The 142368-nt window shown below is 44.2% G+C and overlaps 5 protein-coding genes across 9 annotated transcripts in view; 3 read left to right on the top strand and 2 right to left on the bottom strand.

Moving 5' to 3' along the window:
* Nucleotides 1-546, top strand: part of ADRB1 (adrenoceptor beta 1) — a 6438-nt gene extending 5892 nt beyond the window's left edge. Inside the window, exon 2 of the mRNA XM_062496030.1 lies at nucleotides 1-546. This exon is cut by the window's left edge and continues 1538 nt beyond it. The gene's annotated coding sequence lies outside the window, so the exon portion shown is untranslated.
* Nucleotides 547-22953: 22407 nt separating this feature from the next.
* CCDC186 (coiled-coil domain containing 186) lies at nucleotides 22954-58653 on the bottom strand. 4 transcript variants are annotated; one of them, XM_062496937.1, is made up of 17 exons: nucleotides 58539-58602; nucleotides 51548-51794; nucleotides 44150-44840; nucleotides 41721-41847; nucleotides 39583-39711; nucleotides 38432-38644; nucleotides 37443-37562; nucleotides 36775-36879; nucleotides 36333-36431; nucleotides 35507-35593; nucleotides 34624-34766; nucleotides 31970-32225; nucleotides 31183-31372; nucleotides 30045-30125; nucleotides 28800-29010; nucleotides 27543-27762; nucleotides 22954-26847 (listed from the first exon to the last, which is right to left on the bottom strand). In XM_062496937.1, exons 3-17 carry the CDS (start codon nucleotides 44821-44823, stop codon nucleotides 26764-26766), a joined length of 2739 nt encoding a protein of 912 aa, XP_062352921.1. In that variant the 5' UTR covers nucleotides 44824-44840; nucleotides 51548-51794; nucleotides 58539-58602; the 3' UTR covers nucleotides 22954-26763. The 4 variants fall into 4 exon arrangements, with proteins under 4 accessions (XP_062352921.1, XP_062352922.1, XP_062352920.1 ...); XM_062496938.1 differs by lacking the exon at nucleotides 51548-51794 and having other exon boundaries at nucleotides 58539-58653; XM_062496936.1 differs by lacking the exon at nucleotides 58539-58602 and having other exon boundaries at nucleotides 51548-52140.
* Nucleotides 55847-81245, top strand: TDRD1 (tudor domain containing 1). Its single transcript, XM_062496622.1, is given in 28 exon segments — nucleotides 55847-55851; nucleotides 57987-58047; nucleotides 58226-59095; nucleotides 60636-60647; nucleotides 62976-62998; nucleotides 63115-63189; nucleotides 65030-65147; nucleotides 65149-65324; nucleotides 66072-66144; nucleotides 68159-68306; nucleotides 68680-68785; nucleotides 69087-69126; nucleotides 70711-70759; nucleotides 72239-72319; nucleotides 72645-72821; nucleotides 73324-73431; nucleotides 73940-74110; nucleotides 74378-74626; nucleotides 76038-76160; nucleotides 76841-76951; nucleotides 77127-77297; nucleotides 78180-78425; nucleotides 78937-79053; nucleotides 79266-79376; nucleotides 79634-79801; nucleotides 80129-80350; nucleotides 80524-80570; nucleotides 81153-81245. Coding segments are annotated over 28 exon segments (3951 nt in total).
* Nucleotides 81246-88624: 7379 nt separating this feature from the next.
* VWA2 (von Willebrand factor A domain containing 2) lies at nucleotides 88625-109311 on the top strand. 2 transcript variants are annotated; one of them, XM_062496532.1, is made up of 13 exons: nucleotides 88625-88679; nucleotides 89232-89306; nucleotides 91229-91362; nucleotides 92671-92780; nucleotides 99842-100036; nucleotides 100757-100887; nucleotides 101550-101682; nucleotides 102110-102165; nucleotides 102990-103097; nucleotides 103894-104475; nucleotides 104798-105349; nucleotides 108354-108476; nucleotides 109178-109311. In XM_062496532.1, the coding sequence occupies exons 1-13, from the start codon at nucleotides 88631-88633 to the stop codon at nucleotides 109309-109311; spliced, it is 2382 nt and encodes a 793-aa protein (XP_062352516.1). In that variant the 5' UTR covers nucleotides 88625-88630. The 2 variants fall into 2 exon arrangements, with proteins under 2 accessions (XP_062352516.1, XP_062352515.1); XM_062496531.1 differs by having other exon boundaries at nucleotides 88631-88679; nucleotides 108354-108480; nucleotides 109176-109311.
* Nucleotides 109312-115773: 6462 nt separating this feature from the next.
* On the bottom strand, nucleotides 115774-139092 carry AFAP1L2 (actin filament associated protein 1 like 2). The gene is made up of 18 exons (XM_062496084.1): nucleotides 138969-139092; nucleotides 138363-138440; nucleotides 135294-135385; nucleotides 131131-131221; nucleotides 125093-125298; nucleotides 124352-124531; nucleotides 123693-123782; nucleotides 122835-122919; nucleotides 122082-122186; nucleotides 121331-121542; nucleotides 119503-119648; nucleotides 118858-118969; nucleotides 117972-118208; nucleotides 117712-117883; nucleotides 117329-117496; nucleotides 116875-117056; nucleotides 116133-116255; nucleotides 115774-115800 (listed from the first exon to the last, which is right to left on the bottom strand). The coding sequence occupies exons 2-18, from the start codon at nucleotides 138415-138417 to the stop codon at nucleotides 115774-115776; spliced, it is 2283 nt and encodes a 760-aa protein (XP_062352068.1). The 5' UTR covers nucleotides 138418-138440; nucleotides 138969-139092.
* Nucleotides 139093-142368: the final 3276 nt, after the last annotated feature.

Raw genomic sequence — 142368 nt, 5'->3', positions numbered from 1 at the left:
ACTGCAAACAACAGTTAATGCTGGATAGTTCAAATAATGAGGGTTTTGTTTGCTGGTGTGTGTTAGGTGATGTGTTGGAAAATAATTATCCTTTGACTAGCAGCCAGCTCTGTACTAATCAGAAAGGAGGAGTCATGTTCTGTTTGAAGGATTATACCTAAAAATATTTCTGTTACCGCCACATCAACGAGCAAGATAAAGCAAATTCATGGCAATGTACACACCTTCCTAACGTTTCACTTTTCATCTTAAAAACTCATTGTTCAACTGGGACTTTCTGTTTGATTGTGTCAAGAGCACTAATGTGATCTCCTGCAATAGCACTAAGCACACTCTCCCTGAGGAGCATTACCCTATGCACCACTGAGTTGCTTTCAGACCCTGCCAAATTCCCAAACACCCCAGGAGGAGGTAAGGATTCTTTCTCTTTATATAAACAATCATACATAATGTAAGATCAACAATATTTGTGACAATCATGTCATAGAAGAAATCGATGTGCTTTTTCTCTGAGATGTTTGTATGCCTGCCCATCTGCCAAGAGCAGCCACCCATGGTAACAGCAGGTGATTTATCCCTGCAATTCAGTAACTTCAGCCTGTCAAACTCTGCTGGGAAAAGTGACCATGATGGGAAAAGGGCAAAAAAGGTGATGCTGCTGAGCAAACACAGCACTGTCAATGTGAAAAGGAAAACTGGGTTATCTTTGGCCATGCTGTAGGTGTTGCCTTTTACTGATAAAATGTAATTGGTTTGGAGAGGTATACACCAGGCAGAGGCACTATGAAAATACAGGTTAAGGAGTGTGAGAGGTTAGACATTCCATATAGGACCATACCACCAAAGGACTGGCAGCTGAAATATGCCCAAAACATTCCTAGAGGCTTTTCTTATTCTTTGTGGATAACAGCAGCAGACTAAAGCACACCTGAGCAGCTTTCAGCTGATATAAAGCCACACAGCTCCCTGGCCAGCCACAGACACATGGGACCCCCTCAGCATCTCCTCCTCCTCTCCTAGTGGCTCCAGCCAAATTGTGTTGGACCTGGAGCCACCTTCCAGCCTGAAGCCACCCTCCTTTTCTGTGGTGCCAAACGGGAGATGCCTGGTGGCCTCAGGGGAGGCAGTGCTGTGAGCTGTGCCCGGCATGCTGGCACTGCCTGCCAGCTGTGCCCCTGCCCTGGCTCATCCTCTCCTGCCACCCAGCCACAGAATCAGGCCCACTCTGCTGGAAATGGAGCAGAGTTTGGGTTTGTCACGTAAATTGGCGATCAACTTCCTGCTTCACCAAAACCAGCAGCTTGGTACTCACATTTGCTTCACAAGTTAACTTTTTTTCTTCCCTGCCCCACTTGGCTTCCAGGTTTTTCATGGTAATGTTTGCCTTCTTGGCCTCAGCACCCAACAGCACAAGTTTTTTTGCCTGTGCCCTGGTAGCTGTTTGAATCCAGACATGAACAGTACCAGGTGCTGGGCATGTGTCTGGGTTTGGTTGTACTCATTCCTTTCAGGATTGATGCTCAGAGTTATTAATACTGGCTGCAGCAGAGTGTAAAATTCCCAGACAAACAGAAAATGAGCCCTGACCTCCAGGTTCCAAACCTAAAGAAGAAAACAGAAGCTTACCATTTCCAAACTTTTGCCATCATCATGATTAGCAGAGCATCTCAGATGTAATGGTGTACCCTTCCCATCTGATCCTGTGTAATGCACCGAATCCTGTTGTCCTTAATGAGATTAAATAAGGATTTTCTACTAGTTCAGTGCCTTAGCCATTAGCAACTGTTGTATGTCTCTAGGCAGTGATGTACCTTTGCAAACCTGGCCCAGCATCTCTCTCAAAGCCATGATATTTGGCTTCTTCCTACTAAAATTATTTTGAGAATTGGTCTTAACCCCATTGGCACAGTGCTTTGAAAGGCAGATCTAAGTGTTTATACCAAAGAGGCAAAGAGAGACACTAAAGAGCTCAAAATCTCAGCAGCAGCTAGGTGTATAAATATTTCAGCTACCAACGAGCCATTTTGCAGGTCCAGGTGAGCGCTGCAGCCCCGTCAAAATCTGCAAGCTGCCCTCCCTCAGAGGGGAACCCTGCCACTGTAAGGAACAATTGCAGGGACAGCACAATAGCTCATCACAAAAGATTTTTCCAGGTGTTAAAATTTGAACAGTGCTTTGCTGCCAAAATTTAGAGACCTCTTGTTAGGAAGACCTTGGAGGGGATTCCTAGTGGGGAAGGGAGGACAGCACTCAGGGTGAAAGTTTCCATGTGCAGATGAAGAGCCCTGCTCTGACTGGTCCAGTCAGGGTTTACAGATGCCACTGCACACTCTGCGCAAGGCGTGGTGATGGACAAATGCCATCCACCACAGCCACCCCAGAGACAGCTCCTGGTGCCCCTAGCCACCTCTCTCTGCTCCCTTTCGGGTGTGTAATATGTGCCCCTCTCACCTGCCCGAGGTCGGAAGGGACGCCCAGAGGTGACACAAAGGTGAGTATCAGCCTGCGATACCCCCTCATTGTGCTGCGGAGGGAGGAGTGCTTCCTCTTGGCCTGGAGCAGGTAAACTGGGAGATGTCATACAAAGCTCCCATTGTTTCACAGCTCCCCATTCGCAGAGCCAGCCTTCAGCCAGGGGTGTTTTGTTTGTCTGTTCTTCCCCTAAATGCTCACATGGGAGCCGTCAAATAAAATCTCTATTAGCGCACTTAGGACACGAAGGGATGTGGGATGTGTGATGTGTTCCCTGGCAGGCAGTGTTGCCTGGCAGGCAGCGTTCCATCCTCGCTGGATGGCAGGAGGGACCATGTGGGACCTGCTGCTCACACACAGCCCCGACTGAAGCATGGCTAGTACCCTGCCAGGGTCCCATCACCAGGCCAGGACAGCCACACCACCAGAGCATCCAGGCTTCACCTGACACAGGAGCATCCGTGGGGATGCTCACAAAACAGCTTTTGTCAAATACTCGGGCTTTTTGGAGCTTTTCTCTAATATGCAGCACAAGGGAGCTGCTGCAGTAATTGCCAGCGACAGCAGGTGTAGCAGTTCTCTAAACCACCTTGAGAACATCCACGGGAGAGGTTTTGTTCCTGTTTCAGTGCCAGGTAGTTACCAGCTGTCTGGAAACAGGGTAGATGCCTGTCTGTGGTTTTCAGCATCAGCCTATCCAAGCCAGAGCTGGTGCTTGCCCCCTGTCCTCCCCAGCCCTTAACTCCCCTTGCACATCCTGCTCCCCAGCCTGGCTCTGCTGCCTCTGGTGCTGCATGGGCAGTGGCTCCTGTGGCTGAAATCCAGCCCTTTCACACAAGCTTGTCAGCTTCTTTCAGATGACCCAGCAGGATGCACAAACACGGGTAACAATTGGCATAGGAAGATGCAGAGTGATGGGTTAAGGATCCTTGGTTTAGGTAGCAGCCCTGACTGGGATCCATCACTGTGATCATAAATCTTATGGCCAGTGCTGATGATGTAGAAGCTGAGACCCAGACCAGCCCTCTCTGACCCATTGCTTTGCTTGACTGGTGCTGAAAAAAGAGGACTTGCCACCCAAACCTTCCCTGCCTTTCAGAAGCTGCTCTGAATATTCTATTCAGAGGCTTAGTGACTAAGCCATTAAGCTTCTCACTGTATGTGAAAAGTCAAAATAAATTTAGTTTTTACAAATACTGGTGCAATAGGAAAAAAATTAAGTCTGATTATTTCCAAGACCAGGGCATGGGGCAGACTTTTGGCAGAGACTGGGACCAGGGCAGCTGAAAGAGCAATTTATGTGGGTCACAGCACTAAACTGTCCTTTAGTGCAAGAAGGTGACATGGCCACAAGCCAGGGACAGTTGAAAAATAATTCCCCAGGAAGAGCAGCTCTGTTTCCCCAAAGTGTATGTGTGAATCCCAACATTCATGGGCACCACTGAGCTGTTAGGGGCTTGTGAGCAGTCCCCATCATGTGTGTCTGCTGGTGAATGATGTTTAGCTGCTTTTATTCCTGCACACTTCACTTAACGTGGGAGCAAGGAATGTGGTGATAAAAAGGCTGGAATGATTTCAGTGCTGGATAGTTTCCATTAATATATTTCTCGTTATATAATGCTGCCATCATAGTACAAAGTCCAGTAAGGTGCCTTTTAAGAAGGTGGAACTTTTCTACATAGCTGTAATTAGGTAAGTGGGGCTGTAGAGCAGGCTGGGCTTTGATCAGACAATTCTTATTTGCACTGGATGTGTTTAGGCTATTGCATGGTATGAATTTCTTTGCTTTTAGGTTACAAGACACCTCATAAATTAAATGGTTGATGTTGTCAAATACATGCCATTAGCACTAGGAGCAGATAATCCTTCCCGTGGCCTCATCAGAGTCTATCTCAGAGCCCGTCTCCAGATAATGGCCTGGAAGAAGAACAATAGTGTTCCCAGCTCCCAGGGGCCTCCACTCCTCTGTTCTGTGCTTCAGAGAAGAAAAATTATCATTATCTGCGTGGCTCAAGCTCCCTTTGAAATGCAGTTATTTTTTGCTCATACACTCCCAAGTATTTTTTACATTATATCAGTGAGAAACTTGAAACCCCCTTTGAGAAGAGAAAGATTTCCTGCAGCCCTACTACTAAAGAAAATGGATAGATCGAGTAGTAAAGTTCAATGACTTACTTAGCGTTAAATAAGAAAGAGAATAATGAATTGGATTTTGTGTGCCTGGTTTTCCTCTGCAGGGAGCAGTCAGGCTAATGGATTTTCATTGCCTTGTGCTTCTGTTCATCATCCTGGGTGAGTTCAAAACACTCTTGTCTTTCTGTGTTCTCCTTTCCCTGCCCACTTGTCACAATTTCAAGTATTTGGAGATTAGCAAACACATAGATTTGCTGCCATCAGCACCATCTTGACTGGGGAGGAAAACACAGGGTTAACCCCCCTGCACCCAATGATGACTTTTGGCTGCATGGGCGTCTGTATTTGATGTCTGGTAGCTGCAAGTAGACAATTCCTTACCTAGGGTGGACACTAGTTTCCTACTATTATGAATTCAGGCTGTAACGTCCTTCAGAAAAGACATTATTTCCCCACTGGGTTCACCAAATATTTGTTGGGTCTCCAAACCCTCCTCTTTGTTTACAGGCTTTGCCAAACATGCCGTAGGGCTTTTATTGGGGAAGGAAGGGAGGTGGCGGAGGAGGAAACTACTACAAAGCTATTTAATATAAACAACTTTCTCCTGTAAACTCAGGACACTGCTTGGCAGGGAAGAGGTTAAACCTAGGGGGTGAATGGGGAGATTCATTAGGGCAAAGTAATAAATGGCAAATTGAAAAGCCCAAGGAGAGACACAGGGGAAGAGATGAGCTGACCCTAAATGGGACCCTAAATGGACTCTCTGGCTTGCTGGAAGCCCTCTGCTGCTCTGACCTCGGGGTTTGGACCTGATTCCTCCCTAAGGCATGCCAAAGCTGGGGGATGCTCAGACAGAAATCCTGCAGAACTGATTGGGAGTCACATTTCAAAAGCGAACCTGAAAGGTTTCTACAGAGCCAGAAACGGCAACTTCCTGCCCCAAACCTTTGCTGGGTCTGCCAGTGCTGCCCAGAGCCAGGGAGCTGCTCTCTGCCCACTTGGAGCAGGATTTCCGTTTTCCTACCAGCCTTGGTGCCTCGGGCTTTGTGGTCTGTTTTTTGTCTGAATGGGAAATGCATAATGACAAACTGTTTAAACAACTTATGGTACAAGGAAACTTGCTAGAGTAAAGTACAGGACTCTAATTTATTTCCAAGGAAGTGATGCACCCTCCAAAAGCACTCCACTCAAGCACAGCAATTCGAAGTGCAGGTTAATTGCTGGCCATCCTCAGTGCTGCCTTCAGCCCTCATCTAGGCTGGTACTTGGGCACAGCTGAGTGCCTGAGGTTCAGGGAAGGTCTGGCTGTCAGAGCTGTCCTGACTCTTGGTTTGCTTGTGTGGGTAATTGTGCTCATCTTGGTGCTGGGGAAGGAAAGCCCAGGAGCCACAAAAGCCACAGAGGAATTCTCTTGTTCTATTTCCAGCCCTGCTTTTTTAGACACGAAGGGCTTCAGATCAGATGCATTTCTGAAGCTTATCTATGTGAATATTTCACTGCTTATCCAAGCAGAACAAAAACCTTCAAACCTTCTGAGGTCTATCCATCAAGAGCCTTATCTCCCCATGTCACAAAATTTGGCTCCTGGCTGCTGCTGCTTGGAGCCTCCTGCCACCAGCTTCCCATCTTCCCTCTCTGTGCTGCTCCACAGCATTCTCCACAGCCACCCTGTGGTCACAGACTCCCTGCCACCTCAGTGATGGCCTCTGCACTACATGCAGGAGCAGCAGACCTGTGCTGCTGCATGGTCTGCAGCCAGCCGGCATCCTGATGAGCTGCATTTGTGCTGCTGTATCACAGCCCATCATCTGCATCCCCCCCCACACATACAGAGTCTAGGATATGGCCAGAGCCACGGCCAGAGCAGAACACGCTGACTCTGCCTGGCCCCAAGAATGAAGAACATTTGTCTTTTTTATGGGATGTTAATGAAGCTTGGATAAAGGAATGCTGTCTCCTCTATCTGAGGTTCCAAGACTGAAATATCCAAGGAGAATACTTCTAATCCTTTCCCACCTGCAAGCTGCTGGTCCTCTCTGGCAGAGTCACCACTGACTTGGGGCTGCTTAGAGATCTCAAGGAGCACCTTAAAAACCCAGGCAGGCTCTACCCCACTGTAGCTCAGCCCAGTACCTGTACCACTGGGAAGCACCAGGAGCATGGCAAGGACACAGGAGAGGCATCAGCATCATCAGCCATGTGGAAATTCATGGCCAAGTAAAACAGCTGCATAGTCAGACTTAATGCCCAGTTTATACCCAGTGTGACTGAGCCATGTCAGGGGAGACTCTGCAGTGCCTTGTGCTTGGTACCAGGGCCACAGGGCTTGTCTTGCTTTGAAGCTGAGCTGGCACAAGAAGTTGTCTGCAGCCATCATGTCAAAGCCATGGCCAAAAACAACAGGGTGAAGACTTTGGAAAGAGCCACCCATCCATGGTGTATCTGATTTAAACTGGGGACCTGGATGGCTCAGGGCTTGAGAACAGTTTTTATGCAGGACAGAGGCTGAAATCCTGTGCACCACAGTGGGGATCAGAGGCCTCTGCTGCTTGGTACTGCCTGGACTCAGCCCAGATGTGGACAAGCTCCAGCATCAGGGTGGCCTTTTCCAACAGGGACCATTTTTCTATGGTCCTTTTCACAGGAGACTCTGATGTGTGGATTGTTTTTGCTCTCCTCCCTGTGCTTTTAATTTTTTTCTCTGTTTTGATGGTCAGAGGGGTAAAGCTAATTCCCATCTCATATAAAACAATGAATTTTTCTCAATAACAGGAGGCTAAATGTACTTTTTATACTGTGGTGTATGATAAGCTATTTATAAATTTGATATCACTGCTGGATCACAGTCAGAGTTTAAAATAAAGTTTTAATTTAACCATAGTTTTCTAGTGTTGGCAGATATGATAAATACCTTTTTTTCCTGTAAAATCTAATTTCAGCAGTGTTTTGCAAAAATCATTAGAAGCTAAGGATTATTTCCCTAGGTTTTTTTTCTTTGTTTTTCTCCATGTTCCAGTGTTTAGTTTAATGTTGCATTCCATTACAGAAAAAAAAAAAAAACCCTGTCTGTGGTAATTTGTTCTCCAAGGCCTCTGCTTAAGAGATGGAAGGATTTTCTTGAGAAGGCTGATGGAAAGGGATGTCAGCTCATGTCACAGAGGCCTTGGGGAAGCTGCAGCACCTCTCTGAGGTAGAACCAGCCCTCAGGGCACTGCTGCAAAGCCCACTGGCAATTTCATAGTGACTGTGCAAATCTTAGTATTTCAGGTGACCCCACAAGAGAGATAAGAGGGCACAGTGGGCAGGGTTCATGTCTGGAAGGTGAGTTTTAAACACAAGTCCTCCATCTACAGGAGGGTTGCATTCCTGTTGCATCCACTGATGAGCTGAGTCCCTTCAAAATTTCTCTGGACCATCTTCAGTTTTCCTGCTTCCCCATGCAACCATCTTTGAGGAATATGTCTCTTTCTGCAATCTATCATTTTCGTTCTGCAGTAAATAGCTCTTACATCAGCTACCATTGTACTGTAGATGTAAATGCAGCACAACAGAGCCCTACCTTGTTGTGAGTGGGTCAGATACTGTGATGGAACAACAAAAACACAAGGAGTGTGGAGCAGGGGAAAAATAGCTTGTTTTTAAAGTGTTTTAAAGCTGCTGTCTGTCTTCTCAGCCCTGCAGTTTGTAGCCCATACTTCTCCCACTGCCTCCCTGCTAGACAGACAAACAAGGGGTGAAGCTGTTTGGAGAGCAAGTCTGTGTTCTGCAGACATGACAACACTGACACTTGTGGACTGGCCTTTTTCTGTGAGGAGCTTCCAGAAGCTGAAAATACCCAGGAAAGGGGCATGCAGAAGGGAGAGAGGTCTTCTTCTGGTGGGCTGCCATGTCACTCAGGCTGCTTTCATGGTGATACCCAGAGGATGTCACTGATGCAGCCAGCTATGATAATCCTTTCAGTGGGAACAGGTACTGGGGGATAATCCTGCTGTTTTCCTTGGTTATGGTTCCCTTCAGTCACTAAGACAGAGCAAACAGGATTATCACAGCAGTGATGCAGGAGGTGAAGTTTTGGGTGCCACATACCTGGGGCTCTGTGGACGTTTGTTTCTCAGGGAGGCACTGGCTCTGCAGAGCAGCTTGTCCTGCTCAGGGCAGGGAGAGGCCAGGTGAGCTTGGCTGGCTGCTCTCAAGGCTCTCACTCAGGCTGCCCCTCCGGGATGGGGACTGAATCCCAGATGCAAAGCTCTCCCAGGAATCACAGACACGAGTGGGATGGAGACTGCCCAGCTGTGCATTGTCCCAAAACCTAGCTGGGCCAAGGCACTGGCAGAGGAGCTGCGAGAGGACAAGGGGTGGCAGCTCTGCCTGGGCTGCCAGATTTTCTCTGGCCAGGAAGGTTTGAGGCACTACAGACACCCTGGGGTTCACAGTGAACCAGCCTGTCCTGACTCTCTGAAACTTCAGAGCAGCTCTGTGCAAGTGCAGGCTCATGCCTCCAGCAGACTTTAATGTGTTGTCAGGTTTTATTTTAAATCCCTGGAGTGCTGCACTCATCCATCCTCTCTCAGCACAGCTCCACTGCTCTTGGACCACCCTGCACTGTGGTGACTGTCCTTGCCGTGCAAAGCCAATGCCTCCCTGTTCCTATTTCACCACCTTTTGCTCTGCTGATAACAAACCTTGACACCCTCCCCCCCCAGTGATTCCCTTCTCCACCAGTGAAGGAAAGGCACGTGAGGTTCCTGGAATCAGTCTTCACACAGCCTCTGTGCACAGACACCTGCTCCCCACTACTGGCTTGCTTTGGCACTTCCCTGACCCCTGATTTCAGTATCAGCAAAGCAATTGATCCTGGCTTCATGGTTTTGTGACAATCTGGGCCCAAGGCTGTTTTAAATAGCAAACTACAAAAAAAGCATATGTGCACAGCATATGGAGACTGAACTACAGGAATAGGAACCAGGGACGTGCAGGGTTGTTAAAGCTCCAGCTTGCAGTCATGCTGATAAGGCAGTTTCCAAGAAATTGCCCAGCCCTTAAATTCTAGAAGCCCTCTCTTCCCAGGTCAACAACCTTCTATGGACTCAATCCTGGTGTCACTCCACAAGTAAACACAGGCCAGGCAGGACCTTCTGCAGAAAGGAGAAGTGTGTTGCTAAGAAGAGGACCAGGCACTCTCTGACATAGGAAACTAAAACACACAATGAGAAGCACACTGGTAACTCTGGTAGTTTGAGAAAGCACAAGAAAATGTGCTTCAACTTCATTCTCCTTTGGCCAAGCCTCCTCCTTGCCCTAGAGGGGATGAAGATGGTGTTTGCTGAGCTGCTGCTCTCCCTGTGCCAGCAGTGAGCTGCAGTGCTGCCACATTTGGGCTCCTCCCCAGGTCTCCTCTCTTCTGGAGAAGCACTCCATCAGCTCTGCACCCAGGCTGCACTGCTCCCCTGCAGCTCCACACCCTGCTTTTGGCCAGCCTTAACTTCAGACAGGAACAAAGGCCTTTTGGAGAGCAGATATTCCACAGCATCCCACAACTCCATTAGAAGAAAATATTCAGTGTGGCTCTAGTGGGAGCACAGGCAGGGCTGATAAGACCCAGTTGTTTGGCTCCCTCATTTCACAGGGATATTTTAAAATATCTTATGCAGGTGCAGGAGTTGACACAACAGAGCATGCACAGTGTTAGAGTCTGTCCAGCTTGTGTGTAAACACCACTAGTCCCCTTTTCAAACTCTTAGGAGTTGTTTTATAAACACAAAACACTTAATTTCCAAACCATGCAGGGTTTCCTCAGTGGTGGAGGACACTGCACCAGCCCTGTGTCCTGAAGAGCAGCCCCAGGTCCCTGCCAGGGCTGGCAGCAGAGCCAGGCAGAGGCTACCACCTGCTGGGCCCTCCTTGGTGACTGCTGCTCAGACCTCTCCACAGTGCCACTTGCTGCCTGGCAGGAGCACTGTGTGCATGGCACAAACCCCTCTGGCCAGCCCTGTGTCACCAGCAGAGCTCTGGACATGTAAGCCTTGTCAACAGTGAGGATGCTCAGTCAGTAGCTTTGGGTACCTGACCTGTTTCTTGCTCATTATATGTCTTCCAGAGTCTGTTTCTCTTCCTTACTGACCCCACAGAACAGGGTCATCTTTCTGAGCTGAGGCAAATTGCTAGAATTTTGCTGAATTGGGGAACCTGCTATTTCCCCATTGAAACTTGCTCCTACCAAAAACCAAAATTACTCTTCCATCACCTACCAAAAACCAAATGGCTGTTTCTATAGAAAAGGGGAATAAAGTCCATATATACTGGAGGGGCACATGCCTGAATTTGTGTGGGAACCCAGACTTGCATGGGGAGTCTGGAAAGTCCTCATGGGAACACCCCAGCATGTTTAGGGCTCTCCACAGACATGGTGGCAGCACTGGCCACAGCTCTGCCCTGCAGTGTCACTGTTCAGGCAGCACTCACAAGCAGCCAGATCAGGTCACAAGGCTGCTGTGTTTGTCAGGGTGCAGAGCCTGGCCTGGGCAATCCAGGAAACCCTGGATCATGTCTGTCCCACTCAGATGAGTTCTGAGGTTAAGGGACTTGGCACCTCTTCTGGATGGGCACTTTGTAGATCTTGCAGTGCTGAACTCACTGCTGTAAACTTCTCCAAGGGGCTTGTGATGATGCAGTGTGTGCATTTCTGGGGCAGAGACTCTGGTTTTGCACCAAGCACACTGAATGCTATTCACATGGTTTCTTGATTGAGCGTTTTTTGTTTGAGCTGCTCTACCAAGCTCTCCTGAGCCTCGACAGGGCATGCTGGCTTGCACCTACAATGCATCAGGCTTCATCTTCCCAGTTAGCCAGGCTCTGGGAAAGTCACTGGAAGGACTCCAGTGGCTTCAAAATAGGAGTTGACTCATGCCCCATGAGATCAAAACAAAATGTCTCTGCATATGAAAAAATATTATGGAAACTGTATCATTCATGCACAAAACCCACACTTCAAATTTATCATATAAAACAAATAATATTGTAAACGGAAAGAAAAAAACTGCACAGGGCCTGGTGTGCATGAAAATTATTGGCATGTGAAAATGTCTCTCCCCATAAACACAGCTGCGGTCTGGTACACAAGTAGGCATCCAAAATGGGGAAGCTTGGTCCCTTTCTGCTCTGCTTCAAAACTCTCCCATTCTGTAGGAATAATTAATTTCTAGACTCATCCCTTGTATTGCCAAGAGTGACCCAGAGCAAAGACTTAGGATGGAGTGACCATTATGAGGCAGTGTGGCAGTGTGACAGGTATTTCAGGAACTCACAGATACAGCAGCAGCACCTGAGAGCTCTGCCTGAGACAGAGATGGGTGCTCTGAGCACCCCATGGTCAGCTGCAGCACTGGGCCCACTCAGGTCTTAGTGGGAGGTCTGGGTCTGGCTCAAATCCCACCCCACTGCAGCTGGCCAGGATGTGGCCATGGTGCTCAGCAGTGCAGAGTCCCTGTGATTCCCTCAGCTGACATCTGCAGCTTGATCACATTCCAACAAGAGCTGATTGCCATGGTCCAGGGAGCAGGATTTAGCATATCACCTTGAGAAAACGAGCAGAGGATGGTTCTGCAGGTACAGCAAATGTAACTCTGAGGGGAAAAATGAATTAATGTGGGTATTAACCAGCAATTTTTCATACAGCCTCTAGAGTCAGCTTCTGATGCTGTGAGGTGTGCTGTGAAAAGCAGTGGATGCTTCTGTACCTCCTCTGGCTTCTCTGAAGCTCCTCATCACTGGGCTCCCACCAAGCCTGTTCACTGCTCAGCAATGGGAGAAGCCAGGATGAACACTACAGCTGCTGCTGTCGTCCCACCTCTGTCCAGGGGCCATGGGGCAGACTGCAGCTCAGCCTTTCCCTCTGTGCCATGCTTCCCCCCTGGCTGGGAGCACCAGGAGCTGGCTGAGGGAACTGCAGAGGTGCTGTCTGTCCCCTTCTCTGGCAGAAGGATCCCACCACACACCCTCTAGCAGCTGGGCCTGCATGTAGACACAGTCAAGATTCCAGGGACCCAGAGAGCCAAGTGAAATGACCCACCTGCACCATTTGTCCACTCTTGCCATGAAGTTACCCATTTTTTTCCCCAAAGCTGGCCACACTGTGCAAGCTCATCACTGATCCCTGTGCTTACAGAGAAGAAGAGCTGTGAGATGGCTGACAGGACTTTTGGTCTTCATGGTCTCCTGTCTCAGTGTTATGGGGTGACTGTGGAATGTTCCTCAGCTAACTGGGCTGTACTGGTTCCCTGCTGGAGCAGGGAACTGACTGACTGACCCCCAACTGACATCAGGAGACATCCAGCTGCGATGACTAAACTCTTCTTACATTCCAGAAATCCAACAAATAAATGTTTCTTGAAAATAAGCTGGTGTTTTGTTCTGGGAAATGAGCAAACCATCTTCATGGTTGCTTGTGTGCAAAGGGCAGAGCCTCACAAGGACCCTCTCAGGGCACCAAGCAGTACCACAAGCATCTTGCTTGCCCGCCCTCCCAGCCTCTCCTCCTGTGATGGGTTTGGAATGAGCTCTGGAGGTCTAACTGTGGAGAGTAATGATGTGTGAAAGCGCACTTTCATTTTTCACTCTACTTTTTTGGAAGGTGGAACATTTTAGAGTCGACAGTGCCATGCTAAAGCCATATGAGGCAAGTAACTATTTTTAACTAGATGAAGACTATCTGAGAGTCTACTGCTGAATCATTTCAAACAAGGAAGAAATCACGGAATCCAAATGTAGGCTTGGGAGGGATGGGGGCAGGAAGATTTTTATCATACCCTTATTCCAATAATTGCCCAACTGCTTCAAAACTTATGACCATTTAACTGAAAATGCCTCTGGGGTCACTTCAATAGTAGCTGCATTTTATAAAATGCTCCTGCTCTGAGAGAGAGGCAGATCCTCAGATTAGAGCAGCTTGAGAGGCTCCCTGTGCTCATCAACCCCCTTTGCATCCTGTACCACACTCGGAGCTGTGCCAGATGGGAGAAGACACTTGCCCATCTTGGCACTGCCCTTCTCTGGGCCCCCATCACCACAGACTAGATGGGTGCGAGGTGCTCAGCTCTTCTGGGGCCACAGCCTGGGGTGAGAGGAGGAAGGGCAGTCTCAGCCTTGGTCAGGATGTCCTTCCACCTGACAGTGAAAAGCCTGAAAGTGAAAAGCTTCTGCCTCCCCTGCCCAGAACAGAGGTGGTGCTCCAAATAATGAGAGGTTGCCAGGTAAAATTTGCCTTGTGGATAAACTGAGGAATTTTCATCACATATCCTTTATCTGGCACACCTCAGACTTTCAACAGGCCTTTCTCACTGGCAGCCGTGGACTAAAGCAGCACCTCACACAAGGAAAGGGAGAGCCAGCAAGTACAACTGAGTCACAAATAAGTTACATTGTGGTCTGCAATGTTTTCCCACTTTGCAATGTGAAATCAAACCTTCTTCCCTGACCTAATTTGGTACTTGGCCACTATCACCACAAGTATCACTGAAATCATGAGTGGGACACATCCCCTTAGCCCCCTTTAGACAAATCTCTTGGCTCTGATTTCCAAAAATCTTCTGTTCCTGGGATCCTCTGCATTGGGAACAAAAGTTAAACCCTGTCCTGGCTTTGCACCTCAGCATGGTTGGGGCAGAGTGTTCAGAGGTGACACCAAGGCATTGTGAAGTCCCACGTCTGCTTGTCACACAACCAAATACAGTCTCTTACTTTTGTGGAGACAGAAAAGTTCAAACTGACTTTCTCTTCCAAGCCATCAATACAGAAGGAGCCTTGCACATAAAAGCACTTTCAGCTCCTCACTCAGTGGCACTCAAATGAGGAGCATATTGGCCATGGTAGGCAGTGAGAGCAGAGAGAGTGCAGCTCTCTCCAGCATCTGCTGCACTGCAGCTGCCTCTGCAGACATCCTAAATGTGAGCTATGAGACCAGGTGGACATTCTGGCTACAAGGACTCAAGCAAATTTAGCAAAAGGGGTGGGACTCATCCCCTTTAAAAGGGGTCAGGGTCAGCATCTTCAGCAAGGACAGTGGAGTTCAGGATAAATGATCTTGAAACTCAATGTTTTTAAAAGCAGCTGTGAAGTGAGAGGGACACAGCAGGGTCTGCTGCCACCTCCAAACGCCTCTGCACAACTCCCAGGGCACTGCACACCCTGCTCCACCCTGGCTGGTCACTGCTGTCACTGCAGCTGTCACCTTGTGGCTTTGGCCTCACTGTGCAGTGAGCAGCAAGGCTTGCAGTGCTCCCTGTTATCTCAAATGCAGTGCAAGCTGCAGAGCTCACACATGGACTGTGGGGCTATCTCCCATGGGACTTGGCTTTCACTTGGGATCCCCATCCATGGAGAATCTCAGACCTTCTCTTCTTCTTTTTCCTGGTTATTTCTGACCTCACCCCTCCTCTCCCAGCTCCTTGTCTGCCCACCCAGGCAGGGCACAGCCCAGCCTGGTGCCAAGCTGCCCTGGACCTTTGGCTTGAGCCTAGTTGAGCTGATGTCACCAGACTGGCATCCAGCATACTCACACACCACGTGTGGCTTGTCCCATCCCTGCCCCTGCAATCTTGGATAATGGAGACTGACACATGTTTTTTCCAGAAAGCAATCTCTTCAGATCAAATTAATTCTGTGATTTCCAGGTGCTTCCTCCTCCACACAACTGATGAAGCTTCCTGAAGCCAACAGCCAAGGCTGCTCGAAGCCAGGACATTTAAATTAATCTTTTGTTCTTGGGGACTTTCTGTTGCTTGATGACTCTGGGCGCTACTTCTTTCTCACTCACAGACCTAGGTCCTGAAGCTGCCTGCAAAAAAGGCATTTTAGGGGAAGAGGAGGGTAGGGTGGGAAGTGGCTTGTCTGTGGATTTGAGCCTGTGGGGAGGCTCCCCTGAAAGCTCTTTGCAAAAGCCTCCCTGTAGAGCTGCTGGCATGGTGTAGGATGAGGGCAGTGCCCTAAGTCCTGACTGGGGTCCACCATAAATGGCCTCAAGTGAGCCTGCAACTGCATCCCACTGTCTGAGGGTGAGGCCAGTGTTCTCCAAGAGATCCTGAGGATGTGATAACTGAAGGTTGTGTTTAAAGGCACCAGATGACCTCCCCAATTTCAGCGCGTGCTTCTTGGGTAGGATGTTTGCATTTGAGCAACACAGTGTCCTGTAGGCTTTCTGTGCATTAAAGAGGAACTGACATTTTGATGGGAACACCTTGTGTTGTACATCTATTTCCTCTCTTCCACTTACCAGGAGTTGGATCATGTTACTTATGCTAAGTCTAAAATACAGATGAAGCTATGAAGCATGAAAAATAAATGCTATGCCTCAGTAGATAACCCCGAAGCACATCCCATTAATAAGGGGTGATGAGTAAATAAAATGCCTTTTACTCCCTGATCGAGAAATTTTCTCCCTCTGCTTTTTAGCACAATTCAGTGCTGAGTCTGAGCCAGAATGTTTTTGTTTTTCTGTGGATATACATTTGCATTTTCTCATGGCTATTCTATAACCTGACTGCTTTGCCAGTATACATAGTGCTGGCATCACAACATTTTCAGAGCCTGTGAAAGACAGGGAGCAGAAATGTAGAGAACATACCCCACACGTGTCCTACCCGCAGTGCAACCTCCAGTACTTATCTTACAGGTACAACCCCTCCTGACACAGATGTCAAAGATCTGTTGGTAAAGGGTATTTCTTATTTTACCAAAAAATGCTAAGCGTTTCCTTATCCAGCTTTTTATCTGAACAAGAGGCAGTGTTCTGGTGTTGAGCTGCAGCTTTCTTGCCTTGCCCTCCTCATCAGGTGGGTCTGTCCTAGTGGGGCTTTTTATTGCAGTGGATTTTAAACTGACCAATTTAAAATGTACAATCCTGAACATGAAGTCTTCATGGTTACTGCAGTATTACCCCTCAGGAGCAGGCCTGATTGATGCTTTCAGTAAGGCCAAGTCCTTCTCCTTAACACTGGTTTTACTTGTGCCTGCACTTGTGCCCTTGCCTGGCAGCCAGCTGTGAGGTCGACACCCCTGTTACACAAGCGAATGTCGTCGGTGTTTTCCTTCTTGATTGTTCTGCGTGTAATTTGGATTCCACGAGCGGCACTCAGCTTATGTCATTGCATCATTTTAATGGTGTTTTTCTTGGCTGCAGGTTTGATTTTCTTGGCCTTGCAGTTAGGGTATCTCTGCAGACACGGACACTCGAGAGCTGCACATGCCGCTTCCCCTTTCGCACACCTTGTGCTCGCCCCTGTGAAACCAAACTGCAAAGGACTGGGTTTGCAATTCCTCCCCTGCCCATTCACAATGGCCGGCACATCCTCTGCTCCTTTCATTTTCATGTGTCAGTACTCGGATTAAAGTTGTTACTGTGTGACATGAAATCTTTAAAGTTTTCATAATGGCAGTAGTGCCTGGAAGATGCCTGCAAGGATCAGGAAGAATTTGTTCTGCACAGGCAAAACCCAACACTGTTGGTTGTCAAGTGCTTCTGCTCTAACCTTCCTTGTCTGGGACAACAAAGGGATAAGGACAGGAAAATAGGATCATCAGGAAATGATGATGCAATGTTACCCATCATGATAGATGCATATGCTTGGCATTGGTCCTTTTCAGACCTTTGTCAGCAACTGTGCAAAGGGTTTTCAGAGGAACCTGGAAGGATATCTAGGTACTTTTGAGTGGTCACATTTTGCTTGTCCTTTTCTGGATGCGCATCTTTCCAACAGAATGAGTTTGGGATTGTATTTTTCTATGGGCTGTTTAGCAAAGCCATTCCTTATTCCTGGTAGTTCTGCTTTCAAGGTATCTCCAACAACAGAGGTATCCTAAAACAGTAGTGCAGGGCTCTTCATGGATTCATGCAAATCCTCATGGTTTTTACTCCCAGTACTTTTATAACACAATTTGTTCTTCCATGTATGAGCTGACAGTCAAATCATACCTGTATGTCCTGCCAGTTCAGAGTTGTAGTTTCTTATATATTACAAATTATATTTCTTGCCTGTGCCATTTGTAAAAGAAAAACAAAGCAATCAGCTTCCACCAAAATAATTTCTTTCTTTTCTAAACCCATTAAAACTTAGAATCTGCATCTTCCTTTCCTCTCCCTCTGCCCATGTACTTCTACTTCTGTGCTCTCTGCCCAGGGATGGTCTCTGCACTGCTGCTCCTTGGAGGAAAGGAATGTCAGGAATCACGAAGCTGAGTGAGGTCTGGCAGGAGCTGGGGTCCCTGGCTCCCACACAGGCAGTGAACTCCCAGAAGCATGGAGAGGAAAGAGGCAAAGGGAAGACTGATGGGGCTGTGAGCCGACACACAGACCAGAACAGGCAGATGCTTCTCAGAAGGAAGCTCCAAAGTAAATACGATTGTGCACATTTCCATTTCTGTGCCACATTTCCAAAAAGAGACTTTCCTGTTTCTCTTTCACATATAGCCACTGAGAAGTGCATGTTTGGATGCCCCAGCGTTGGACAAAGAGAAGTTAAGATCATGCTGTCAGCTGCACTCCAGATCTGGGCATGCAGCACCCTGAGCTCATTCTGTGGAGAAGAAGGAAATCCATGACACTCCAAAAGCAACTAGGGTTTGCTCTTGTGCCAGGATGGCCTTTTGAAAAAAATATTTCTCTTTCTCCCCATCCCTCAGTCTTTAACCAGCCAGCCAGTTTCCTTCCTCTCCCCTGTATGTTGATTTCAGGCCTTTCTGGGGGACAAGCAGCAACCCTGGGGAGAAGGACTTGAGAGTGCTGGTGGATAAGAAGCTCAGCATGAGCTGCCAGTGTGAGCTGGCACCCCAGAAACCAAATCATGTCCTGGGCTGCATCTAAAGAGTATGGCCAGCAGACCAGATTCTTCCTCTCTGCTCCACTCTGGTGAGACCCCACCTGGAATGCTGCATCCACCTCTAGGAGTCCAGCAGAAGAAGGATAAGAACCTATTGGAGAAAGTTCAGAGGAGGACAACAAAGATACTCAGAGGGCTGGAGAACCCCTGCTATGAAAACAAGTGGAGAAAGTTGGGATTGTTCAACCTGGAGAAGAGAAGGCTCCAGGGAGAACTTGAAGCACTTTCCAGCAGCTAAAGTGGCTACAAGAGAGGTAGAGAGGGACTTCTTATAAATGTTTGCAGGGATAGGAGAAGGAGGAATGGCTTCAAACTGAAGGAGGGCAGGTTTTGTTAGAAATTAGGAAGAAATTCTTTACTGTGAGGTTGATGAGGCACTGGCAGAAGTTGAACAGAGAAGTTGTGAATTCCCGATCCATGGAAGTGTTCAAAGCCAGGCTGGATGGGGCTTGGAGCACCCTGGTCTAGTGGAAGGTGTCCTCAAGCAGTGGGCTTGGAAATGGATGGCTTTTAAGGCCCTTTCCAATCAAATGATACTGTGCTTCTATGAGGGATCAGAACCCCAGCTGACCTCCCTGACAGCTGGGGAAGGCTCCTCATACAGAGGATGATGGCCAGACAGGAGCTACTCCACCATGCATCATCCCGCACAGTGGTGATGGGGCATCAGCACAGGAGCCCGTGAGCCTGATCTGAATCATCCCCTGGAAGGACTTCACTTCCTTGCTCTCTGATCCAAGGCTGCTTTCTCGGCAGAGGCCTCCCCCCAGCAGTCAGTGGTAAACTCACTGCTTTAGTTGGTTGGTGTTTTTCCAATGTTTGGTCTGATACACAATTAATGAAACGCAAGTACCTCCATTTATTACTCTCTAGAGAACCCCTTGGATTGCAAGTCCTGGTCTTTGGGGACATTTCTATTGTTTGAGCTGCCACCAAAGCCAACGGAAGCTAAATCACACCCTCTTCAGTGTGATGGGAGGGGGCTCACCTGCCACTGTGCCCTGGCATTGCTTGCAGCTCCCTGAACATTGTCCTTATTGAGACACACCACAGTGGCTCTGCCATTACAAGGTGAGCACTACCCTCGAGGTCTGGGCTCTGCCACCAACCCAAGCAAGGTCAAATCACTTTGAAATAGTTGACTGATCTTTCAGCATCAACAAGCAGCCTTGGAAGACTGCAAGGAAATTCTGAGAGGGAAATAGTTTGACAAAATTCAGGTAAACAAAAGAAAGTGATCTACAAGCCTCGTGCTACAGGCCCACTGCCAAATCTGCCACGACTCCTTCCCAAGGGCTTCACCTGCCTGAGGAGCAAAGGTCACTCGATCCAACCTGTGTTTGGTCAGGTCCTGGTTTGGAGCTGTGCCTATATTTCTGAAGTGCCTGTATGGTAGTCATTCCCTGCTGGCAGGAGACATTCTTGATCTATTTGATATTGGGGTTGAACAGCCCAAGAAGGACCACAAGCAGTGTCCAAGGTCACAGGTACCTGAATTGATGGCTGCTCTCTTTAGCAGGTTGGTTTATGAAGCAGAGGCTTTCTTCTGCCTGTCCTTGCTGATGGAAAACACCTGCTTGGCACTAGCTGGATCTTTCTAGACCCCAGAAATGTCTGATTAAGGCCAAGTAAAACAAGGGGCTGTGGATTCCTGGAGAGGTTTCACCTGGAGCTGTGGATGGGTTTCACTGCCAGCTGTCCTGTCTCGCTCAAGATACTCTGGCTGTGCAGCACAGAGGATGAGGGAGCTGTGCAATCGCCTTGGACAACCTGCAGGTCACAGAGCCAGGGAAAACAAATATCCTTGGTTGCCACAAAAGGCTGAGCCATTACCTGCAGTGCACCAGGATCTGGTTGGACAGCTCTGGGAGCAGGTGGACAGACAAAGACCTCAACGTGGAACAGCCCTGTTCCCTGGGCCAGACATCCCCACAGGTTTAAGCAAGCCCTGGGTCAGCAGACACAGGGCAAGGGGAAGGGAAAGGGAAGGGCATCACAGGTTTGGTTGTCACCAGCCCGTGTCACTCCACATGTTAGGCCCATGAGAAGCTGACAGCAGCTCATTCCAATTTCTGATTTTACCTCATGGACAAAGATCCCTTCTCCTGAGGGGTGAAGCCCTTAAATATTTTCAAGAGTCCATCTAATCAATATTGCTCTAATAATCTAATTACTAAGGCGAAGCCAGGGCACTTGATTAGTACAAGCCACTTACAGCATGAATAGGTTAGAGCTGTGAACCCAAGTTTGATTTTTCAACCTCTTTGACTTGAAAAGTTTTCAGAGGGTTTGCATGACCACAACACAAGTCTAGGGTGACCAGCACAAGGTCTGTTTTTTCAGGCATATGCTGCTTTTACCCACAGTGTTGATACAAGTAATTCTCACCTTCTTCCTCTCCCCTGTGCCACGCACTGACTAGAGGTAAAATAATTTAAGATCTATCATTTTCAGAGTATTTTTAACCACTTCCTTTCACAGTGCAGCCTCATAAACCCTTCTGTCTGGCTGCAGATTGCAGCTTGAATAAACTACCTTGCATTTGCACCCTGCTTCAATCCATCTCCAAAGGCAGCAGCAGTTCCCAAAGAACTGCAGGTTGGATGGCCCAGGGCAGTATTTAAGGACACACCAACCACCCCAGAGCGAGCAGCAGTGCCTGCCAGGCTGTGCTCACCCACCTTGTGTCAAACACTTTTTTCAGAGCTCACAGACTTGGTGCTTTCATTTGCTGCGTGCGTGCATTTTCCTTATTCCACACACACGGGATTATTTTAAAATAGAAACTTCTTCAGAAGCTCTTGGACATTCATAGGACTCGGCCTGTTAGTGAGAAAGGTGCTTCACTTGAGGCATTTGAGCAGCCCTACCGAGATCAGTGGGCAGCTGCACATGGTTAAGAGCCCAGTGAAACCCAAGGGCCAGAGGATTTCCTGACTATAGGGCATCCACTGGAGCAGAACAGCAACAAAGACATCTAACAGCATATTTATACACCCTAGATGAGAACAACTTGTTCAGCAGCGCTCTGCTACTGCAACAGTTACATTTATGTATGCAAAAATCTCACAAAATCTGGCACAGACCCACTGTGGTTTGATGCAAAATAGCCTAAAAACAACCGCAACAACAAAACCTCCAGCAGAGCTCGCTATTAAAAATCCCCTTAAAATAAAGCAGAGAGAGAGAAGTAGCAGCGATGATTTTCTCATGTATAATCAGCCAGAGAACTGCTAGGATTTGGTTAGATATTTATCACACAAGTAGCTGCAGTAGCAGCCTGGCACAGCGCAGCACCGAGCACTTAACATGTGCCATGTTCCTTCCTCTGCACGCAGAGTTCAGATGGGGCAGGCTCAGACACAAACCCAGGAACAGGGCTGGGAAGGTGTTTGCTAAGTGGCCACTTGCAAATAGCACCAAAGCCAAAATTAGTATTTGAGGAAGCTTAGCTTCAGCCTCTTGTTTCCAAGCACCAGTGTTAAATACTCAGGAAGCACAAATAAACCTCGATTTTTGCTCACATCTGCCACGAACAATTGTACCTGCTACCAGTGGAAAAAGCTGGAAGAAAAACTGGGAGCTGCAAAACAATTTCAGCATAGAGTCATGCAGGTAACTAAGATGGGAGCCCTTGGCCTGGTCCTGGGAAGCTTGAGGTTGTTTGCCATTAAACTTCAGCAAAAGATAGGACACCCCTTTCTCTCATTAAAGGTATTCTGCAAGATCCTAGAATAAACTCCATAAATTATTACCTTCCCAGTATTCTTTTTCCCTTTTTCTGGCTCCCTGCACAGGCAGGACAACCCGTATCAATCCCATTCCCAGGTTTTTAATATAAGCACTGCCAGCAACCAGACACGATCACTTACTATTTTTATTTAAAAATACTACCATGGCTAAAAAAACCCAAACTGTTAGATCTCTGCAAGTGAATAAATAAATCAGAGCAAATGTGGAGCTGCAGCCAAGGAAGCAGTCCTTGCTGCTGGAATTGTGGGATCCCCAGAATTCACATTATGGAAGGGAAAAGCACGGAGAGCACTTACAGGGATCGCAGTCCTTAACTGCAGCACAGCTATCGCCTGTCCACCGCCATTCCCAAGGGATGGAGACAGCGGGAGAGGTGTTTTCCCTGCGGGGCTCTTCTCCCACAGCAGTACCAGAGAAGAGGCACTGCCACCTCCTGTTTACTGGGTGCAACAGGCAAGCAGGGGCTGGCAGCGAGCACGGCAGGGGCAGAACCCTGCAGCACTGCTCGCACTCCCTGCCTGCAGTCAGTCCCACTCGAGGGGAACAAGAAGGGTTTTGGTGGTGGCAACAACAGTCCAGCTGCTTCTAGCCCAGAGTGTTTGTTTACAGGCACCAGGAGCTCCCGCTCCCCAGGGATGAGCACACAGCACTCTTGAGAGCTGCCAGCACACCTGGAGCCAGAAAGCAGAAAATTGTGGGACAAATCAGACACAAACCAGGCTTTCATACATTTGTATGTTTATTATTTCAAAGTACAGTATATACATAAGGTATAGCAATACCTTTGAAAACTTTATACAGAAACAGGTATCTACAAAATTAAATCAACAGACATTCTGTATATAGGACTTACACACATAGATTGGAAGAATCAACAGTTTCAGTTAGAACACAAAAATGGGAAGGAAACACCCATCCATCTTGGAAAAAGCTCTAAATACCACCCAGCTCACTCTGCAATGCAGCCACCAGTCCCTAGACAGGTGAGACAGTACACCTGATTCCTTGTGCCACCTGCTGCTGGTGTTCACTGTCACAGTGACTGGCACAGGAAGGCTTAAGGCCTCTTGGGACAGACCTTGCCCTCTGAACCCCTCCTGAGATTCAGGTCTCTGCAGCATGAGGACACTCAGCTTTACACTTGATGCACTGGAAGCCAGACATACCGTTTTTAATTTTTTCTTGTTTAGTTATGAACCAAAACACCGCAATTCAAAATATTCTAAGAGAGATACTACAAGTGTTGCCAGCAACAAGTGAAGATGATTTCTTCCTTGAACGTTTTCTCATTAATCTCATTTTCTGGACACTATAATTAAAAATATTGCACAAGTCTATATGGCAGCAAGCCAGTGATTTCTATAGCATAAACTGTATTCTTTAGGTCAGAGGGTCTGACTTCTGACAGTGACTGCAATGGATTTTACCGAGGATGGAAAAAGCACAGGCAGCTTTCTTGTAGGGCCTCTAACAACATCTGTTTGTGCGATGTTTGAATTAAAAGAGCACCCTGAGTATTTAAGAAACAGATGTGTAAGCTTGTAAGACACAACCAGCCACAAGCCTGGAATTTTCAAAAGCAGTCTGTGGCAATTACACATCTAAGGGACACTGAATTTCAGTGACAGGCATGTAGCTACGTGCTCCAGGCTGCCTTTATCATTAGTTTATGAATTTACCAGTTTGTGTCTGAAATTCAGTTTATCTGAGGACAGTTTTCAGTCTCAGGTTCTAAACTTTCAAAATAAGGATAAGGTGGGATGAGATTGCTACACAAGCCTTGCACCCACCCTGCACCAGCTCACGTTCACCTGTGTGAGCCACCCCACAGAAACGCCTTTCCCCATAAAGTGTTCTTGGTACTGCACCAACAGCATCATGCTCCTGACAAGCCACCCCATGGAAACAGGACCAGCAACATTTCATGGCTGATGCATCACTGCCTCTCAAAAAGGAGGAATGCCAAGTTGCTGGCTGACCCCACCAGGTACTCATCACACCCCAAGCTGACTGGAGAGTCACTTGCCAATGTGCAAGCCAGAATGACTTTTCCATCTCTAACAGATATGTTTAAAGTAACACCTGTGGATGACAGCTTTGGTCCATGAAAACACTGTGCACGATAAACAACATGTTTTTTTGGCTGTTTTGTGTGTCTCCATAACCAAGGGAAAAGAAAAAAAAAAAAAAAAAGGTTGAGAAGTTATTAGTGCTACAAAGAGCAAGCAGCATTTCCAGCAGGGCAGGAGGACAGCTAACTAGGTTTCTCAACTTAAAAGGAGAAACAACCATGCCAAAAAGAAATCAGAATTTCCACAAAGCCATTGCACTGATTCCATCTGCACCACCCCCTCCTTCATTCACACTGTACACCTAGAGAACGTACATTAAAAGTTTACAATATTAACATGGTATCTAAAATACTGGAGTCATTCAGCTGAATGCCTGAAAATACACAGAGAACTGATACACTAAAGCATGAAAACACAAACATACAAGAGCTATGTTTTAGCATGCAAATTGTTCTAAAGTACTTTCTCAAGTACTTTCTCTCAGCAGAAGATCCAAGCTCAGTCATGAACAACTGTCTGTTTGCTTCGTGGAAGCAGTGACAAATCTGTTTCAGCAGAGCCAGGTATTTTCCTCTTCACATCACTTAACACTGAAGCAGAAGTAGTCCCATGACTGGACTGACTTAACATTTCAGATAACCACAGCTCTCAGGAATTAGAAAAATAGATGTATAAAAACCCACTCAGCTTAAAGGCTTGCCATTTCTATATAATGCTTGCTCAGGTTTTAAACTATTTGCTCCCATTCTCCCTTTCCAAAGGAATACTTAATCCTTTGACACTGGAGGGACCTGCCATCCCAGACTCTTGAAGCTCTCTGGACCACAAACCAGGTCTTGATCCCACAAGGACTTTCAGAGATGCCCATCTTTAAACTAAAAATGAAGTCCCACAGTCTTGAACCAAACCATTCAAACCAAATAAGGCTCTTCTGCTCAATTTGTTTTATTACCAAGCTCTGGCAACTCAGTGGCATCTGAAAATGGAGTTCACACCCCTAAGTCACCCAGGTGTCTGAACAATTATCCTCCTTTGTGCTGCCAAATTCAGCTCCCTCATTTTGTGTACGATGCAAACAGGACCTGCAATAAGACAGATTCTCCCCATACCCCCCTTTTTGATTAAAGTAGCAAAAGCATTGCTATTGTAAATGTACACCGACTTTTTTTTCATGGCAATAGGAAGTTCAAGTATTTAATAAAAACCTGAAGTATGTATTTACACTGTGATTTGATCAATTGATTTTGGTCAAAAGGTTACAGATATAGAAACTATGCATTTAGTGCTGGAATAAAGATATTTCAGATCCTGTATATTACTTATCCTGGAATTAAAATGTGAAGACGATGTTGTGACTAACCCAAATCATGTCACCTTGATACTCTTCCTCTATCACCCTCTCAGCCACTGAAGGACTAAGTAACAGTTTTCAGTTATTTTGGCCAACTAATTCTTCACAACAGTAAAATCAAGGAGTTGCACAGACTTCTGTGCCACTTTCACAGTCCAACAATAGATTAAACATTAGATCTATTTCTTATTTCTTACCATTATTGTCACTAGCTGCTCTAGCAACAGCTAATGATAAAATTTCATTAGCTTACATTTGTCTTTGAAAGCAGATAAAATCACCATGTCTACATGTACTTACATTGATTTACAATAGGCAGCTTAAACTCCTTAAATGCTGTTAGTTATGCAGAAGCCCAGAGAACTTCATTAACCAATTATCTGACATCAGAGTTCTTTTAATCCACATGTCTAAGGATCAAGGGTTTACAAGATTTGCTGACCTGACACTGGTTTCAGCTACGTGAACGCAAGAACTGAATCAGAACACTTTCCAATTCCTTAGTTTTACTGTTGTTTCAGTCCTCTGGAATAAAGAAATCGACCAGTTGAATGTTAACCTAAAGCAGAAAATATGCAGTATCATGGCCACCACTTAAAACCAAAAATTTTGTAACAAAGCATTATTCCATGCATGTGTCAAAAATGCTTGGTCAACCCAAAGATCAGAAGTAATATGCAAGAAAGGAAATAAAAGTCTGAAAGCCCTTAAAGCTCAGTAACACTGGATATGTTCAATAGCAACTAAGACATAATTGGCTTTATTTTTTTTCAAGCTCTATCATAAAGAGACTGATTAATTACACAGTGCAGAAATTAGAATCTCATGGCAAATCACTCCAAACAGTCTGCACTGCAAAGCATCTGTATTTCAAATAGAAGTTTCAGATAAATGTAGTGTGCAATGAAATTCAGCAGTGCCTCAGGCTGGTCCTGGGTAGACAGAAGCACACAGGTGCCAAACCCTTTTGACTTCTCACACGAGTGAGCCTGTGTGGCCAAAGGCTTCTTTTGCAAAAACCCAGATGCTTGTGCTGGCAGGCAGAATGTGAAACACAGTCTGTAGCACCTGCTTTTTCTGCATCTTCATGTTGCTTAGTCTCCAGAAGTTTTAGTTATGTCTGCTTTATTCTCTGTTCCAGTTCATGCTTGTGTTTAATAAGCCGTTCTATTTCTGTTCCTAGAGTCTGCAGGTTTTCCTTTTGGAGGGGGGAAATAAGGTAAGTTATACAGTGAAATGAGTCCATCAGCACAAAATGCACTAATAAGTCAGAATTATTGTTTATGTCAGCAGGTTGATACTTTCAAGTATCCAGAACAAATGCAAATTATTAGGAGTCAGAAAAAAAATAAACTCATTTCAATTAAAAAAAACCCCCTCAAGCTCTTGGCAAGTCATTTTTTGCAGTTACCAGCACTCTACAGGACATCTAGAAGGTAGAAAATGCTAGTTCCCCTAGCATTCAAGGGGAATGATGATTACAGGAGGAGATCTTCAGCTTAGGCAGAACCCTGCAGCCCAGCTGGCAGCCTGCACACCATTTTCCAGCCTGCCACCTCTCCCTGGCAGCAGATGTGCTACCAGGAGCTCAAGAGGGCCAGGCAGGCAGAGCCTGCATTCCTGGCTCCACATGCCCAGGGGAGAGCACAGACAGACCCTGCCCTGCTGAAGGCACAGGCACTCTAGAACTCATTTCAAGCAGCAGCCCATTAGCACAGCATACTCTGAGGGTCCTAAACTGGAGGTACATGGCATCATGTCACATAACTCCCTGTTAAACCCCAGTGCTATCAAACCACAATGAGGTGGCTTCTGAAAAGCCTTTAACAGCATGCAGTGAAGGAGCATCTGAGAACCAGAAAAATGTGCAGAACAACAGGCACAGCTACTCACTTTCAATGTAATATTCTTCAGCAATGTATCTTCTAACACAGCCTGAAGCTTCCTGTTTATCTCTAAGGAGAGTTCCAATGTGAGCCCACTGTCTGCAGGGTGAGATGTGTACAGAGATGCCATAATCCCACCACGTCTGCTCAAGTGTACTTTGTTGAAGTCAGAGGCCTCTGATGACAGTGTTCCAGCTTCTTCCCGCAAAATATAACTCTGAATAATTCTGGAGGATAAAAAAAACAGACAACATCATAGCATTACAAGGCAGGGAAGTCAGATGCTGAAGAAACTTCAGATTCCTGACACGAGTAATTTTATTTTCAAGCAGTACTGTATTACCAAAAAAAAAAAGTAAAAATTTACTCCTACAATTTCTATATTAGAGGAAAACCTGAGATATCAATAGTGATATAGGAAATGCTGGCAAGAGACTACAATGTGCAGGGTTTACTTACTTAGGAGTATTCTGAAAAGCTACTGGATCAGGAAAGGTAATTTTAAAAGTCTACTTTTCTTTGCTGAAGGACTCCAGACATGGAATCTTAAGCTTTCTACATATGAGAAAAAAAATTTACAAAGTCACTTCAAGAGTCTTCCCAAGCTGTGATCATGTTCTCTGAAATGGTACCAGCTGGGCATAAATGTATGGACTAATTAAGCTAGGGCTATTCTTAACAGGCAACTGCACCTTCCAAAAGCAGCTTTATGCCAGCATTTCTTACCCTCCTAACTGAAGTTCCAGACATTATCCTGTAAGATGAGATTTCCATTTAAGTGGAATCTTGTCTCACACATTAACCACTGACCACCTTTGGCTCAGATACATCATTTGTTTGATATGTATACCAGAGGACCATCTGGAATAATGCAGATTCTCCTTCCAAAACAAACAGAATCAGCACCCTTTTAAGCACATGAGGAGAATGGACTCTTCTGTTAGCCAGTGGCAGCAGTCCACCTCAAATCAGCCACCTGCTGACCATTTTGATACCAAAACCCCACTTGTGCCAGTTTATTCCTTCTTAAAAAATTCAGTAATAGTACTAATTGCCAAGAACTTGGCAATTACTATAACTGCTTGGAAAAGATAAGGAAAACAAAACCCCCAAAACTAATACCATCTTTGAAATCTACTGTCACTGCAGTATTTTTACTGTTTTAAACATTTAGACAATTACTTTTCTTACATAAAATCCGGAATACTTGTCTAGTGCATCAGCTCAACACTGAAAACCTGCATGATCAGAACACAGAACATACTTTGTTTTTTTCCTGATTTCCTCCACCAGCTGTTTAATGTGATCCTCCATAAACTCCATCTTCTCATTTTTTCGAGCATGTGCCTTCTGAAGTCTTAGTATTCTTTCAACCAAGACAGCCTTGTCCACCTCAGGGAAGCTGTCCACAGCTGCTGCAGAGCCAGTGTTCTCAGGTGACCGATCCTCGTTGCTGCTCCGTGCATTCAGGGACCCTGTCAACAACACATCAGCTTTGTAGAAACTCCTTTGGATCTTGCATCAGGTGAAGTGCCCCCAGCAGAGCAGTGCATGCACTCGCTACCTGTCAGGAGCTGAGCATACTTTCCTCAGGATGCCAGTTTCACTTTATGTTAGAGGGGCTTTCTCTAAAAGATCCTTACAGTGCTTAAATGCGACACGCTGGGCAGTGCAGTCCCTCCGTGTGGGTGCACTGCCTTTGGTGTAAGTGTTCTCCCTTCAGGAATGCTTATTCCCACTTAAACATCCCCATGTTCATTTACTTTGCACAAGACTGAGCTGATTTTAAATGTTTGTTTTGGAGTAAACTAAAATTACAATACTCTGAAAACTGTACAGACTCACAAAAGCTCTACATATAAACACTCTACAGCACTCATCACTTAGAGCTTGCAGTCTTTTCTTTCTGCTATTCTTTCTAAGCATTTGTCTCTCTCACACAACAAAATTCCAGGATATCTGGACAGAACTAACCCAACATAAAACCCAAAGATATCGAGGAAGGAAACATGCTGTTTTCAGTGTTAAAGATCACTCCTTTAGTTCTAACTGGATAGAAAGTTATAAATATTGCATAAACCCACTGATGTCTCTAATGATGCTAATTGATTTCTCATTTACACAGTTGCAACTGCCAATAGGGCAATTAAACAATGCTGGAAGCCAATGCTCATTTTTATTTTGCCTCCGGCAGCATGTAAAAGGGTCCTCTATAAAGTGGAGTCCTCCTGAGCTTCCTCCAAACATAAAAGCAACAAAATAAAAAAGGCAGGTATTTAAAAAGAACCAACATATATAAACATCATAAACATTACACTTTAATCTCATAATAAGCACCTACAACTGCAGTCATTCAAGTGCATTTTGGTGCTTAGAGGCTATTTTGTCAGTTTTAATGGGAGGCTGCCCACACACTGCATATGCACAAACCACATAAAGAGCAAGCACACTGTAGCAACCTTGTTAAGACTGAAGGGCTGCTTGGCAGCCCTGCTATGTGCTCCATTACCTGATGAACTGGAACGACTTCCCATGCTGCTGACTTCTTTGTCATAATTACCATTTTCCACCTGATCCAATTTCCTCCGTGCTAAAAGCATTAACAAAATTATGATTACCAACAGCAGAGTAAGAACTAAAATTTACAGTGTTACCCAACATTCAGATCCTCTAATCATCTCTCACCTGCACTAATTTAACTGAAAGACAATGGTAGCAACCAAAACTAAAACCCAAACAGATTCCCATGTCTCTCCGGCCCCAGCCATGAAGTACCTGGATGTAACACCCACCATGATCCCTACATACTGCTGTAGTTGCCAGTTGAAGGGGTAAAGTCATATATAGGATTAACTGGGACCAGCAAGACTTCAATTTGATTTTACTTTCGATTAGGTCTGCCAAGTAATTTACTACTGATGTTGGCAACTCTGCTCCAGCACCTCGTAACTGCATCACTACATCAGTACTTGTGCCAGAAGCACCACTCACTCAGTAGGGATCAAGAGGGGAAGCACACAGCTGTTCTTACATAAAAAAAAAAAAAAAAAAAAAAAAAAAAAAAAAGGACATGGAGCTTATCTTGCACAGTGCCAATAGGATCTCTCCTTTCAAATACACTTGATTATCTTCAAGTCTATTTGCATTCAGAGCATATGCACTGTTGGGTATTTGATGACTTCTAATTGTAGACAAAATGAGTCATCAGTCTCTCCATATCCAGCTTTAAAAATTGATTAATGAACTAAAAAAGTAACAGTCACCAGCAATTCCTGATACAGTCAGCAACTAGGAAACTTCTGGCAGCTTCTGAATATACTCCTACACAGACCAGGATCCATACATACCTATGGTGACATTTCAGCAGTCAGATACATCATAACAAAGACTAAGCTCTTTTGAAATAAATATTTCATTTTATGTCCAAGCCCACTTCAAAAGTTGCATTTCAGACTGAAAATTATCACAAAGGCCTGTAACTGCAGTTTCCACAAAATCTAACTTGCTCACTCTCATTGTCTTCAGGGACAGGGAGAGCTTCAAGGGTGACATTCAAGCAGTGAGCACACACAGCCAGGACCTGAGTCCCTACCAGGCACTGAAGGGGTCAGAGATGGGGCTGACTCAGAAGTGAAAATAATCTCCACCTAGCTGAAGTTGTTTCGTGAGGTCTTTCAGGTTTGCTGCGTGCTTGCGCTTCTGGGTAGCCAGGTCATCCTTCAGCTCATCCACATGGGTCTTCAGTGCTGACACTTCTTCCTGCTCTGAGGCCAGCTGAGCCTGCAGGGTCTCAACCTCTGACTTTCGCTGATCCTCCTCCTTCTGTAACTTGATGGCCTGAAATTGGGATTTTATTTTCAGTCATACACAAAAAAAATACCAGCCTAACCAGAGTGCATGCTCAACATCTCTAACTGCACTTTTCACCTGGGTATCATTCACACTTCACATTTATTATTTAGGCTTCATTTATTATTAGAACTTCACATGGACAGTAAGATTCTTCAACTACCTCCAAAGCTTCTACATTATACAGTACAAAGTCACATTACCTTCCATGACACACTAAGTTTATTAAAAATGGTGTTTATCTCATAGTACAAGTAGGACCTGAGGAACAGATTAGAGTAATAAATTTCACAGGCAAATTAGAACCTTTTGTCTGTTTCAGTTACAGATGCACAGAGAACAACTCTCTGCTCCCAAACACACAGAAAGAGCAACACAGTGACACCTCCTCATTCCAGTGCAGTGAGCCTCAGGATTTCTCTCAGCTTGGGAACATGAGGTGTTCATATTCCACTGCTACTAATGGCAAACTCAAGGAGAAATTGCAGTCAGCCAAGTGAAGATACAAGGTGGTATTCATGTGCTACATCTTTATCTGCATCAGACATCTTACTAGAACAAAAGCAAGCTGCCCACTGTACTCACCAGATCATCTTTACTCTGTTGAACACACTCCAGCTGGTTCTGCAGCTCTCTTTCACTGTAAGAAAGCTTATCCAATTGGCTCTGTAAGGAATTGTTTTCAGACTGAAGCTGTGCATTCTTACTGGTTAATTTCTCAGTGAATATCAATAGCTCAGATTCTCTTTTCCGACTACCTTCAATGTCCTTTTGAAGATCAGCAACCAGAGAACTGAAACCATCTATTTCTTCCTTTAAAGCACTGACTTCTTGTTCATCTCTGTCAAAACAATTGTATCTCATTAGGGATAACCTGAGCTTAAAGATATGAAGCTTTAATGCAATAAAAGCATTCAGATCAAGGCCAAATAAGGCAGGGAAACAATTAATGACCCTGGGGTATCTGTTAGTCACTGGATCATTTTAAATGTCAAGGGAATTTGCACTTTGTTTCATGACATGCTGCAGTGCTGAAATGACAGATTTCTGCATCCCAAAGAGGACACTCAGGCATTAGCTCCTCAAGGAAGACCATCTCTCCATATTCTACTGCTCCACATGACCTTCAGATCAGGGTACAAACAAGGTAGGTAAGAGGAAGGTTTGCAAACACAACAAAGGTGGCCAATCTGTAAGAGGCCTTCTTTAAGAAACAAGGAAATACTCCAGTTTGGATTTCTCTAGGACAGCAGTATGGCAATTTCTGACACATCTTTATCCAAGCCCTGCAGCTCTAAATCAAAAGTTTGTCTTACTCCACTACTCCTACCCGCAAAAACAAATCCTTCCCCTCTACAAAACAGGTTTTTGTTCCTGCTGAAAGACTCCCATTAGGAGACTTTTGATCTATCACATCCAATCAATCTGAGTGAAAAATGCTGCATCTTTAGTTATAATCATCATTCTACTGGAAGTGTTTGAAAATAATTCCAAAATTTAATAGCTGTTAAAAATATTACAGACTGAAAAACTACCTCTTATTTGCTCTTGCAATATTACTTCATTAATTCTTCAATTTTAGACACCTTTTCTAAAACTTGACTTTCTAACATCAGCAGAAAAAACTTCACCTTTCTCACAGAGAGTATGTACAAATTTAAAAATAAAATTAAAACTGCACAAAGCAAGAGCACACATCTCATTTAATTTCCTAACAGACAGTGTAATTATGAGGAGGATCAATTCACTTTAAATCAACAATCCTGTACTAATTTGGTTTTCCAAGAAGAGCTGAGACCCAGTCACTTGTGCTGCAAAGTATCTCATCTGTAGCTCCCATTTAAAAACCTGTGCCAGAAGGGTATGCCTGTATTTTACATTTTCAAATATGTTGTTTTATTATGACAGGAGAATCCTCTGCCCAGCAGTCAGGGTAGGATCAGATAAAATTACAAGTTTAGACTACTCTAAAAGAGATGTCTAGCTTATCCTTAAAAAATTGTAAATGAAGGAGACCAGGGAACACAGGTGGTGGTCAGTATCCAGTTCAGCCATGAGGTTACTCCCAGCATTCAACCTAAAATCATATTCCAGCAGTGAACAAAGATAGCTGAACATTCACTTTATAATATAGCCTTTATACACTTCAGGATGTCTGCCTTGAAACTGAAATAAAAAGACAATGTGAAATTGGATGTAGTGATAATAAATGTTGTATAGGAAGGATACTGGGAAAAAATCCAAACTGAATAGGAATGAGAGATATATTTAAGCATGTCTCAATTACTTAGAGGAAAAGATAAGTGGAAACACATTTGTAGTGTCATACTTTGATTACAGTCAATTTAATTCATTTGGCAAGATTCCAAGTGAAAAAGAACTACTATTACCACCCCAAGTGTGGGCTCCAGTAGTTTCTAGCACAGGGCAGTTTCCCTGGAAAGGCTGAGGACACCATGACAATACAGGTGACCAGAACACAGCAAATGGGAAGTGGCTGATTTGCTAAACCCTGAGGAAGGCCTATAATTACAGAAATACTTTTAAATTATAAATAAGAACTGTTTACCAGCACAAGAGGGACAGACACACGGGTGGTTCTGCCTGACATTTCTCTGTCTGCACTTATGCAACACCTCTGGAACCAGCATTTGTATATCCCAGTCCATATGTACCACACAGACACGGGACCATGCTCAGACAGTCCTGAACTGGGCATGAGCCCAGCCCTCCCCTGAGTTTATTTCCCTCACATTCTTAAATGAGCAAACTTTGACACAGCTGAATGAAATCCAGTCCATTAGAAAGATAAGTGCTCCATACTGTCTGAATACAGCATCTGTCAAGTAAGTAAAATTCTTTTCATTAAATACTTCCATTCATCCATCACAATTTTAAAGCAATTTATCGTTCCAGTTTAATTGCTCCCTTCCATCTTTCAATAAAACAAGCACTGAGCAGACACCTAGAAGACAATTTCCTGTAGAGTATGCTGGAAATCAGGCACTTATTCTAATAATGAGTGACACTAAATTAGATTTATCAATCTCCATCCCCTCATTCTGTAAGAGGTGACCAAAGTTTACCTTCAGTATCAGGAACACTGATTTAAATGGGGACAGGCATTCTGTAAATCACAATACATTTAAAGCATAAATAAGTTCAGTAGCTTCAATGAAAAAAACCCTTCCACATCTCAAATAATCTTTTAAATCACTACTCAAAGTGTACAGCTGTACCTCTGATGCTGATCCTGCAGCTGATCTACAGTCTTGACTCTTTCCAGCAAATTCTGAATTTCACTTTTCTGTCTATTTATTATTTCTTTATACTTAGATAACTCATCTTCTGTTCTTAAGCGCTCATCCTCTAGACACTTTACCTAAATGAACAAAAAAAAAAAAAAACAAAACAACTATTTAGTTTCACAAACTTCAGAGCTAAATTATTCTCATAATATGTTTAGACTTTTGTACAAAGCTCACAGGTTAATTTTTTGGTGGTTCCAAGTAACTTAGAACAATGTCCCAAAATATTTCAGATCTAACAGAGTCAGAAAAGACAAATGAAAAAAATTAAATTCAACAAGCGTGTTTAACATTAGTTTTGTCCAAAGGCTCAAACTTATCAGCCTATTGGATCAGGGTCCACAGACATGATGTTTCCCCAGTTACTTACTATGTCTTCCTTCCTTTTTCCACAGTGAGGGACTGACATGCTATTCTACAGACTGTCCACAAGTTATGGACAGCACGACCTCCTTACGAGAGGTCAAAACTCATTTCACAGGTAGGAGCTTACAAGTATTTTACCTATACTAAATTTAGAAGATTTAAAATATTTGCAGGATAACATATTTAAAATGTTTCTCAACTTTTCAGCCAAATGAGGTGCACACCACAAAGTAAAACACTGGTGTGTTACAGATCAGCTCATATTCCTTAGAAAAGGCCATCCAGAGTCAACAATTAGGTATCCTTTCTAGTCTCATGCCAGACAATCCCTAATTATACTGTTTATTCCTGAGGAATTGAAAGAACAATTAGGAATGGAATTTATTCTTGTTCCAAAAACCCAGTACTGTGCTTTTAGCCCACTCCAATCCAACTCAGCACACTTTACCTTTGTTCTCAGTGTTCGAAGCTCATCCATGCCTTCCTTAAATGTTCTCTTCAAGTCTTCCAGTTCTTTTATTTTTGCATGATGCACCTTTTTAGAGGGTAAAGAGTTCATTGAGAAAACTAAATGTACATTGGAACCTCAAAAAAAAAAAAAATCTAGGCCAATACAGGCCACCACAGCAGTTGAGAGGGCTTGAGGCAGAACAGGTACCCCAAAGGCTTGGTTTACTTCTTCAAAAAGGAAAGCAAAACCTCAAAGCTTCTTTATTCTCAGGAGAACTGAGAAGAAAAGGGAGACTGCACACTCTGGATTTAGGTATGCAAATCCATGGCATGCTCTAGGAAAGCTCTGAGCACTCCAGCACTTGGTCACCTCTGAAGATGGCATGTGCACAGATACATCATCATTAGAGAATTTCACTATGTGGCTAGCAAATCTCTACAAAGAACAAAGGCTTGGTCCTTGTCTCTCCTTGCCATCTATCTCGGCAAAATATTGGTCAGAAAGACGTCTGACTCAGCTGAATTTCTGCTTTTAATTACAGCAACATTCATGTCTATAAATGAAAGAGAAGTTATTTCACCTTCACTGTAACATATTTTCCACCTAACTTTGTTTTCAAAAAGTGAATCCAAGGGAGTACCTGAAGAGATCCTTCAAAAAAAGTAATGCTGAAGGGCAGACACTTGGGATTTAGTATTAGACCACAAAAAGACAAAACCCAAACAATGTGGCATAACTACATGCATCTTAAAATAAGATTCTCAAAATTATGATCTCATGGAATTCTTACCCACAAAGTGGGCTCCACACACCACATATTTACCTCCAGGTGATCAGACTTGTCCTGAATTTGTTTCTCTAGCTCTCCTTTAGTTACTCGGAATTTTGCATCCAATTCACTCAATTTGATTTCTTCCGACTCCTAAAGGGATTGAAGAAATGTAAGCAGAGTTTTAGTTTTATGTTTCCCTTTCTATTCTATGGGTGTACAGACAGCTTTTCACATCACTGAGTCTTTCCTGTAAGGATGTCTCTGATAATCCTGACCATGCCACAAAAGACCCCCACGCTGCACGCCAATCAAGATGAACATTTTCCCTTTTATTTAACAACTTTCCAGTAAAGTAAAAAACCAGTCACTATTCATCTCAGCTTTGGAGCTTGCACAGGACAATTCTTCCCTACTGCAGCTTAAGCTAGAAAGAAATGAAAAAGAAGACTCAGGCACTAAACAATAATTTGATCTCTTGAGAAAATGTGCCTACTTGATAGGATTTTATCATTTCTTGACAGTTTTTCCTTATCTGATCTCCTTCTTCTTTTGCTTCAGTTAATTTTGTCATTGCATCTTTGAGGCGTTCTTTGGTTTCCTACAAAAACAGTAATTAAAATAATGGGTTAAACCTAGTAAAACCCATTTACTTAACTTCATCTGAGAAGCACACTTCTCATAATAAAACTTCCCTTTCAATCTGAAAAGAATTAACAAAACAGAAAGTCCAACACTATTTTTCCCCTTGTGTCCATTCAACTGTTAGTTTATGTAATTCCATTTGACCCAACACTAAAGGCACAACAAAAGGATCTCTTGTTTATGTGCCATGCACATTTTCAGACAGCAGTTTTAAGTCTATCACTTAAAAAACTAAGATAAAAGTTATTTCAAATAAATAACCTCCCCAAAAAACAAGCTTAACAACAAATTAAAGTTTGATGACCAAATTAAAGAGAATCCTCCAATACATCTTCCCTTCACACCCTTTCAACATTTCCACTTCAGAATCACTATTTGAGAGCACTACTCTGACTTTTGCTGTAGGTATTCAAATTAAACAGAAACACCACATTAGAAATGGTACATAAAAAGTAAATACTATAACTACATTACTCTGACTATATTTTCATGTAATGGTATCAACACCACTTCACCTACCTTGTGTGAATCCACTTCTGTTTTCAGTTTGTTCTGAGCCCATTTGACTTTGATAACATGAGAATTGATTTCTTCTTTCAATTTTTCTATTTCTCTGTTGAGTCGAGTGGCTTCGCCATCCTGAGAAAATGTCATAGTTTTTTTATAGAACTAAATGATGCAGTGTTTCTACAACAAAACTCCTGTACAGTTATCAAGTTGTTTTTTTCTAATGTCTGGGTTTTGCAAAATCATGCATATATTTCAAAATGCTCAATATGCTTTATTCCAGTGGAAAAAAAAAAAACACATTAGTGTTGTGGTTTGAATAGCAAGGTAAGGTTGCATTCCTGTTATTCTATGTTAATGTTACATATCTGTGAAAAGACAAAGCACCACAGAGGTGATTTTTGTTTCAGAAGCATAGTTTCTAGTAATTTATTAATTTCTGGATCTTCCACATGACACAGAATTGTAAAATACAGCTGTGAAGAACTATACAAAAATACTTGGATTGTTTAATAATAATCTCTTACTGCTTTCTAAAAACAAGTGGGAAGATTTTAAATGAAAACTTATACTGCTTTGGATGAAAATTCTATTATCAATTTTTAGTAGTACAAAAGAGAAAATACAGAGTGAAAACATAGAAAAGCAATTTTAAAAGACTGCAATAATTCAATGCCATTGCAGCCTTTAAGAAAGATCTGAAGCTAGAAATTACTTTAAAATCTAGACATCTGCAACAAGCTGTCTTCTCAATCTTGTGAAAAAAGATCCCTAAAGTTCCACAAACTAATATTCAGGGAAATATTAAAAGCAACCTCAAAAAGATTGCAGTGAGAACTGAGTAACTTTTTCCCCCTTCCCTTTGAAGAAAGGAACTTTCACAGCTGTGCAGCAAAAACCAAATGAGAATAGGTTTCTTTGACCAAGCAGAACAGCCAACAAGTGATAAGGTTGTTCTGACAGTGCTTTTAATCAAGTCACACAGCAGTACTTGGGAGTACCTTAGTTTCATAGAGCTGATGCAATCTTCCTTTTTCCTGAGAAAGTTGTTTGATTTTATTTGTAAGCTTTTCTATTTCTTTGTTTGCATCTCTGAGTTTTCTCTCAAGGACCTCCTTTTCCTTTCGGAGGTCAAGTGACTCCTTCTCCCCCCGGACGTATTTCATCACCATCGTCTCCTTTTCATGGCGGGCTTCCTCACATCTCTTGTTTGCCTTGAAAAATATCAACACACAACAAATCAAACCTTGTATTTCATGATTCGCTGGATATTTTCATTATTGCAGCAGAGTAGCATAACAAGGCAGAACTCAAAAGCCCCAGTTTGACAAAGACTAACACTCAATCCTCTTAACCACTGAAATTTCTCCTACTCCTAACAGTAAATACATATCTGTGCTGCTGCACCTTCACAGCTGAACATCTCAAATGAGTTATCAATACATCAGTAATTTCTTGTTCAGAAGAAAAGCTGTATGAAATTCAGGAACAAAATAATTTTGCAAATACTCAGTACTGGTACTATCTTCCTTCATCCACATGCCAACTGCACAATCATTATCCAGTGGCTTATTTTTCAGTTGGCTCCCTTTCAGTGGCTAACTTTTACAGGTTCCCTCCATGCCAGCACTAACAAGTTCTGCTTCATATTAGAAAAAAAAAAAGTAAAATCAGGCACTAAGCTTTAGCATACATGCAACAGAGAAAATATTTAGTATAATATGATATTAAAAAGGAAAAAAATTCCCAGATTTCAGTGATTCAGGAAGAAAAAATAAGAGCTTTTTGCTGGAACTGAGAGAAATATTAATTTTCTGACAGCCTGACTGAAAAAAGCTACTGCCAGCTTTTAGTTTAGACTCTCCTTTTGATTCAAATTCATCTTACAAGTAAACTAATGTGATTTCCTTGAAAGCTGAATTCAATACATATAAAAAGAGGTATTCTTTCAAAGAGTTATCAGGCACTCTGAAGTGCTAACACCTATTTGGAAATTCACTGCCCACAGTTAACAAAACTGCATATATTACTGCACACTAGGAGTTCCACTTTTGGAAAATTTTGTCTTATGTAGCAATCCAATATGCTTCCTACAAGAACCAAGTTTGTTCAATAATGTAGATGCTCAATAGTTTAAATTTTCCCATATTACCTGTTCCATTCGAAAGGCCATCTCTTTATGCAACTGCTGAATAGTATTTTTGGCTGCTGCATCTTGAGTTACAAGTCTGTCTTTGCTAGCTTTCACTTCTTTATTAAGCTCTTCTATTCTTGCTTCCAGCTAAAATACAACATCATGATATAATTATAGGGAAAATAATTCTTTGATCATGTTTTATACATGCAGACATATTTCACAAAAAATTAGATGCTTCAACAGATACTTGCATTTTACACTTGTCAAGCTGCAACCACCCATATTAACATCTAGCTTTGAATGACTAGTAAAAGCATGAAAGATGTCAATTCTCATCTTCAGTGAGAGTGAAGAAGTTTGAAATCAAGTAAAAAACAAAGCACAGTAATTTACTACACAAAATAAGACTGACAACAATGATGAGCTGTCAGAGCAGAGCTGGCTGCTATCTGAGGTTGCTTCACCTTCCACCCTTTTGTTCCTATCGTTGTGCCACACCCTTCACCATGCCAGCAAAGCAGCCATGAATCCATACTGAACTGGACTGGGAATTAATTCATTGAAAAATCACTCGGCAAATAAAATGAGCTTAGTCATCATGCTGGCACTTTTTTTAGCCACCTAGTGAACCAAGTCAGAAACCTCATCCAGCTGAAGAATAATCCCCATGTTAACTGGAACACTTCCCAGAGTGTGCTCCCTGCCAAGTCATGCAAGTCCAGCAGGAGCAGCGTGGTGGCTGCACAGGTTGTGACACTGCCCAAACATTGTTCAAATTGTGCCTCAGGACTCTACTCTTGTCCCAGGGGAAAGCAAACTCGCTCAGGTTAAGGGGTTTTGTTTGCTTTGGGGGAGAAGGGGAAGGAGCTCAGGATCAGTACTGTAAATTCTGCAAACCCAAGCTGCTTTGTAAGACAAGAACCACCTAATTTGCTTCTGTTACCACACCATGATTTGACCATACTCTGCTCAGCTCTGCAAATGCATCATTTGCCAGAGAAAAAGCTTCACACGTACAAGCAGGCAGGTAGAGTTTGTTTAGAGCTGTGAGTGCAGTCAAGCTTTCATTTACATAAAAGTTACCATAAAGCACTAATACAGAAACTCCAACAATAAAACACTACCATCACAAATGAAAAAATGCAAGTGCTTCACTGCAATCTCTCTTACAGCTCCAGATGCTATCAACAGCCATATAAAACTATTGCAGTCCAAAAAAAGACTTTTTGAAATCACTTGCAAGCTTGTTTTTAGTATCACAAACACCCTCACAAATACTTTTTTCAGAATGGAATAAAGCAATTGCTGCATGATAGAGCTTCATGAAATCATATACGACTCATGACAGAGCTATCATGGAAATACAGACAAGAAAGAATGAGGGATTTGCTCATACTGGTTTATTGAGGCACAAGCAAATCCAATTTGTAGCCTAAAAATAACACTTTTCAATTCAATTTTCAATCACATCATGGATTTTCAAATATTCTCTGAAATCAACCATGAATATATGAATATATTACATGAATATATTCCTCTAGAACACTTCAAGCCTGACATCCTGCTCCGTGAACAGATTTCTGGGTGATGCAGACACCAACAAAGAAACCTGACAACCACGACAGTCACCAGCACTTGGACAAACAGAAATTAGTATTTCAAATGTTCCTCTTGCCAGATTTCCAAGATATAACCTGTAATCAGTTTATAAAGCTGGTCAGCCAGCTGCAGGGATATTAGCAGATAGCTGATAACAGCCAAGCAGTGACAACTGGTGTGAAACCTTCTCCCCCCACACTAAAAGCAGCCTACACCTTGCACACACCGAGGTCCTCCTTGGCCTGCTGTGGTTCTAACAGCCCCCTCAGAAAAGGCCTGTGTTTAGTACCTGCTACTACCACAGCAGAGATTTCCAGATATGGAACACTTAAGGAATGTGAATCCACGAAGTCAGTTTATCCAAATTCACTAAAGGCTTTTAGACAATTCATTGGAATAGCAGATTTATCTTCTTAAAAATCTTAAGATAATAAGCATTGTTATTATCCTCACCTTCTCAGTGCTACCAGGGATGATGTTCTGTTCAACAGTGGCAACAGTGACATTATACACAGGTAAAATACTAAACAGCACTTCTCTTTTGCTATCTGTACCTGTTTAATAATGCTGAGATGCTGCTTTTCTGTTTCTGTTCGTTTTTTCAGTTCATCTTTTAAGTTGTCCTTTTCTGAGCAAATCTCCAAAATCAGTTCCTGATGCTTTTTATTTTCTTTAATCAATCTGTAAAGAAAAAAAATTAAAAACAAGGTACATCAGTAGTGGGATTTTTTGGTTGCTTGTTTTCAATCTTGAGATACATCGTTTTTGCTCTTCTATCTGCAAGTTTTATTGGAAGCCAGAAACCCTAAAAACATTCATGAAAACCTCACAAGAAAAAATGATTAAAGTGCACGTGGAACTGAACTCCAAAAGGAGCAAGCAGCAACCTCCCTGTGAGGAAACTGCTTGTTTCCAGCATTTTAGGGTTGTTGTGGTCCATAACAACATGAGACGTTTGGTAACCCTATGAATCTACAAAACTATAAATGTTAATTTTAAGGTAATGTAAGACAGTAACTTCCAGTCAGATAGTCTCACCAGTCATTTGTCTGAAAACACAGAGATTTTATTGATTTTATGGATTTCTCAGAGTACCCATGGAAGTTCACAACCTGGTAAGAAACAGAATCCTGATTTTTAAGTCCTAAGTAGGTAACAGGTACCTGTGCCCAGACTCCTTATAGAGTTCAATTTTTAGCAATAGCTCCAGTTAAGCTGTTTGAAGCCAACTCAGACCTAGTTTGACATTCTAGCATAAAACTCAGAAGTTACATTGCCAGAACTACTGCATAAACAGTCTCAAATGATTTACATGTTTGCAGATACAATTACATGGTGGGTATTTAAGAGCACTAATTGTATGAATTTTTAGGAGGCATGCATTTACCTGAAAAAGATACTTGAATATCTCTTTATCTCCTCCCCTTTGTTGAAAAAAAACAAAACAAAAAACCCAAACAAAACAAACAAACAAAAAACCCTCTGAACAAACTTAGTCTCCTGAATTATAAGGAATTCAAATCCATCAGCTACAGAGAGCCTAGCATTTGTGATCTGCTTTTAATCTATTAACAAATATTCCAGGATTACAAATTCTTAATTCACACCTCAGCTGCTCAGGTATATATTCAGATCTGATTACAGGGACAACTTGGCTATTTCCAGATGATGTTACAAGAAATTCTGTTCATCATAAAGGGACAAAACAAACACAACCCACAATACCCTTTGAACCAAACACAAAATGTTTCACAGCAGTTTCACACTCTTGAGGTGAGTGCTCAAGTGTCAATTGGTTGCAGCTGGCCAAAATAGAGACATGTTTTTACATAAAGCCTTCTTTATGTATATAACACACACATATATTAAAAACCCTTGTCTCTAAGGAAGTAATTGGTTCATAGCTGAAAACACTGCCCTGCCTCTGAGTCTACCCTGAGTAACTAAAACTCTTCACCTCATGATCTCCTGGAATTACCCCTCTCTACACACCCATCATTTCAGATTCCCACTCCTCCTCTGTAACTTCTGAACAAGTAACTGTGCATTCTTGAGCTTTCCTGTCATCAACTGACTTTCCTCACATGCATGGTTTCTGTCAGAGGTTAACTGGTGAAGTGCAAGACAATACTTTCCCTTACTGGGACTCTCTCCCTCTATCTGGCTTCCCTTCCTTTGATCCTCCTGTATCATGGTATTGGAGAGCCTTATATGAAAAGTAGGACACTTATTTCCACCTCTGCAAAGAGGAATAAATATTAAGTTAGAGGCTACATTTTGTTAGCAAAAAAACATTTTTAAAGAGGCAATAAAGTATTAAATGCCAAGTAAGGAATCATGAAAACAAGCAGTGAACTGGCACTTGATGAACAGAAATATTCATGCTGAATACTGCCTGGCAGAACTATTAAGGCCCAGTTCACTATAGCAACGCTAATAAGCCATGCATTTCAGAAGTCTTCCTATAAAATGTGAAAAGTGAAGTTTATCCATATGTGAAACTTCCAACTCAAATAATACTCTCATCTAATGAACAACAAGATTAAATACTACTTGAAAAAGAAATAAGCAATTTTAAACATAAATAAAATGCCCATTGTGGGAGTTAGTACTTTCAAAGATTAATTTTTCCACAGACACATATGGACTGAATGAATCCCAGACTATTTTTAAATCACCATTACTGTTGCAGTATTTAAGTAATTCTAGACATTGGCAAGCAATTCAAAGACACAGTTGGGTATTCAGCTCCTGCCAAATCCTGCAGGAATTCAGGCATCTAAGCACACACTTTTGTTTACATGTACCAGAAGTAAAAATGATTCCTCACTTAAATAATAATTTTAAAAGCTCATTAACTATCCTCATACCAACTTTAGACAACTTGCTTCATACCAAAATGTTGTCTGCAGGTGAACACAACATGCAGCCAAAACTGTTTAGCACACACCTCCAACTGTGATGCATGTACTCAAATACTCACTTTGTAATAGTCTGCTCTTGCTGCAGGTATTTGTCTTGTACACATTTTTCAAACACAGCCAAGGCACGTTCACCCTTCTGCACACCATTGGGGAGCTTTTGTTCCTTTGAAAAATCTGTGGATAAGAGCTCAGACTCTATTTCCTTTAGCAAATCCTCCTGTGAGGAAGTCTGATGTATTGTGGAAATAAGCTTCTTTGTGCAGTCTGTGTCATAAGGGCTTTCTGAATAGATTTTATCACTCGATTTTTTCACGAAGTCAGAGTCCTCCCTTAGATCCTGTAATATTTCCATTAAAGATTGTTCTGTCTGGTTAGTTTTTGAATCTTGTCGTTCAAGTTCTTCACTAGATAGATGATCTGGTTTGGTGGGGCCTTCTGCCTTTTTTCCACAGGAGGCATCAGCAGAGGAGTCTGCCTCTCCACACTGCTGCTGTCCTTCTGCTGGGGCCCCATTGCTGCTGATGCCAACAGCTGCTGCATCCTGATCTGAGGGCAATGGACCCAATTCCCTTTCCAAGACACTGGCATCACCTCCAGTGCAACTGATGCTTGGGCTCTCCTCCATTCCAGGTGTTTTATCAGCCTTCTCATTATCTGGGGACTTGAAAGAGGCATCATCTGACAGACTGGTTGGATCCAGCGTGCTCTGCATTTCCGGTGAATATTCCTCCATAATCTTCCTTTGGAAATCTAGATGGAGAATTCATATTACATACAATATCAAGAGACTGAGATAGGGGAAATAAAGGGTACTAGAAAGTAAAATTAAAAGTGCAAAAATATTTAAATATGTGTTATGTAGAGTTTGTTGATCTTTCAGGCCAACTTTTAACTAAATGCTCCAAAATATAAAGGTTTTCTAAGAGAAGGTGAGAAATCAGGGATAGAGAACAGGAAGCAGAGATAGTAAATGCCAAGACAATAAAAAAGCAGAACTTTTTAGAATTAATAATTCTACCTTTTAAATCCACAAAAATTCCAAGTAATCACTTCTAAAAAATGCTTCATGACAATAAATAACCCAAAAAACGAAGCATCCAGGGTCTTACAGCTTTCACTTCCCTACACAATTTGAAAGCAACAATATGTCCTGACTTACCCATTTTTATACATAGGGTGACTCCCTGGTCCAGCCAGAATACACAATTTCCTTATTGTCATGTCCTCACTGAGCATCCATAGAGTAAAATGCATCTGTACCCAGGAAACTAAGGGAAGGGGCTGGGGGAATGATGGGGGTGAGATTCTCTTTTCCCATCTGTTTTCAAGCAACCAAAATGCCCTGTGGATGAGCACAGATGGTCTGTGGCAGATCTGCTCTCTCAAACAGTAGCTTGCAGAGGAAGGACTTAAAAAGCTCAGTAGAAGCTCTCTAGAAGCACTAGAAGGACACCATATTGAGATCCAAAAAGCCAGAATAATTATGGAAGAGCCCGGGTATAATACTGTATCTTCTTTTTCAGGAACCCCAGATGGTCCTGTATCTCAAAAGATTACTAGCATTTTTAGCAGGCACAGGAAGCCCTTATTTCCATTAGGAGAAATTAATTACAGCAGTCCTAACTTTTATATGCAACCCTATCCTCCTACACCAGGTAATTTAGGCTATTTATAAACAAGGCAAATTCTTCATTTATCATTTCTTCTCTGCTATTCCAAGAGCTATCCCAAAGGAACTGCTTACTTGCCACATCAAGCTTGTCTCCATCCTTGCTTTCTGACTTGTTCAGCTCTCCATTACACAGCCATACCATCTGAGCCACTCAGGTACTTGCTCCATGCTCCTCCCTCTGCCTCAGCCTGAAAGGAAACCCCTTTGTGCTGCTTGGCTTCACTCCACTCCCCAGAGTGCTGCCTTGTTCACCAACACTTCCTACTGAGGCTCACATTGTTAAAACAGGACGGTTTGTGAATCCCATTACACCTGTCACTAACTGCTACCACTGTCACCTTTCACTGTGAGGCACAAAAAGCAGCTCCAGCCCAGCTCCCTCTACCAGGAAATGCCATCCCACAAAATGCCATCCCACAACGATCTGAAACCTTCAGCTGGGCTGTAACTGGAATTTAATCAGCAAGAGGGAAGCACATGGAAAACTGAGCATTCACCTCAGAGTATGGAAGGGAACATATCACAACTGGACAAGAGTCACAGATGAGCAACACATTTTTTAAGTAACAAGTAAACAACTTTTCCTTTTTTGGTTTCCAAGAAAAAAAAAAACAAAACCCCTCAATACTACAACCTCTAACCCAGTACAAATAAGTAGGAACCAGAACACCAGAATACAAGTGGTAAGGGAGAGGTACAAACGAGCATATAGATGGGGAATGAGAGAATCTATATACAATGTGACAAGGATTCCCCATTCTACAAACAGATCTTCTCTGGTATTATTAAAATCCCTGACTACCCTTCACTTCAAAAGATTCATGTTTAGGTCAACACTGAAACCAGCAAATTCCACCACTTGGTTTGTGCAGTCCTAACAAATTCTCTTTTGGAACTCATCTACCCTTTGATAACTTCTGCTAGCAATTAAAGTTCACAATGTACTACTGTTATTCTCAAACAAAACAAACCCAACTGCCAGTCTCAATGTGAAAGTAAAAGTGAATATAACTGCAAGAAAAAGTATTCAGTTTGATAGTAGCAGAACACATTAGTTCCTACTTAATTAAAATGCTATTAAAAACCAGTGTTTTCTGACCAGTGCACTTTAAACAATCAATAACCATAAGATAATTTGCAAATGATGCAGTTATGATGGAAGAAAAATTCACCTTCTAGTATTGGTTCCCTCTTGTCAAAAGCAGTTTATAATCTACACACTCAGCTATAAAACACTCAGCTGTAAAAGATACTGTATTATCATAAAGCTGAGGAACTGTTTTTTTTTCTAGTAGTTAGTCCAGTCCAAGTTCTTGATGATGCTTTCTCTGGAACAATCAGAGGGGTTTTTTTAAAAAAAAGGCTTAAAATGAGGTTAAAGTACCTTCTGAAGTGTTACAGAACCTCCCAAAATGTGCAGTGGTTTGATGTACTACTGCCTCAAACTTGCTTGTGACTGCCCAGCTGCTGCAGTTCACCTTTACCACAAGAAAGGGAGTGGTAAAATCAGAAACATGAACTTCCATGTTGGTTGTTAAATATTTCCAGTCCAGACAGCAAACTGGAGGGTATTTATCTCCATATGGAAGCAACAAGTGAAAAACTGTCTTCCTGTTAAGAGAGTACATTAGGAAGGTCACTAAGTTTTCTTTCTATTGTGTTAACTTCCTTCTGTAAATAATACTGTGAATTAGTATTACAAAGACTAATCTACATGGAAGCAGAAACACAATTATTTGCACAATTCAGTCACAGAGGAAAAAAAGCCACTGAATCCATATCCATAATAACATCGTTATTAGTAATCATAAAGTATAGGTTTGATATCAAACACATGAGGAAATTGAGTAATGATTATACCAATCAGTTAAAGCAAGAAAAGCAAATTATGATGATTCAGTGTTCCCTGCAGACCTACTTTAATTTTCAGTGGTAGCTAGAATATAATTTACCACATCAAGTTCACAGTTTTTATGATTCCAACACACTGGATTGAGCCTTATCTGCCCAAGTCTTCTACCTGCACCTATCTGCACCTGTTCATGACATACATAGATTTCTTCCCCCCACTGTCACTGAATGATTTTAGCTTTCACATTCTAATTACTAACTCTTAAACAGAAATTAAATAATTGATCACTGGATCACAGTTTATTTTCACATCAGAAATATCCAAAGAACTCATGTGGAACAGATGTCAATGCAAATTCATACTGATAGTCAAATGTCTCTTGAATATTCAAAGTTTGTTCTACCTGCCTCAGGCAACTGAACGTAACAGATACTTCCTATATAATACCAGAGACAGAAAACTGCAGTCATGTCACTAAGGAAAAGGCTCATAGCCTGTAAGCAAAACATTTTGTGTGATAAAAGAATCAACTTTGCCAGTCTAGCATAGCCAGTTGAGATGAAACATGATAGTATTTGACTGCTGCACATCAAACATACAAATCCATTAAGCTCCAGACAATATTTAGACACCACCTGATAGGAGCTCCACGTTTTTCCAGGTTTAATATCCATTTTGTATTACACTACTCATCCTTACAAATAACGTTTTCAAAATTAGGGATGTACTAAGGTTATGTATACTGCACTAAGGAAACAAAATAGTTTAGTGCCTCTTATGATTTCTTCAGAAGGCATCAAAAACAATCAAAAAAGGCAAATCTTGACTGAAGCAAGTAAACTGGCTTATGCAATGATACACTTAAACATCAAACAAACAAACGTGCTTGAGCGTGTTGAGTGACATCAAAGCTCTGAGTTCTTGCGCTGTTTAGCAAAGCTTCTACCTTCAACCACCTGCTCAGCTCCTTCCCCAGGCCTGACGATTATGCTGACAATAGGGCAGAAGTGTGATGTTTGTCTCACCCCAAAGTGCGAGGCCCTTCTGCTGCCTGTGCCACGGGAGCTTCTCAAAGCAGCACTAGGAGTGGCCCAGCCCAAGCCTGCTTGCCCATCTGCCATTAATGATTGCCATCCCTTTAGGGCAGCGCGTGAAAAGCTCTGTCACTGCCTTGTGACACTTCGTGCAGCTGTGACAGGACCCTTTGCCATGAGTGACTGGACTCACATAACTGGTCTGACCAGTCATCCTCCTCTGCTTTACAGCTCAGAATTAGTCTGACACTCCGAACACATCCTCCCCATGCTCCTGCTCCTCTTCCACAGCAGAGGAGGCAGCTGGCTGTGTTTTCCCCCAGTGCAGTGACACAGAGCCACACGAGTAGAAGAAATACATCAATTCAGATCCTGGTGATGAGAGCAGCAGGCATGAGGAACAGCAGCACAGCTCAGCCACGTCTGCAAAACATCTCCCTATACATCAGAATACAGGCAAGTTGTACTCTTTAAAACCAAAACTGCCTCTTTTGGCTTTCTGCAAGCAGCCACTGTTTTTTCTCATCAGATGTGTTCTTCAAAGACACAAAGAACATACATACTTTTCATCATTATTCACAGAACTAAGTTTAACTGCATCAGCAAATACGATCTCCAAGTTCCAATGTAACATCTAAAATGACTATGTAGTTAAGTAGCTGGCACAGGACACACAACATTAAAGGCTAGTACTGGCAAGGGTAACAACAATTTATCACACTACTTAAACTAAGATGTGCTTATCTGCTGAACTGCTGATAGCACAACTGACTGGAATGAGAGGCAGGGAGCAGAGAGCCTGCCACTGGAGTGTGAGAACAGCACACCAGCTTTTGAATACAAATGTCTTCCAGGTATGCCATGGAATGCAAAGACTTAGGAAATGATAATTTTTAAGTTCACTTTGTTACACAACAGAAACATCTTCTATTAACTGCTAACCAAATGATAAAAAGAACAAATATGATAATGAGTCATTTAAGCTCTTCAAGGAAGTACCTGACAATGAAAGTATTGATTATCCTGGGAGAACATCAAAAGTCTCAATACTTCTGTAACATGCCAACAAAATGAAGAAAAAACAATTTCTGAGAATTTCCTCAGCAGCGGTCCAGAGAAGCTTATGCTTTAACATCAAATTCTCACTTCAGAGTCCATCCACTGGCACAGAGAAAAGTAGTTTCTGTAACACCCAGTCCTCCTCTTTCCTCTGTTCAAAGCATGTACACTCCTAACTTTTTAAGGAAACTGTTGGCACTCTCATACCTCAGCTGTTCATCCACTGTACTGGTTGAAAATCCTTCCCACCATGGCAGTACTGCTAATTCTAATTAGGAAAACCACCTTTCCCAGCTCTAGCCTGCTATCCATTGAGTGCAGGCATGTGCCGAGGTTCTGGTATGTTTTAATTCAATAGTATGCTATTTCAAACTGCCTGTCTTTTCAACCTTCCTATTGAATGTGATTCTTTTAAACCCCTGACTACAAAGGTCTTTCCTAAGCAGATGCACTACTAATGCTAGCATTTAATTTCATAAGATGGACAGAATTTGACCCAAACTCTCAGTACTTACACTGCAAATATTCAAGGAGGAGGAAATTGCTTTGTTTTACCAATTTCAAAATACATGTGAGATGACAGCTAAAGAAATACATTAAATGGTAACTATAAGAAACTTTCACTGAGGTGTGGCTGTCTAGAAGACTTCACTAACAAGAAGGGAATAAAAGAAAGTGTGCTTTGTCACCTAGTAACTATCACAATGGGGCTCTTTACAACAAACAGACTAAAGAATGACAGAAGCGTGTGTGCCTGGGGTGGTTCTGTAAGCAAACTTAAGGTCAAGGTCTTGAGAAACAAAAATAACTACTTCAAGAGAAAAATAATATATATTTATACTGCAATGCCTAAACATACTGGAGAGAGAAGGGCAAAAAAGGCAAGAAGGAATAATGCTTCATGGGTGTGTGCATATACAAAACCTTGTTCAATCCAGGCTTGAAATGAAAGTGAAGAGCATTGAGATAAGTGACTCTGAGGCAGAAAAACTTTTGAAAGGGGAGTAATAGGAACTTAATACAGCAAATGCAGTTTACTGGATACCAGACACATTCAACTACATATTACATAATATAATGGCCAGTAGCAGTCAAATATTTTAGCTCCTTTCAACAAGAAAGGCTTTTGCATCATCTTTGGGCAGCCGTTTTCCACACCTGGCTGTGCTCCTAAGAGAGGCTGTCACAGATGAAGAGGGAATCATCCACTCTCCAAAAAAAGTACATGTGCAATCCATAAAACTGTGAAAAAGCAGTTCTCACATCAGCTCAGACCGTATATGCTCTTTACCTCTGGATATGTAAAAAGCATCCAGACAGGTTTTATAGGATATGAAACTAGTTAATTTTTAAACAGAAGTACAAAGCAGCTTTCCTCTTTCCATTTAATATCAGTCACAGCAGAGTACTCAAATTCCCTTCAGTAACAGACTAAAGTCTCAAAACTACTCAAAGCTGCCATAGAGCTGTGGTGCATTTCAGAGAGCAGGTGGCGGACAAGGAAAGGAGTGATGCAGTGCTCCATCAGTCACAGGCAGATGTCCCCCAAGAACCATGACACAGTCTGGCAAGCAGCTCAGTGACAGAAAAACCTGGTGACACCAACACAAGCAGCCCAAGTTCCCGAAAGTCCCTACTGCTGCTATACTGATGTCACCTCAGGACTCAGAGTTGCTCAGTCACTGCAGTGTGTGCTGCAAACTTGCTAAAGAATCACTGCACACCTCTAAACAAAGTCCATGTATTTACAGGAAAAACCTGCTTCAGAGTAATTCTCTTAATGCTGCCATTTGTGATCCGTACTTCCTGGTTCTTTGTCAACAATTGGATTATAACTCACCAAACTGCTGCTGTTACTCCTTTTTTTTTTTTTTCATGGTGGCAGATTCTGAAGGTAAGTTCCACTGGAAATTCACCATAAAGATCCAAGCAAACATCCTTAAGCAGTCTTCTCTTCAAATGCTCTGTAACACTCACTGTCCTTCCATATTGGTTCTGGTTTCTGAACTGCAGTTCAGGTTTAGTGTCCAGTGTCAGCAACCAGGAGAAGGGATGCTTGTCCTCTGTAGAGTTTCTTATGGAGACAGCTAGAAAAGGGGTTTATTCTTAATATCCTCAGACTCCCCAGTGAGAGCAATGACTTCTTTTCCCCAGTACCACACCAAAAGACTGGGCAGCAACACACTGCTCAAATAACCAACTGTCTGTCCCAGGCACTGTTACTGCTCTCTGTAATACATTCCAACTGATTTTACACACATCTCTGCTCTTTTCTGTGTCCTTCTCTCCAATTCCACCAAAATCACCTGTTTATGGGTTTACAGAGATTTTTGTTTGCTAGCTGATCCCAAAACTGTGAGAGCAAGAAGGGTAAAGACAGCTCCATTTTTATACTGAAGGTTCTGGATTCAGACATCTACGAATCACTCCAGTTTTGGTAAAACTGATTTTAGGAAAGCAGACCTACAGCTTGCCTACATATATAGAAAGTTGTGGGGTTTCTCTCTGGATAGCCCAGTACTAGAGGAACAGAAAATTCTACACCCTAAATAAACCAGGTAGAAAGGTAATGCTTTCACAGTGAACTGCCCTGTTTGTTCACCTGCAATACTTCAGAAACTACAGTAGAGCACTGAAGCACCTGAAACTGTAGCTTGGTCTAAAGAGGTAACAGGAACTCTTCACTTTTCACTCTGGCTTTCTAACAGCCCTCCAAGAGGCCTGTTCATTGATATGTGTTATATCTGAAAGAAAGAAATACTTTTAATTTAGCTGTACAATCTTTTAATGATTATCCAATAATAAAATAACAAAGGTTAAAAAGCCAAGATACACTACCAAAAAACTCCAAACTACCAGCTCAACCTAGAACTGGAAGAGAGATTTGGTTTTTTTACAATGAAAAACATTATCCTCACAAAATATTAGCTGCAAAGAAAATACTGACTTTTTTCATGCATCACCCAATAACAAATTTAAACACAACCGTGTGAACTTACAAGAGGAAGTTATGTGCATTTTACAGCTACTTTGAAGATTTACACTTACACCTGAAGTCACACTGCAAATCACTCTCCCATTACTCCAGCCCTCAACTACCAGTTAAAGCTCTCAGCAACCTGCCCAGACACACCTGTGGACTGGACTCAGCTACAAATAAAAGGTCCACTATGTCTTTCGGTGCTCTGTCTCTAGACCTGTAAAAGCACTGAGAACAAGTAGTTTTCCATCTTAGCAACAATTTGGAGGTGAACTGAGACTTCAGCTCTTTCTGCTGGAATGGAATCTAACATTTACTTCACATGCAAGCAAGGGCTGTCTTTTACTCAGTAATACTGAGCAGTTTTTCAAACATACCTTTCTTTTGACATGATTTTCAAAAATTCTTACAAAGATCAGCAATGCCCTAAATCTATCCTGAGACAGCAGTTCTACACTTAACCCTTGGAAGTTGTTCTTCAACAATAATTATGATTTTAAAAAGAAGGCCAGTGTACATGCCAACTCAGAATCAATATATAAACCACCATTTAAACTACTCTGCCTCCTATTCATTCACATTAAAGAATATATAATATTAAATTCCAATCCACAGACTGATTTTTAAATATGGTTCATTACACTTAAGCAGAATCCCATCTTGGAAGCAACTCTCTTCATACAAGCAGCTGCTGAAGCTCATGAAGCAAAAACAAATACACAGCTTTACCAAAAGCACATTTATCATTTATAGTGCAATAATAGGTTGGTTATTTTTCCAATCACTGCAGCATCGACTAAAGGCTCTGCTAAAGAGATTTTTTTATACTGCCTTACATTTCCACTCATGCATTAGAAGTGACATATGACTGAAATGTCAACAGTGAAAAGATTTTCATGATAAAGGTCTGATGCTCATCAGAAGACCCCACTAAAAACAAAAGCTGCATATGAGCACCATTTGAACAGTTCAGTTCAGACCCACTTCCCTCTTGCAGGTTCCTGAGCAACAAAAAGAGAGACTGTAAGTGCTTTAGCCAGGTCAATTGCAAATTCAAGAGTTAATGTGAGACGCAGTATAATCCAGTGTAACATGGGAGATGGACTTTGTATTTCAAAGACTTAGTTAGGATTTATTGGCTGAAGAACACTGAGGAGAATAATAATTTGTAGAGTTTTCTTGACAAGTCACACACAAACGAAGCAACCAGCAACCCAATGTAAAAAAGCTTCACAAATGCCCCAGCATTCATTACCAAGAACAAAACCTGCCAGAACAGTTCCACAAAGGTCTGTTTGTCTCCTTTAACTATCATGTTATAAAATATGCCATTAGAAACACAATCTTAGGTGAATCACAACAGATAAATAAAGTACTTTTTATTATTTTTAAAGATATTATCCTAAGCCAGAGATATTAAAGTAACCATAAACAGTCAGACACCTATTATAATCAGCTGCCATTTAAATTCAATTTCCAACCTATTACACTCAGGTAAGAGATAAACCTGTTAAGATAGTTTATGTGCTACCATGTGTATAATGACAACCCAACAAGACAGCTAAAGAATAATTTTGGGGTATGAGAACATTTCTAGCTTCTTAAAAGTTGTGTTGCTCATTGCAAAACCCAAAATGCCTCTCTTCACGAACTTTTACACAGTAATCATTACTTAAGCAAACTAAAATCCTTTTCCAAGTCAGTGGCAACCTGTAATTGCATCAGGACTCCTGGTAACAATTTTGAATAACAATAAAAGCAAAATTGAAGGGAAATTTTATAGTTTGTTTTAGCTCACTGTAATCCTAATAATACTTTTACCTAAACTAATCTGGACAGGCTGACCATGCCTTTTTACTTCACTTGTTGGGTGAAGTTTTTGGTTTCTTTTTCCTAAGGCTACTCTTCCCATAGCTAGTGTCTACTAGTCAACACAGTGATCAGCAAAACACACTTTCCTATTGTTTCCAGCTAATACCCAGCTTACCTGTGTTTTGCATGGTATCTTTCCCAAGAACTCTGTCACAAATGGTTTTCTCAGACTAAGCATTACATCACCAGGTAACATTGAGAAACAGGGAAGCTCAAGTACTAGAGAACTCTGTTTTCTACTGAAGTTTGTTTAAAAAAATAAAAAGTATTCTGATAAAGAAGTTCTGGTTTACATAAGATAAAAAACGCATCTCTACTGTCAGATGTTTGAACTAAATTGAAAGGGACTGGGATAAAAAGGTCCAACAAACAGGTATTTTACATAATCTAATGTAAAAGATGAATTTTAAAAGTTTTTCTGGTTCCAGATTTATATATTTGCTTACAATTCCACATCCAACATTAATCAGGGCAACAAGCCACCCAAGTTATGAAACACACAAAAAGGAGATGAACTGGATTGGAAAGCATCACACTGCCTACGAAAAAAACAGAATTGTTACGGTGAAGAAGAGATGATGATGATGATGATCACCACTGCTTGTACTCCATACAAAGAAGAGGGTGGCCATGACATCTCACATACTCCCAGTCATTCTGTATTTACAGACAGAACATATAGGCAGCAAAAGAAACATACCAGAGTCCACCCACACTAGGTGTCCCAGTATTAATTTGCTTTTGCCCAAGATCATATAGAAGTGGAAAAGCTAGCTGCACACTGGGACATGGAGTCCTCCAGCTCAGGCAGAACTTGACACAGCTCCTGACTCAACTCACACAAAGACCTACTTTGATGCCCGTGCTCGAGGGGAAAGAGTGTAACAGTGACTATACACTTACAGGATTTCCTTGCTTTTATCAGTTTAGTACTTCAACCCAATTATTCTTCTCGGGTTTTTAATGTGACTTCATTAAACACCAATGAAAGTGTCAAGGTGCAGAGCTCAGCACTTCTATCAATTCTTTGAACATGAGACAAGTACTTTAGAAGACAAGGTTTACTCCAACTTCTTATTTGCTCTCCTTTGCTTACGACACAAGTTAGACAGCTGAACAGAAATGTACAACTCATTAAAGGCAGCAACAGGTTTTCTATCAAACTCATGGTTAATATTACAGCCATATTAACTCCATGTCTGGAGTCAACAGCACAACTCCAAAATAAAGTTCATCAGTTACGGTTTAACAAGTGAGACTGGATTTGCTGCCACCCTAACACCGGCCATGGGGTAACCCTGAGAGTGTTACTTTTTGTCACAGGAGCCCCACATAGGAAGCTCACTTATCAAGGGAAAACAACACATTAGCAACAGCATCCTTTCACTAGGAACATCACACAAGGCTTGGACACTTCAGGGTTTACACACACATTTGTAATCTTCTGTGTGTCTTCAACACAGAACAACTCTTTCTTCCAAGACAATAAAATGAGCCTCTACTTCAGCAACAAATTAAAGCAATGCCAGCAATAGCACTACTGTGACCTTTCAGGTTTTTGCACCCTGCCTTTAGCTCTGCTTACAAGGCCAGGAGCAGCTCTGTCCTTACTAGAACCCTGTTTGCATTCACCTTCTGACACTGATAACATCACCTGTGCAAAGAAGAATGCCTTAAGGGAGGGGAAGAAATCAAATTTATGACTTGAGTACACAACCTGGACAAAGCACACATTCTATGACAGGTCCTCTACACCTCTAACAGAGCCATAACTCTTGTTCACACTTCAGAAGCCAGAGCTCTGGCAGACCTTCTTACAAACCTGTAGTGTCATGGCATTGGTAAGATATGGATCTTGTCATATTTGGCACTGGAGATTGCAGCATGTTTGCTTTTCAATGGCTCTTTTCAAATGCTGTTTTCAGAGCATGCAAAAGGCTGTAAAATTCAGCCATGGAATTACTGTCTGTATGGTCACTACATACTGAAAAACACCATTTGGGGGATAATAGAGTTGTACTGTTTTCAAACCTGACTTTCCTAGAGTTTCTCCAGTATCCCTGGAAACAAATATGCAAACACTCCAATCCTTTAAGGATGTGAAAAAGTCAACTGTGAGCTCCACAGAAGACTGACTTCTGTTAATTAAACTAAGAGGTAGTATTATAGACAATATTATTACAGTATCAGCATTCCATGTACTTATTGAAATTAGGGTCATGGTTTTCCCCTTTATTCTGACATTGATTTGTTTCTCATGGGTATTTTTTTTTTCACCCTCAATTTGAGGCAGAAGAGTCTTGGACTATGACTTGAAGGTAAGCATTATCCATGAGATGATCCAATACTGTCTTTGGCAATTGGAAAATAAGTTCAGAACAAGTCTGCCCAGGACTAAGTACAGGATATTGCTTCCTGGAGCCCTCATCTATTAATTTAACATGCCTAATAACACTATTAAATCCAGAAAAACACTGCCTTTCTATTTTTAATACCTCTTTTAAAAGTCAGCTTCAGGAAATTCAGTATTAACTTCAGGTAGCATTAAGCAACAGAGCTGCTAATTAGGACCAAATCAGCCACTCTGTATTTGGTTGTTCAGTCCTTTTCTCCACAGTTCAAAACAGTGAATGCCAACAATGCCAACAAACAACTGTCAACAACTCCACACTGAGTCTTATAAAATGACAGAAAAAATACTGTTTTCCAGTATTTTTCCAGACAAGAGACAAGAACTGTTGATTGAAGATTTTCAGAAAAATAAAAGAGCTCAAAAGCAATATAGAACTAGTTCTTTTTTTTTTAATTTAAAACATATGACACTTCAAATGTCATCTAACAGCCTCCTGAAACATCTCCATACTTTCAGTTTCTCATATCTCCAGAGCTTAACCACCTCCTCTCTGAAGTCAATGTCAATATAAGCATTCATAGCAGCCAGTGATTACTTTTCCTTGCCCAGAGAGAAACACAGCTGTGGCTCACAGTTTCCTTATATATATCAGGACAGGGGCCATACCTGGATTTTTAGTGTATTCTGCTTGCAACATTTTAACTTCTGAAGAGCAGCTCTACAGGACTATAAAGGCAATCAACACTAAAGCCGGAATGCCATACTTCTCATCTTACACACAGATTTAAATTCTCTAAGGAATCCTCTTTTGGTCTGCACAGAGTCTCGCTGGAAGTATACATGTATCAGACTCACCTGTGCAGACTCTTCCAGGACAAGAGCCAAAATCTGCAAGCCTACATCAAAACAATTTTGCTGAAGTCCTTCTTTCAAACCTAGAAGGGCAAGCAGCTTTTACAAATGCCATCTGCAAAAACAAGGACACGTACCCTACCACCAACGCCGCAGCCGGCTCTAAAAAATAACCTTCGGAACAGTTGCTGGGCTTTGTTATCTGGTTATTTACCCATACAGGAAAATCAACACGCAGCCAGTGAAACAGCACAACCTCATTAATACCGCGGAGAAGACAGCTGTACAGAAACAAAGAGACTGCGAGCCAGCACAGGAGCCTGCGCTGCCCGCTCGGAGGTCCTGACCAGGAAGGTGTTGTTACGGCAGGACCTCAGTCCCGGCGCTGCTGTCACCTCGCTCCATCCTCCCGCGCCTCGCCCACGGCCCCGGCGCGACCTCTGCCAGCCGGGTGCCCCCAGCCGCACGGGGAGAGCCCCTCGCCACACGGGGGAATTCTGCCTCCCTCCCGTCCTTCCCCCGCCCCCGCGGCCGCATCCCCCAGGCTTTATCGCCTGCTGACAGTGAAGCGGATCAGCGGCCCCGCGGCCCCTCCCCAGCCCGCCGGGCAGCGCCCGTCCCGTCCCGTCCAGCGCCGGCGCCCTCGGCCGCCCCGCTCCGGCCCCTCGAGGAGCCCGGCAGTGCCCGCACGGCTTGAGGGACGCCGGCTCCGAACATCCACCCACCCACCCTCCCTATCCGCCCGCCCGCCCTCGCTGCAGCGCAGGCCCTCACCCGGTCGCTACTCGTGCGGCAGGAGCGGCGGCACCGCGGCCATGGCCGGCTCAGCGCGGCGCGGTCCCGCTCCCGGCCGGGCCCGGCGCGCTGACACATCAACAAAGATGGCGGCGGCGGGCGGGGCCGGTGGAGGTGGGCGGGGCCGGGACAGCCCCGGGCGGCGGGATCGGGACAGCCCCGGGCGGCGGGATCGGGACAGCTCCGCGGTGCCGGCGGGGCCGGCGCTCCCTGCCCTGCCGCCCGGGACTGGCCAGGGCCGAGCGGGCGATCGCGGCAGCCGCCGGGACCGGCAGGTGGCGCGGGACCCGTCTGGCCGCCTTCCCTCGCCCCCGTGCTGCTGCTGCCGCGTTCCCACCCGCGCCGCCCGGAGCTTGCGATGCACTGACGGCGCTAAAAACTCCGAGCGGCTGGATATAGGACACAGGGCTGTGCTGGTGGTGCACTCTGCGCCAGGGGACATTCAGGGTGGACAGTGGGAAGAATTTCTCCGCAGAAAGGGTGATGAGACACTGGACGGACAGCCCAGGGCGGTGCTGGAGTCACCGTCCCTGGAGGTGTTTCAAGGAAAGCCTGGACGTGGCGCTCAGTGCCGTGCTCTGGTTCACAAGGTGGTGTTGGGTCATAGATTGGACTCGATGATCTCAGAGATGTTTTCCAATCTAATTGATTCTGTGATTTCACAAGATAATTTTTCAATCTAGGTGGGGTGGGGTTTTTTTCTCCTATTATTTAAACATATGATTATATTAAATAAGGGGTTTAATGTCAGACATTCCATGGCACTATCTAAAACCACAACCCTGAGCAGCTGCCTTACAGGAGGGATTCTTCACCCCAGCAGTTTTCAGAGAAATGGTTATGAAGACGCCTCTCCTTTTTGCAAGATCCAGTGTGCAAGTAATGACAAATAGAATCTTCTCCCTTAAATAAGCAGCATATCTCATTCTCCATAACCAACCCCTTGACATTATGTCAAAACCCTCTGCACACACATGCCATGCAAGAGTCAATCTAGTAATGTTGATAAACAGCTTCACTAAGCACCTGTTGTACTTCATTCCTTATTCTCAATTAAAAAATAATAATTTTGGTGGGCACCAAAAGTCTGGACTACATTTCAGTGCTGGGATCAGCAGTTTTTCAGTGGAACACAAAGCTTTTTGAAATCCAGAGCACAGCAGAAAGGCCATTTTATTTAATAAAAAAATAAATTGAAAAAATACCTTAACAGACAAGCTGGTAAGTGAAAGCAGTTGTACTTGCTATAGCAGCTCAGCTCAAATGAGCACTGGCATCTCTCCTGCAGTAACATTGTAAACATAACAGCATAAAAAGCAAGTTAGAATTACTGAATAATTCAGGTTGGAAGGGACCTCAGTAAATTATTTAGTCCAATCCCCTACTCATAGCAAGGCTGACTTTGATGTTAGATCAGCTTGTTCCTTTATTTTGGATAATTTATTTTTATATACGTATAAAAGCATACACATACCTACATGTATGAAATCATCACCTATCCAGTGATGATTTCTTCAGTTTGTTTCATGGATGACCTTCGAAGTAGAAGTACTATGTGCTGCATTGCTTCACTTACAAATATTAACAGAGAGAGTCATTTCAGAGCAAGTTATTTTTCTCCATATTCTTTCTAGGTATTTGGAATTTCAAAGCTGCAACTGCAAATTTGGTCCTAGAAAATGCTTCTTGGAACCTGTTGTTTAACCCCAGTGTTTGCAACCCAAGACACCCAGCCAGCAGCTAGGCCCCACAAAGCTGCTAGCTCACTCCCCTCTCCAGCAGGGCAGGAGAGAGAACTGGAAGACTCAAACTTGTGGGTCAAGATAAAGACAGTTTAATGTAACAGAAAATAAAATAATAATCATGATAATATATACAAACCCAGTGATGCACAATGCAATTTTTCACCACTTACTGACTGATGCCCAGACAATTCCCAAACTGTGGCCCCTGGTCAGCTTTTCCTCAGTTTATTTACTGAGGATGATGCCATTTGGTATGGATTAATCTTTGGCCAGCTGGGATCAGCTGTCCCAGCTGTGTTTCCCCTCCCACCCCAGTTTCTTGCTGCCGCAGTATGAGAAGCTTGTAAGTCCTTGACAATAGTGTAAACACTATTTAGAAACAACTAAAAACATTAGTGTGTTATCAACATTGTTCCCATCCTAAATCCAAAGCACAGCTCTGTACCAGCTACTAGGAAGAAAATTAACTCTATCCCAGCCAAAACCAGGACAAAACGTTTTAACTAATCCTTAAAAACAACAGTGGGATCTTAGAGAAAATCAATCTGTAAAACTTTCAGTGCCATCATAACTATAAATATTTCAATGTCCATTATTTTGGGAGAGATGATACTGCTTCAGGTAATCAAACAATGTCCTGGCCATCACCTCTAAAGCAGCAGAGGAGTCAGTCATATGAAGGCAATGTCTTTAAAAGCATGAAGTTGAAAGCACAAATGGAAGTAGGCAGCAGACAACACTCATGCCCTCAACTTTAACCTCCAAATAACACTTTAAAGGCAAGTGTCTAGCCCTTGCTTTGCTCAAATTATGCTGTGCATTCCATCTTGCTAAAAATACATAAAAAATAAGGTGTGGAACAGAGATAAGTAAAAATTGTTTATTTTCAGAAAGCAGTGCCATGCAACACTCACTAATTGTCATGCAGCACAAGTCTAAGCTTTGCTTTCAGAAAGGTTCTTTCCCACTACTGCTGCTGTTCTGCAGCTGAGCTGCAAAGTTCACACTGCTGCTCTGTAACACAGTCACTTCAGTGGCCAAATGCTTCTTTTCTTATTTGGTCTCCTAGTTCTTTAAAGACAACTGCAGAGACATCAGTGTACTCTGGCCCAAGTCTTTTTAAGATTTGTGCTTTTACCTTGCTGTACACTTTGTCTGCAGTCCCACTGATGTTACATGTATGTGGTTTAGTGTGTTTCAACAAACCTAGAAGAATTTCATCTGATTTTTGCCTTTTATTCTGGACATTTTTTTAGAGAAGGATTAAAATCAGGTTAAGAAAATAGAGCCCGTTAGTGAAGTTCCTTCCTTAAAGGCAGAAAAAAAAAAAAGGATTTTTTTTGTACTCAGCTGGACTCCCTACAGCTCTAGTACCAGAACAGATGCTGACAGTTCTGACTCTTTTAATACCTGTGCTTAAGCCAAATTTTCATCTGAAGAGTATCTTATCCCCAGTAGGCAGCCACAGATACTTAGAGAATGACAATGACAGGTCACAGAGAGAAATAATCCTTCCCCAAACCACTTTGCATGCCTGTTAAATCAGAATGAATTACTATACCTCTTAATTAGCCAGCCATAGCTCTTACTTGGCACGTACAAATGTTGAGGAAAACAATTCCTGAGAGAGAAAGAGCTTACCATCTGAAAGACAGACAGTCCTACACAACAGATTTGTCTGCTGCAGACAAGCTCTGCATTGCAGAGGCAGAAGCAGAATTTGGCCCACATATTCAAAAGATTGTAGTTCTGACTTTTGGCTCATACTTTGTGATATAAGAAAAAGGAAAGTGTTCATCTAATTGCTCAGTTTCCAGATGACATATGTTAATTATCCAGAGTATTTCTATAGCTTTGCCCACTGAAAGGGCTTACAAACCTATGTTTTCTCCTTCAGCTAAAGAAGTGTTAGCAACTCCACTTTAAGGCAGACCAATGAGGTGGCTCAAACGGCAGAAGTGCTGAGTGATACCCCACACTCCTGTGAGACCACTGGTGTCAAAGAGCCATGGCTGGCACTGCCAAGGAGGAGCTGGCAGCAGAGTCCAGCTTGCCCAAATCCCATCTTCTGTATTTGTCAGAGGGCTGATCTGTTGTAATGTAATTACTGCAGGTTGAATTGATTCATGCATTTCACATTGTGGCTAAATTACATAAAGAGTTATTATTTTCTTTATTGGGAATCACTTTCATTGTATAACTATTTTATTCTGAGCAAGCACAGTTTGCCAGGGGTCTTCAGGAGCACAATTCACAAAGGCCTATCTTCCCTCCAAGTGTCAGGTAAGGACATCATCTCTGCTGAAGCTGCTTGCCACCACCATCACATCTGATCTGTAAAAGGTAAATCCCAAGTGCGACTATGATCACTCAAGTGTTCTGAGTAAGTTACAATTGGAAAAAATTATTTTCATTATATGTTGCTTGGACTGTCCTTTTTCAGCATGTAGCACCAGTGGTGCCTCAGCTGGCTCCTAAGCATTTAGATCCTAGAGCTAGTGACACACTGGTACAGTTATTACAGAACCTACACAAAGGTAAGCCCAAAGTTCTTGCTAGCAATTGCAGACAAGTCACACCAGCCTCATGCAATTCCTGGGATGTTGCTCATGATCAGCCTCCATGCTAAGAGCACTCTCCTCAGTTACTCTGACTCTCAGTTACCCTGCAGGGAGACCTGGATAGGCAGGAAGAGTGAGCTAATAAGAACCTTATTAAGTTCAACTTATACCTTGCACCTAGAAAAATGTAATCCAGAAGTGCAGCACAGGTTGGTATCTACCCATCTGAGGAGCAGCTCTGTGTAACAGGCAGCTGGTAGACAAGCAGCTCACCGTGAGTGAACAGGATGCTGCTCCAGCAAAGAAAGCCAACAGGATGGCTGCGTAGGATAAGGCTATCCTATACAGGATGCTGGGCTGCATCAACAATGCATCACCAGCACAGATAAAGTTTTTGCCCCACTCAGTGCTTGACAGGCTACACCTGAAATGCTATGTTCATTTTTGGTCCCTGCTACACAACAGAGATGCAGACAGGCTGGAGAGGAACCAGAGAAGAGCTACAAAGAACATAAAGGTTTGAGAACTTTGACATAGAAAGAACAGTGGAGAGAAATGGGAAAACACAAAGGGTAATGGATACAAATCACTCCTGAGGAGATTAGACACAGGAGTAAAATGTTTCACAATAAGAAAAATCAGCTATTGGAATAATCTCCCCAAGGAAGTGATGGATTCCCCAACGCTGGACAGTTTTATAGTTCAGCTGGACAGGATGCCATGTCATCTTATCTAGATGTTTTAAGCTACAAAGAAAGCCTAATATTTTTGAGAGGGGTTTGAATGACAGAGAAGTATTTCTTAGTGCCTTACTCATATTAGTTCTTCCTAGGTATGAGGATTACTGGGCTGCTCTTAGGGACAGAGGAACACGGGGCAGGGAGATGATGAAGGCTGTATGATCATTGTCTCCCTGCTATCTCCCATATGCAAGTGTGCCTACTCTGATATGCAATGCTGAGCAATTTGGCATGTGGATTTCTTGAAATCCCACCAAATCCCACCAAATTTTCCTTCTTCTTGTAAGAGCAGCCTCTGATCCACTCCGTTTCAGGTCAGGCTGGAGCTGGGGTCTGGAGGTTCATGTGAGCTAGGAAGAGTCTTTCCTTTGATTTTAGTAGGTGGTATCTAAACCACTGAGAGAAAACACAGCAGCCCTCAGCTGTGTTGTTCACTTTTGAGAATGCTTACTTTGGCAGACAGGATCCTAGACTTAAACACAGATGATTTAGACTGAAGTGCTGTCACAACCAGATGCCAAATGACTTAAGGCAAAATAGCTGTGCTTCAGCTACTTCTCTGTGAACAGAGATAATTATTCCCTGCTGTACAGAGCATGTAAAAATAAAATCCATCACTGATTTTATACACTTTAATAATAAGTACAACAATGTAGACACTAAAATAGATCAGATTAATTTATTTTTTGTGAAAGCTTAATTGCATAGCACTGAGAACACCTGAGATCATGTCTGAGTAGTAGCATAAAACTGCAGCAGTGTTGAAGATGAAGTTTATTTTTCCATGAAAATCGAGGCATGGAGGTAGGAAACAAGAGTTGAAGAAAAGGGGAAAACACCTTGTATGGAAAAGAAAGATGAAAAAGGACAAAGGAAAGCGAGAACAGGTTGGAAATGAAGATGAAGTGATGTATGTTCTCGGCTGCAGGGCAAAATTCAAATACTTTAAAATACAAATTCATCACTGTTATGTATCAAATTTCAGCTTTTTTCATAGCTCTTACAGTCATTTTCTGAATTGGTATGAAATAAATTTGGGTTACTGGTTCAACCATTGGTAATTACGGCCACGAAGATGCTCAGAGGCCTGGAGCACCTCTGCTATGAGATCAGGCTGGCAGCTGGGGCTGTTCATCCTGAAGAAGTCTCCGGGGAGACCCGAGAACACCTTCTAGCACCTAAAGGTACAAGAGAGTTGAAAATGGACTCTTTACAAGGCCGTGTAGCGATCGGACATGGGGGAACGGCTTCAAACTGAGAGAGGACAGGTTTAGATTAGATATTGGGAAAAACCCTTTGATGTGAGGGTAGTGAGGCCCTGACACAGGCTGCCTAGGGAAGTTGTGGACGCCCCATCCCTGGAAGTGCTCATGACCAGGTTGAATGAGGTTCGGAGTAACCCGGACTAATGTAACGCTCCTCAGGCCGCGCCTCCCGGGTCGCGATGGCCGCACCGCCGCCTGCGAGCGGCCGGGCAGCACATGCCCCGCTCCGCCCCTGAGGGCCGGGGTGCCGCCAGGGCGGGGCGCAATGAGCGGCACAGACCCGCCGGGACCGGCTGGAGCCGTCCCTGGCCTGCGGGGGCCGCTGCTTCTTGTGTTCCCGACGGTCCTCGAGTGAGCGGCCGGCCCTGCTTCCCGCGTGGGGCAGCGCGGACGGCGGGGAGGCGGCCGGGGGTGAGCGCTGCTCTGAAGGGAGAGAGGGGCAGGGGGCGGCCCGGGGTGAGCGCTGCTCTGAAGGGAGAGAGGGGCAGGAGGCGGCCCGGGGTGAGCGCTGCTCTGAAGGGAGAGAGGGGCAGGGGGCGGCCCGGGGTGAGCGCTGCTCTGAAGGGAGAGAGGGGCAGGGGGTGAGCGCTGCTCTGAAGGGAGAGAGGGGCAGGGGGCGGCCCGGGGTGAGCGCTGCTCTGAAGGGAGAGAGGGGCAGGGGGCGGCCCGGGGTGAGCGCTGCTCTGAAGGGAGAGAGGGGCAGGGGGTGAGCGCTGCTGTGATGGGAGAGAGGGGCAGGGGACGGCCCGGGGTGAGCGCTGCTCTGAAGGGAGAGAGGGGCACGGGGTGAGCGCTGCTCTGAAGGGAGAGAGGGGCAGGAGGCGGCCGGGGGTGAGCGCTGTTCTGAAGGGAGAGAGGGGCAGGAGGCGGCCGGGGGTGAGCGCTGCTCTGAAGGGAGAGAGGGGCAGGAGGCGGCCGGGGGTGAGCGCTGCTCTGAAGGGAGAGAGGAGCAGGAGGCGGCCGGGGGTGAGCGCTGCTCTGAAGGGAGAGAGGGGCAGGGGGTGAGCGCTTCGCTGTCCCCCGGGAAAGGAGCCGGGGGCGGCCCGGGGGGGGGGGGGGGGTGAACCCTTTGCTGGGGGCAGAGAGGGCCGGAGGTGGCGGAATTGGCTGCGAGCTTGGCTGGAGGCCGTGGGACGGGGCTGTCTGATTTTATTCTGAGTTACTCAAAACGGCTTAATTTTAATAGCACCTGTTTAATTGCGGTTGTCGAAAGCGCGTTTCTGGTGGAGTTGGTTTGCAGTGTCACTTTGAAGACTACTCTGCTTTATTCGCAGGTTCATTTTAGTTTGTTTTCTCCTATGCTTTTCATTTAAAATCATCTCATTGTGTCTTAGCATTTGGAAAGCAGGTGCTGAAACTGCATTTCGGCAGAGCTCAGGGCATTGTGTCCCTTCAGGCAGCCGCTCTTTGGGCAGTGATTTCCCTCAGACACCCGGGCATAAGGAACCCAGGAGGGCAGCCTGTGTTCTTTATTACTACAAACATCTCTTAATGAAAGTACAGCGAGGTCTCCTCCAGGGACGCAGCGACCTTCACGTGCAGGTGTTGATGGCTACTCCTATTTGTCGGTGTGTTCCTCTCCTAAAGAAATTTTCATCATTTAAATGTAGTTTTCGTTGTTGAGTTCTTTAATGCAGAAAGTGCTTTGCTGTGCAAACAAAAGAAATAGATGGTAGAGAATTAGCCTTCCAAAATGAATGCTTAAATATATCTTCAGAATATGAACCAAAAATACTTTTAATTTGTGAGCCTGCCTGAATTAATCTTTAAATCCATGCTTTTGCAGTTACCTGGCCCACAGCCGCCTTGGGTCATACTCTAATGGCAACCTTTACATGATGGCAGTACCACTTAATCTTCAACATAATGAAGTTGCAGATGCAGATTTAAGCAACAGGGTCACAGGTACCAACTTACTGTTGAAAAGCTTTTAGTTTTGAGGCTGAGTTTCTGAAATACTTAACAAAATCCAATATTTTGTAAGCAAACAGTACAGGGTATTTTTGACAAACGTAGGAACAGTACAGAAAGTCTTAGCAGCACAAGTGCAATAAGAGAGACTTTGTCCTAAGCTTGACAGAGGTATCTTGACTTTATTCTTCTGTGATTGTGTATATGGTTTGTTGTTGATACACATCATCAGTATGAGCATGTCTTGTAAATACAACTCCTAATTATCCAAACTTGTGCCTGCTGAAATGCCTCAGAAACTAAAAAACCCAACAGGATAATTGAAGTGTTAGGGAATTTGGACCAGTATGTGGGAGTTGGAGTTCCTTCAGCAATGATTCTTACCTCTTAAGTGCTTTGGTACTGTCTGATCCATGTTCTCTTACTCCAAGCTGGAGAGAGATAAAAGACTTCATTTTGAACCAGTTTTATGTACAAACATGTTGGGTCTGGAGAGTTAATGAAATATGATTTCATGTTAGGCAAGAGTTTTATTTCAGGCAGAGTTCACAAGATTGACTTGCTTCCAGATGGGTAAAAAATGGCCATGTGAGTTCTATGTTGTCTCAGTGGAGACCTTGGACAGGCCTGCCAGACTAAGATTTGAACGGTATATGCAGCCTAGAACAGAAACAAAGTCTTTGTAGGTGGGTGAGTTGCCCACTTATAAAAACAAGAGTTCCTACTATATTGATATGCAGGCTTAGCTGAACGTCTTCTAAGAGTTGTTTGGTAAAGAAAAACTCAGCAAAAAGCACAAGGTTTATGTGGCACTCACTGGAAAGTCACAATCTCTTGTTTCAGAGTGTTTTGTTTCTCAGTATTGGGTGATAAGCACAGAAGGTGAAACTGTTGTTTTAATAATACCACTGATTGCATTATTGAATAAATGTAATATCAGAAAGAAAACAAGTGACTTCCAGAGTGTGTCATGGTGCAAGCATCTCAATTTGCTCAAATGGGCTGGCAGAACAGTAGGAGTAGCCAAGAGCCTTGTTTCTCCCTGCAAATATTCCATAACATAGGCATGTGTTAGTGTTGTTAATCAGATCCCTTTGCAAATACTTCTGCTTCTAGGAAGTTCTATGGAAGACAAAACTGGTAGAGAGAACTGCATAGCTGCAGCTGATAAAGAAAATACTGTGAGTTATTTCACTTTATAGTTGCCCCAAGTATTCTGAGCGTTTCTAGATAGCAGGAATTATCAGCATGTATTTATCTTTCTAGAACTTAAAAGTTTTGTCTCCTTTTGTTGTCATGTCTTTGTGTATTAGAATATTTCTACCCTAATGGGCAGCTTTTTACCAGTAAGAATGACTTCAGGTTTTTCTTCCACAGGTGTCACATTCTAATTGGATTAATGGGAAGCCAAAGAAATCGCAATATTCCTCTAAGAATGCTTTTTCTATTTGCTATGATAAGAGTTTCTTGAGTTTGTTAGTACCACCCCCTAAAGGGGGCACTTGCCATCGTTGTGGTCTGTTTGGTAAGTGCTTGTTGTCCTGTAGTCTGTGACATACAGTACATTTATCAGTGAAACCAGATCAGGTTTGTTCAGAAATGTCTTTAAATGGAGGTAAATTTTTAATTCTCAGACACAAGTGTAGACTATTCAGAACATAGTTGGAGTAACAGAAGTGACAAGCAGAAGAGAGCATTTCTTTATCAAAAGTGGTGGGGTTTTTTCCCTGAAATGTAGAAGGAATTTGGGACATTTGGGCAGCAAGGTCTGATAGCTGTATGTGAATGCAAATACTTATTTTTATGTGCAGGGGAGCTGCTTTGTAAAGCAGGTATTTAGCAGTTGTTCCTTCCAATACGTGTTTTGCTCAGACTTCTGTCTTCTTTCTTTGTTTTAGGAAAGCTCAGATGTTCACAGTGTCTGCAAACATACTATTGCTCTGCAGATTGTCAGAAAAAGGATTGGCCAGCACACAGAGTAGTTTGTGAGCCCCTTAAACAGAAGTAAGTTTATTGAAAGTTCTGCTAAATAATGTCCCTCCACTACAACATAAATGACCATGGGAAGGTGCTATTGCTGTAAAATATGTTGGTTATTCTTAGGCTAGTACTGCATTACTTTATGCCTGTCATTATTACCTTTTACCATATTTATAATTCTGTGTTTTAGTGGATGAGGAATAAGGGTTGGCAAAAATCACATACTATGAACAAAGCCTTTTATCTGTTTGCAAGTAGGTTGTATTATTAATACTACTTGTCAGTCTTTGGTTCTTCAAATTGACATATTTTTCTTTGATTACAGTTTAAGTAATAGCACAACCAAGACAGGAGTTTATCTTAAGGTATGGAATACAATTTTGACTCTGTCTTCAATGGATCTGCTGTGAGTGAGTGGCAATGTGCTTCGTTTAGCCTATACAGGAGAGGAACAAATTTCTTTTAGAATGATCAGTGCTTCAAAGGAAACATTACTGGGAGAAGCATTCAGAAATTTGTTACTTCTAGAGCTCTAAAAAGCACTATCAGACAACCCTGTTTTTTTTTTTAATAAAAAAACATTTGTGAAAACGTTAAAAATCAAGACATGTATGATGTTCCTAGAGAAATACTGTGGGAAGGAAACAGATGTAGTGTGTCCAATTCAGAAAACTTCTGGTTTCTTGTTTCTGTGAAAAAATCACAAGCTGACTTTTAGAGCCTTGGAAATTTATTAGAGAAGGACATTTAATGTAGTATTTATGCAGTATTAAGCTGTTGTTTCTTTGCTGTAGAAGGAACTAAAGATGGCACAATTCTTTCTAATGTGTTGAAGCTTCTCTTGATCTTACTATGAGCCAAACATTTCTTCCAGTCTTCCTATGAACTCTTCTGCAGTAGTTGATTTTTCTGTCTTTGTGGTTTCTTGGGATTACATTTATGAAGGTGAACAAGTTTGCATACCTCCAGCTAGCCTCATGTTTGCTCTGTAGAACTCCTTTGTCATGTACGTCTTTGAAGTAGCTTAATCATCTGTTTAGCTTTTTGAAGGAATTTAGAAAGGCTTCATGTCATGAGACTTCTGTTAGTTCATCCTGTTAGTTGCTGTGTATGTACTTGTGACTGGGTTCTAATGAAACTGATCAACTGATATACCAAATGGTATATGAATAAAACAATAAAATATTTGCAGTCACTTTATTTTTAAAGGACAGAAGTGGTTTTTTTAATCTTGTTCACCTTTTGTAGCTCTCATAAGTTCATGCATAGATTGCATGTTGAATGATATTAAGACAGGTTAAATTAAATTATTGGATGTTTTAAAAGTTGATGCCAGCAAATAAAGCAGTAGCTATAATCTACTCTGGGGTGTTAATGTTATGAGGGAGCAGGTGGAATTTGATTCTTCTTATTTATGAGAGCATCATAAGTGGGAATTTTAGCTGAGTTGTCCTGTCCTGTGAAACGGGTGTGAGGAGGTGAACGTGTGTGTCTTCAGCACTTGTTCTTCATTGATGTTCAGTATATCTGTGCAGTGTTTCTTGGACTTTGTTACTACAAAGAGCTGCAGCTGAACAGCTCCATATTAAACATAACTTGTACCTCTTTTAAATAGGGTAATTGAACTTCTGGGGATTATTTATTTTCACCTTAATTTCCCAATTCTTTAGAAGAGAGTGCAGAAGTCAGTTGAACTGATAGCACTTCAAGCCCCAACAGCAGCTTTAATATGCAAGGCAGTATTTCTGAAGGCCTTAATTATTTTGTCACTTAGATTGGCGGAAATAATCTGCTGTCCCCTCTTCTAATTATAATTATTTTCAGTCCATTAAGTGTTTCTTTGCCCATTGTGATCCAAAAGGAAAAGGATGGAATAAAGGCATTGCCAGCTTTTTTTTTCTCAGCTCATGGGAAAGCACTATTCACTAACTGGTGTTGATACGTTACAGGAGGAAGTGAGGTTGAGTTTTGCTGTAGATGTTGTTCTTCCAGATTCTGGTAAGTGCTTGGTTGTGTGGGTAAAAATCCCACCACAATTGCCACTTTCGTGTTCACACTGCTCCCCAGCCCCTGTAAAAGATGAATGGTTTTTCTTATGCCCTGCTCTCTCTTGTCACTCTCCCAACTTCTCTCTTTTTTTTTTTTTTTCCAATTCTGCTTTATTTCACCTTTCCATAAATTGTGAGTACCTGAAATACCTTACTAAGCTCAATAACCTTAAATTTTTCTAAGGTTACTTTTCCAGTAGAACTGTATTAATTAACTTCAGTGTGTTCTGGATTTTCTTGTTTATTTTTCTCTTTTAATAGATGCATGGAAATTCCATACCATTTTGTTTCTTTCTCATGCATTTTTAAATCTGTAAAAATTACAGTATCAATTTCTAGTTCCAGGTAGGATTTTACCAGCTTTCATTATATTTCATACATGCTGACTAAGTATCCAGAAGAAAGAACAGTCACTGGATATTGTTGTATCCAGTTGGAGAACTATAAGCATATTTCTGTTTCTAACTTAGCAAACTTCAGTGAGAGACAAGCCAATCACCAGACCTTTGAGGAGTCAGAATTCAGATTTTCAGTTGAGCTGGGTTTGATTGTCAAAGCAAATCAATCCATGCAAGGTGTACCTTTTGTCACGTGGAAGACACTGTTGTTTAGGTTTTCCATAGCTGCAGAGGAGGAACAGTGTAGTGCCAAGACCACATCCATTTCATTGATTTGCAGGCCACAGAAACGTTCAGGGATGTGGTTGTTGATCCTCTTAGCTTGCTAAACTTGTTCATGTGCAGGAAGTTTATCTCCATGTTGTACTGTGCAGTCTTTCAAAAGAATCTCATATAAATTCAACTGATTAAGGATTGTGCTGAGTGTATTTCACAGCACTCTAGTGGCAAAGTGATGTGTAACCTGCCAGCCTTTTGGAGAGAAGAGCACATAAATATCACTGCATTCTTGAAATGTTCCATGCATTCATTCCAGACTTTATAAGCAACTGAAACACTTGTATTGAGGTTTTATTTTGAAAATAATGGTATTGAAAGTTTGGAATACTGCTTCATATATCAGAAATCGAGTATGTAATAGCTGAGGAAACAAGATTTACAATGACATCTTGACTAAATCATTACATAGTGTTGTAAATAATGAGGTAAGTTACAGATCCTTGTGTCTGAAAAGCTATAATCAGTTTTTCAGCTCATAGTCTTTAGTGAGTGCAGGTAAATGTTGATTGTTACTGCTTTGGTCATTTTATGAAGTCAGACAGTCTTGGAGCTGTGAATGTGCTCAGAGAACTCAAATAGTTGAGCTACTCTGAAGGTACCTTTGTTTTGCATTTTAAACATTAAGTGCTGAATAAATAAGTAGAACATGCTCACCATGTGATAGGGCTATAGATCTGGCTCAGAGGATGAAGTGAAACTAGCTGATGGCTATTTTGTATGATAAATCATTTATTCTTGCATCTGTGTTTTAGAAGACTGCCTAAATAAACTTCCCTTAGAAATGAAGTCTCATTTAACTTCAGGAAGTGATTTCAAAGGAGACTCTCCAAGAGGTAAGCAAGCAAATCAGACTAAACTTGGGGAATTTTGGGTCCTCTTGTGCTGCATAGTATTCTAGCTGCTCACTAGTATCACCTCAAACTTAAAAAATGTTGGCTAATGGAGCTTCCTTCAGATGACTACTGACATCAGCTCGTACACATTTGTATAGTATAAAACATTTGTATCGTCATTATTATGTGAGAATTAATTTTATAATATGACAGGAGCTTTCAATGTCCAATGCATCAATACAAAGAATAAACTATTTCAGTGTGTTTATATTTCCAAAGTCAGCTAGCTTTTGATTGGCAACCTTTTTTTCTTTTTTATGTGCAGAATCAGAAAACTGTTCAAAGGGAAGTGAAAAAAATATACCTGAGGTTGAAGACTCTCCTCACTGTGCTAATTCAGTTGCCAAGTTTGTCTCTTTAAATATTGGAGATGAATTTTCTGGTGTGGTTTCCCACATCCAAAATCCAGACACCTTTTATTGTCAACAGATGCAAAGTGCCTGTAAGTGATAGGGATAAATGGGATCTCGAGTGCCTAGTATGGCATTTTTCTGTTTGATGGGGAGTGGCTGTAGGAAGGTGAATTTTTCTTCTCTGGGCATGTGCAGCCTTTTAATTCTCGGTAGTCAGTATGAAGTATGAAAGTGTGTCCTTTGGGAAGAAGTAGCTACCTCATCATCTGCCTGTTGTTGGAAGAGCTGTCTTCCTTGGTTTCTTCTTGATGTGCCTCCACTAGCTTGCTTTCAATTTGCATTGGCTTCAGCTTTGTCACTTCGCTGAAAAAATCCATCACTGGTTTTCCCTGTCTGTTCAATGCTGTGATTCCTCAGACACACATGAGGACTCTCTTGGATGTTAATTATTGAAGAGCCCTAGATTGATCAATGTTAAACATTCTAAATTCTCTATTATACTACAATATGTTCTTTCAGGCTTTGAGCTTAATTATTTTGTAATAGTTGCAAGACAGGCTGTGTTCCAAAACTTATGTATTTTAACATCAGGTCAACTTGCTGAGCTTGAAGCATCTGTTAATGAATACTGTGACAAACTTCCCAATAGTCCATCTTTCCGTCCTGCTGCTGGTAATGTGTGCTGTGCCCAGTTCACAGGTAAAAATGGAGTGAAAATACTAAGTTATGTCACTTAAATTTCTTATGAAAAAGATACATCTCATAATTATGTTTAGGAATGTTTCATATAAAGTTTGTCTCTGGTTTTTTTAGCTGTGGATAATGCTTGATAGTGATTTAAAAAATAATATGTGTAAAATACCCGTTTAAAAATGTTTCTTTATTGAGCAAACTCTTTTAACTCTGGATTCAGATTATTTAGAATAGCTTTTTAAGAGTTCATGGAAAATTTGGGGGTTTTATGTTACTAAATACTATTTCCCCAGGGTTGGAAATAAGTGTATCTTTGAAATTTAAGTCCCCAGCAGAAGGACAGAGGAAATGGGATTATATGTAATGATGCTGCTCTGACAGACTGCTTCTCAAAATGCTATTTAGCCAACACCTAGTAGTTCTGAGCTGCACTGAGATGGATGTATTTTTATATTGGTCTGTCAAAAAAAAATCATTCTGTTCTCAGACATTACATCTGTGACTTCCTTTCTAGAAGACAACCTTTGGTATCGTGCTGCTGTTATAGCTTATGCTTCTGAAGACACTGTTTTGGTGGACTATATGGATTATGGTAATTCTGACTCTCTTCCGCTGACCAGACTTCGTCCTATAATTCCAAGCTTAATGGATTTGCCAGCTCAAGCCATAAGATGTAGTCTGGCAGGTATGAAGTAAATGATAAGCAGTTTTAAACTAGATGGGGGGAAAACAAGTGGTATTACATAACCATCACACCTGTAGTATCTCACATTGAAACATGGGGAAGGATGGAGGTAATGGTTGGCATTATTTCCAGAATTCTTGACTGTCATGACATATCTACAAAATGTGAAAGATATTTCAGAATGTACTTGCAGTTGTTGTACCTGTCCACACATTGGTGGGAGTTGGACTGACCTCAGAACCTTTCCATACTATGTGACGTTTTTAGGTGTGAAGCCACCACTAGGAATGTGGACCTCAGAAGGTATTTCTTACATGAAAAAACTGGTGAAAGACAAAGTGTTGACAGTAAAAGTAGTGGCTAAAGAGAGTTACAGATCTGTGGTGGAGCTTACAGATGCATCAGGTACTCCAGCAGTAAATATATCGAGCCTTCTCATCAAGGAAGGCTGTGCAGCTGAGGAACTGAGCATGGCCTTACCAGCAGCCAGAGGGAGTGATGTTGGGCAAGCCAAGGGTGAGTATGAACACATCTTGCTGCACTGGCATTATTTAACCTCCTGCTAGGGTGGGTACAGAGAATGCATGCTCTTACCTGGTAAGAGCTTTTCAGTTGGGCTCATCTAGTCTAGCCTTCACAAGTCCAAAGATTAGCCATGGCAACTTAGCCATAAACAATTTGTGTCTGTATGTGTGTGTCCAGGTGTCCAGCTTAGCAAAGTTGTAATTGCCTGCTTTTGGAAGTTGTCACTTGCTCTGGTTAGAAGTCTTAAAATTTCCAGTTGAAGTAGGCTATGACTAGTTATTACCTGCTTGTTCTTACACCCTTATCCATTAAGTGCAAATAATATTTTCTCTGTTTTCATCTTCACTGTCCTATATTTTACATGTAAACCCACATACCAAGTCCTTGAAAATTTGACTGTGGTATCTTAAAAAGCTTTAAGTCTATGTGTAAATTGCCTTGTTTGAATTTAGTGACCAGAACTTCAATCTGAGAGATTTTTGCAAAAGTTACGTTGAATTTCTTTGAAATCTTGGGGAGGATTCCTGGCTTCTCTCATGTGAAGCATGCTAAGTTCCTTTTTTCCCTGTGTCTGGCAAACATAATGTATTATCTTCTGATCCATTGGTACTGAAAACTTCTTTGTCAAGTCTATGTTCAAACAATTTCAATCTTTCTCACTAGATGCCTTGTGGCTAGGACACAATTATTCCTTGTCTTTGTTCAGAAGAGTAAGGAATCTTACAAAAAATTCAAATAAACAGTAGCTTTCTGTATCTAAACACATTTTGATCTGTGGACCTTATTGAGGATCTGTTTTGTTCTTCATTGGCTTATTGGTTACCTCTCACCTTTTTGTAATTTCCATCACTGAGCCAGAGCTGTTGAATGCGGATTTTAAACGGTGTGTTCTCCAGTGTGCTGTGATATAGTTCCCATGATGTATTCTACAACTTGTGTTAAATAGTCAGCTTATTTCAGGTACCTGAGTATAATACACACTGCAAATTTCTGCAACTAGTCTTTCTAGTAACCTTTTTTGCTCTTCCTTCTTAGATTGTTTCCAGTAGTCTTGGTGGCAGGTGTTGCTTTCTTCTGTGCTTCCTACCCTGTTTCCAGGAACCAAGGTTTCCAGTGTCCCTCTTGCATAGGCTGTTGCCAGCTAGTCTTTACCTCTTTGTGTGATTACTTTTCCCTGCTATTTATGGCTTGCTCTGTTTGGTTATGAAGAAATACATCAAACAACTGGTATATTTCTCTTACCTGGTTTTACTCTGCAAGGAGACTCTCACTGATGCTTAGTCTGTTGGACAGTTTATAAAAAGAAATTTGAGGATGTAAATGAGCATTTGGGATGGGGCTTCTTTCTGGTAAAATTACTTTAATTTCTTTTAATTCTGTGCTTTTTCTCTGTCCTCTCTAGAGGACACAAGGAACAAAAGAATGTGCAAGTGGATTAAATTAACTCTTAACCAAACACTCAGTGTCATACTATGTACAGTGTACAATCCTGGAGAATTCTACTGTCAGATTTCAAACAGCCATGGTAAGTTTATTCAGCTTAATTCTTTTTGATAGGTTCTTTGCTTTCTGATTTGTTATTTATCATAGTTCTAATGAGCTATTATGTCAAGTAAGCTTACAGCATGAAGGCTTACCTCTGAGGTTTTTATCTAAGAATACAAGTGGAGTGACAAAGAAATTGAATCATGGTATTGAAATCTGAAAATGTTGAAGATAAGCAGTAAAGTGAAAGAGTTACCATAACCCAGCCAAAGGATGTCTTAATATTTCTTTTTCACTGGAAGAGTGAAATTTACTGGAGCTCTCTTCTAGTATGCTGTTGTAATTTATAAAAACTTAGAGATATAGTAATTGTGACACAAAAATGAGAAAATGCAGCCATTGAGACATGATTTCCTATTGGATTAGTTAAAATGTAGTCTTTTTTCTCTGCCAAAAGTTTGTATAAAGACTTCAGATAGCCACTGGCTTTTTAAATGCTATAAAAAGAATGCGACAAAATTCAGTGGCTGAAGAGGGAGCTAAAGGCATTCAAACAAAAATATGGGGCAGCTCTTAAAAAGTGAGGGATATTTGTTACTTGACTTCTGTAGTCAAGGAATGCACTCGAAGGTTTACAAGTAAACTGTAGAGTGAACAGCAATGTTCAAGTCAGTCCATTTCATTGATCTCACCTTTGGTTTTTTCCTTTCTAATTTTCAGAGTTACTTGCTCTAAACTCACTTAACAAATCATTGTCTGAATACTGTCAGAAAACACCACCAGATGTTTTTGAGCTTGAGAATGGAGACCCTTGCTGTGCTTTTTACTCTGGCAAGTAACCAACTAAAATAGTTTTGTTTTATAGGGTGAAATGAAATATTAGCTGATAATTTACATTGTCAGAGGACAGCAAAGAATTGTATTTATTTACTAACAAATGAAAGGTAGTAGACTTAGGAAATGTGTGAAGTCATTATTAATTTTTTTTAATCTTCTTTAAAATTAGAGGATGGTAACTGGTACCGTGCTGTGGTGCAAAGTATCACTTCAGATGGAAGTGTTAGAGTGAGCTTTGTGGACTATGGAAATACTGAAGAAGTGCCACTGAATAATATCCGACAGATCTCATCCTCATTCCTAGAACTTCCATTTCAAGCAATTAAATGCTGGCTCTCAGGTGAATCTTAGGAATTTTCTCTTGTAAGAGGTCTTGCATTTAGGGACTTGCTGATTTGGGGGAAGCAGGTGATAAGCAGAACTCAGTTCTTTTGGGTTTGTTTGCTTTCTCTTCTTTGAGCTCCTGCCAGTTCTCTGGAGTGATCTGCATGGCCTTTGCTTACTGCTTTACTGGTCAAAGGGAGCTTGCTTAGCACTACAGAAGAAGCAGAACTTACTAGATTTTGGTTGTTGCCTTGCTAGGAGTAAATGTGCTTTTGTGCAACTTTATTTCTCAAAATTTGTGCAGGCAAAGGAGCTAATCTGTTTTAATGAAGCAAGTTGGCCTTTCAATTCTCTTTCATTTGACTCCTGAAGAGTTTGGCACTGTACTCCTGTTTCTCAGTGTTCTGCAAATTCCTCTTCCACACTATTCAAAAATCTACAGAATTTTTTTTTCTTTTTGATGTCGTCTGCTTCGTTTAAAAATTAAAAATGTGGAAACAAGACCTTATTTTGTTCAAGTGTCTTTTGCTGTTCCCCCACTCACCCTTTTAGCTTTTGTCTGCTCCTTCAACAAAAAGGCCTGATTATACTGATTCAAAAACACTTAATACTGTTGTTTATGCTAAGGCAAAAAATTTACTTGATTGAATCATAAAATATAGAAGATAAAACTTGAGAGTCCTGAGGAAATGTGGGCATTTAGAAAAAAGGAGGAAGAGGGAAAGCAGTTATGAGGGTCAATAACAATGTGTTGCCCTAGGATAGTAAAAGTAGCCTTGATATTTCAGCGTATGCTCTACATAATTTTTTAAAAGTATTTTTTAAAGGAAATTAAAATGTTGAGGAAAGTCAGTGAATTGACTTTTATTGACTAATTAACAGTTAGTTTACTTCCTAGGTATAAAGCCTGGAAATAGCAAATGGAATCCAGAAGCTACAAGAAGATTTCATATGTGCACTTCAGGCTTAGAACTTCAAGCCACAGTAACTTCCCTTTCTGAAGATGGGGCAGGTGTAGTGCTTACTGACAATTCCACAGATTGTCCAAAAATTATCAATGAGATACTAACTTCAGAAAAACTGGTTGTAAAGGAAGTTCTACAAGATAAAAACTACTTCCCAAACAAGTCTGTTGACCAAAAAGGTAATTAAAGGAATGTTGACTTTAGATTTAACAAGAGTTTTCATTATTCCAGCCTTAAACTGTTATTTTGTTCTTTAACTAAAATTAATATCAATGGTTATATTGTCAGTTCTTACAGTTGGAACACCAGCTGCTCTGCAGGTGGCATTGCAGACAAAAAGGGAAAGATAAAAATTGCTGTGTTTGTCTTAAATTAGTGCTGTTTTACTCTGTAGGAATCAGAAAATTAGAACTTTCTATGACTGAAACTTTTCTCATGTTTGCTTTCCAAGATCTTATTTTTTCTGAGGTGTTTTTTTACTTTAGCTACTTTCATATGCCAGCAGTTTATGAACAGTAGAGTAAGCATCATTTATCTTGGTTTAGATTTGTCTTCCTGAAGGGAAGACATATAGTCATGTCTGAAATTAAAAAAAAAATATATAAATATCAAATAGAATAACAGTTCCTTAAAATATATGTACGCTTGGAGGACAGTGATAACACTGCATTTTCTTACAATTTCTATTAGCAACCTCACTTGGGCACTGGAAGTCAATTGAATTGGCTATAGATGAAACCATGTCTGTCTGGGTAACAGAAGTTGTAAGCCCAGACTTGTTTTATGCTGTACCCGTTCCAAATAAAGGTAAGAAAAAGTGTTCAGTGTTCCTAATACCATCAAGAAGTCACTCTGGCAAGCTAGTTAATAAAATGAATATGTGTAGAGAACTGAACAATGTAGAAATCTATGTTGGACAGTAGAAAAACCTAAAAAATGTCAAAAGTGAGAGCAGGGGGGCTTAAGTATGCTCTTCATTGTACTCAGATGTGGTTAGTGAATGTGGGTTTTTTCTGCAGATCAAAAGAAGCTCCACAAGGAGCTGATTTCACTGGAAGACTATTGTAGATCTTGTAACAAACAGCCCTTCCAGCCTAAACTGGGTGAAGCCTGTTGTGCTCAGTTTTCAGGTGAGACAGTCATTTGTCCCTCCATTTCATTGGCCAATGTAAAACACAGCTTTCATTTTTGCTTTAGGCAAAGGAAAAGCACCAACTTGAAAATGTTTATGGATCTCTTAATTGTGTTTTCTTGTCAATTGGCCTTTTATATATCCACCACAGTAATGACAAATTCCTGGGAAACTCTATGTTTTCTTATTCTTGGGATAAACTGTGCTTATGAGATGATTCTTCACACAGGACCATTCTTGTCCCAATCTTTTCAGGTAATGGCAATTGGTACAGAGCAGTTGTTCTGGAAGCTTCCCAGTCTGCAGTGAAAGTCCTGTATGGAGACTATGGCAGCACAGAAACTTTACCCCTTTCAAAGGTGCTGCCAATCACTGATTCCTATTTAAAGCTGCCTTTTCAGACAATTACATGTTCACTTGCAGGTAAAAGAACCTCCCCAAAGTAAGCAAAAAAACCCCACCCCAAAAACCCCTGACTGATTTTCTTGAACATTATAAATTTTTACCTCTTTGAATAGTAGTGTTAATTCCTAAATACTGGTAAACAACGAGATGGTCTTCTGAAATAGTATATTGGTAAACATGGTAAAGGCTGGTTTAGAAAACTTGATTTTAGTTCATTATCTCTAGAATTCAAGCTATTTATATTAGGAAGATTTAGCATTGTGTTTTCCAAAATATGTATGTACAATTTAAGTTGTAGCTTAAAGGAATTATTGATAGAACAAACTTGATTGTCATTTTTTTCAGGAATAAAGAAAGCTGAATGGTCTCCATTAGTGCTTGAGAAGTTGAAAAAACTATTATTGAAGCAATATGTCACAATTACAGTGAAAGGGATTAATGGGAATGTTAATTTAGTAACAGTGGAGAAACACTTGGACAATGGTTATGTGAATATAGCTGACAGACTGCTGAAGGATGGTTTGGTCACATCCTGCAGTGCTGAAAACTCGCACAGTGAACATCAAGGTACGTACTTTGGCTTGATTACTTCTGTTTGCTTATTTTGAGGAACTTGTAAACACAGGGGGTGGCTAAATGACTTTTCCTTCTAAAAATCCTGGACAATGCCACATGTCATCTCTTAAATTAGGGAAGGAAATGTATGTGTGTATTTTGCTCATTCACTTTGTTTTTTGTAGGTAATGGAGGTGAGACCAACTGCTGCTGCACAGAATTAAAAGTGCAAGTAAGATTCACTCTAAGCAATACTTTATTTTTTATGTTTCCAGAATTCAAAAACACCCTGTGTAGGAAGCAAATGGGAGTAGGGGGAATACTGAAACATTGAAGTTGTGTGAAATGTATCAGGTTTGTTTATATACAGTAATAATTAGAATGTACTGAAGCTGAGGGAAGATGGTGTTTGGAGCACACAGACTTCATTAGTCTATAGTTTGCCCCACAGACAACTCTTACTTCAATTTTTTTAGAGTTTGAAGTCTTAGGAGTGGTACTTTGCTTTGTTGTCTAATTTAAGATGGTGATCTCAATCTTAATCTGAGTATTTAATCACTTTGGTTTGAGGAAGCTGCTTCAAGGCAAAATAAAAGGAGGGGGGGGGGACACGGGGACACACATACATCAAAAAGGGGAAGTCAGCTACAATTCTGTTGGCTTTTTCCCCCTCCAAAAGATTTTACAACAGAAAGGAACTAAATATATTTATTGCATTGATATGGTAGCTGAGTTTGTCATGTTAGCATCTACCCTGATCTGAAATCAGCAATTAAAAAAGCCAGAATTCTAAATCTTTCTGCTTATTCCACAGCTTGAAAAGCATAAGCAAGTCCTACTCTTTCTTCTAAACAAGTTTGGGAATCCAGATGGATTCACTGATATGAAAAATCTGTTGAAGCACTAAGTCTCTGACATGCACCATTTCTTTTGCATGTCCACCAAGTTGCTGCAGTTCCTTTTTTAGAAGATTAAGAGCATCAGGTTAAAAAATGAGGGTCTCTTTGTAGAAATTGTGCTGTTTAAGTACCTGCATTTATCTGTATGCTTGGATTGTTATTGTGACACAAGTATGTAACTTAGAGAATTGCAAAGCTGCAGACTAAAATTTCTGTTCTGTTCTTGTTTTGTGGCACCATGTACTACTAAACTTTTTGCTTGTATTTTCTTGTTGAATGCATGGAAGTTCATGGAATGGCCATTACATTGTGAGTCTGTCTTGCAGACTTAGATTTGAAACTACTGTAATTGTAAGGCTCACTTAACTTTGGTACCATTTATATTACTTGAAAAACATTGTCTTTTTTGATCACTCATCTTCCAGCCTGATTTCTGGCCTGAAGTTAGACCGAGATCTGTTCTTCATAAACTTGATTTCAGTATCATTAAAGGTTGAATGTTGTCTTGGACTGCATACAGGTAGTTCTCTCTAAAATCAGTATACACTTTAATGTGCACAGTTCTTTCTTTACACTTGTGCAGTATAATATGCAGATGGGAATGTTATTTTGAAGTGAATTGTATTGAAGCTGTTTTGTGTGTAGCTACATCATCAGGATTTCTACCCCATCAGGTTCTCACATCATAATAAAAAAGACCCATTCTAGGCTATGACAAAAATACTGAATTAAATTATTAAAATATTTTCAGTATTTCTTCAGTTGAATACCTGGGTTTCATTTCTGACTCATTCAGGAATGTTAGATTATTGTTTTGCTGATTGAAACTGCAGGGTCAGCCTTTTTGTCCACTTAAAACACATACTTCAAGTTTGGGCTCTTGTAGATTGGAGGAATCTTGAGATTAAAATTGTTGCAAAATATTTTCCTTTGACTTAATGTTTTGTTTCACTCGAATTGCCTCAGATTTCTTTTAACTGCCTCTTAGGTTTCGTTTCATCACATTCTTGCAGTAACTAACAATTGGATGAACACTTGCATTTGGATTTCTGAGTTCTGTTCATGCCAAGATTGTCAAGTGTCTTTTGACCCCCTCGGACCAGAGTAACTTCACAAGCATTTGCCCCCATGCAAAGCACCCCACTGCTGTTTTTAAATAAAGTCAAAGCATCTCTTGTTCACTTGTCCCCATCCTCCCTCTCCCAGAACTTACTCACTGCATTTCAGAAGATGAGTTTGACTGCAGTAGCCAAAAGCATTTCATAAGCAGGACAAAGGAAAAGTGAAACTTTGCTTATTCTACTTGGGTTAAAAAACAAAACTGGGCAGGAGTGGTTGGTGTGTCACAAAGGCACGCAGTAACTGGAGAAGTAAAGAGACTTCATGTGGTTCAGTTACTTAGTTCACACCTTCTTTTCAGATGCACTCTTGGGAGTACCGATGTAGGAACAAATGAAGCAAAAAGTGTGGAAACCCAGGAGAGTTCCTCATACAGCCTTGGGTTCCTCTTGCATTGTTTTTTCTCTCCTAGTTTTAATCTCTACTTGAAATGTTTTCTTGAAGTGATAAACTATCAGCTATGGATTATATTTATCTAGACTTACTAACATGCACAGTCTTGCAAATAAAATCTTTGTTCCCCTCTGAGCAAGAAAAACAAAAGTAAACTGAAAGTCTAGAATAGCACTGTTGAAAGGGAAATAGTATGAAATTAATAAAAAATTACCTAGCACTGCAAAACAAGGCTTTTTTTATCCTTACAAGGTAATTTTAATTTTGGAGGAACTTGAGTATACTTTGCCTACTGCATTTAACTGAACTTATTTAGCCCTTGACGTGTTCATTTCTAATTGCATACTGTGAGGTAGACACAAGGGTGTGTTTTGCCTGTACAATTCAAAAATTATTGATCTGTGTTTAGGTTTTGTGTGCGAAGAGGTGTGCAAGTTCTTCTTTAACTACAAGAGCCCAGTTCTATACAACTACTAGTACTGGCACAGAATAATAATAAGCCTAATCTCAAAACAGAATTTTTAAAACAGACCCCTTACATCCTGCCTCCAGGTCTAGTAGGTGTGAATATGGTACTTCTACTTACAGGTCAAGAATAGTTTTCTGTGGAAAAAAACAAGCATTAGGAAAAGCATTCTCAAAAATAAATAACTGAATCCTCCATGAAGCTCCTTGGGGGCTGCTGTGCGGCAGTGACCGTGTGGCTGTACTGCTCGGTGCTGCTGCCAGGCGTGCTGGCTGTGCTCCAGGGCTGCTGGCGTTTTTGGCTGTATGGAGTCTATTGGAGGAGTGGATACGCCAGTGTTCCTCCTAAATGTAACCTACAGCAATGTGGGTGTTGCTGCGGGTGTTTCCCCACCTCCTAGTTCGTAGTTTTCAGGTTCAGGGTGTGGAGGAGAGGCTGTAACAGCTGAACACGGTGTAAATCCAAGTGGGGAGAAGGCTGTTCATAACCCCTGCAGGTGCACTGGGGCCGTGCAGAGTCTGCCAAGTAAAGGTAAAGTGCGACTCGGAGAGCTTTTTTTCCCACCCTTTTAAGCCGAGAACATCTTAAACCTCCGGCTGGAGGGTAGGAACTGTGTGGCGCTCAGAAGTACTGGGGGTTCTCTCGCTCTAGTGGAGCCGGGTGGGCAGCGCGGTTCGAGGGCAGCCCCCGCCCGGCTCCTCCTCCGGCTCTCCGGGCTGCTGCCTCCCCAGGGCGGGGAGGCGATGGAGCCCGGGACACCCTTCCCGGGGAGGCGATGGAGCCCGGGACACCCTTCCCGGGGAGGCGATGGAGCCCGGGACACCCTTCCCGGGGAGGCTGGTGCTGGTTCCCAGCGGGGACACCTGGCTGTCCCGTCGGCGGGGTGCGCGGGCAGCGGGGATGCCGCAGCTGGCTCAGAGCCCCTGTGCAGCCCGAGACAGGGAGGAGGGGACAGGAGGCACCCAAAAAAGCCGGTTCCGCAGCCGAGGTCCTGTCGTGGGTCTGGAGGAGCTCCGGCTGCTGTGTCTCTGGTCCCCGCACGGAATCCCGAGTTCAGAGCGGGGATTGCTGCGGCTTGGCTGGAACACGGCGTGGATCTCTTCAATGAATAAATAGTGCCATGCTACATTAGTAAAATGAAAAACAAACAACAATTCAAACAAACCCCCCCGGAAACCAGACTCAGCCCGTGCTCTAGGGCTTTGTTTCTAGCACTTTTGGGGTGCGGCCAGGGGAAAGTGCTGAGCCTGCCAAGGCAGGCTTTCCAGCAGGTTGTGTCTCATGTCTGCAATAGGAATCTTTCTACAAAAGACACAATATGATCAAGACTTGATAATCAAGGAAGAACAGAAGGGCCTGGGATAATACCTGTAAATGTGTCCCAATACTTTGTGAAAAAAATGAAAGTAGCCTTTTTGTTTATTTTACATACTAAAGATGAGGCATCGCTGTGAGACAAATCCTCCATGCAATCAGATTTCCCCACTTTATACAGCAAGGGCTGTGCTGGATAGGCAGTGTGTGTTCTGACCCACTTCTCATCCTCTGGGGTATCAGTGATGTAATCTTCATTGCTCTTAAAGATGTCTTGGTCTTCCAGGAAGATTCTAAGAGGAATAAGTAGATCTCTCTTGACCCTATCACAGCTCTTAAAAAACAAAACAACTTCCCCTCCCCCCCCCCCCCCAAAAAAAATCTCATGTGGAGATTTTCTTCTACTTTCTGAAGTAGAGCCTTTAGGAAGTGTCTGCAGACCACTGTCCTGAAAATGCATGCAGGTAACAGCTTGTACCTGTTTGTGGGAATGACACCATGGAGATAATTCCCAGGCTGTGGCTTTTCCTTTGGGGCTCACAGAGATGTAGCAGGAAGATAAGGTGAGCATTGGGGTTAGTTGGGTTAGTTTTGTAATGGGTGGGTAGGAGATGATCTCAGCATGTATCGTATTGAGAGCTCTATTGAATGCCAGGGACGTTAATAAAGGATTTTCCTCTCTCCCTGCAGCCTCTGCCTTAGGGAATCGCTGAAGTTGACAGCTCTCCCACTCTGTTCTTTGGGAACCATTCACACCTGCTCCTGTCCTAGGTAGATCAGTAGTTAGTCCACCTCAGGTGTGGATGTTTCTGGCTGATGCAGAGCAGGTCAGGCCAGACACCCAGAGATTCCCAGCCCAGATTTGCACAGCTCAGGTGAGGGGTGACACAACCAATTACAGTAATTGCTCCAGAACCCATAGCCTTGAATGAGTTCTCAGTAGGGTGTGTGACAAAGTTACATGTAATGTAAAGTTACATGTATGCTTTTATAATATAATTATATTGTTTGCTAGTTTATTTTCTTATGCCATTGTTTGTCCTAAGACCCCAAATTCCTGCAGATTACTGTTCCCCTTTCCTCAGCCATTCCATAAAACATTTCTTCCCAGCATTCACACTGGCTGCCCACTGCTGCAAGCATCAAGTGCTTGTGATGCTGAGGCAGGCTCTGGCTCCACTGGGTGGGTTTGCACGTGGCAAAAGATTAAAAAAGTGACACATTCATGGAGATACTCCTGCTGCTCTAGCCACAGGCAGAGTCAGTAGCATAAGCACTTTCGTCAGAAACAACTACACAATAAGTTTAGCAAAAGCTCTGAGGTCAGAACTGTGTATTTTATTCTGTAACTCATGGGTCATACAGGATATGATCTGCAGCATGTTGATTTTGACAGTACCCCATGTGAGCAGGGCTGCAAGATCAAGGTCTCTTTTCCAGGAGCCTTTATTGCACAGGTAAAAGAGCCTTTTAAAACTCCCTCGTTGCAGACCTGGGTGGGAGAGAAGAAATAAACTGGTTTTGCAGAGCATCTTCTGAAATTTAATCCTGTTTATCCCTTGGAGAAAAACACTGTCAAAACTTTTAGACTGAAATTTGTGATGTTTCTTTTAAGGAGAAGTCAAACATTTCCCTGTTGTCCTCCTTCTCACCCCTTCCATTTCAAATCCCACTGTGAGCTACCCCCAAGCAATGCCTGTGGCTGGGCAGAGGGGATGCGTGAGGCTCCTAACAGAAGTTGCCCACTGCCTCCAAACCTTGCCAAGAAGAAAAAAAATAAAATTTACTTATGGATAACAAACTGAGAGAGACTGAAAAGGGAGAAAGGGAGACAGGAAGATTGGTCTCCTCTCTCCCTCCCTACATCTGAACATCAGATAAGCACTTAGCAGTGAGCTCTCCTCACTGAGCTGGGGCCATTCCTCAGCAGTGACAGGAGGTTGCTTGGCTTGCTGAGAATATGTTTTAATGAATATGCAGTGTAATCTTTCCTGCTTTCTCCCCTATTCAAATGAGTGATATTTTGCAATGTTGAGAGATATGTTCAAGAGGAGCTTTTCTCCCCATTACCTCTCTTTCCCATCTCTGGTCTCACTTCTTAAAGCACAGTACACATGGTTACAACTCTTACTTAGCTTCGAGTAAGCTGCCATCATGTTCATGTGTCCAAGTGAGAATCTGGGTACAAAAATAGGAGTTCTGACTTACTGTGGTTTAAAAAAAAAATTGACTCATTGTTGAGGTAGACATTATTAAAAATCCCTATCTTAATGGCTGAGAAGACAAAATGAAAATGTCCTTTGCCCACACCCCACCAAAGCTGCTGGGGTTGCTGCTGGTAATCCTGGGCTAATGCTGATGAGCAGCAGGTGGTGATGAAGTTTGCTTTCAATTCCTGTTGCTGAAAGTCTGGCTGGGCTAAAAGGCAAAGAATTCATCCTGCAGATTAGCTGATTTAAACCCAAGATACAACCAAGTTGTAGATACATGTTGACCTGTCAATGTTTTGTATGAAAACAATGTGAAATCCCTCAGTGCCTGACTGCAGGCAGGAGCCTGTCCACCTTGGGGTGATGTGCACTCTGCAAACAGCTCCTAGGAAGAATGTCCTTGAGGCATGGCAGGAGAATGACCTTTCCTCCGGCATTTGCAGGGCTTGAAGCTCCTGGGGGACACACACTGGGGCTTCCCCAATGAAGTAATATTCTGTGTTAATCTCCCTTTGCTTAGCCAAGCCTGGGATCTGTTCATTTGCTGGCAGTGTTGGAAGGATGTGCTGAAGGGTGATGCTTCATGCACCTGGCACTGTAAAACAGTGTTATTGTGGCTGTAATCCCTAGTGGGGTGATCCCCGAGGGGGTTTCTTAATCCCCTCTTCATTTTGTACCTATACAGGTAACTGAGCACAGCCTGCTTTAGCACAAGCCATCTTGCCTTGTCTGAGGTGAGGGATATAGCGTTTGCTGCAGAGATCATTCTTTCCTGAGAAAAATCCCCTGCTTTCTTGAAAAACAATGAATATAGCTGGTTATCAAGAAACACACTTGTCTTTAACTACATTAAGAAAATATGCTTTTGCAATGACAGGGGCAGAGACCCATCAGGAATCTGGTCTAGTGAGTGCTTTTAATCTGGAGAAAAAATAAATATACACGTTTGAAATAGAAACTCACAGCTCTACCAGATACATATGGTCTAAATCTGGACATTCTTGGAAGTGCCACTGCAATCTACCTATGATGTGATGGCAGCCTCACAGATTTCAAAGGAAAAATGAGCAGAAAATTGAGGTTTCTGGACAGATATGTATAAAAAAAGCATCTCCCCAGAAAGCCAGTCCTTGTAAAACACAAGGCATCAAAGAGCCTGGGGTTGAGCGTTGTTGGGAGCCGTGATGGCGATGGGCAGCAGCGCTGCTGGGGACAGGACCCGAGGGGCAGGACCCTGGGCTGGGCTCCACAACGGGGGCGTTTCAGCCGGAGCTGATGGGGCGGTCGGGGGGATGCGGCTCTTCTCTTCTCTTCTCTTCTCTTCTCTTCTCTTCTCTTCTCTTCTCTTCTCTTCTCTTCTCTTCTCTTCTCTTCTCTTCTCTTCTCTTCTCTTCTCTTCTCTTCTCTTCTCTTCTCTTCTCTTCTCTTCTCTTCTCTTCTCTTCTCTTCTCTTCTCTTCTCTTCTCTTCTCTTCTCTTCGGCTCTCCACCAGCTCCCCCAGGCACACGGGGCCCTGCTGGGACTCAGCTGTGAAAGGGAGGTGCACACAAGAGGGAGGGGATGGGAGGAGGCAGAGCTCGCTGTCCCTCCCTCCCAGCCAGGACTGCTTTCTCGGATGCGATGGCAAAGGAGAGGAGTATGTTGAGAGATTTCTATTATTCCCTCATTTTCATGGGTTTTCCTTTTATCTGTTCCCCACCCTTCTCCCCAGGGCAAGGAGTCACTTTTGACCCTCAAACAAAATGTTTCTCAGCTCATCACCTGCAACACCCAAAAAGAAGATGATCAGCTGCAGGTAAAGAAATTTGCTTTAGGAATTGGATTTCTATCCCTCTCCCATATTGTTTCTTTCTTTTTTTTTTTTTTTTTTTTTTCCTACAGATTTGTCAGCATGAATCTCTTGTCATTTGAGTCCATCTGTATTTTCCTGCTTTCCCAAGGTATGTTTAAAGCTGCCATTTTGCATCAGTGGTTTTTGTCTTGGGTGCTTCCCTATCTCCAGCTGGAGTTCTTCACTCTGAGGGATGAGGGCCAAGTCAGTGCCTCTCCAGGAGTTTTAGGGATAAACTTCTGAAACATAGCTTCACACAAAATGGGAGAAACAAGTTTTCTGAGAATTTGAACACCTGACTGATCTGTATGTGAAGTATCTAACCAATGTGGAAAAAGCTGATGTTATGATATTAAAAGTGTATAAATCTATCCAGTGTTTATGGCTGTAATCTCAGAAGCCTAAGGCTGGCCTAGCTTTCATTCTTGCACTGTGTCCCTGCATGCAGTGAGTGGAGAGACTGTCCTGTGTGCTGGAGCCATGCCCTTGTCATTTTTCATGCTCTCTGTGTCCCTGCTAGAAGGAATTTCCTGACATAGCTCCAGTGTGCCGAAATTATTTTTTGCAACTGTGAAACCTATGCAGCAAACCAGCATTTTTGCTGTTATAGGTTAAATCCTGTATGTCATTTTCATGGATGATTATCTGTTTGATCCCACAGCTTTGGTGGTGTTGGGTATACAACAAATCCATGTTGGCCAGGAGATGATTGGCAAGATCTCAGCTGCTGGCCAGTGTAAGTTTGTTTTATAAAGCAAGTATTTTCTGTTTCTGAATTCCCTCTTTCTTTGGTTTCGGTGTGTTTTGTTTTGGTGTTTTAAAAGTTTTTTGTTGTTGTAGATATTTGCATTTATTAACCTCTCTTCAGTCCATAAAGTCCCCAGCACTGCTCTGGCAATCACAGCACTGTAGCTGCCTCTACCCTAGCCTGGCTTTCTTCCTCACTGGTGTTAGCTCCCCTGGGACATGATCTTCTCTGGTTTTCCCAAACTGGCTATTTACCAACTGGATGGTGTTTCTGTCAGTTCCTTCAGAGCCTGCTCCAAGCAGTCCTGACCTAAAGAGCTGTGTTTAATTACACATTTGATCAGACCTCCCATGTGGGTAGTTCTTTCAGGCTGTAAAGCCAGCACAGTCATGTTGCTGGGAGCAGGGGTGATGGGGCACTGGCTGGCCAGTACATGTTCACCTGCAGCTCCCATGTTCTTGCAGTTACTGATTAACTCCTGGTGAATTCTCTCCTGATAACCATTTTTTTTCCATTGTCAAGGAATAGATTGCATTTATTCCTATGCCAGGCATGACCTCCAGTTCTATCCTGCAGGACCATGTGTTCAGCTTAAATTTTCCATCCCGAGGATGGATGTTTGGGTGATTCTCCCTGCTGCACATCCCCAAGAGTCCCTTGGTGGGTGCAGACATCCTGCTTACCATCCCTGTAGAAGAGTTGCATTGCATCCCTCAACTGCAGAGCCACCTGAAGAGTGTGTCTCCATGCTGAGCCCAATCTGGGGGCTCTGCAGTTTTCTCTGTGCATGCTTAGGCAGGGATAACAACCCTGTTGCAGCTCCGGGTCCAGCCCAGCTCGGAGGGCAAGGCTGACAAGCCAGGACAGTGCTGGCAGGGAGGCTGTGCTCCAGCTTGTCCTCAGCACAGCGCCCCAGGGCAAGGCTGGGTGCCCCTCTAGGAGAACCAGTGACCCAGAAAGGAATGCCTCACAACTTTCAATCCCTGTAATCTGGTATTAGAAAACCCTAATTATAAATTCAGGTTTTGGCTAGCAGGAATGATTTGGAAAAAGTAGTGATAATAAAAAGATTATAATAATGTGGGTAGAGTAACATCACTGGCCAAAAGAGCACTTAAGGGGTAGGTATGCTTGATCTCTATTGAACTTCTGGATTCTGTTTCCCTTGAAGCTGATTTTGACAAATGCTGCAGAGGAAACTTTAAAATTTCCCTTTAAATGCTATGAAAATGACTCTTCATAGTCTGCAATCTGCCATTTATTTATTTATGTCAGTGAAATTGTGGGTTTCCACTGCAGCAAAAGCACATTGGAAACTTATACTTGGGAGCAGTCATGTTCGTGCAGGCAGGGGTGATACAAAGACACATCTCAGAAGAGGAGATGAAAGGCAGATTTTCATGAAATGTGTTTCTGTCAGTGTCTGGGAGCTGTTCAGTGAATTCATGTTTAGGAAAAGAAGAAAAGATGTGCTGCACATGAAACACAGTGGGCTCTGGGGGGGCTCAGTAGACTTTACAAATCCCTCCTGGATTTACATCTGTGCCTTGGTCTGGGAGAGCCTGCAGGTCTCGCTGGGCAGGGCCCCCTTTCCCTGCTGCTCACCCTTCCCTCTGTGTCCTCTTAAGAGAGCATCTCTGCTGTATTTGGTGATACCTCACTGCATTGGCTGCTCCCTGCCACTGACACCAGGCTGGGCTCTGAACTCCGAGGTGAGTCTGGCAGACTGAGAGCTGAGCTGGAGCTGCTGCAGGCCAGAGCAGGGGTACATGTGGGCTTTGGGTTGTGGACACTGGTCTGCCCCAGTCCATCTTCTGCAGTTTGGCTGGATTTTCAGCTCTTGGCTGCCTGCTGCCAGAGAGTAGGGCTGACAGAGTGCAGTTTCACGGTGTACGCATTTTTTCTCCTAGCAATGCGGTGCTCTGCCTCATTAGATGTCCTTTTCCTCCTGGATGGCTCCTACAGCATTGGCAAAGGAAGCTTTGAAAGGTCCAAGCACTTTGCAGGCAAGCTATGTGATGCCTTCGACATCCATCCAGACAGAGTGAGTATCAGGAATATCTTCAGTTTTCAAACATCTTGGCAGTGTGTCTAAAGGCCAGTGGTAATGTGCTGAGTGAAATTGCAAAATTCAACCTACCAGCTGCCATGGGGGCAGAGTATTTATTCAGAAAGATGCAGTTTGTGAAGCAGGGGGGTTGGAGGATGCTTCTTGATTCTTCAGATTTTAAACAGTTCCTTTTGAACCTGAGAGAAGACATAATCCTTCAGGTTAAGGATTATAATTTTGGGGGATTTTACAGAATTTATTTTGGTTTTGAAGCTCATAGATTAGTTGGATCTTTCTCTTGCTTTTCCTTAGAAAGCTGCAGATTAATCTGTGGGAAGTTAACCACCTTTCTGTACAGGTGTAAATGATACAGTCTGCTTGCTCTGCTTCCCTCAGAGGGAGATGGGTGCTGTGCTGCTGTAGCCTCAGGTCTTGCACCCTGGAGTAGCCTTGAGGCAGCTCTGGGCCTGAATGACACATCCTAGGGTTTGTCTGAGGGAATTTCAAGCCAGATTGGCTGTGGTTCCAGGTGTGCATCATTCCCATAACACCACCTCAGCTGAGGGCCTTGGAGCAGGCTGGGACAGTTGCTGGACTTGACTCCGTGCCAAAACCTTTCCAAATAAATGTCAGGTCTTTGGGAAGGTTGTGTCAGTGGATATTTAATATTTGCAGATTTGGTTGTGTGTTTTGTTTTATTTTTAAAATACCATCTTTCTGCTAGTCTTTCATTTAATCCTCACATAGACCGGACTGAAAATTATTAGTATTTTCACCTTTGAAACTGTCACATTCCATAATACTTCTTGTAAGACTTCAGTGAAGTATATTGGATGTATTGCCTAGTGCAGACCATTTAGCCTATTTGCGTTTTCAACTAGAGAAAAAGAGTTTAGAGGAATTATTAGAAAAAGTTTTGGTTTGTGTTGCCTGCTGTTCTCAGTGCCAGAGGGAGCTGCTCTTAGTAATGGAAAGGTTGCCTGCACAGTGTATAAATGGGATGGTGCAGAAGGTGTTATTTATAAATTTACTGCCCCTGAGGCTGCTGAGTGGATAAATACAGATCCTGAGCTGCTTCTAACTGCAGCAGAGGCTCCTGTTGTTTCCAGATAACCTTTTTTTGCCTTGTTTGTAGTCTGTATAGATAATATTGGAGTTCCTGCTCTAAGTTCATTTTGAGTGCCTGTGGCTCAACAGCAAAAACATAGTTTGCTTCTATACAATTTAATCTTCCCAAGTTTGTGAATTGATCAAAAGAGTAAAACTTGGATGGACGTAACCTTTCATAACCTTTTCTTTTAGGTCCGTGTGGGAATGATACAGTTTAGCTCAACTCCCCACCTTGAATTCTCACTGGATTCTTATCCAACCAAACAAGAAGTGAAAGAGAGAATCAAGAGGACTGTGTTCAGGTCATCTTATTTTACAGCTCTTCTCTTTTTCTGGGCTATGAATAATCTCTGAATTGAGATGTTTTTTGAGGTATAGAAATCTCTGCTTCTGCTGCCCTTACACCAGTGTGATGTCCCCAGGGAGGGAGCTGAATGAACATGGTGGTCTATGATCCAGAATCCACTAAAAATGTGAAACCTGGCCCATCTTAGTGAAAGTTGATAGGGGACGAAGTTTTCAGGGTCCTATTTCAGTGTGGTAAATTGAGAGTTTTCCAGGTATATCTGTTTGTGCCAGGCAGTGGGTTGCATCCTCCATGGAAAAGCAAGCACGTTGTTTCCTCATGGCTGAGCTAAGGCAGCACAGTGTGCTGCTTCATTTTTTGGTGGTTACAATTTCCTTTTTGCTGTGAGTTAGTGACAGACTGCTTGTCTGTAGATATCTATGCGTGATTGCTGCATTCAGATGGATCAGGTTTTCAGACAGAAACCTTTCTTCTTTCTGAATGTTAAGACTTGGATATCTTCCCATGACCCCAGGAAATGGAGCCAGAAGTCCAAAGAGCTGTCTTTAGAGCCTCTCAAAATCCAAACTTTCCATCTTGGAGAAATACATTTGGACCTGCTAAGGATCTGACAATCCCCCCCAAAAAACACTTGTTTTGATGATAGATGTGGTATTGGTAAGGCCTGTGGATGTCTACTCTTCTAGCTGATCTGCATTAGGACTGAGGGTTAGATAATATTTCCCATGGATATATGCTGCTCTCAGGATGTTGTACATATTGCAAGCAAATGTGATCAGTTTTGCATTTTTCAAGCAAGATCAGTTGGCTGGAGTTTGTTGTATTTCTTTTGATGAGTTTAGCAAATCAATAAAACCTCTTGTGTACTGTTAAAGGAGAAACTTACAGGAAAAGAAACCACATTCCCCCACTCTGGTTGTTACTGAAAGTCTGTGAGAGAAGAGAAAGTGAAGAAGCATTTGCTGTCTGGCACTGCATTTCTTTGATGTCAACAGAGGGATGCTGACAGATCAAACAGAAATAATGACTTTTTGCCTGCCTACTTCATCTAGTTTAAATGAAAAGCCGACATTTTGGAGTTGATAAAATAGTTATGGGTAGATTCCAATTGGCTTCTGAAAAAAAATGGGTGACGTCTTGGTTGAGAGGTTCCTTGATGTGCTTCTGATGAGCCTTTGGCTGGTGAGGCATTTCCTGACTTCAGCCCAGAGCTGACAGCACTTGGAAGGAGGCAGCACCAGACTAAAATGAAGCTTTTGTGATTTATTTGGAGACTGCTGGTCTCTCTCTGTGAATGCTGTCCAAATAGCTTTGGAATTCGTTGGCCAGTTCCAGCCATACTCAGTGGTAATCTCAAGCTAAATTTCATATTAATTTCTTTCATGTAAGTACAGCAGCTAGTTGCAGAGAGAAATCCCCTTAGTGCTGTCCCTGAAGAAAGACAGCAGGTAAAGTTCAGATCTCCTTGTATTTCAGAAAATCCTTATTGGAGTAATGCCTCAAACACATATCCACTGTGTCAAAACCCAGTGAAGCTCCAAATGCAAATTAATAAGCAATTGAATTTAATGAGCTTCTTATTAACTATTTCTAATCCTCAGAGCACATGGGCACAGTGGACGGAGTTCATCAAGATTTAGTCACCACACTGACTGTGCACAGTGTGTTTTTCCTTGTGTAAAGCACTATTCACTGAAACATCTCACAGACAGCTGGTCAGAAAAAAAGGCAAATTTGGACTTGCTATGACCACATGGTCACTGAGTATGCTTGGAAATGATGGAGCGCAGAGGAGGAAGACGTTCAGAGACCTGGCAAGTACAGAATAAAAAAAGTTTCTGTGAAAAACAGAGGAGTAGATGGAAAAACAGTGAACTTGGCTATGATGAAAATGCTTTTCTAGAACAAGCGGGTCAGGAATCAGGTGCTAGGGCAAAGGATGGCTGTTCAGAAAGCAAATTAGGTGTGTTTGTGTCAATGCAGACAGAGAACATGAATCCTCCAAGGAAGGACTGACACTTGTGGTTTGGTTCCCCTGGATTGCTCTGGACAGCAATAAAAACAATAAAAATTATTTATAGCATGACAAATTAGAAAACATCTGGAAATGTTCAGTCTGCTGTTGTGGCTTTATTATCACCAGGTCTGTGGTATGTATGGGAAGAAGCTGAGCAGGGCTGAGGAGAAACACTTGGGGTGTGGATGGAGGAGAAGCTCAGCGAGAGCTGGCAATCCATGCTGCTGGCCCAGAAAGGCACCCATGGGCTGGGCTGCATGGAAAGGAGTGAGGAGCAGCAGGCCAAGGGAGGTGATTGTGGCCCTCTAGTCCATAGTGCTCCCACCTGGAGCACGACATCCGTGTCCAGCATAAGAAAGACGTGGGCCTGTTAGAATGAGTTCAGAGGAGAGCAACTGAGATCCTCAGAGGGTTGGAGAAGCTCTGCTGTGAAGACAGGCTGGACAGAGAATATGTTTTAGGGAGAGATGCCTCTGCCCAAATGAAGATGCAAATGAGACCATATGATGACAACATACAGATTTTATTTAACATGGATTTTATTTGTAAGAAATGTGAGGGAGAAAGAAATAGGAAGGAGGTCTCAAGAGAGAGAAAAAGAGCAGAAGAGAATCTGTTGTAACTAGATGGTCTATGAGGTCCTTCCCAAACGAAACCATTCTGTGTTGCTAGAGAATGTGTGAATGTGTACTTTAACTTGATATTGCTGTTATAATAATTTGTTACTAATACTAGTTCATCTTCATCATAATCTTATCTTCCCTATTCTTCTTTTCCTTCTTCTTCCTTGTATTTACTTCTACTATTTCTTCTATGTCAACTTGTTCTTGTTCTTATTCCTTTTCTTATTCTCATTCTTATTATTTGTTTTCTTTTTCTTACTCTTGTTTACATTCTTATTCTTTTTCCTTTTCCCATTTTTTCTTATTCTTTTTTTCTTATTTGTTCCTTTTCCTATTTGTATTCTTTTTCTCATTCTTATTAATTTTTCTCTTTTTTTTATTCTTAATCCTTTTGTTATTCCTACTCTCATTCTTTTTTTCTTATTCTCAGTCTTACTCCTTTTTTTTCCCTTGTTATTATACTTATGCTTAATTATTTTCTTATTTACTACTACTATTTCTCTATATTCATAATCTTCTTCATGTTATTATTAGTCATATTCCTATTTTTCTCTTTGTTTTTTTTTTTTTTTTTTTTGGTTGTGTTATATGGGTTTTTTTTGTTTGTTTGTTTTTTCACTGCTACTGTTTCTAAACTCCAGCTTCCCTCTGTTTTGGACAAATTGTGTTTGGCAAAGTCATGCAGTGTGCAGTAGAGTCCTGGGAGCAGTACCTCCTGTCTGTGCCCATTCCTCATGGATAAAATCCCAAAGGATCAGCATGTAATCCTTTCAGGATGAGAGGAAATGTCCTTGGGTTCTACCAGGGGAGGTTCTGATTAAATGCTCATAACAGTTTTTCCCTGACAGAGTGGTCAGGCATTGCAAGAAGTTCCTCAGGGTGGTGGTGGAGTCTCTGTCTTTGGAAGTGGTACAGTGGATATGGCACAGATGTACAGTGGTACATCTGGATATGGCACTTGGGGACATGGTTTGGGGGGGATGATGGTGGTGCCAGAGTGATGGTAGGACTGGATGACTTTTAAGGTCTCTTCCCACCCTGATCAGTCTCTGGCCTTCACCACTGAGTCACCTGGCACCAAGTGTCCCCACGGGTGCTGGTTTGGGCCTGGCCACATGGGTAACATTTGCTCTTGGGGAGATGCGCTTGGGATGCTCCAAAGCAGGCAGGCACTGCTGAGGCTGCAGGGCCACGTGCAGGCACAGGCAGGACGTGTGGCTCCCTCGGGATGTGGGGCAGGCTGCCGGCCAGCTGCCATCGGTGGGGCCGGGCTGGCGCCGGCAGCAGACCCTAATCCTCCGTCTGTGGAGCCAGGCAGGGGCAGCGGAACAGACTCCGTGGCACCCGCCGCAGGCAGGAGGGACGGTTCTTGGATACCTCTTGGCCAGTGGACTCTTCCCAATCAGACACTTCTTCATAGCTGCCGACATCTCCATGGGACAGCTCATGCTCGCTGTCTTCCTCCCAGTCAGAGAGACTGTAGTAGCTACTGGCTTGTCCTTGGGAAACATCTTGCTCCATGCCTTCTTCCCAGTCTGAAATTTCCTGGTAGCTGCTTACTTCTTCGTGTGACAGCTCATGCTTGCTGTCTTCCTCCCAGTCAGAGAGACTGTGGGAGATGGCAACTTGTCCTTGGGAAGGGTCTTGCTCCATGCCTTCTTCCCAGTCAGACACCTCTTGGTAGCTGCTGACATCGCCATGGGGCAGCTCTTCTGTGATGCATTCATCCCAGTCGGAGAGCTCATGGTGGCTTCCAGCTTCTAGGGACAGCTCCTGCTCGGTGCAGGCTTCCCCTTGGGATCCTTCCTTGTACATTCTGGATTCTATTTGGGCCAGCTCTTCTTTACTGTAGTCTTCTCCTTGGGACCCTTCCTGGGACCTACTGGTTTCTTCTAGGGACAGCTCTTGCTCAAAGTTGGCTTCCCCTTGGGACCCTTCCTGGTAGCTACTGGCATCTCCAGGGGACAGCTTCTGCTCCGTTGAGGCTTCCCCTTGGGGCCCTTCCTGGTATTTGTTGATTTCTCCTTGGGACAGCTCTGTGTGTTCCTCATCTTCACACTGAGAACTCTCAAGCTCCCCAGCCAAGGCTGCCTCCTCAGTCTCTTGCTCTGCCAGGACTGATCCCCTGTCTGCCTTCTCCTGCTCCTCAGTGGGGGCTTGGGCTCCCAGTGGGCTGGGCAGGGGGCTGGGGGGGTGGCAGGGGCTGTGCGGGGCAGAGATCGGGAGCTCTGTCCCTGCTGATGGCACCTCCTCATTGCAGGCAGGAGAACCTGGTGCCTTTTCCACCCCAGGGGCCAGAGGTTTGAGGGGCTCCTCCTCAGCAGCTCCAGCTGGAGCAGCAGCAGCTGCCAGCTCATCCTCCCTGGCACTCCCCAGGGCAGGAGAGGTGCTGGGCAGCTCACAGGCTGCCTGTCCTGCCACCTGGGTGCCCACACTGCTGGGAGAGCCAGGCCCCTGCTGGGCACAAGTCTGGGCATCCTCGTCCTTCTCTGGGTGCACGGGTTTGTCCCATATCTTGTGACTGCTGCCTTCTGCCCAGGGGTTCAGCCCCTGGCTGCTGACACTTCCTTCCCATTGGGGCAGCTTTTGCTCACTCCTTCCACTCCACTGGGGCAGCTCCCAGACCTTGTAGTCTTTTCCTTTTGATAGCTCCTTGTCCCTGTTGTTTCCCATTTGAGACAACTCTGGGGGTCTCTCATCTCCTTCCTGTTGGAACATATTCAGATGGCCTCGCACTTCTTCCAAAAGAGACAGTTCCTGGTGTGCCTCCCCTTCCCACAGGGACAGCTCTTGGTATATCTCATCCTCTTGGAATGTCACACTTTCTTCCCAGTGGCACAGCTCTTGATGTGTGCCATGTCCCCACTGGACTCTCACGCGTACCTCCCTCTGATGCACCTCTTGGTGCCTCACCACTCCCCATGGGGAAACCTGGATCATCACTTCTTGTCGTTGGTAAAACTCTTGAACTGTCATTTCTTCCCAGAGGCAAAGCTCTTGGCTGGTAGCACCTCCCCATTGGGAAAACTCTCGATCCATGTCATATTCCCAGTCTTCATCCATGTGGGCAAAGGCCCCCTCCTCCTCAGTGTCCAACAGGGGCAGGGCTGAGCCACTGCCTGCCCCCAGCCACTGCCTGCTGAGTGCCTGCTCTTCCAGCCAGCCGGGCAAGGGGCTGGGGGATGAGAGTTGGGGGTCACCTTGTCCTCCTCCACATCTGACCTCGCCTGGCACACAGGGATCCTGGGAGCTGCTTCCTCCTGAGCGAGCAGCTCCCATGGGACTGGGCTCCCCTTGGATCCCCCCAGCAGGGCAGGGCTGTGCCATGTCACAAAGGCCTATGGCACCACAATGTCCCTCATCACCCAGGGCCCTGACACAACACCTGTGTCACAAAGGGCCACACCCAGCACCCCCTTCAGCAGCCAAAATCATCACAATTTTCAAATGGAGAAATGTGAAGGTGGTATCTACGCCACTTAATTAGTGGCTTGTCTGCAGTTTCTTCTGTCTTCACTCAGAGTCGGGATTAAAAACACGAAGGAGACAAATTCTATCATGTTCAGGCTTGGTTGTTTTTTAAATCTTATCTAAAGTACAGAGAGTTCTGCAACACTCCTAGCTATCGGCTAAAAGTGAGCAAAATGGAGGTGAATCCAGCTAGTTACAAGGTCTTTTAAAGCTAAACAGTCCAATAGAGAATTAATACCTATATTATTTATACTTTTGACCCAATTACCAAACTCCTGTGACCCACAGTGCAGCACTAACTGTCCAACCACAAACTATTACCTGAAATCGTGAAGAAGAAGGAAGACGAACACAGGAAGGAAACAGCACTCCACATCTTCCATCTTATCCCATACTTATTACTATATTCTAAAACCCTCAAATTCAAAACCCTTCACCATGTGAAATCACACACTTCTATTTAACTACATACCCAGGACTTTAACTCCCTCACTCAAATTTGGAAGCCTTCTCCAAGGTCTCAGGTCTAAAGCAGTGTTATCCAGGGGGTCAGTGCCAGCAAGCACAGAAAGCTCAAAAACCCCAGCTTTCTGGGATCCAACAGAGAAACAGAAGCTATAGAGACATTTGTCAAAGATAGAAATAAAATTAAAATATCCAAGAGTTCTGGTTACCGCACCAATTGCATAAACACGCTGCTGTATGTTAGAAGTCTCTTGGAGACCACTCTGAATTGGAGAGGAGGGGCATAAGAGTGAATAGATGGGACCAGTGGGTTGGAAGATGAGAAGAATGACATCCCCATGGATATGCTGTGTGGTAACAAGTAGAAATAGGCTACATTTCCCATTACCAGAGGGTAAAAATTTTAAATGCAAATAGTAAATTCAGTAGTAAGGGAGGAATTCTGATTTCTTCTTTTCTGATTATATCATTGCCTTTTAGAGGTGGGAGCACAGAGACAGGTCGGGCTCTGAAGTACATTCTCCACAAAGGTTTCCCTGGTGGCAGAAACTCAAGTGTCCCTGAAGTCCTGATCATCATTTCGGATGGCAAGTCCCAGGGCAGCACTGCAGTTCCTGCAATGAAGGTGAAGGAGAGACACATCACAGTTTTTGCAGTGGGAATCAAGTTTCCAAGGTAGGAAACTCTCCAGAGTGGGAAGTAGACACTGGCCAGTCCTGGTCAGTGAGAGGTCCTAGTTTTTGCCAGAGCAGGCTTGATTTTTTTTTTTTCTGTATCTGAGGGGGTGTAGCTGTGGGTGTATCTACGAGATAATCCATACCACTTTATCATTGCCAGGAGTGGAGGAAAGGGACTTTCACCCTTCAGAGAGGAATGGCATTCCTTCCTTCCAAGGAGGGGAGAAAGTGTGGTGGACAAAACAGTCAGTATTGAGATGACTTTCCAAGTAAATAAATTTTGTCTTACACCTTTTGTTATTAATATTTTTATTGCTGCAGTTACTGCTTGATATCTCATTTCTGTTCCCAGTAAATTGTTCTTAATCTCAATCCACGATCTTTGCCTTTTGTGTTTCCAGATGGAGGTGAGAAGGAAAGCAAGTGTGGTTTCAGTGAGGGCACTAAATTCAGGAATACCATGCCTAAACCATGACAAAAAGGAATCTGTAGGGTAATACAGGCATGGGGGAAGCACTGACTTGGTGGCTGATGTAGAAGGAGCACCAGAGTTGATGAAGGAAACTTTTCCACTTAGTAGAGCTATACTGCTGGGATCTTGGAAACTGAGCAGTGTCATGGTTTTGCAACAACTCTCTATTTGTTGCACAGGGTTGGTTTTGACTCTTAATTCTTTGTGGGGGTAAACTGAGCAGCTGACCCGTGCCTTGCTTGGCAGGTGGGAGGAGCTGCACTTGCTGGCCAGTGAGCCCCCTGAGCGGCACCTGCTCTTTGCTGGAGATGCTGAAGATGCTGCCAATGGCCTGTACAGCACCTTGAGTGACCCTGTCTGCTCTGCCACGGCTCCAGGTGACCCTGCTGGCCCCATCTCCATGCCCATGCTTTTAGCTTGGACGTGGCACTGTGTGAGGAAGATAAGGCAGTGTCAGGAAGTGTACAGGGGAATTGGCAGGTGTTGCACTTGGAGGTAACCTGCTTCTGGTGCCCAAACTGGTTTGCATGCTCTCCAAATACCTCCACGGTGCAGAATCCTAAATCTTTCTGCATCCTAATTCACCTCTGAAAATGGGAATATTGGCTTTTGCTCCTGTGACAGGGGATAGAGGGATAAATGCAGTTGTGTTAAATTTTCTAATGGACTTGGCTGTGTGTTAAGGGGAGGCATCCAGTTAGAAAGAATAGAACTAGAGTGGTCCAGGGGTAGCAGAAAATCAAACATATGAATGATAAAGGCACCAAAGGAGCTGAAAAGCTGTCACTGAACCATGAACTCAGGTTCATGAGCTCGGGAACCATGAACTCAGGTGTGAGGTTTATAGCAAATCAAAGGAGGATGAATACTTAGGTCCTCAGAAAGTGGAGTAGGCTGGTGTTCTTTTCAACAGGAAATTTCTCCTCTAGGAAGCTCTGCTCATTCTATTGTTGTCAGGTAGTTGAAAACGGTTGTCTGCCCGTCACAGCCTTTGTATTTTCAGGCAGTCGATGCTAATTTTCCTTTTACTTTGCTACAGGCTGCAAAGTTGAGTCCCACCCTTGTGAACGAAGGACCTTGGAGACTGTGAAAGAGCTGGCTGGCAACTATGTGTGTTGGAAAGGCTCAGAGCAGCCCAATGCAGTGCAGGCTTCGCTGTGCCCTTTCATCAGGTGAGATGGGCACCCACACCTCTAAAAATGAGAGGGGCTGAGAAGTAGTAAATACAGTAATGAGGCTTTTATCTGACCTCGACTCTTTACTGGGGTGAAGATCCCTCAGAAGACTGATACAAAACAGTCTGTAGTCCTAGGATGAGTCTCTGCTCTGATTACTGGCTGAGAAGCAGGCAAACAAAATAATTTTTTGAGTCTCAAAAATACATTCATAATCTTAAATTGTAAAGATTACAGTTGAATTCAAAGACAGAAGGGTATATTTGATGATATTATGCTTTTTGCCATCTCATTTAGAATGGACGTTTTTTAAAAATACTTGTTTTGAAAATCTGTGTTTTCAAAGGAAAACACAGTAAGGTCCACCTTGAAGGCATCTTGTTAATATTTAAATTCATGACAAGTCTTATTCTTCCTGTTTCAGATGGAAGCGAGTCTTGATAAAACACCCATCCAGATGCTTCAGAACTGTATGTCCAGGTAGGATTTTGCTTTTCCAAAACTTTTATTTATGAAGAAGGAAATATAATAACTAAGGAACAAAAAGACAGGGGTTTTCTTGTCAAAAATTTTGTTCTGAGTAAGACTGTGATCATAGATATTTAATCCATCTTTTGTTTCTCAAGGGTATTTATGGTCGGAGTCATTTTGGATTAAAATGTCTCCCAGTAATTCCTTCACTGGAGGAGCCAATGAATCCTCATCTGCATATATCCTGGGGGCAGAGTCTTGCACTGCATCCCAGTGCCTGCAGGGAGTCACTGTTCTCCAGCCAGGGGAGCATGCAGTGATCTCCAGTCATACACTTGGTACCATAAGCAGCATCAGGTTAGCAGGGAGCCTTACACGTGCTGATCACCAGCCTATTTTTGTGGCTGTTGAAATAGCTGTGGTCCTTCAGTCCTTTCTGCAAGTTCAGGTGACAGCAGGTTTATTTTCTTTATCAGTACAGCACTGTCCAAGCAGCAGGCCAGACCCTGACCCCTTAATTGCTGCTGAAAATCTGTCAGGGCTGCAGGACCTTTAGCAATTCTCTGTTTATATGAATATGGTGTCACTGATATTGTTCCAAATCAGATGAAGTCAGAGCCTGTTTTGCTTTCCTGTCACAACCTGCTGGAGAGCCATCCTAAGTGGAAATTGCCCTGGATGTGAAGAATACATGGCCCTGTGTTAGTTCAGACTCAGTAGCAAGAGGGGCAGATCTGTGACCCTTTTTCCAGTAACAGTGATGCTCATGCTGAGGATGTGGAGGGGCAGGCTCCCTGCTGACTACCTGTTCTTCTTTTCCCTGTCCTGTTTAGACCCTTGTGACTCCCAGCCATGCCAGAATGGTGGCACATGTGTCCCAGAGGGACTGGACAGATACCACTGCCTCTGCCTGCTGGGGTACGAAGGAGACATCCACTGTGGTAGGTGTGAACCTGTGCTCTGTCTCCTTCCCTCTCAGCCAAGTCCTGCCTTTGTGATGCCCTTTGTGCTACCCTGGGAATAACTGGGGTGGGTCCACGGTCTTTGGGCTTTTCTCCAAAAGGCAGGTCGAGTTTACTCTCATGCTGATCATGACTGTGTCAGGCCCAGTGACTGGGTCCTGCTGTTCAGACATTGTGTGGGTATGAAGAGCACCAACAGTGACAGCTTGGCTGTCTTTGTGTCTAAATGCAGGTACCATGGGATCAGGAGAACAGAGTCAATGGGAGAGACAGGGATGTGTCTGTTGGTCCCCTCTCTGCACACATAGGTGCAGCATGAGCTCCTGGTTTGGGGGTTCAATGTAAAAAAGGCAAAAACTACTGATCATTAGAAAACACCTTGTACTTACTTTCCTCAGAACCAAGGTTCCAACTTCAAGGTGCCTCAGGGTGTCATAGGTGAGAGCCTGGTCCTTGGACTGTCTCCTTTGTCCAGGATGTGATTGTGTCATTCAGAGTGCTTTGCCCACAGCACTAAGAGAGTGGAGTTGTAATTTCTGATTTGAAGTTTGCCATCAAAAAGTTCATTAATTCCCATAGATACTTCTTGTCTCTAAAGGCTTATATGGCATCCAACCAAAACAAAGCCTGCTCCTGGCTCATTTGTCCTCCAGCTCATGATATGCATGGCAAGATGTTTGGGTTACTGGACACAATGTCCCCTCTCCACAAGGCTTCCAGCAGGCCCCTGCTGGGGCTGCTCTGCAAATGGCTAATTGCCTTTTTCCCTTTCCAGCAGCAAAGCTGAGCCTCGAGTGCAGTGTGGATCTCCTTTTCCTGATGGACAGCTCAGCAGGGGTCACACTGGAAGGGTTCCTGCGCTTCAAGGCTTTCCTCAAGAGATTCCTCCAAGCCATGGTGGGCCAGGACTCACCAATGAGTGTGGGGGTGGCTCAGTACGATGATGATGTCAGGATACCCATTGAACTGGGACAACACAAGGACACATTCAGTCTCATGAGGAGTATTGATGCCCTGAATTTCAGTGGAGGAAGAACCCTGACAGGCAGAGCCCTGCAACACATTGCACAGCATGGTTTTAGGAGTACCCCAGTGTTAGCGGATGTGCAGGATGATCTCCCTCGTGTGGTTGTCCTGCTCACTGACTCCAAGTCCCAGGACTCAGTGGCAGAAGCTGCTAGGTATGCGAAGGACCAGAATCTCTTCTTGATTGGTGTAGGCAGCAGCTTCATGAGAGCAGAGCTGGCCATGGTGACTGGCAATCCACAGCAGACCATTGTCTACTCAGACCCTCAGGACCTGTTCAACAGGATGCCAGAGCTGCAGAGAAAAATCTGCAGTGTGGGCAGTCCTGAAGGTAAGACTGTGGTATGGGCACTGTAGGACAAGTTTGCCAAACCAGGCAGAGGTGTCCTGAATTCCAGCAGGAAGGAGGAAAGGACAGAAGGATGGGTGTCCTTGTTTTTGTGTGTCAGTCACAGATCCAGGGACTAACTTTCCATGAGTGATTTTTGTGATGGATCCCTACCTATGGGTGTGGAAGAGACATAGATCACCCCTCGCAATCGGTGATCAGCAGTGTTGGCTTTTGCCCACTATTTCTTCTCACTGCTGTTTTTCAGTCAGTAAGGAGTAGATGTATATTCTGAGAGATAACATGTTTGTGCTCCTTTCCACAGGCTGCCAGGCCCAGTCTCTTGATTTGGCATTTGCTGTGGATGCCTCGTCTGGAGTTGGCCTGGAGAACTTTCTGCGTCTGAGGCACTTTGTCAGGAGCAGCTGCTTGCACTTCATCATCGACAGGGATGTCACCCAAGTTGCCCTGGTGATCTATGGCAGCAAAGCTCACACGGCATTTGCTTTGGACACCCACACAAGCAACTCTGCTGTTCTCCAGGCCATCGACCAGGTGCCTTTCCTTGGGGACTCAGCCTCTGCTGGCAGCGCCTTGCTGCATGTTTACAGTGATGTAATGGCTGTGCAGAAGGGGGCAAGACCTGGTGTCAACAAGGTGGTGGTGCTGCTCACCAACGGAGGTGGCATGCAGGATGCAGCTGCCCCAGCTCAGCAGCTGAGGCACAATGGCATCCTGGTGTTCGTGGTTGTCATTGGGGACACAGAGAGGGACACACTGCTGAGAGTTGCTGGGTCTCCCAGCTACCTGGTTCACATCTCCTCCTATGAAGACCTGCAGTATTACCAAGGCCTTATCATCGAAAGGATCTGTGAAGGTAGGAGAGCCTCCAGCCATCACTCTATGCCAGTGTCACCAGCTGCTGCTGTTGTAGGGTTTTGGATGTTTTACTGACTGAACTTGATACTATCTTTGGCATTTTATGGATGGGGAAACTATGACGCAGAGATACCTGATGACTGTCCAAAGCAATCCTGGGGGAATTAGTAAACAACTTTCCTAAGATTCAGTCCAGTGGGTGAGAGTGGGCATAGTGTGACTGACTCTTTCCAGCCCTGCTAGGTCTAGGTTCTGCTTTCTCTGAAAGAAAAAGAAGTTTGCTCTTTTTCTGATGTTGCTTTAAATGTGTAGAATTTGCTGTATGTTACTGTACCCCTTCAGTGTTGCTGGGAGGGGGGGCCTTAATGGGCCCCTTTTTGTGCTGGTCCTTGAAAGAGGTCTCTGCTTTCTTGTTCAACAGATTTGTGATCAGGTGTTTGTAAATTGGTGAGTCTGCAATCTCCTCGTTCCTGTTCTTCCTTTAATATGCCACTACTGAAATTACCATGTAGGCTTTCGATGTTTTGTGTTGCACTGTCTTTAATCTTAAAATCAGATTATGTCCATTTTGGCGCCTTCAGACTGTTAACTAGGCATTCAGACAAATTGTGATTAATCTTATTTGTAGGGGCAAATCCTTATCCTCAAAGTGGAAGGGAAGAATTTTCAAATATTTGTCTAAAGACTCATGTTTGGGGGTTGAAAAAGTAAGATGAAGTTTCTTCAAAACTTGGAGTCATGAGTGCCAGTCCTCAGCATGGGAAAAATATGGCTCTAATACTAAGTTTGAAGCACTTGCATGCTGTCTAGAAATCAGCTTTTCAGAAAGGACAGCAGCCCTAGTTTTCAGACAGTGGTGATGAAAGTGCTCCTAGTTTAAAGTACCATGCCTTGTTTTCTCATTCAAAGTAGCCTAAGTTTAACATCTGCCTGTTTTCTTTTGTCATGTTTTAACATGTTTATAAGATCATAAGGAGCATGTTTGAGCTTTAGCACAGAGGTCCTTTTCGCCTCTGGGCATGCCTGTGTCTCCTTCAGGCTTAGAAAGAGCTACAGCATCATCTCTTTGGGGTGAGGAGCTGCTCTCCTGGCAGGCTCTGCAGATGGTTTCTACCTGGAGCTTTTCAGTGTGTTTCTGTTGCAGTGGTACTTTCAGCTGTGTTACTACAAAAACAATGTACTGTGACTTGAAATTAGGTAAAATACCAGGGGTGAAGGAGAAGAGACAGCAAGGTTCAATGAGTCAGGGTAATAGCATATTGTTTCCTGAGACTGAATTGCTGTTTTCATTTCACATACAGGTAAATCACAGTTTGTACTAGATAGGCTGGGACCAAGGGTGATGTAAAGATAAGCCCTTCACTCAGTCTTCTACTCCCAAGTCCAAGGCTTAATAACAAAATCATTGTCTGTGAAAGGAGTTTAAAAAAAATATGATTCATTATAAAAGTATTTGAGAAACAGACCCTGCCTCTGTATACCTGAAACATGGTATTAGTTCTGAAGCTCATCTGAAAAGAGTCCAGAAAGAAAGGACCCAGCGTTTAGGAGAAAAGTTCCCAAGCATTAAATATATATGAATCAGATTGATGGAAATACAAGCTACTGGAATCATCAGAGTGCAAGAACCTTATTTAAGGTATATTAACTTGAGTTCAGAGAAATGGTGTTGGGGCAGGATGATTCCCCAAAGCAGGGACTGTGAGGTTATGCTGTGGAGCATCCCCAAAGGATGAGGTGGACACATTACCTGTAGAGCAGAGCACCATGGAACAGCTCTCTGGGGAACAGCAGCCTTTGGAAGATGGGTGGTGTGTCCAAGAGATCCAGCTTTCATTGCCAGTGGCTCTTCCAGCCAAATGAAAGTGAAAGTGTTCATCTCTGGGAATACACTATCAGGCAGGACCCTGTCTCAGAAATCCCGTGATGACAAAAATGTTTTTGAACCAGCTTGGTTCCCTTTAAAATCAACTGGAGCTAAAGACTGATATGTCTCAGGTCTAGGACTGCAAAAAAAAAAATTAATTTCAGTTATAATTTTGCCAGTGTTAGGTGTAAGGTGGGACTTGATGTGCACAGGGAGAATGAGCATGTCTGATAAGCTGTAGAAAACTCCCTGACAGAAAGGGGATAGTATTTGTATCCTTTCTTCTTCCCCTTTTTCTATTTTCTCTCTGATTTTTCTACCCTAGAGCAAGGAGTAAGGCAAGCAGCTCTACAACATGTAGTTGTTGAGCAGAGGAATTTCACACCCTCACCAACACCGAGGTGGTGTTGCCAGCAGACTGGAAGCAAATTCCTCTGGGATGCTGCTACTTAACCTAATGTATTGGCAGCAAGGCAGCGTGGAACACTGCCAGCCCAGCTGACAGCTGGCTCTGTTGTGTTCAGAAGGTTGGGAAAGCTGTCACATACTTCATAACAACAAGGCTAATAACTTGGGCTGTGCTTGCAGGCTTCTCTCAAACCCCCATAGAAAAGAAACCCAGAAATTTCCCCTGTGTTGTTTTCCATTTATGCCATCTTCACTTCTCATCTGGCAAGTTCTCCTTATTCCTCTCTAGTGGAAGCTTTTATTCTCTCTGGGGCAAAGTGATGTTTGAATGTCTGGCATTTGGGATTGTGAACTTGTTAGAGCAGAGCATGTGTCTTGCTCTGTGCTGTCCGTGTCTGGATGTGGGGAGTCTGGGGGTGCTCACAGCTCTGCAGATGCTCCATTTTGCTTTTCTGTGATATGCAGCCTATCATTAAATTACTCTTTTAAGCTTTACTAGGCATATTCTCCTATTCTCCTTCAGATTAGGACACCTAGAGAAGTAATTCTGGTCTCTAGGTTTAAGTGTCAAGACAGGGCTGTGGCTTGCACCCTCTGCCACGTTTGTATGTTTTCCCAGTCCCATTAACCCTTTAACATTTTTTGCAGCATTCCTGATGGATGTGGGTCTTAGCTAGTAGTAATGCAGATGTGCCTGAGCCTGTTCTTCTGCTTGTGTTTGTTGCAGAAGCAAGAAGCCCTGTAAACCTGTGCAAGCCCAACCCCTGCATGAACCAGGGTGTGTGCATCCTTGGGCCAGGGAGCTACCGCTGTGAGTGCCACGGCTGGGAAGGACCCCACTGTGAGACCAGTAAGGATCAGCAGAAATGATCCCACTTCTCCACCTCCCTTTGAAGCAGAGAAGTGGCTGTAACTCTCGGACAGCTGTTTGGTGGCCAAGTCTTGGTGCTGATGTGGTCTCTATCTTATGGAAAGTGGAGAGGTTTGGTCTGCTGAGGGGAGCAAGGGCTTTCTCTCAAGAAGCTGTGAATTTTTATACGTTCACTGAGTGAGTTGACTGTGAGAGGGGCCCAAGAAGGTCTAATAATTTTGATAATTTTCCACTCTGTTGTGTTCCCCTTTTCCTTGTGCCCTGCTAGAATAAATAATCTTTCCTAGGTTCCCCAGGTGGAAGGATTTGACTCTCTTTTAATGGGAGGGAGCTGTTTCTGTTGGGGCAGACCCCCTCGCTATTCCTTTCAATGCTGTCCATGGTGCAAAAGCCTCCCCGATGCCTTTCTTCTCTTCAGCAGGGGTTCAATGACCAGGAGGTGGGGAGTCTCTGGTTCTTTAGAGGTGGCCCTGTGCCCATAGCATGAAGTTATCAATTTAGGTGGGTTTTCCCCTCTCCCAGTATTTTGCTTTTTACCTGAGTGCAGGAATTCTGACTTCCAGCCTGTGGCCTCTAACATCTGTTAGCTAAGGGAGTGCTTGCTTGTTTTTTGTGGACTGTGACCTTATCCCTCGGTCCTAAAGCCTTCATCCCTCATCTGTGCTTCTCTCCTGCCACAGGAGTTCTCCGAGGTGATTCTCCGAGATCTCCAGCCCTTCCTCCACGTTCCCATGTGCAGTGGAGTCCAAGGGGTTTGCAGCACTTCTCCAGAGCCCTGCAGCACAGCAAAAGGCAATTGGATCAGAGGCATTGACACAGAAATGCCCAGTGCTCCAGTTCTCCATCCAGCAAAACCTTCTGCCACTCACAGGCACCGTCCAGTACTGTCCTTGGCAGTGATGGAGTTCCTCCAGCACAGGGATTGTGTTGAGGCCATTTCCAATTTGTGCATTGCACAAACTGGGCTTCCCAGCACTGTCTTTCATTTATAATTGAAGTAAATATTTGTGTCTAAGTATTTATTTCTGGCATTTTGCATTTCCTCATCCAGGTCTTACAGTTATGATTGTGTTTGGGTTTTTAAACGGATTTTGGGAGATCTCCGAGTTAGTCTAAAAATATGTAGAAGTCTGAGAAATTCTGGAGCTCCTGCTGAAGGGGTGTAACACAGATGATGCACTTGCAGCCAGGTACTGGAGTGAATGGCTTGTTACATGCAGGAGGACAGAGGAGGAGGAGGAAGGAAAACTGATTTCAAGTCTTTATTTTGTTTCATGTTGTTCACGGTGCTTTCTTCTCTGAATATATTGGGCTGTGATGGTTCCTGTTTCCAAGGACAGTTTGGCCACATGCCTGCATCCTTTGGAGCATTAGCCTCACCTCATCATTTGATCATTTGTCCACAAACGTGTAAAATATACATAACTGCTCCCCAAAGCCCATAGTTTCCATTGTTGGGTTGTCTGCTGACTTTCCCATGGTGTCTGTCACCTCAGGAAAACACAACCAGGTCTGCAGAGAGCCAAGGCAGAGATATTAACTGTGACTGCCAGTGCAAATGAGAATAGTGTCTATTGTTCCCAGCAGAAGAAAAATCCCTTCACCCAGATGTCCTGGCCCCGTGTTTGAATAGTAACATTAGATGGACAAAGAGAGACACAAATTACTCAGCAGGTTTGTTGTCAAAGGAAGAATGGTCTGAAAGCACTCTCAGGGATGAAAGCTGGCTCTGGGACAGGAGAAGCACTGTCATGCCTTGTGGGAGAAACCAGGCTAGGAGAAATAGGAAATTCTGCTTTCTTTCAATGTCACTTTGGTAGATTGTTTTTGTCCTAAGGCACAGCAGAACAGAGGTTTAGTTGAAGGGCTGACATTTGGGATACAAAGGGAAATGAATCTATTAATGTTACTTAGGCATGGCTGTAGCTCAGCATTGCCTCTGCTGTTAACCTGTCAGTCTTCTCTTCATGTGGGGAGAATGGGCTTGATCAGACTCACCCCAAAGACATGGTTCATGCCATGGTGCAGGAGTGTCTGTGGAGCTGGCTGCATTCCAGCCACACTGCTCTCCAAAAGTCTCCCTGACCTCCTTGTGCATCCTCGTTTGTGTAAAGGGTCCGAGGGACCCCTGTTGTCACCCTGCTGGGTTTGCAGCTCCCTGGGGGTTTCTCTGCCATCCTTTGCCTAACAGCATCATTAACTCACTCCTCACAGGTATTTGTCCTCTGCAGGATCAGTGCACCCTCTCAAAGGGCAGAGTATTTACATTGCCTGGGACACAGCTCTGGAGCTGGGACACGCTTTCCTGGCCTTCTACAAGTGCTTAAAGCCTGTTCCTTGTGCTGTGTGCAGGACATTTTGTACAGTGCTGCTGCTGAGCACTGTATTTTGTGGCTAATGTGATGTGGTGTAATCTGTTTGTGAGTTCTTTATTTTAATGCACAGGTATTAAGTATATTTTTAGTATGTGTGGGCTGTACAAGGGACAAAGCAGACTTGCCTGGGTCCTGAGCTGGGGAAAGCCTGCATTTTTACCATCCTTCTGGTTTTAAGCACCACAGGTACACAAATATCTCTGTGTGATTCAGGAGCACAGACTGCAAAATCTCATGCTGGAGACAACATTTTAATGCAGACAGGATTTATCTATTTCTGTGCATCAGTTTGTCAAGTGGAGATGATGTGAGAGATTGGAAACTCATAGAGTAGCTCAGGAAAGCTGGTTTCTAAACCCAGTTTTTGGGCTCTGAGTACACCTGGCTGAGGTTTCAGTGCCCAGAGTGCCCCAGAGATCCCCACATGTCAGGGATTTACATGTACTGTGACTGTGACTTTCCTCCTGACATTCCTCCTGAAAGCAGGTGATTCCTGAAGCCTTGGATAGATGCTTAGATTTCTCTGGCAGCAGCAGAAGGCACCAGCTCTTGTTTTGTATGAGACAAAGCACTTTGCACGGTAAGAAAGTCATGGGGCATTGGGAAGAGATGGGAAAAGTTAGCCTGGTAATTAGGATATATGGAATGGTCTTGGAGAGACCTGCTTATCCCACAGATAAGCAGGACGCTGCTGAGCATTTTTTTGGAGCTGTTTTCTTTTTCTTTTTAAAAATTTGACTTGAAGTTCCTGGCTAATTTCTAGGGCCTTTCTCTTGTAAATTTTAATTTAAAAAGAGTAAGTAAGTAAGTGGCTTGGGTCTCTGGCATGATCCCTGACTTAATTCATTCTCAAAGACTTCCTTGATTCAGTCAGAAATATTTAATACGACTTTACCTGATGGGAGCTCATTCCTTTAAGGCTGGGTCAGTATTTGAGACTGGCACAGGCACTGAAGAGGTAGGTCCCTGCAAAGCCAGCACTAATCCTGTCTGGCATTAGAGGAGCTCAGAGGATGCTGTCAGTGCCAGGTTGTCATCAGTGTCTGGGCTGCTGTTACTAATGGAGCTGTGAATTACTCTCACTCTGGAGGATTGCTGGGTGAGCTTCGATGGTCCTGGGCCAAGTGCTGACTCCAGGAGAAAGCCTCTTTCTCCTTTAAAGAAATGGGATTTAAGTAAGTGCCACGATTTTCACCCCCTTTAGTCTTACATTCCTTCAGCAAGCAAAACCATGCCTGCTTGTGGCCAGTAAATGTTGGATGGCACCTGTACTGTAAAGGCTGCAGTAGGGCAGCTGGGGTTTAATCCCACTGTGCCTGGTATTCTCTCTGCATACCAAAAGCCAAGGCCAGCCTACAAGAGGTCTGCTGATACTCCCTGTAAAGCCAGCTGACTTCTTCAGCTTCAAAAACCTCTGCAATCTCACTCTGCAGTAGAAGGAAATTAATTTGATTCTTACCTGAGACATCTTACACAAACATTCAGGCCAGCTTCTCCACTGATAGGAGGTAGGTTTTTTTCCCTTTAAAATCTGCCACTTCTGTTTTCCTGGAAAATCAACAAGCTCACTAGCAACCTTGGTGTGCTAGTCCGGAACATCCAGGAACTTTTGTGGGATTGTTCTGTGTACCCAAAGCAAGAAATGTGGAGGTACTTAAGCAAGAAACTTGCAAAGGAAAATGGTTTGTAACAGGAAATTCCCCTCCAGAAGAATATGGAATTCTGCTTGGGACACTTCAGGCCCTGTGGTGGCCTGGCTGCAGTGTGCACAGGTGAGGATTGCACTGGAATGATGAACAAAGCAGGAACTTTTATCAGCTGGAGCTGATAGAGGGGTGTTCCACAGCAGCTGTAGGCAATGGTGCAGCAATCGTGGGGAAGGACAAAAGCAGCTGCTGTCCATTCAGTGCACAGAACCAGCCCTCCCAAATCGAGTTATTTGGGGATTCCTGGGCTCAGAGGCTGACAGGGCACTAAGGAGCTCATTGGCAGGTTTGTGTTAAGGGCTGAACTATGAGAGGCCAGGGAGTAGGATCTTGCCCAGGAATTTGTGCTGTAGCTACAGTGCCTCCCCAAACTTTCTGTGGGAGTGGAGCCAGCAAGAGGTATTTCTCAGATGTGTCTGTTTTGGTGTCCGTTCTGTGAAGGCCTCAACTGTTTTCTTTAATAACTATTTTCCTTCCTTTCCAGCCAGAGCCCATCCTGGTTTTCCCTCAGAGACTGCAGCAGGCAATAAGCCTGCACACAGTTGCTATCTAGTGGCCAGAGGAAGATAGTGTAAAGTTTTCCACTGCTGGTTCTGTGCAAAAGGTCTGCTACAGAAACACAGGCAGGAATCTGTTACATGTATTCATGTAAATTGCCGGGGTTACTACTATTTTTCAGTGGGTTAGATCTCCAAAAGTTGTTTTGCTTGACAGTGCAATCACTGCTATTTAAGCTATAGTGCACTGGAGTCGTAGATTGCATAGCTAAGGATTTGTAGTAAATAATGGTACTGGGGATTTGATGTACTTGCAATCTGTTTTGAAAAGAAGAGCAGGAACAAGCCCCATTACTGAGAAAAACACTGGTAACATAATATACTCAACATTTTATTATAAAACCCTCTAAAGCGCCACTTTATAGGTCACAGTTACAACAAAGGAAATGCCTTGAGTTAGGAAAACAATGGGGACACAGAGACATTGTTTAACGTTTCTTGTCTGGGGAAAGTGTGTTGTTCAGGACTTGCCTGTGTTTACCATTCCCTCATGGAGACATCCCAGCAGGACCACTGAAGCTGACTGGGCTGTGAAGGGGAAAGCAGATCTGCTCTTGTCCATTGCTGTCTCAGTACCACTGTGAAATGTCTGGACAACTTGTGGAGGATGACAGCAAGGTGAACAGTGAGGGTGTGGTACTACACAGATATTTAGGGTATAGACAGGGGCTCTTACCAGCTCATCATGGGCCAAAACAAAAGTTTCATGGAGTCTGTAGCCTTCTGGTGCCCTGGAGAAGGAACTCCCCAGGGTCCTGAACCAGAAGAGTCAGCAATTTATTTGCATGATTTTTTCCTATGTGCAAAACCTTGCACAGGGACAACCTGACAGCTGAGGCTCCTGAGGTATTAGCAATTCCTCCATCTGCACTACATCCACAGTGGAAACTAAAGAGTAAAAAAAAAAAAAAAAACATGGGAGCACAGTCACCTTTCTTGCTTCCAGGATCCCCTGACCAAGTGTTTTGTTGTACCCTGGCTCTGTGGTGGGGGCAAGCAAGCCCAGAACCCTTGTCAGGACATTCTCATTCACCCCAATGACACCACCAGCTCTGATGTCACAGTACATCCCAGTGCCTGTTTGACCTTTCTTCACAAGATGAACAAAGATCATACATTTAGAGGTGGTCTCAGGCCTGTCAAATATTTTCAAAGGTGAGGAAGGTACAGCATTGTTCCCGTCTGCCTTTACCTTGGCTTTGGTGTAGCCACAGGACCCCAGGGACAACCCATCCTGGGAACTGGTGCTGCTTTGACTTTGTAGGGTTGGAAAACATCTGGCCCCATCCAGTCAACCCAGTTACTGAGCCTGGGCTCGGAAGGGCCATCAGAGGAGATAGGAAAAGGTGTCTCCTGGCCATCAGACATGTCAGCATGTTACAGGGAGGGGAGGAGTGCATAGATTTTTGACACCCTACTATCACCCTTCAAAATTCAGTGTCTCGTAAGTTTAGCAGTTCCAAATATCCAACATCTTTCATTAGAAAGCATGGGTAGCGTAGAGAGGGGTGGGCTTTGAGGGCCATACTGCCAGGGCACAAAGGCAGTATTAATGATCAGGAAATAAGGGTGACAGCACCAAGACAGCCAGCAGCTCAGCAGAGCCCTGGCACTGCAGCCTTACTGCAGGGCAGGGTGCTCAGCCCTCCAGTGTGGAGGACACAGAGGCATAGGGATGGCTTCAGCTGCAGCTCTGTGAGGACCAGTCACCATCACAGCTGGGGCAGGAGCATGGAGACTGCTTTACCTCCCCTCTCTTGGGAAAGGGCAACAGTCCCTGAAGCTTACACTGGAATCCAGCTTTCCCATGAAACAGCTCAGCAAGCCCTCAAATATGACTTCTTTTTTTTTTTCCTCTTTTTTTTTTTTTTCCCCAGAACAAACTCCTTAGGTAAAGTAAGAACTTCAAGAAAGTTAACTGAACCTGCCTGGCAGATCTTCTTTGCCTAGAGCTGTTGGTGCTTCCAGTCTGTAACACAGGTTACAGCATGACAAGGTGAGCAGCTCAATGTTCTAGCAAACCTGCAGCTGGTAGGAGATGCTGGAATGTCCCAGGACACTGACTAAAAATGCCCTGGACAGGCTGCTTGTCATGCATGTTTGAAGCATTGCTCACATGTGGGGATAGCCCTTGACTGAAGGCTGGATGAAATGCAGCTGAGTGATGACTGGCAGCAAGACAGGTGAGACTTTAGTTGACTCCAATTTATCAGGACAGGTAGAAACTCACCAGGCTGAGGAACAGTAGAGGTCCCTTCTCAATCCACTATAGTCACTAATATAGAAACCTTAATAACTCATTGATAAACCTTTGGAGTAGAAATACACAAAACACCCCTATTTACAGTAACATTCTTGCTTACATCAGCTGGGTTAGGACTTTGATGGAAGGATTGCCACTGGTTGTTATTGTTTTAGCTACATGATTGGGATTTTTCAGGAAAGAACAAGTTCATTTGGGATAACTGGTATCAGCAGCTGTTGACTCCAGTGCTGCGTCGGAGCCGTGGGCACGACGTGGAGGAGGCACTTGGTGTGTGGTGGTGTTGAACACCCAACCTCCACCGACAGATGATTGAATCCCCTGGGCCATGTGTGGGCAATACGAGTCTTTAGTCCATCTCTGAACAATGTGCTTCTAACTAGCTCCCTTTTTCTCCCATTCCTGCCAAGGAATAAAGGCAAATTAGTTGAAATGCAAATCAGGCAAGCCACAGTAGCCATAATGTGCAGGGGTGCCTGGCTCCCAAGTGGTTTTGGCTGCAGGGTGGGTCAAGGATATCTGTAAATTATACACAATGCATATATTTATTCATTTAAATTGTAGGCAAGGCAAACACAGGTGTAAAGACTGGAGGAAAACCAGACTATGTTGGTCAAGGGTGTTTCCCAGACATGAGAGCCTCCCACAACCCCATCTCACCACAGCCAGTTTGCTCCACTGCCAGAAGGGTAAAGCAGTGGCTGCCCCAGATGATTTTTTCTGCTGTACCTTACCTTAGCTTTCTGTAGGACTGTTCCCTTCCCCGTGACCATAACAGATAAAGGCCGGTTTTTTAAAGCTGTTGCTGAATTGACCGGGGAGTTCTCTGCGCTGTTTGCTGGACTGGCACTTTTTGCCTGAACCTAAAATAAAAAATCATTTATGACTACAGACTACTGAGAGAGATTGCTGCCTTTTCCCACCATCTCCTAGTCACAGTGTCACCACACTCACAAGGAGGTGCGTTTTTTCAGTGACATGCCAATTTCAAAAAGACACCACAGGAGTTTGTGGTGTGTTTGGGTTTTGAGGACTCTACAACTAGAAATACAGAGCAGGATGCAGGTGCTGGATATCTCCATTTCATGGGAAACAAGTTCCCAAGAAGGAATTTAGATGCTTGAATCTCCTCCTGCATAAACCATCCCTTGGCTGAGCCAAGTGCAGAAGGACCTGAGTCCAGACCTGCATGGCACTGGAGGGTGCTGCTTAAGGTCCCACAGGAAAATACAACCACTCTCCTGAGCCCCATCCATCTTTCACTTCCCCCTTACTGCTGCTACCTCATTAGATTATTATTACATTATGTAAATTACATATAATAATTAATACATACATATAAGCTATACATTTGCACAATATTACATATTACACTAATGATGCTATTGTTAATTATTACATTTTTAAGCAGGCTGAGACTGTGTGACTGCCTAGCTGCCAGAAAGCTCCTGTGCATCCCAGGGGTGCCCCACATACCCGAGGGGCTGTGTTCTCCAGGTGTGTGGTGTCCACTGCTGTGCCCAGAGTCACCGGTCCAGACTCTGCCTTCTTCAGGTTCTCTTTCACCTCCACCAAGCTCAGCTCCAGGTCCACCCTCTGGCTTTCCTTCCTTTTGCATTCTTCATCTATCTCCTTCAGCCTCTGCTCCAGGCTCTTGTCTGTGAGGGAAGAGGAATCTTGGTGCCTGCTGGGAACCTGTGGAGCTCCTGAGGGGCGCAGGGATCAGGGCATGTCCTGTACGTTTTCCTTGTGTTTTGCCCCAAGATGGACTGTGGCTCTTGCTCTAGTGCAATCTGGGTTATGTGGTTTGGCTCAAAGTAGCAGGTTTCCCCCATCACTTCTGGTCCCAGAAGGCCAGGTTCATTGCCCCCTCTTTCTCCACGGCCCCACCTTGGCTCATTTCCACACATCCCACCTTGCCCTGCTCTACCTGTGCTGCCACCAAGCATTTCCTTCAGCTCCCGCCTCTCCTTGCGCAGCTGGGTGAGCTGAGCTCGGATTTCATCTTTCTCCTTCTCCAGCCGTTCCTTCTCCTCTGTGAACCTTTTCACCTCTGCCTCTGTCCTGTTCTTGCCCAGCTTGGTTTCCACTGCTGCTGCTGGAAACACAGTCCACCAACAACAAGCTCAGTCAGGAGTAAAAACCAGGAGAGAGAAAACCTTTTCAGGTACTTGAAAAGAAAAGAAGGGAAGATCTGAAAAGTCACCAACCACTAGAGTAAGCACACAGACTGCTGTAGAGCAGAGGCAAGTCGAAATCACAGGGCACCACCTCTTTTTAAGCACCCTCAGGCCTCCTGAGCAGCACACTCACCTGGCAGGGGCATCTTGGGCCGGTTTGCAGGCTGGGGACTGCCTGCTGGAACTTTGCCCACTGGCACCTCGGAGGCCACCTGGGGGAAGGCAGTGTTCTGCTGCTGGCTCTGGATTTTGACAGCAGGCACCCGTGGCAGAGCCTCCTCAGGTTCTGGCTTCTCTGGGTGTTTCTGGAAAGGAGAATTGAAGTGGGATGATGAGGTGTAGGGAACTGGCTCAGTGATTAAGCCTGGCTTGGCATCACGGTTTGGACAGTACCTGCTCTAAGGTCTCTGTTGCCTTAGTACAGGGCTCAGCTTCCTTAGCCACGGGGGCTCTCTCAGCTGTGCTCTCTGGGGCAGCCTTGGCAGCCCTTTCTAGAGATGGTGAGCTGAGGGGTGAAGACTGACAGGACATCTTGCCAGCACAGTGTAGTAAGGACTTCACTGGGGTGAGATCCAGATACACTCTGTCTTGGTCTCCCTCCAACTTGCTCTCACTCTTGGGTGCTTCTTCCTGCAAAAGAGACCAATCTGCTGCAACTAGAAGTACTTGCTGCAGAGCAGCACTGTCTCAGGCAATCTGGAGTATTTTCCAAAAATTTAGAGGAACTAAAATGCCAGTCTCAGAGTCATTTCCCAGAGGGCTTTTTGAAATACTGAAGGGAAGGCTCCTCCTGTTATCCTTCAGTAGGTCCCTCTGATGGTAGCAGCAGCCCATTCAAGGATATCACACTGTTGTACTTCCAGCAACCCATGCCACATGCTTTGCCTTTCCTGAGGCAACAGTCCCATTCCCAGCATGACCCACTGTCCTTTCACACATCACTTGCTCTTACACGCATAAAAAGGAATCGTGACAGACTAAGCTCAAAAGAGCCCCTTATCACCAAATAATCCATGCTATTTGCTTATGAAAACTGTGGAATTCTATCCCAGCTGCCTGAGGAGCCCTATAGCCCTTTCTGGAAACCCCTCTCCCATTCCTTAGCAACTCCTCTCCACCACTTGATTCTTCTCCATTGCAAAGGCCAGAATTTCCCCAGAAGCTGGGAATCCCCTTCAGCACAGCTGGGAAAGCCCCCCTTTCAGTGCTGGAGCCTCCCCATGGCCAGATGTTTGCCACAGTCCCCCCAGAGCTCCCTGCAGCAGGGCATCTGTCTTACCACAGGCAGGTCTGGCAGATCCACGTCGTCATACAGCTCGTCCTGCTGCACCCTGCCCTTGGGCAGGTTGTCAATGTAGGCGTTGGGCTCAGAGTATTTCCTCTGCATTAGGCTGTGAACAGGCAGCAGGACATCCCATCAGGGGGACTGGATCTGCTGCCTGGCTCTGCAGTGCTGCATTTTTAGACACCTGAGAACACCAGTCCTGAGGTCTGGGCAAGGCCAGGCAGCCAGGTGCAGGAGAGGAGAAGGCAGAGCCACACAAAACAGTGGTCACTGCTGCTGCCCCTTAAGCAGCACCCACCAGAGTGGGGCTGTATCTCCCCTTGGCTCTTTCCTTTCTCACCCAGCCCTCAGCCACAGCCGCACAGTGACCCTGCCCCAGGGGCACGATGGACTGGGTGGCTGAGAGCCCAACCTGCTTTTGCAACAGACACTCAGGCACATGCCCCATGGCAAGCTGCAACTCAGGCCAGATGCATCCTGGTGGGACAGGAAGTGCTCTCCTGTCCCAAAAGAAAGTGATGGAGCTGCAGCTGTGAATTTACCACCTACTTCCACAGCAGCCAACCTCCCACAAGGGGAAAGCCCCCTGCTCTGGCTTGCCTTCTCTCCACCAGCCCCAACCCATTACCAGTGACATACAAGAAGGAATTCTTTGCAGCGTTCACAATGCAGGAAACCCTGTCAGCATCCACGTAATCGTAGGTAAATTCCTCCGGGTCTGTTTTTGAGCCTGACTCCGACAAAAGCAGGCCCAGCCAGTGGCCCATTTCCTCTGAGGACTTTGCCTGCAGGGTGATCAGACAGACAGGACATGTTGCAGCAGTGCTTTCTCTGCCCTGGGAAGCCCAGAGGATTGCTAGCATCCCTACCCAATCTAAGCCAGCATCAGCCCTGTGAGTGCAAAGATGAACCTGAGGCTGCATTAGAAGTACAGTTCTGTGTGTGGACTGATTAAAAAATTTGGCAGCTACATAAATGCAGCTCTTTGCTCTGCTCATTCCTAAAATTTCTAGTCAGTTTACATTTTCCTTTCACTGGTGATCAACTCAGCTGTCTACAAGAGCAAAAGGAGTCTCTGGGGCTGGAGATGCTGGCAGGGAGCAGCTTTGGGTGAGCAAAGCATGCGGGTTTTATTCTGCACCAGCAGAGTGCAGCAATGGGATTGCCAAAACGGAGACAAGGAGACCCGAGCCTGCGAGGTCCCGTTGCCAGAGCACAAACCCCTTCCATGGCTCTTTGCACAGGGGAGAGGAGAAGGGAAGAGTTTAAAGTATCAGAGTCCCTTGCTTTAACATGGTCAGTACCCAATTCCCAGCGGCAGTGAACAGTCTGACATTTTGCAACATGAAGAGTTAAATTCTGTGCCATGAAGTCAGCTCTTGCAAATAGCCACATGCACCTCCCAGTGCAGTGGACTCCACCTGAAGCAAGAAGATGGCTGATGCAGCCACTTTTTGCATTGATTTGAGGAGTCAGAGCAGTAACCACAAAGTAAAATTCAGGGCAAGTGAATATATATATATACACTTTCCAAAGTGGAAAGTATATTTTAAGCTTTCAGGCTGTTTTGTTTAGCAGAGACTTCAGTCCCTGGGAAACCTGCCAGCCAGCCAGTCCGTACATTGAGTCTGACACTGAGTCTGGCATTGCTTCTGACATCCCAACAAAATACAGATTCTTCCATTCACAAAATGTAAATTTTCTCAGCACCTCTTCTTAACATCTGTAATTGGGCAAAAATTCTTAGATACAGACATACCCTGAATCAGAAACTAAACAAAAACGTCTTCCAATTTCATGACATGCCCTCGAAGTCAGTTGTTTAGCTATAAATATTCCACCCACTGGAAAAACACAGGAAATTGCTCACATTGTCCACCTCCTACTATAATCATGTTGTCGTCAGAGAGCAGTAAGATTAGAGATAAACAGTCCTGGATGTAGGCAAACGAAAGTAACAGATGGAGATGAATTCACTTGCACTTTCAGGGGCAGATCTGTGATAGGCTTACTTGGGATGTGAGACCCATAGTTTTGGGGCTCTGTTGTCACAAGATGAAGTTCTTAGTTCCTCCTAATCACAGCCTTAAATCCCTAAAGTGACATTCTTCTCTTCTAACATTAACCATCTGCAATGCACTCCACAGAACTTAATTATCCAAGGTTATCCTGCAGTCAGGGGAGAGAGATGGGAATCTCCAGAGGACCCCATGTCCCACCCAAGGTAGGTGTCTAAGGTGAAGGCTGAATGTTCCCTCTGGAGGTGCCAGCATCAGACACAACCTGGGTTACCAGCGAGGTGGGACACATTCCAGGTGACCACAGGCAAATGAACCCAAGTCCTGCTCTTCAGGTTCTGCTCTGTTGGACTGAGGCTCCTCTGGAGGAGCTCATTGGCAATTAGACCTCTTAAAAGTACCCAAGCTGATGATTTTAAGCGGCGCTTTCTCAGAGCTATACACCCTACCTCCAAAACAACCCGTTCTTCCCCGTTGTGCAGGATGCGGAAGGAGTAAAGGTGATCGGGGCTGGGCTCCGGGATGATTTCACAACCTGCCAAACTCAGGGGCTGCTGAGCCAGTTTGCTTCGGTTCTTGTCCTGGTAGAAATGGAGGTGCCCATCTTTTATCTGACACCACCGTGACTTCCACTGGCTGTTCACCAGCACATTCAGGTAACCTGCAAGTAAGCACAGCTTACTTAGACACATTTTCCATTTAATCCATATTAATTTGTGTGCCTGGGGATTTCTAATGGGTAAGTTATGAGATCACCACACAGTACAAAGTCACAGGCACCAATAAAGAGCAAAAGCACAAACACAAGCTGTCCTATCCATACAAAACAAAATGAAAAGGGTAAAAATCTTGAAAATGAGACCCTTGAAATTCAGGATAGGTTTGGAGTAGCAAGTTGGCTGCAGATGATTGGACAAAATTGGTCCCAGGTAGTAAATACAAGCTGACCCTCAGAACTCTCCCTGCAGGCTCCCACACCTTAGGCAGCACAAATGCCCTGTGTGTGCATGTCTAGTATTACCCACTCTTCTTCCTGGGTCACAATGAGAGCCAGAGGCATCACAGTTTGCATGGATTTACTGGCAGGACCACTTGGCTCAGGCACATTTGAGGAGGATGATTCCTGGTGCTCATCCTGCCCTGCACACTGAGATCCATCCCTGAGACAAATCCTGCAGAGGGGCTCATGCTACCACTTACTTGAAGTCTCCAGGGATCTCTCTGGGCTATCCATGGAGCTGGACTTCTTCCTCCCGAGGTTCATCAGGTTGCTCAGTTTCAGGCCAGCTGTGCCCTTCTTCTTAACTACCAGAAATGAAAAAGACACCTTTGTGGCTTTCCCAGCTCCCAGCCTGCTGTCCCAGCTGGGGGTCCTGCCCCCACCTCACACACATCCCTTGCAGAGGGCAAACCTGCGACTCAGGGACAGGCTGGAAAGGTGCAAAGCCCAGGGAGTTCAGGAGAAAGATGGCACCAGTAAGATCAGTTTGGGATTTGTGGAAGATGCTGATCTGTATTGCTTTGCACATGGGCTGGCTCTGACCAAAGGCCAGTCACTGCAGGACCAGTGGCAGATGGTTGCACAGCTCTTGCTGGGCAGGTACCAACCCTCCCTTCATTTTCCTACACCACAAACAATTTAGTTAAGAATGACTACCCAGAAACATTTACTGTATTCAAGTCTTTTCCTCTCTAAAACAAGTGACACAAGGTGGGAGGGGGGGAAAGTTTCTGTCCAAAGAGCCTCTTCAACATTCTCCTACATCAGTCAGTGTATGAATAAGCTCATGGGACCAAATAGGCAATCCTGGTAAGAATATCAAATTCCCAGGCAAGGAACACACACACAGCTTTCATTATGTCTGAGGAGGCAGTGGCAGGAACTACAGAAACCCTGGCCTCATGCAGGGTCAAGGGCCCATGTTCTCCATCATTCCCAGGGCAAAGTGTTACCATCTTTTGTCTCAGCTGTGTCCACGTGGCCGTCGGTGCTGCTCCCACTTTCGGAGGCTGCAGAGTATCTCTCAGACACCTCCACCTGTCAACAAGCACCAGGCACAAGCTCCACAGATGCAGGTGACCCATTCTTCCACCCAGAACATGCTGCAAGGACATTTTTCTCCTTCTCCCATCTTATGAGGTTCCATTCTCTCTACAGCAGATGCTTTCACCCAGACATCCCCAAACAGCTGATTCACACTGTGCCCTTCCCATTGTTCCTGAACATGCCCCACCTCAGCAGGGCTCACCTCTGAGGAGACACACTGGCACCACTGGTCCACCCTATGGCCTCCAGCTCTGCAGCCTGGCTGGGGGTGGGGGGCATTTGACAGTCCCTGTAGGGGGCATGGGCAGATGAACCAGCCAGGTGCCCCAACAGGTCCATTTTGGGTGTCCACCAGACTTAGGAAAGTCTCTTTGTCCTCCCACTGTTTTGGAACAAGCTGCTCCCAGGGAGTGTCACCTAAATCTGGGCTAGAGATGGCCCAAGCCTGAGCATCCAAGGGTCTATGTCCCTCCCCAAACTCTTTGTGAACATAACCATCCCATTAGATGAGATAGCAGCTGCTGCCCTGGATACTGGGTAGCCAAATGCTGAGCTAGTCTGGGAGGGAAGATAAGGCAACAAAATTAAGACACAAATGAAAATAAATGTGGTTACAAGAATGCTCGTTTTCATCAGCACAGGGGTCTGGTTACACTCATATTAGTATTTGCTTACCTAAAATTAAGGCACCTACACTACTATCTATTGAAGGAATAGGGCTGGAAAGCCTGAGTGCTAGTTCTGTCTGCAGAGACAAGATGTACCTTTGGGTAACTGAGACGCTGTGAGTCTGGGATGTACTGGTTGCCTTCACTGCCTCCTTCAAAGAGCAGACTACTGGTCTCTTGGATTACCTGTGCAGAAGGGGAAGCCAAAGCCTGTGAGAGAGCTGCAGTAACAGGATCAATTAATCTACCTCAACTAGGACAGGCAAAACCACATCAGCGTGGGAGACCCATGGATTACTGTCCCTGTGACCCTGGGGACTGTCCTGGTGTTGCATCAGGCATCCAGCAGAAATTGCTGGCTCCAAGACACTGGGAGAGGCTGCCAGCAAAGGCAGCCCTGGCGTCTCACGCCCCGTGGTTGTCCTGGGCTCCAAGAGGCTCCTGCTGCTGCTGCTGCCTCAGGGGAAAGGGCTACATTTACCTCTGCTCTCAGCCAGTTCATGCTGGGGACCCACCCCACACATTTCCCCACTGGGAGGGGAAGGGAGGTCCCCACGTGGCCTCCAGCACACTGAAGGCAGCAGGGAGCTGCAGGAATAATCTCTCCCAGGACATGAAAATGAAGTGGTATATTTGTATAAAGGCTTGCAGTGAGGAAGGGAGCCAGAGCACACAAGGACAGGGCTGAGATAAGATCTGGTCTCCCAGCAAAGCATGGCAGCACCACTGGGACAAGTCCTGAAGGTGTCACTGACCCTGAGCCACTGCTCTGCCTGGTCTTTGCTCTGCAGCCCCAGCACGATGACATCAGCGTTTGTGGGGATGATCTTCAGCTTGTGCTCTTTCTTCTTCACTTGCTTTTCCTTGTGAATGACAGTGCAGCCCAGCAAATTCACATCAAGCTGGGGGTTGTGGTCTTTGGAGCTCTTGTAGCACTGGGGAAGGAAGACAGGAACAGGTGAGAGGCAAAGGAGGAACCTTCCTGCTCACTGACATGAGCTCAGCTGCATAACTGACTCATGCAGCCACATGGATTAAGTGCTCTGAACACAAGAAGGTCCTATAGTTTTAAAAAGTCTGCACAGACTACACACAGGAGATCCCTGTATATACAGGTACACACACATCTGACTGCATGCACACATAGTCTGAATTACCTGTTACTGACACAGGATCAAGCATGTGGTTAACTCTGGGATAAGTATCCCTTCTGCTCAACCATCTCAAAAAGCTTCCTCAAAAAGTATCCCTAGACATTTTGGGAGATTGGGATTTTGGTCACAAATCCCGTGTGTCCTTGTGCCCCCTTCAGCAATCCCATGCCCACGTGCCTTCTGAAAATGGAGTAGGTTCCCCAAATCTCCAGGGCATGGTTTTTGAAGCATTAGTTCAAGGTGTACTTTGTTTTTTTGCCAGTTCATTAACGTTGTCTGAAGTGCCACTTCCTTCCTCAGCTCATAAAACCAGATTATTTTAGACAGAGAGGATCTGCTCACCAGCAACCTGGTGTCCTTGATAACACACAGCTGTTTTGCCCACTGTCCCAGCCACTTCTTTCTCCACAGGAAGGCACAGATGCGGGCGTCCTTCATCAGCTCAATGGTGGCCTCTGGGGATGGCCACTGATGGGTTGCTGACTTGCCTTTGCTGCTCTCTTCCTCATCGTAGGACTCGTAAGAACTACTAACAGCTTCACCATCTTCTATAAAAAATGCAAAGCTCTATCATTAAATCCATTTTCAGAATAACTCTGAGTCAAATGCTTCCCTCAGCCATGCTCACACATGCACAAGCTTCCAATGCAGGGACGTGTCTTTTGAGGCACTCCTACAGGAGGATAAGTAATAGGAAAATTACCCTCAGAGACGCTTTTTTCTTTCTAGCCCAATACAAATCTCACTGCAGTATTTTGTGTCTAATAGCCTCTGTTAGCAAACACTCAAAAGACACTTCTCAGTCGACCACAAATTTGAGAACATTCCCTTAGACATTTCCTGATGTTTGCTGCTTTCCCCCCAAAGATGCTTTTACCGCTTTCCACTTCAAGCCAAACACACACAAGTTTTAAGGCAACAGCAAGCTACAATCAGCCCTTGTCCTCTAAATGCCAGAAGTAAAAATAGTACTTGCAAGGCCATGCAGCAAGCAATGATCTATTGTATCTGAGGTGTCATTCACTTTGCCTCTTGTCTGTCAAGTCCCTCCCTCTCTACTCAGCATCCAAGGGACAGCAAGGGCCTTTGAAATAATACACTGTTGCAGCACCAAAAATTAGCCATAAGTAGCAAATGTGAGGAGCAGTAACAACGTTTTGTAATGTCCACTCTTAAATTAATTGCTATGTTACTAGGATGAGCTAGAATTTTCAATACTCAGTTCTAAGGCATTGCAGATTACTGGAGTTTTCAGCTGATCACTGGTACCAGGCTCATCAAAAACACTGAAAATATTCTCCCTGACTGCAGAGGGATTTGCAATGCTCTGCTGACATTTAGAGCTCTAAGTCACAACATAAGCTTACAGAGCAGGATGGTAAGATTGGGGCAACATTTGTGGTTGCAAGGGTTTGGCATTCTTCTACCAAACAGTACGGAGGAATATTGTTAAGTTTCTCTCACTGGAATTTAATCTAAATTGGATTCTCACCAAATCTTGCTATCTCCATAAAAATAACATTACCAGATTAGTGCAAATCAAAAGAAGAAAAGCAGTCAGAAAAGAGAAAGAAAAAGGCATTAGGAGCTTCAGAGAAGAATGCTTCAGTTTGGTTTATTTGTTCTTTAAATAAAAGGAACTGAGATGCAGTAACAAAGCTACACTCTTACCCCCAGTGAAATTTCACTCTACAACCTCCCTCAAGTGATCAAAACTGCACCAATTAAACAAGCTTTTTAAAAAGCAAATACTCCCTTTCAAAGTCACTGAATGGAGCACACTACTGCCTCACCATCTCCGTGCCCTCAAGCTAGCAAACTGTCCATCTTTTATGGGAGAACTTTACCCCCCTCAGTGCATTCTCACTGTGCAGACCTTGTCCACAGGCACCCTTTGCAGAAATTCAGATAGAGTAAAAGCATAGGTGTTTCCCAACCCTATAAAATCCAAGAAGCTGAAACACTGCACTGCTACAGGACCTTTAAATATGCAGCAGCAAGGATGTCTAAAAGAATCTCATCTTCCCCAACTCCCTCCTTATCCACATGGGGGAATCACTCAGCACCCCTCTGCCCTCTTTTGGAAGTCTCTGGTGCCCCCACCTAAGCAGTAGGTCTCAGGCTGCCACCTTAATCCTGAGAAGCCCTGGATGCTCTTCTGTGCATCAAGCACAATCACAAGTGTGGTTCCTCACAAGATGAGCTCTTCCCTACTTGAAGAGCTGCAGCAACTGTTGGCTTGGAGACACTGCTACAGCCTCATGAAGGAAAGGCATTGACCAGGCTGTGCAGCTGCCAGACTGGGACAAGTCCTGCCTGGTGGGCTGTGACAACCCTGTGGTCACTACAAAGGCTTACTCAGTCCCAAATCATATAGCTCAGGCACTGGTGGCAGCCACAATCTTGGATGTCTATCTAAATCCACCTTTGCTTTCCTGTGGGTCTTCCCACGAGCTCCCGAGGGAGCTAAATCAATTCCATGATGCAGGAAGATCAAACCATCTTATACTTCCACTCTGCCTTTGCCTCTGGAGAACCTTCAATCATTCACCAAACAGTTATTTGTTAATACAGCCAGCATTACCATCCATCAGCTCCACACCAGTGACAGAACCAGGGGAATCAAAGGTAGGGAAGTTCTCTTCATTGTCATCCTGAGCACAGGGAAAGCCACAAAATAAATAATGCTTTGTGCAGAACAGACAGGGAGAGGTGGTTACCTCCATGCATGTAACAGGCAAACCCAGGGGGAGGTACCTGATAATCTTTGCTAAAACCAAGGGTTTGGGGGGTATTAGGGGTTGTTTTTTGTTGGTTGTTTAAAAAAGGCACTTCAGGTTTGGAAAGCATGCCATACCCATAGTTATTGTGGCATAAATAACGCCCTCAGTAACCTGCAACCCTGGCCTGGGTCCAGCCGCAGCAAGCCTACCAAAAAGACCTGCACAGTCAAAAAGAGAAAGGGAGACAAAGAGAGAAAGCCACAGATAAGCAAATGCAGAAACAAGGGCGTCAATCCCCTCGGCCAGTGAAGTTGTCCCATGCCTGCACACTTCAAGTAGGCTGAGACTTCAAAGAGGGACAGCATTTACATCCCCTCAAACAAGGCAATTCCCTTTAAAACAGAATCATCGTCATAGTAATTAAAAGCAGCCAGGGCCGAGGAGCTGTTTTAGCTGGAATAATTATTGCTCAGTTGGCAGCCACTGGGCCCTCTCCCCCTCCCACATTTTCACTCGATCCTTATCCCACCCTCCAATTATGCAAAGGCTGCTGATAAGGGTTTAACACATTTCAGCCCAAGAGGGAAGGGAAGCAGCAGCCTCTGTTGGAGCTGGAAAATGAAAGGCAGAGCATCCCCAGCAGAGGTGGGAATGCTGCTGATGAAAGATGGACCCTGAGACCCAGCAGATTCAACCACTTGCTTCATTTTAATTAATTCACCCACGCATTGCTACAGTGCCTTGCAGTCCCACCTCTGCTGGTGCAAACCTCTATCTCCCCAGCCCATGTGGAGGCTTGCTTTGATGTCCTTTCTTGGCAGTGCACCCACTTATTTTAGTGTTATTGCTATTTTTGTCTGATTTCACTACGCCCATTTGTTTGGGGACACATGGGTGTCTTCCAAGGCTCATGCTGTAACAATGTCAGAAACAGGATTGCAGAGAGACTTTTCACAGGAGCTTACAGCGACAGGACAAGGGGAAATGGATTCAAACTGAGAGAGTTTGAGCTTAGATTTCAGGAAAAAATTCTTTACTGCAAACATGATGAGGAACTGGCACAGGTTGCTCAGATAGGCTGTGGATGCCCCAGCCCTGGAAGCATTCAAGGCAAGGCTGGCTGGAGCTCTGAGCAACCTGATCTAGTGAAAGGTGCTCCTGTACATGGCACAGGGATTGGAACAAGATGACTTTTAAAGTCCCTTCCAACGCAGGTCATTCTATCATTCTATCATTCTATGAAAGATCACCAGCAGCTTCCTGGACTGCCACCCCCTCCCTATCCAGCTTGTGGGGAAAGGCATAGAGGGCTTGGGGGGTTACTGGGGCCAGGCTTTAGCATCTTTGGCCAGGGCAAAGCCATGTATGTCCAGACTGCCCTTTAGCAGCAGCAGTCACACCAAGGTCCCAGATCATTTGCTAGCAGTGAGCATCACTGTGCAGGACAGGCACAAAGCACTACTGACATCTGATAGGGAACAGAGTGGGGCCCCACAGAGAGGGGAGGGGTGGGGAGCTTGTGCTTGTTGAGGCAAAGGGCAGGACAGGGACCTGCAGGCTTGCCCACATGCTGCAGCCTGATCTCTTGAGGCAAACCAGGGCACCAGCATCACTGCCCTGCTCCCCTCTGCACAGCACACCACACTTCACCTTCTCCTGAGCCCCCACAGACTCTCCTGCCACATACCTGCTGCTCCACATCTCTCCCTGCTCCTTCTGGCTCACCCTGAAAGGAACCACCTCGAACATGAGGTTGCCAAAGAGCAGAGAGATTCTCATGATGCCTCTTTCCTCCTCACACAAAACATGCTTTGTAGCACACCAGGAGGTTTGTGTACAACGGATGTGGTATGGTCTGCAGAAGGGACCAGTGGCAGAGTGCTCACAGGATGCAAAGCCACGACACACATCAGTGGTGAGGAATCACTGGAATCCTCTGTCCCATCTCTGCTGGCTTCACAGGCTCCTATCTCCACTTACAGCTCTGACAGTGCTCAGCAAAACACAGAGCTTGCTGGTGCAACACCTGATCATGGCAGCCACAGAGCCATCCAGAGCTGCCTCATTTGGACAGTGCTCCCATCATTTGTGCTTTTCTCTTCTTGCACAGCTGTGATCTCTGATTTCCCTGGGCATCTGATCGACCTAGATTTTGGAGGGTGATGGGTGTATTTGCATCTCAGAGCAGCAGGTTACCAAGGAAAAGCAGAGGTGGGAGCTGGGTGTGCAGTTAACATTTCTGACAGCCAAGCCTCTGAACTGAGGGTGAGTTCATGGAGCTGCTTGGATAACACAAGATGGGTATCCCAGCACATGGACCCATGGCTGTATGCCAGCTAATCCAGGATACACCTTCTAATGCCATGGCTCTTAACAATTTATCTACTTTCCCAAAGTGCTGCAGGGGGGAAAGAAATCTCGTATCTTACACTGCAGGCATGGAGGCTGCAGCACTCTGGGCTGCCCCAGCTGCAGCAGGGCTTCACAGGGCATCACAGCCCCCACCTCAGCCAAATGGCCCAGAGCCTTTCAGCAAAACACAGGGCACAGCTGGAGGAGCCTCTCCTCTGCACTGTACAGCACCTTTCACCCTGGCCACAATGAGCCTGAACCTTTTCCCATATGAGCTGGGCACCATCTTCCTGTCCACTGACATGGAGCTTCAAAGTCCACTAGTTCACACTGGGGCTGGAGAGGTCCCAGCTTCCCCCAGATGAAACTCAGATTCAACAACCAAGGGTTTAGATCCAAATCTTTCACCCTTAACTCTCACTTTTTTGCTTGCCTGGACTCTTGCCACTGAGCTCTGCCCATGCCACACACTCTGCTGCAGCCAAGGCTGGTAAGCAGACATCTGCTTCTGCCGTGGGGTGATATAATCTATCTCTTATGGGCTTAAATGGATTATAAAGTGATGACAAGATCAGCTCTACTATCAGATCAGAGGAAGGCAATCTCTCCGTGAAGGGCGTTCAACAAAAGGATGCAGGAATACATCATAAAAAGTGAGAATGTGGGAGCTCAGCATGCAGCAGCCTCCTCCCAGCAGGGTGAGGAGCCCACAGGGGACAGGCATGGGTGGCACTGCTCCAGGACATGGCTGGGGATGCAAGGGAACCCACACGCTGTCCCCTCACACCAAGTGTGGTTTTCTAATCAACTTCACAGATGGTTCAACTGCCACAAGAGACAAAGCTGAATAAAGAGCCAATTATAAAAATGGTTATCACTCCTAGCAGAGCAGCAGAGCCATGGATTTTGAGCCCCAAGGGGACCATTAGAGTACTAGGACACGAATACAAGTCACCACAGCTTCACCACTCAGTCCTGAATAGAAACTTGTGTTTGACTGCAGTCTATCTGCCAGAAAACCACCGAGGCAAAGAGAACCCACAATGGTTTCTAACATTTTACACTGATACTATATTGACCCCAGTATATTACTAATGTCTACGGGAAAGTTAAAAATGGGAGTAATTCAGTAGTCTTTGCTTTCCAGCTAGCATTAGGTCTGTAATATCAAGTGTGATGAGCAGCAGAAAACAAATTTGTCCCACAAGGTGTATGAATATCTGTGCTTTTGTTTGCTGATTGTCATAAACCTTAAGCCCTCCATCTCCCACATGAACCCCCTCCCAAGGGTTAGCTGGAATATACCATTTACAGAGATGTCATAGGGCTCAGCCTCTTCGTAATAGCCTTCTGGGGAGTCAATCTTGGGGACTGGAGGTTGTTTTGTTTCGAGAATCTGCAAAATAAAAACATAAAAGAAACATGATATAAGGTAAAAACAGATCCTCCAAAACAACAGGATGTCCTTTTCCCTTTTTTTTTTTTAGCACTCAAGGTTGCATCACAGTGGGTGAAATCTTTTAAATGTGGTACCATTAGCTCAAATATAATTTGAATTTACTATATAATTGCATCATAAATGTTACTTTCTTTCATGTTGCTGAAAGCCCTGGGAAGATAACTCATAGCAGCAATTACAACCTATCAGCCTTGCCCTGAATTGAGATTTCTGCCCGCTGCACTGAACCCCTAAGATGCCCATCCTAACTGGGGATGGTCCTCTGTGCTATGGATTATCTTATCAGGAAACCAGAAGGGAGGACAATTAGTGCAACCCTGACTTTACACTGAGAACATAACCTGGGCCATCTCTGGTCAGGTCTCCAAGCCTCTGACTGATACAAACTAACAGCTAAAAATCTTTGCTTTAGGAACTATACTGGGAATCTTTAATTGTCCTCTTAACAAAAAATGAAGGAAATGGATAAACAACACCAATGGAAAATAAGCCTTTGAAAAGAGTCCAAGTGCTGGAAAATCCCTGTGGCGCCTGCCAAACCCCTCCCTAAACACAAGCAAGGGCTAGCAGGAAAAACATTCCTTAATCCTTTAGAAATATCAATACATGAGGGAAAAAAAATGAAGTTAAGAAAACAGCCATTTTACTTTTCAGGTGACTCACAAAGATGTTGGACATGAGACAGCAGAGTAGCAGCATGAACAGATCAGTAGGATGACCACAGAGCTTATGTTCTTCCCAAATACCTGGCATAGCATCTCCCACCCTGACCTGACAGTAGCATTCCCTGCTCCCCAGTGAGGGGTCCCTGCTCCTCAGCAAGGTCAAACCACCCACAGCCATCTGACACCTGGATCTTTTGTCTTGCAATGCTTCAGCTGACCTGACTGAGGCTGTGCAAACCCTGACAGGATGCCCAGGGCTAATGCCCCACTCTCCCTAGGAGGAGGGGCACAAAAGCAGGTCTCTGTGCAGAGACAGCAATGTTGAAGATCACAAATCATGCATTGTGCCAGACCAGGACTGTTCCCTGGGAAGAGGGGCCACTTGTGCATCAGCAGTGCAGAGCAGCCTGAGGCAAGACCAGCCCATCTGCAGGTCATCATCAAATGCAGGTGCAAAGCAGGACTCCCCATCCTGCCCCGGGTGCTTCCACCAGCAGCTACTCGTGCCCAGAAGCAGAAAGGAAGCTTTGAAGGAAAAGATTTTCTGGCCAACAGCTGCCCACAAAGGGAAGCTGTTTGGCCTGTGGGAGTGAGGAACCCTGACCACACCAAAGTCATGTGTCTGTTCCCACTTGGGCGAGCTGCCCGTGGCTCTGCCAACATCCCAGACTTCTCCAGTGTTAAAACTGCTTCTTACATAGGTCTGCCAGATGCTGTGAGCAGACTGAACTTTCCTTCCAGAGGCACGTAGAACACTTCTGGAAAACACTTGTCCTCCAAACACTTAAAAGGTTTAGGAACTTCTTGTCCCAACGTGTTACATTAAAGAAACAAAAACCCAGTCACTCCAGGGCTTTACTTAATCCCTTCTCTGGCTAGGAAATGTGTCTGTAATTGCCATCTGTGGTGGCCTCCTGCGTGTAGCCAGCTCACTTTGTGCTGTGACCATTAATAAATTGCCCACACTAAGAAATGCTGTGGGGTTTTTTGACACCATCCCACAATTGTCAGGGAAAGGAGCTGCTCTGTTTTTTTCCTGCAGACAATGAAAGCCAACAGGGTGCACCTTGGTTGTCCCAGAAGGTATTTGTTTTGCCTCCTCTTTCCCTAGGGGTGTGGAGTGGTTTACACTCTAACTGAAGTCCAAGGCTATATATTGTGTTATTTAACCACCCTGGCCCTTGCAGAACATTTGCCTGTTGCATTATGGCACAATGAGCATGCAAATATAACTACCTTGGGCATCTGCATCAATACCACAGGCCTTTCCCTGTGGATGGCTGCAGGAGGCAGAGCTGCCAGGGCTGCAGCAGAGGAGAGGTCACCAATGTCTGGGCCATGGCTGCAGAACTCATGGTTTAAAGGTTGTTTTGGGACAAATCCAAAGGAATCATGGGACTCAGGTGGGCCACCACTGTTGGGTTGCCTAGTGACTGCTGGTGTCTGTGTGTGCCAGGGACAATCTGCTGTGCAGAGCTTTATCACCACATTTCTTCTGTGCCTCAAAAGCAAAGTGTAGAGCAACACCACAGGATGCCTGAGTGTCACCAAACCACAGAAAACTCTGCAGAGCTAAAACAGATCTAATCTGATCAAGGAGTTGTACAAGGAGTTGTGCTCCACCCTATACTGCCCAGGTGGCTGTGGCTCCTGCCTGCACTGGGAGCTGCAAATGCAGACAAGGAAGATCCAGTTCCCCCTAACAGCAATTTCCACTCATTATAGCTCTTCCCAGCCCTGCTCCTTGAAGGACACTCAGATATCTTTGCTGCCAAAGCCCACTGACACTCAGATGCTCACAGTGAGGAGATACCTGACTGCTGCACCCAAGGGAGGTTAACTCCAGTGGTAAGCAGGTGGCAGAAGGTAATTCCCAGCACAGGTCTGGGAGAAGACAGGTGCCCTTCTCAGCTAAAATCTAAGACATTTTTTTTCTGATTCCCTCATTTAACTTCCTGATTGCCCAGTCAGAAAGCCAGGCTGCACCAAGCTCAAGAGAAATGCCTTGGGGACACCCAACTGCTGCTTCCCCAGTGGTTGGTGCCTTCATTCCACCTCCTTCCCACCATAAAATACAGAGCTAAACAAAGATTTAATGAAATACAGAGCTAATACAGAGATTCCTGTTCTGGCCACTGCACCCAGGCACTCCAGCTCCAGCCATCTGCGTGGGCAGAGCCCTCTGGGGCTGGAGCAGCTCCCAGCAGGCAATTACACTGCATCCAAGGGTTTGCCAGCTGCATCCCATCCTACCTCTTGTTTACCTAGCTCCTCCAGCTAACTCCAGCTGAGCCACACAGATCCCTGGGCAAAAGTTCTGGGTCCTCACCCTGCATCCTCCTTCATGAGAAAAGAACAGATCCTCCTTCATGGTTCATGGATGCACCACCCCATCCTCCTCCATGCCTCCTCCTGGCCCTCCTCTCCTTTCACATCCTGAAATCCCAGCTAACAGCAATTCCCACATTGCATCAACTACTGAACAACAACATTCAGGATCTCAAGGATGATCTGTGTCTAGGACAGCTGGGTTGGATTGCTGGCACAGAGACACCATCCCTCTGAGAGCTGATGGTGTTTAACTGAGTTTGAGCTGCCCTACAGAAAAATGTACAGAGCCAGCAACTCCTCACAGACCTGTGAGCTGCACAACCAGAACAACACCAGCACCCAGTACACAGACAACACCAGGTGTTCCAACTGTGACCAAACCTCTGGTAATGGCCAAACTGAAAAAGGCTCTGGCAGCAAGGGAGGTCCTGGTACTGCCCAGGGACCTCCCCACCACCCTGCAGCTTTAGCTGAGGGATACCTGGCTTTTCTAAGATCATGTCAGCAGCCCAGGCTCGGCTGATTACAACTCAGGAGAAATTTCCAAGGTAACAGCTGAGAGTCATCACCATCTCTGTTTCTTTGAAAACCTCACTTCTCCTTCCTTGAGCCTGGAGTGCCATGCAATGGGTGTGGGTCTCCCTGGCAGGGAGCACAGCCCAATTTTCACACTCAGGGGGACCTCCCACAGCTGCCTGCTCCACCTGTGCACAAGCTTTGGGAACCACGGCGGGTCTTGGGTGTCCAGTCACCCCAGGCCACCATCCAGCTTCACCAACCACACACTGACCCACAGTCTTTACAAACATGAAACATGCAGCTGGAAATCTGCAGTTCAACGTTTTGTTATAATTTTTAAAATAAAGCTCACCAGGACTCTTTGCCTCACTAACATACACAGGCAGAAGTCTTTCCACCCAGCCATCCTGCACAGGACATGACAAAAGTGAAGCCTCAAGGGGTTCAGAGCCCCAGGCTGAGGCAAGGAAAAGCAAAGAGTGTGAAAAACTTACCTTCGGAGGGGGAAGGTCCGGCAGGCTCTTCTGAGGAGGTGACAAATGCAGTCCTGAGTCTCCATTGGTCAGGGAGTCCTTCTGATCCAGCACTGCAGAAAGGCAGAAACAATTTTACAGGTGACATGTGGCACCTCCCAGCAGAGCACTTGCTACCCTGGGCTGTGCCGGAGCAACAAGATGCTATTTCAGTGGAGAGCAGAGTGACAATTACAGGCAGGGCTGCAGGGCCACCATGTCATTTCAGGCCATAGCCAGGAACGTGGCACTGGGAGACCCAGCAAAAGAGCTGACCTCTGGTTTTAGGGCATGTTTTTCCTTCTAGAGGGAAAACTGTGAAGGCCAGACCCACTGCTGAGACTTCAAAGGGTCTCAAGAAGCAGCATGGACAGACACTACACAGGGTCTGGAAACCCATGGCAGTTTAGTCCTTGCTAGCTCTGATCCTTGCTGCTGCCAGCAGACAGGTCTGCTCCTCTGCTACCTTTCCCAAAAATGGATCTAGCACCACCCTGCTCCCAGGGCAAACTGCAAAGGTGGATGCTTAGCTAAGTGCACAGTGGCTTATCAAAGCCAGCCATGATCACTAGTGTAATCACTGCTCAGGGGAGGGTTGCTCTTGAAGCAGCCCGGGACAAACGTGTATGGGCATATGGCAGCAAAACTGCTCCAGGTGACCCGTGGCTGCCTCTGCAAAGTCAGAGTTTCCAAGCAGCTGAATGCAGAGTGAATGCATGTGAACACTGAAGGCTCAGAAAACTTCTGTTCAGTCCTCCTTCTCCTACCACAGAACTCCTGGGTGGCCTCAACGAGTGCCCAAATCCCACGACCTCTAAGATAGTGCAATGATGGATATACTCCTTCCTTCTCCAGCTACACATGCCAGCATCACAAATCATAGACTGTTTCTTTACTGGGGTGGGAGGGAAGGAATATTTTTCTCTAGACAAGCATTAACATTTTGCAGGTGTTTTCTGATAAAGATGCCTCTCTAAAACCTGCAGCTTGAAGAGGATTTAAAAGAAAGAAGGAAAAATAAAAACCACCCACAGTCCTGCTGAAGTCCACATCTGTTACTTTTCTGTGCTCTCTGTTCCTTGTAGAAGCGAATGTCACCTGGTATTCTGGCTAAGAGGACTGCAGTGGCCACAGCAGGAGCCCTTCACATCAGTTCCACCTTCCAGACTCCTTCCCCTTTGTGCTGACTTCCAGAAGGAGATGGCATTTGGCTCACTGAAGAGCCCTGTGGACTTGTAAGGAAGAGACCTGCTGTATCTCTCAGGGAAACGAGATCCAGCAAATGATGGTGCCTTCATCACCAGTGCAGGGAATTCAATTACTGGGCAACAGGAAGGCATCTCAAAAGCAGTGTCTGTTCTTACATCCTTACCACTGAAACTGCAAGTAGATACAAGGAGCAGGGAAATACATTTTTGTGCAGAAACTACATATTTTAAAGTTTGGAGGGGTGACTTTTGGAGCTGACGGAAAGCATTTCACCCTGTGCTGCTGGAACACGCTTGAGCACAGCAATTGTAGGGAAGAAGCTCTGCAGAGCACCAGAGGTCCTGTCAGCTCAGCCACAAAAGTGTGGTGCCCAATCCCATTACAGGCATGGAACTGCAGTAGATAAAAGGGACAGAGGGAGTTGCATAATCACTGAAGATCGATATCACACCAGTGGGCACTTTGGCTCCCTTCATCCACTAAATCTGAACCTGCAGGCACCTCCCCATCCAGTTACAGAGGCAGGATCAGGGCTCTACACCCAACTGCAGCTATGGCTAAGGTTCCACATGTATCTCACCAACTTCAGCATTTCCAAATAACTCAGAAGTTTTACTTGGAACAGGGAAGTTGTTGAAAACAGAAAGAGAGGAGTGCCAGGTCCCACAGGGAGTGACTGAGTGGGCAGGGTCATGGCCTTGATAGGGAAAAGTCTGAAATAAAAGAACCACCTCTAAAAATAAATTGTCTGAAATTTTCTGTGTGTTTGAGCATGGTGGATCAGTGCAAACTTTGCTTTATCCACCCAAATGACAGCTTATATAAAGAGATGTTTCTGTTGCTGCTCAGCTGCTGGGAGCTACTGGGAGGCTGTGTGGTCTTATTATAGAGCATTACAGCATCACCCAGAGGGCCCTGTCTGGAGGTCACACTGGGGCTGCACGTGTGATCTGGGAGGACATCCTGTCTTCAGAGTCATTTGAAGTTAGCCCAAGTTTGGCTGCAGGTAGTTTAAAGAACCAATCAAACCAAATAAACAAAAAACTCTACAAAGAAATAAAACCAAAACAAACAACTGTGGAAGTGGAACAACCCCAACTATTGCAGAACCAGCACATCAGCAGCAGGCTGCACTGATGAGTCCTTGTCTCATCCCTTTGCACTGGAAACTCTGGTAGGATCAGCCTCTAACTAGGTGTGCATTTAAAAAATGTGTGTCACTAATACTCTCACTCCATGCAATTATCAGCAATCTCATGGTGAACTTCAAAGAGGAAGAGCATTTTTAGACTATTATGTTCTTTGCCGTATTACAAATACAAAACCTGGGAAAACTAAATTGGAAATGAATATTTTATCTGGGTTTGATTTCTCGGCTTTTACTCTCACATCCCTGGGAGATGAAGGTGCTCTGCCCATGCAGATGGTGAGGGCTGAGCTCTGCAAACTCACCCTGCAGGCTGTGACAACACAGATCCTCTGGGCCAGAGCAGAGCAACACAGCAAACAAGAAATACACTTTCAAGGTCCCAAAGATGCAAAAAGTGACTTGTTTTGTGGCCAAAGAAAGCATGAAGGCTTCCTTGAATATTTCAGGCACTGGAGCTTCAAGCCTTAGAAGGCAACATTTTTATCCCAAAATAAAGACCTCCAAAGTGCTACTTCCAGGAATAACCTTACAGTGTTGGCAAGGACTACTGTTTCCAAGGGAATGTTATGAAAATGGCCCTTCCACAACCAGCAGCTGCTTCAGTCCTCAGAGCTGCCAGAGCAAGGCTCTAACCTTGTGTGCCTTCATCATCCCGTGAGACACGATGAAACCATTAATCTTCAGCTCCCTACCTTTGTCTTGTTTCTCTTGGTCACCCTGCTGTTTATGGACTGTCACTTTGTTCATATAAATATACTCCTCATCACCACCTGAAAACAAAGGGAAAAGTGAACTCTTTACCCACATGCTGCTTTCACACTGCTAAGTTTTTCCACAAAGGCAGATGTAAAAAAGTGTCTCTGCTGAGCACATTTGGAGAGAGCATGTTGGTTGAGGCAACATGCAGGAAAAATCCCAAGCAATAATAAAAAGCTGAAAAATTAACTGCTTTATGGTCAGGAAATACCATAAGTTAAAATTTCTACTTAAACATGAACTTGGCCAAACAGTACATCCTGTGTATCTTACAAAGTGGATTAAATAAACTTAAGGTTTAATAAGGAAAACAGAAAGGATCAGGAATCTTGGGAATCCTTTGCTTGTAAAGCTGGACACATAACTATAGTAATTTTACATAAACAATTAGAGATCACTGCAAAAATAAACTCAGTTTCATTTTCTCCTTCTAATTTTCATGTCTCCTCTTCCCACCAGCCGCCAGGAAAATGTTGCTTCAAGACCCCGTAGAAATTCCCATGACAGCCCACCACCCCATCCTTGGTTTTCCTCATCTGTACCACTGGACTTGGTGTAGACTTTCAGAAGGTCAGAGAGGAATCTCTTCTTCACCACAGCAGTGCTGCTCAAGTTCTCTTTGTCCAGTATCCTCAGAAAATCTTCAAGTTCTGTGAGCAGCTGCTCAAGAGCTACAACAGAAAGAGAGACAAGTGTTGGCAAAGCAGCTGGGTGGTGTGTCAAAAGAGGACAGATGTTAATTCCATGCTTTCCAAAATCCAGTGCTTTTTCTGCCCAGGAATAGTTCATATTTAATTTTCCAGCTTGAACCCTGCCTCTAGCTTTAGAAAGAAAGCAGGTCTCAAACCAAAAAATCTCCAACTTCCCTTAAGTCTGTTCACACATCAGTGAAATCCCATGTAAATACCTATTCTTCTTCCACTAGGATTTCTTGCTCAAGCAAAGACAACCTGAGGAGATTTTGAGCATTAGAGCTGAGATTACAAGAAACCATCTTGCAAGGTCTCGATATACACACCCTGAGTCCTGACAAAGCCCATTCAAACCTCACTTGGCTTGGGACTTACCAAAACTCTGCTTTTTGCTTCTTCCTTCTAAGCCTCCTCCTTATTTGGGAGAGATGGGGCCCTGGCAGTCTGTTCTAGTGGGAGGTGTCCTTGACCATGGGAAGGAAGTTGGAACTCAATGATCTCTAAGGTCCCCTCCAGCACAAACCAACTCAACAATTTTATGTTTCATTCTACCATTATTTCTCTGTCTATATTAATTTGACAATGTTTATGTGTGTATTCCAAAAAGAAAAGAAAAAAAAATCCCCACCTCCTTATGTACATAAATCACAATTCCATAACTTCTCAAGCCACCGTACCTGGGCAGTGACCACAGAGACCACTGTACCCCGTGCAACTGAAGGCACAAGACTGAGCAGCATCTCACAGTGCCTTGGGAAGCCCTGCTGCACCCAAGACATCCCTGCATTCCCAAAGCAAGCAGCTGGGACACGCCACTGGCCAGCACCAACAACTGATCCAGGCTAATGGGTTTGTTTTCCTACCCAGGAGGTGCTGCACAGCACTGCCACCAACAAATCACTGCTCTGACAGCGCTCACGCTGAAGCAGCAGACTCTTAATTGCTTGCTTTTGTTCACATCAGAGTTTATCGTGGGCTAATTAGCAGCAGGGGCAGCAGGAGGAAATAACAGAGTATTATGTGGAAAGAGGAAACGCCAGGCAAGAATGACAGTGTGTGGGAAAAATGTGCCAAACCCAGCTGGGACTGTTCCTCCTCTTTGGAGGCTCCCCTGCTACCCCTCTCCATCACTCCCTGGTGCTGAGGATCTGCAGAGGAGATGGGCAGTGAAGACTGGGCTTGCCACCACCACCCTGCAAGCCAGGTAGTGACTCCTTAGCACTCCACCAGGAAATTTAGGCATAACTCGAGTGGGGCAATACTTCTTTCCCTTTCCTTACAGCATTCCCACACTGGGAGATCCCACGGAACCCCTGTGAGTCGCAGTTCACACTCATGAACTAGAAAAGTGTTAACTTTTTGGATTCATAATACAAAGCATCTGAGCAGTTCTAGTTAAAGAGCTACCACATTTAATGAGAAAGCCATCACCTTCCTACTCACCTGTCTTTAGCCACCCTGCAACCTTCCTGAGGTAAATACATGCTAGAAGATTGATATATAAATTACACTGTAAAGGTTTATGTTGCTAGCCGTTAATTGAAAAAATTTGCTACTGCTCTCAAACTGAATTAATCTTCACCAGACCTGACTGTAAAGCAACCTAATGACTCCAGATCAATCAATAACAGGTCCAGAGGAACCAACCAACTTGTAGTAATTCACACTTCATTCTATACCCTCTACACCAACTTAATTCTCTTCTGGTCTGATTAAGGACCAGTAAGGAATGGAAAACACCTGCATCATGCTGTGTTAACTCAAATGTCTTTGCTAGCTTCTATTTTGCCCAGAGAAAACAAGAATCACTTCAAGAAACAGCAGGGCTTTTTTTTTCCATAATCTGTGGCTAAACAGGTAGCATTTGCAGATAGTAACACTGGATGCCAATAAACAATGAATGGTGTCAAACCTACTCACAACTGAGTTCTCTAAAGCTTCAGGGACCCTGTTTCTTCCAAGTTAAAGAAAACCCCCCAGCGTAAACCACACCTCTTTTGGTTCAGTGGCCCACTTCAGAAAATTCAAACTGAGGTGAGGTCCTGCTGGTCAGGCCAGCTGCCCAGGACATTCGTATGTCAGGGATGATATCAGAAGAAACAGCACCTTCCTTAATCTGAAGCTCCAGAAGCAGCACAGCTCCCAACAGCTGCCCACGTGGATGTCACAACAGTGGGTTTGCAGGGAAAGGGGTACAATTCCCATTCCCTCCTCCACCCCCAGACTGCAGAAAATGCCTTTATTCTTCTCCCAGGCATCCACAGCTAGCACACACACAGGGCTGAGCGCTTATGAATAGCACAGCCCATATCGTAGGTTACATTTTCCAGCCCACCAAAGCTGAACTCAGGCTTCCAGTGACTCAAAGCAGCCCATTTAGGATGTGATCCTAGGGCCACAGAGGTCAGTGGAAAGACTCTGTCAGACCTCAATGGGTTCAGACTTCAGGGACACAAGAGAGATTAATTTGGCTCTTCTTCTGCAAGAAGCAGTATATAAGCCATCTGCGTCTATGCAAGTATCTCTCTGATCTTAGCTGGGCATTCCCAATCCAAACCTGATAGCTGCAAAAAAAACCTCCACTGACCATTCATTCTCTCCCACCAGAGGGAGAACAAGCTAATACTTATCAGAGACTTATGAATGTGAGAAGTAAAATTAATTAATACAATGAAGGTCTGTAAGATCCTCTGTGCAAGCCACTATCACAGCAGGTCAATAGGACTAAAAACAATTGAGAGCCTTTGCACATTAAACCATCTCAGGATTCTGAGTGCTGGAAGTCACTGCTTGGTCTCAGCTAAAGACCTATCATGCTGTGCTGGTGATGCATGGAACACGCTCATGGTAAAACCAGGTTGGTGGCTTTTCAAAGCAGTCTGAAGCAAATGATTCTCCCTCCAAGGCGCATGGTTTTGCTCTCCTTATCTTAGCAGTTCAAAAATGAGAACACATAAAGAGATGATTTCTGCTCTGCAGGGCAATACTTACAGATGTAAGTAAAGTATTTGCAAAATCGTATGGCTGTAAGCAGCAGGATGAGTGATCAGAAGCAGACAGAAGCCTAAGTCTGCTTAAGGCAGAGAAATTCTCAGATGCTTTTCTGAAACTTTTTTCCTTGCTATATTGCTCTTCTCAACTCTCACAGCTCTTCTTTGTAGCTCAAGTAATATTTCTGGTACTACCTCAAACAAAGAGCTTCACAGATATTACAAAAATTCAGTCCCCTTCACAGAACACAGGGATTACC

The sequence above is a fragment of the Cinclus cinclus genome, chromosome 7 (genome assembly GCF_963662255.1).
Source record: "Cinclus cinclus chromosome 7, bCinCin1.1, whole genome shotgun sequence".
In the NCBI taxonomy this organism is placed as follows: domain Eukaryota; kingdom Metazoa; phylum Chordata; class Aves; order Passeriformes; family Cinclidae; genus Cinclus; species Cinclus cinclus.
The sequence above is the reverse complement of the archived record's forward strand: the minus strand, read 5'-3'. Positions and strand labels throughout refer to the sequence as shown.

Bases quoted from the DNA above. Each gene is read 5' to 3' on its own strand.
- CCDC186 (XM_062496938.1), bottom strand. From the start codon at position 44,823: ATGGAGGAATATTCACCGGAAATGCAGAGCACGCTGGATCCAACCAGT. The intron at 41,848-44,149 runs GTGAGTATTTGA...TTTTCTTTACAG, and splicing joins CAAGAGCAGACTATTACAAA to ATTGATTAAAGAAAATAAAA. The intron at 36,880-37,442 runs GTAGGTGAAGTG...CTGTTTTTGTAG, and splicing joins CAGAAGTGGATTCACACAAG to GAAACCAAAGAACGCCTCAA.
- VWA2 (XM_062496531.1), top strand. From the start codon at position 88,631: ATGAATCTCTTGTCATTTGAGTCCATCTGTATTTTCCTGCTTTCCCAA. The intron at 100,888-101,549 runs GTGACCCTGCTG...ACTTTGCTACAG, and splicing joins CTGCTCTGCCACGGCTCCAG to GCTGCAAAGTTGAGTCCCAC. The intron at 103,098-103,893 runs GTAGGTGTGAAC...TTCCCTTTCCAG, and splicing joins CGAAGGAGACATCCACTGTG to CAGCAAAGCTGAGCCTCGAG.
- AFAP1L2 (XM_062496084.1), bottom strand. From the start codon at position 138,417: ATGAACAAAGTGACAGTCCATAAACAGCAGGGTGACCAAGAGAAACAA. The intron at 122,187-122,834 runs GTAACACTTTGC...CATTTCTGGTAG, and splicing joins CACAGCTGAGACAAAAGATG to TTAAGAAGAAGGGCACAGCT. The intron at 115,801-116,132 runs GTAAGGTACAGC...ATTCCTTGGCAG, and splicing joins CAGTCCTACAGAAAGCTAAG to GAATGGGAGAAAAAGGGAGC.